The following is a 144,179-nucleotide window of genomic DNA, read 5'->3' as shown; positions in this document are numbered from 1 at the left end:
TTACCCCCTCTACCTGGCGGCATTTTCTAAGGCTTAGTATAAGGAGAAAGAATGCTCCAGAGAAACGAATGAATCAGACAAAAAGAGGGCACAGATAGACTCCCACTCGACATGATGGTTCGTTCAGTTGAGGTTCAGCTCTGTGGAGCTGAAGGTCCGTGGGATGACCTTTCAAATACAGACCCAGTCTCTTGCCTATTCTGAGTCCTTTATTGTCCACCATCAATAATATCTGACGGCACTGGAATGGGACAGCTCCCTCAGAGAAGAATCTAGTAGGGAAAGGGTGATGTCTATACATAATGAGTGCGATCTATACAACATTATAGAAAACTCCAAGACCATTCACAACAGAAACCATCTGGCCAAGATGCCTCATTGAATAGAGTGGAAAAATATCTAATGGACACCCTAGTTGAATTTTGTTAAATGCTCCATTGATTTAACAACATACTAAGCAAATTTGAAAAGAAAATAAGAGTGGAAAGAAGAAAAAGTTGCATGGCAGTTCAGTAAATAAAAAGGCTATAAGAAACACCTGATCATCTTCAAGACTCTGTATCATAGTTTGAAAAGAAAAAAACCTACAATAGGGGGGTGGGGGAGGGAGGGATAGGGAGTTTGGGATTAGCAGATGCAAACTATCACATATAGAATGGATAAACAGCAAGGTCCCACTGTATAGCACAGGGAGCTACATTCAATGTCCTGGGATAAAGCATAATGGAAAAGAATATAAAAAAGAATATGTATATGTTTAAAACTGAGTCACTTTGCTGTACAGCAGAAATTAACACAACATTGTAAGTCAACTATACTTCACTACAAAATAAATTAAAAAATAAAATAACAGAAAAAAACCCTACAATAATTTTTCCTGGGTTTGGGGTGAAGAAAACAAAAACATCAAGTACAAAACCTAGCTCTAACAACAGGGCATGTTATCTCACGAGAGGAACAATACATATTGCTGACCCTCTCACTGATTTTCCCATCTAATCTTCTTATTTATTCTTTTGAAAACTTCTCTAGCTGAGCATCCCTCCCAGCAGTGGCATCTGCCCTGGTGTGACTCCATTAACTAACCATTCTCCTAAGTTCTCCAACCTAACTTCTCACCAACACTCAGAGGGCCCTTAGAGGCCCAGGTGTCTCCTTTTCCAGCAATCAGCTTCTCTCCCCTCAACCTCAGTTTATCAGCAATTCTTCTCAGCTGGTGGATTCTTCAGGGCTTCCTTCCCTCCCGAGGAAGTTAATCTGGACCAGTGGTTATCGCAGTGTGGTCCCTGAATCAGTAGTATCAGCATCAATGTTAGATGTTGTTAGAAATGCAACCTCTTGAGTACCGCCTCAAACATAGAGAATCAGTTACTCTGCAAGTGTTGCCAGCAATCTGTAGTTTAACAAACCCACCAGGTGATTCTGGTGCATTCAAGTTTGAGAACACTGGCTTAGAAACTGGTAGCATCTACCACCAGAGAATTGATCAGCCCATGTTGATTATAACCCATGTTATAAGTGTATAGGGCTAGAGGCTGCCTCCTCCCAGGTTATCTGCACCACGTCTCCAGTGAGCAGTATCTCTGCCCTGTAATATGTATATGTAATACGACAGGATAAAATTCTAAATGCAAAGAATTCTTCGTATTAATTCATGCCAGAATTCTTTGCATTAATGCAAAGCCTGCAATGACTGGGCTTCTGATTTCAGTTCCTGAGCTGGGTGCATTTCTGATTTCAGTTCCTGAGCTGGGTGCATTTCTGATTTCAGTTCAGAGCTGGGTGCATTTCTGCCCATAGACTATAGGAGAAACCTGCTATTCTCATTAATTGGTTATGCTTATCACCAATGAGCCTTTACCAATTATTTATAAATTTATCTACATTCTAAGAAAATTAATTTATCTCTAAGGTTTAGATCCTTCTCCTTTCTGACTGTGTAGGAAAAACAAAATGTTTTAATAGTGGTAAGAATAGTATGATCATTGAAATCTCAGGCAATATCCAGGACCATCTCTTTGCTTCTCAATTCATGTAAAAACTCACTCTTCCTTCTCATCAAACAGTTCTATATTGGAAAGAAAGAAAATTGGAGACGGAATTCCTCACCTCTTAACTCACCGACTGCATACCAGTTCGTTTTATGTCTGGATTCCATTTTTTTCTATTCTAAATTTTTATTATTTTTTAATTGAAGTATAGTTGATCGAATTCCATTGTTGTAAGGCAATGCAGATACGTACTGGGAGGTCCAAAGACTTTATAATCTGTGACTAACATACTGGGCTTTTGGACTAGCATTGGTCTTTTATGTATGGGAAGAGGCTCTTAGGAGAGAATTTTAGAAAAGAGGCCAAATGTAATTTCTTCAGATCAAGCCAAGAGGCACGTTGCTTCTCTGCCACCTCACTATTCGAAGTGCGGGCCTGGATTAGCAGCGGTGGCAACACCTGGCGTCCAGTAAGAACTGTAGCATCTCAATCTCCACGGCAGTTATTTTTTTTATTTATATTTTTTTTTGCAGTACGCGGGCCTCTCACTGTTGTGGCCTCTCCCGTTGCGGAGCACAGGCTCCGGACGCGCAGGCCCAGCGGTCATGGCTCACGGGCCCAGCTGCTCCGCGGCATGTGGGATCTTCCCGGACCGGGGCACGAACCCGCGTCCCCTGCATCGGCAGGCGGACTCTCAACCACTGCGCCACCAGGGAAGCCCTCCACGGCAGTTATTGAATCAGGATCTGCATGCGAACAAGGGCTCCAGGTGACTTGAATGCACAGTGACGTTTGAGAAGCCCCGCTCTACTCTGCTGGAAGACAGAGGCTTTGCAGCAGGAGTGCTCTCTGGAGGGCCGTGGTAAGCAGCCTTCTGAATGGTCCCCGGCGATCCCCACCTCCTGGTATTTATGCTCTGCGTAATCCCCTCCCCTTGAGTGTGAACTGGATGTAGTAACTTGCTTCTAAAAATAGCATATGGGAGAGGGACAGATTGGGAATTTGGGATTAACGTACACGCACTACTGTATGTAAACTAGATAACCAACAAGGACCTACTGTATAGCACAGGGAACTCTACTCAATATCTTGTAATAACATATAATGGAAAAGAATGTAAAAAAAGAATATATATATATATATATATATATGTATAACTGAATCACTTTGCTGTAACCTGAAACTAATACGTTGTAAATAAAAATAGAATATGGCACAGTGATGGATGCCACTTCTGAGATTGTTATACAAGACTGAGACGTATCTTCCTCACCCTCCCTCTTTCCAGCTCTTCTTACCTGCTCACCCTTATAAAGCAAACAGCAGTGTTAGGAGCTGCCCTGTGGAGAGACTCATGTGGTAACTTCTTGGCCGAAGAACAACAGGCAACAAGGAACGGCATCCTGCCAGCAGTGCGTGAGGTCAGAACGGATCTTTCCCGGAGTTGAGCTAACTTCAGCCACACCCAGCACCTTGATTGCAGCCCGTGGAGATCCCGAAGCACAGAACCCCGCTAAGCCGCGTGCAGATTTCTGACCCGAGGAAATGCGAGATAATAAAAGTTGATGTCTTAAGCCAGTAAGTTTTAGGGTAATTAGTTACTCAGCAGTTGATGACTATGACGAATAAAAGGGGCAATCAGCAGCGAAGTCACAGGGACCTAACAGACCGGTAGATAAATAAGCACCGCCTACTAGAGCCAACACCTGGGAAGGAGATTTTCTTTGAGTGAGTAGTGAAACTGAAAACAGTGGGATTGGTTGAAAGTCTACATAAGTGAAGCAGTAGCTCCCGCCTAGGTCCCACCCAACAGTGAAGCTTTATACTATAGTCAATGCAGGTCCCTAGAGCTGCCCAACACACACACACACACACACACACACACAGTGTCCAGTCAGCTTTCTAATGCTTCACTCAAATATAAACAGATAGCAGTGGATCACTAGACTTTTGAGGGAAGATTCTACCATATGGAAAGAAAATAGGAACTAAAGAAACAATACAAGGAGCAAGAAAAGTATTCTTTATTTTTGGAGAAGTGAGAGAAGACAGAGCATCCATGAAACCAGGATGTTACAAAAAAAGGAACACAAAACAAGTAAGAATTCTTGGAAAGTAAAGACAATATACAAAATAAAAATGTATTGGAAAAATTAGAAGGCAAAGAAACCATTAAGCAGAACAGAAAGACAAAAGATGGACATTACAAGCAATTTTTGGGGGTTTTTTTTGGCCGTGCCACGTGGCATGCAGGACTTTAGTTCCCTGACCAGGGATCGAACCCGTGCCCCTGCAGTGGAAGCGTGGAATCTAACCACTGGACCACCAGGGAATTCCCACAAGCAATTTTTGAAAAAATTTAAAAGATCAATCCAAGAGATGTAGTAGGAGTTCTGGAAAGAAAATGATCAAAGAAATAATTCAAGAGAATTTTTCCTGAAAGGGTTTCCAGATTAGAATATTCACAGATTATCCGGCACAAGTAATGAAAAAAACAATTATCGTCAAGGTATGTCATGGTGAAATTTTGAAACATCAGGGACCAAGAGAGGATCATAAAAACATCCAGAAACAAAGATCAGATCACAGGCAGTACATAGAAATCAGACTATCAACAGACACCTGATGAATGCCTTCAAAGTTTTGAAATAAAAATAATTTACCCTAAATCTCAAAACTCAGCTGAACCATCAGTCAAGTGCAAGGATAGGATAAAGATATTTTAAGACGGGAAAATTTTCCAAAAATTCCCCTTCTATACACCTTCTCTTAGAAGGTTACTTAGGTGATGTAATGTAGATTAGGAGGATGGAGGGAAGAGAAGTGTATGTGTTGTGGGGTGGGCAGGGGAGGGCGGCAATAGACCCACACATGTCAAGGTACAGGAGGAAGGGATGCTTGTGATAGAGAAATGTTGTTTATTTAAATTCTCATCTTCCATAATAGAAAGTCAATAGGTAATGCCTAAAACTTATGAGTAAAAGAAATAGCATTTTAAGGATACCATTTAGAAATACTAAGGAGATACTGAAAGAGTTAAAACTGAAGGACTGAAGGATGGGGAAGGGTAGGTAGGGCAGGGTACCCCTGTTATTCATCATAAGCCTTGTAGTACCATTTGATTTCTTAAAATATGTGAATTCATTGGTTTGATGATAATAAAAATTGCTTTAAAAACAAAAACTGTCCGTTAGCAGATGTAAGCTATTATATATGGAATGGATAAACAAGGTCCTACTGTATATCACAGAGAACTATATTCAGTATCCTGTGATAAACCATAATGGAAAAGGATATTTTAAAAATATACATATATATGTATAACTGAATCACTTTGCTGTACAGCAGAAATTAACACAACATTGTAAATCGACTATACTTAAAACAAACAAAAAACTGTCCAATTCCCCTTAAACACCATAATCTTCCAAGATAATAAGTAAAGAATACAGACAGCTGAATTACAGAAGGGCTGTTATTAGGTGTTTGAGTTGCTTTCTCACTGTTCCCATTTCTGGTCAGGGTATTACTGGTGAAAATCAGTCTCCTTCGAAATTAAAAGAATAAAGAATACTTTGAAACTATAATTCCATTTCTGGCACTCAATCCAAGCAAAATAATCCTAATAATAGAAAAATCTTTATGTGAAATGATATATAGCACTGTTTATATATTACTATAAAACTGGCAAATCCTTAACTGCCCAAACATAAGAAAACATGAGTAAATTCTCCTCAGCCTTTAAAAAGAATGTTTATGAAGATGAGGTAGTAACGTGAAAATGTCGATAATCTACTGTTAAGTGACAAAATCAGTGTGAAAAATTGCATATAAAGTAGTATTACAGCTATTTTTAAAATATCTGTGCATAAAGAAATGTTGGGAGAATATATCAAAAGGTTTACAATGGTTTTGTTTCAACGGTGATTTTATGAATAATTTTTTTCTTTATACTTTGTACATTTTCAAAAACATTTCAAAATTTTATGTTAGTATTATAACAAAAATACTTGAAAATATGAATTAAAATTAATTTTTATATTTTAAAAACTTTGGAGCTTACCATTTTGATTCTGTCAACTTAGCCTTAAAAAAACACATGGGATTTTTTTAAATTTTTTATTGGAGTATAGTTGATTTACAATGTTGTGTTAGTTTCAGGTGTACCACAAAGTGAATCAGTTATACATATACATCTATCCACTCTTTTTTAGATTCTTTTCCCATATAGGTCATTACAGAGTATTGAGTAGAGTTTCACTGTACTATACAGTAGGTCCTTATTAGTTATCTATTTTATATACAGTAATAAAACCCATGGGATTCAAAAAAAATTTTTACTGGAGTATAGTTGATTCACAGTGCTGTGTTAGTTTCAGGTGTACAGCAAGGTGAATCAGTTATATATATACATATATACATTCTTTTTTTTTTTTTTAGATTCTTTTCCCATATAGGCCATAATAGAGTATTGAGTAGAGTTCCCTGTGCTCTACAACAGGTTCCTATTAGTTATCTACTTTTTTTTTTTTTTTTTGTGGTACGTGGGCCTCTCACTGCTGTGGTCTCTCCCGTTGCGGAGCACAAGGCTCCAGACGCACAGGCTCAGCGGCCATGGCTCACGGGCCCAGCCGCTCTGCGGCATGTGGGATCTTCCCAAACCGGGGCACGAACCCGTGTCCCCTGCATCGGCAGGCGGACTCTCAACCACTGCACCACCAGGGAAGCCCCTAGTTATCTATTTTATATATAGTAATGTGTATATGTCAGTCCCAAACTCCCAATTCATCCCTCCCTCCCCGCCCCTTCTCCTTTGGTAACTGTAAGTTTGTCTTCCACGTCTGTGAGTCTATCTCTGTTCTGTAAATAAGTTCATCCATATCATTTAGTTTAGATTCCACATATGAGTGACATCACATGATATTCATCTTTCTCTGTCTGACTCATTTCACCCAACACAATCCCATGGGATTTTTTAATGGCAGTCATTTCAAACCCATAGATAGTTGATTCTTTGACGAGCTTATGAATACAAACATTTTAGTCAAAATCATCCCAACATTGATAAATTTTCAGCAAGAAACTATTAACTAGAGAAATCCATTAGGCCAACTTGACTTGAATAATTTATTGCTGAACTAATCAGTAATTGATCAATTTTGTGTATGGAAAAGTTAAGCTGTTTCAAATAGCTCCCATTTTCACTTTGGTTTGCTGGAACTATTTTCATAAAAATCAGACTTCTCTCTCAAAATCTTATACAAAAGAGTTGATTCATTGATCATCTTTTTTTGACAATCAGAGCTTCAACTATTAAGATTCCTGTCAATGACTTATTTTGTCTAAGTCCTTCTGCCTTATCGAATTTTGCAGATTTTCATTTTGCCAAGATTTAATTCTATTATTTTTGAGTCAACCACAGATCTTACCATATTTAGTTTTAGCTGTTGTCAGTTTTATTTTTACCATAATAGTCATCATGAATTTTATTTTTTATGCCTGTTGTTTTCTATTTTTAAAAACTCTAGGGAATTCCTTGGCAGTCCAGTGGTCAGGACTCTGAGCCGCCGCTGCAGGGAGCACAGGTTCAATCCCTGGCCAGGGAACTAAGATCCCACATGCCACGCAGCATGGCCAAAATATTAAAAACAGAAACAAAAACAGGTACTTCCCTGGTGGCGCAGTGGATAAGACTCCGTGCTCCCAAAGCAGGGGGCCTGGGTTTGATCCCTGGTCAGGGAACTAGATCCCACGGGCCTGTGAGCCGCAACTAAGGAGCCTACCTGCTGTAACTAAGACCCAGTGCAACCAAATAAATATTAAAAAAACAGAAGACTGTCCTTCCGATCTCCCTGACTTCCTGCTTCACTGGCCTCCTTTCTTACCTCCAGCCTCCCAAGCTCATTCCCAACTCAGGGCCTTTACGTTTGCTGTTCCTTCTGTCTGGAATACTTTTCCCTGAGGTCATCACATGGAGACTCCTTCTATCCTCCACATCTTATCTATGTCCTCTCCTCCTGGGGACCTCCCCAATTCCTATTTAATTCCACCCTTGCTCCACAATTCTTGTCACTATCTGAAATTATTTCGTTTATTTACTTGTTTATTGTCTTCACTACTAAAATATGGGATACACCGGAGCAGGAACCTTATCCGTCTTGTTCACTGGTGTATTTCATTCTCCTGACACATGGTTATTCCTCAATAAATATTTGTGGAAGGGACAAACAAATGAACGATGTGTAGAAAGAGCTGTTATGGAAGAATGAAACAAATTATGTCACGGAAGAGTCAGAAATGCCATCGCTAAACAGGCGTCTTGTGATTGAAGGATGAGTAGAAATTCAGATGGTGGGGGACAGGCAGTTGAGAAGGGGGCCAAGCAGAAGAACGGAGATGAAAGAAAGGTACAAGACAATAAAGTCTGTGAAAGGTGTCTAAACGAGAAAGAAGGAAGAGCTTTACTGAGCATCGAGAGAGCAATGTGGTTGATACTTAAATGGTTTCATTACTGCCTGACAGTCAAAGGCACTGTGACAAGCAGAATAACACCTCCAAAGATGTGCACATTCTGTGACATGATTCCCAGAACCTGAGAGCATCTTACGGTACATGACAGGGGGATTAAGGTTGCAGATGGCATTCAGGTTGTTAATCAGCTGACCTTAAAGAGATCAGCCTGGATTATCCAGGTGGGCCCAGTGTAATCACAAGGGTTTTTGTTTGTTTGTTTTTTATTCTTTTCAAATTCTTTTTCCATTTAGGTTATTACAGAATGTTGAGCAGAGTACCCTGTGTGATACGGTAGGTCCTTGCTGCTTACCTATTTTAAATATAGCAGTGTGTACATGTCAATCCCAAGCTGCCAGTCTATCCCTCCCTCCCCAACCCTTCCTCCCTGCTAACCACAAGTCCATTCTCTAAGTCTCTGAGTCTGTTTCTGTTTTGTAGATAAGTTCATTTGTATTTCTTTTTAGATTCCACATGTAAGCGATATCACATGATATTTGTCTTTCTCTGGCTTACTTCACTTAGTATATAATATCCAGGCCCATCCATGTTGTTGCAAATGGCATTATTTCATTCTTTTTAATGGCTGAGTAATATTCCAATGCATATATGTATCCCATCTTCTTTATCCATTCATCTATCAGTGGACATTTAGGTTGCTTCCATGTCTTGGCTATTGTAAATAGTGCTGCAATGAACACTGGGGTGCATGTATGCTTTCGAACCAAAATTTTCTCCAGATATATGCCCAGTAGTGGGATTGCTGGGTCATATGGTAGTTCTATTTTTCTTTTTTTAAGGAACCTCCATATTGTTCTCCATAGTGATTGTATCAAATTACATTCCCACCAACAGTGCAAGAGGGTTCCCTTTTCTCCACACCCTCTCCAGCATTTATTGTTTGTAGATTTTTTGATGATGGCTGTTCTGACTGGTGTGAGATGATATCTCATTGTGGTTTTGATTTGCATTTCTCTAATAATTAACAATGTTGAGCATCTTTTCATGTGCCTCTTGGCCATCTGTATGTCTTCTTTGGAGAAATGTCTATTTAGTTCTTCTGCACAAGGGTCCTTTAAATGAGGAATTGGGGGGCAGAAAGTCAGTGTCATCATGGCGCAGGCTGAGAAAGACCAGACCGGCCACTGCTGGCTTTAAAGATGGAAGGAAGCCACAAACGAGGAATGGGGGCAGCTTCTGGAAGCGGGAAAAGACAAAAAAACATCTTCCCCTAGAGCCTCCAGAAAGAAACGCAGCCCTGCCAATACCTGGATTTTGGCCTCGCAAGACCCACTTTGGACTTCTGACCTCCAGAACCGCAAGATCATAAATCTGTGTTGTGTTATGACCCTAAACGTGTGGTACCTTGTTACAGAAGCAATAGAGAACAAATACAGACACCAAAACGTCACTGCGGTCAGATGAGGAAAAGGAAAGCAACGTTCACAGCTCGTTTGAGTTTATGTTCTGGTGAATGGAGACACTTTGGTAGGCATCAGAGAGGCTGAATTCCACTCTCAGACGCTGACTTTACCCAATTCATCTTTGCTTGCATAACCTGCATCTTTGCTTGCATAACCTGCAACCTGAAGGACAAGAAATCTTGAAAATCACTTTCAAGGTACAAAAGAAAAATTGAGCAGATTAGATTGGAGTGGGTCCTTCTGGGCAGTCAGCACTGTTTTACCTTCATGTTCTCCCAGGATTTAGAAATCATTTATTCTTAAATGCATCCCTTAAGCAATCTTTTATCAATTTTTAGAAAGCCTATTAGATAATAAGTCTTCTGATATTCTGAATTTTTTTTTTTTTTTACAGGAGAGTAAGAACGGATGCTTTCGCTGAAAGAAGAGGAATAAAATCTCTGAAGAATGTCCTCTCAGGAAGGTGGTCAAGCTGTGAGTAATCACCATTTTGGTAAGCACTAATTCTTGCAGAGTTGGCCCTTATAGGTCAACTGGATCCCTTTCTTTTGCTTTGTAAATTGAGCTGAAACTGCTGGCTGCCTTCCCAGAAGTACCACCCCTGCAGGCACTGTATAATGAGGCAATCCACAGGGCTGATCTCAGCATAAATAAAAGTTCAAGCTGAGACTGAAATTTGTAGCAGTATGAAAGCAAAATAGCCGGAGGAATTGCAACAGAATGACATCATTCTAATAACTGAGTAATCATTGAATCATTCAAAGAACCGATATTGCAAGTGTCATTATGACAGCATGGGCCGTAGCTGCCTAAGACACAGGCTTCCTTCTCACTTTATACCCGTGACAAAACATAAGGATACAATTACGTTTGGTGTTTGGTTTGTTGCAGTGGTTTGTTTGGAGGTGAGGAAAGGTAAGATGTTTCCTCTTTCTTTGTGAAAAAAATTTCTGCACAGAAATGATGGAAGGAAGGGAAGAACAAAGGATACACATGTTATTGAGTCCAAGCTCATACTGCCCGCTGCAAAACAGGCCAATAAATTGAGGATGAGTTGTTGGGGGCAAGGAATAGTGACTTTATTTGAAAGGCCAGCAGACCGAGAGGGTGGTGGACTAGTGTCCCAAAGAACCATCTTGCCCGAGTTAGAATTCAGGCTTCTTTTATACTAAAAAAGGAGGGAGTAAAGTCAAACATTTCCTGGTTCCAGTCCACTTCCAGAGGGGGTGTGTTAATTTCTCCCTTCCTGCCATCATTCACAGGTGGGCCTGGTCAGGATGTTTCCTGTGAGCTAAACAGAGGTATTTTAGCTTAATGCTCTTTATCTGGGGAGCAGGGTTCCCAGAGATGGGCCATTATGTAGAATTTAAGCTTAAAGGCAACATCCCTTTAGTGATTAACTTGTAGCAAAAGCAATAGAATACAAAGGTTAATGTAAAAGAAATGGATCCAATATGGAGTCAGATTTGTTCTCCCCTATTATACACACACAAATACAAAGCCTTCCCCATTTCTTTTGGGCTAATATAAAGTCCAGGTCATTACTTTGCCTTTTTTTTTTTTTTTTTTTTTTTTGGCCATGCTGTGCAACATGCGGGATCTTAGTTCCCCAACCAGGTATTGAGCCCGCGCCTTGTGCATTGGAAGTGCTGAGTCTTACCCACTGGAACACCAGGAAGTCCATATTTTGCCATTTCTTGAGCTAACTTTAGAAACATCTCTTAACCCCCATTCATTAAACTATCGATGTCACTGAAAGAAAAAAGAAAAAGAAATCTCTCTTAAGCATTGTTAACATTTATTATAGGTAAATTTTGGAGCATTGCTTAACAGAAAACAAAAGTATTATGTGGTGTGAAACTGAAAATATTCTATTTTAGAATTTCTAGTATTTGTGGTTCTATATTCATTACTGTGGCATTCTACTAGATTTTCCTTCTTCAAATTAATGACTTGTCCTAGAAGGAGAGGTAAAAAAACAGGATAAAACATCTTCAATGAGATGTTAAGAGTTGAACAGTAAGTTTCTACAGCTTTATGTACATTTAAAAAAATTCATAAGCATGCACATTTAAAAAAATTTACTAGCTTGCAAAAATGTTTATTCGTGAATGTTCTCTGCTACACAACTGCTCTAATAGCTTATGGGTAAGTTTCCTGTAAACCTAACCAAAACAGGTCAGAAGAAAAGACCATCGCTGGAAAGGACGGATGACACACTTTAGTGTAAGGCAGTATTTCTCAATGTATTTTTTCATTATCACTCACCTAAGGGAAAAAAAATTAAACATCATTTAAATTCTTCGTAAAAGGAGAAATAAGTACCAAAGGATAAGATTTTGTCAGGTGGGGTTGAGTTTCAAAGCGCCACAAAGTATCGTAATGCCTGTTTTTCTTTTTTTTGCCCTTCAAGAACCAATTTTCACTCCCTTGGGGGCAATACTACCTTAGCCCTTTGAGAATGCATGGGATAAATAAAGCAAGGCAAAAAAAAAAAAAAAAAAAGGCAAGGGGAGGGGAGGAAGAGTGGGGGTTGAATGTAGGCCCTTACCCCCCAGCCCCATATGTTCTATGTATAAGCTGATGTATGTGATGGGCAGGGTTTTCGCAGAGTGGTGCTATTAACATTTGGGGCTGGGTAATTCTTTGTTGCGGGCAGTGCGGGGCGGTGGGCGGGCGGGGGGGAGTTGTCCTGTGCATTATAGGATGTTTAGCAGCATCTCTGGCTTTTACCCTCTTGAGATGCCAGTAGCAAACCCCCAACTCCCAGGTGTGACAAAAATATCTGTAGTCATTGCCAAATGTCCCCCGGGTTGGGGGGGAAATTGCCCCCATTGAGAACCACTAGCACAGAGCGATTTAGAAAGTGGCTACAGTGAGGAGAAGCGTGTGGAGGTGTGGGGTGGGAGACAGAATAGTGACACACACGGACAGCAGAGCAATACTGTGTGGGCATCCTACCGCTACTATAACCAATGACCACAAACTTGGCGCTTAACAAAAGACACACTTACTATCTTACAGTTCTGTAGGTCCAAAGTCTAACAGGCTCTCCATGAATTAAAAGCAAGGTGTCAATCCATATATACACTATTGATACTATGTATAAAATAGAGAACCTACTGTATAGCACAGGGAACTCTACTCAATGCAATGTGGTGACCTACGTGGGAAGGAAATCTAAAAGAGAGGGGATGTATGTATATGGATAGCTGATTCATTTTGTTGTACAGTAGAAACTAATACAACATTGTGAAGCAACTATACTCCAATAAAAGTTTTAAAAATAAAATAAAATCGAGGTGTCAGCAGGGCTGCATTCCTTTCCAGGGCCTCTGGGGGAATCTGTTTTCTGGCCTCTCCCAGCTTCTAGAGGCTGCCCACTGTCCTTGGCGTGTGCTCCCCATCCATCTTCAGAACCAACGATGTCAGGCCAAGTCCTTCTCACCTTGCCATCTCTCTGACACTCATTCTTGTCCGCCCCCTCTTGTATTGAAAGGACCCTTGTGATCACACTGGGCCCACCCAGGTAATCTCCCCATCACAAGGGCAGCCCGATTAGCAACATTATTCCATCTGCAACCTTAATCCCCCTTTGTTTTGTAACTTAACATACTCACAGGGTATTAGGGTGGGACATTTTTGGGAGGGGGCATGATTCTGCCCTCCACCAATAAATGTGGAATGATCCTATGTACAGTGATGTTACTAACTCCCAACGTAGAAGAAACACCCCTTTTTGGAGGAAGGAGTAAAAGTGAGACACACGCTAGTTCCTGCTCTTCCCAACAAGAGGCCCCTGTAAGCCTCTCTGCCCCTTTCTTTATAAAACAACAGAAGTTAGTTTTCGGCGGGTGATAATAGGTAGTTCTCATGTGGATTGTTTCATTAAGGTGGTACACTTCAGCTCATGAAATCTCAGGTTAAGACAGGGACCTCCAGACAGAGGAGTGGATAAAGAAGATGTGGTATATATATACAATGGACTATTACTCAGCCATAAAACAGAACAAAATAATGCTATTTGCAGTGACCTGGATGGACCTAGAGATTATCATACTAATAAGCCAGAAAGAGAAAGACAAATACCTAGGGCTTCCCTGGTGGCGCAGTGGTTAAGAGTCCGCCTGCCAATGCAGCGGACAGGGGTTCGATCCCTGACCTGGGAAGATCCCACATGCTGTGGAGCAACAACCAAACCCACGCACCACAACTACTGAGCCTGTGCTCTAGAGCCTGCAAGCCACGACTGCTGAGCCTGTGTGCCACAGCTACTGAAGCCTGCGCACCTAGAGTCTGTGCTCTGCAACGAGAGGCCACCGCAATGAGAAGCCTGCGCACTGCAAAGAAGAGCAGCTCCCACTCGCCGCAACTAGAGAAAGCCCACGTGCAGCAACGAAGACGCAACAGAGCCAATGAATAAATAAATAAATAAATTTATATATAAGAAAAAGACAAATACCATGTGATATCACCTATATGCGGAATCTTAAAAAAAATGATACAAATGAACTTATTTACAAAACAGAAATAGAGTTACAGATGTAGAAAACAAACCTATGGTTACCAAAGGGAAAGGAGGGGAGGGATAAATTGGGAGATTGGGATTGACACATACACACTACTATATATAAAATAGATAACTAATAAGGACCTACTGTACAGTACAGGGAACTCTATCCAATACTCTATAATGACCTGTATGGGAAAAGAATCCAAAAAAAAGTGGATACATGTATATGTATAACTGAGTCAAGAGGGAACACAGCAGAAACAAGAAGAACTACAATTCTGTGGCCTGTAGAAGGAAAATCACATTCACAGAAAGATAGACAAAATGAAAAGGCAGAGGATTTTGTAACAGATGAAGGAACAAGATAAAACCCCAGAAAAACAAATAAATGAAGTGGCAATAGGCAATCTTCCAGAAAAAGAATTCAGAATAATGATGGTGAAGATGATCCTGGACCTCGGAAAAAGAATGGAGGCAAAGATCGAGAAGATGCAAGAAATGTTTAATGAAGACCTAGAAGAATTAAAGAACAAACACCTAGAAGAATTAAAGAACAAACAAACAGAGATGAATAATACAATAACTGAAATGAAAAATACACTAGAAGGAATCAATAGCAGAATAACTGAGGCAGAAGAACGGATAAGTGACCTGGAAGACAGATGGTGGAATTCATTGCCACAGAACAGAATAAAGAAAAAAGAATGAAAAGAAATGAAGACAGCTTAAGAGCCCTCTGAGACAACATTAAATGCAACAACATTCACATTATAGGGGTCCCAGAAGGAGAAGAGAGAGAGAAAGGACCTGAGAAAATCTTTGAAGAGATTATAGTCAAAAACTTCCCTAACATGGGAAAGGAAATAGCCACCCAAGTGCAGGAAGTGCAGAGAGTCCCAGGCAGGATAAACCCAAGGAGAAACACACTGAGACACATAGTAATCAAATTGACAAAAATTAAACACAGAGAAAAATTATTGAAAGTAGCAAGGGAAAAATGACAAATAACATACAAGGGAACTCCCATAAGGTTAACAGCTGATTTCTCAGCAGAAATTCGACAAGCCAGAAGGGAGTGGCACAATATATTTAAAGAGATGAAAGTAAAGAACTTACAACCAAGATTACTCTACCTGGCAAGGATCTCATTCAGATTCGACGAGGAAATCAAAAGCTTCATAGACAAGCAAAAACTAAGAGAATTCAGCACCACCAAACCAGCTCTACAACAAATGGTAAAGGAACTTCTCTAAGTGGGAAACAAAAGAGAAGAAAAGCACCTACAAAAACAAACTCATAACAATTAAGAAAATGGTAATAGGAACATACATATCAATAATTACCTTAAACGTGAATGGATTAAATGCTCTAACCAAAAGACACAGGCTCACTGAATGGATACAAAAACAAGACCCATATATATGCTGTCTAAAAGAGACCCACTTCAGACCTAGGGACACATACAGACTGAAAGTGAGAGGATGGAAAAAGATATTCCATGCAAATGGAAATCAAAAGAAAGCTGGAGTAGCAATACTCACATCAGACAAAATAGACTTTAAAATAAAGAATGTTACAAGAGACAAGGAAAGACACCACATAATGATCAAGGGATCAATCCAAGAAGAAGATATAACAATTATAAATATCTATGCACCCAACATAGCAGCACCTCAATATATCAGGAAACTGCTAACAGCTATAAAAGAAGAAATCGACAGGAACACAATAATAGTGGGCGACCTTAACACCTCACTTACACCAATAGACAGATCATCCAGACAGAAAATTAATAAGGGAAGACAAGCTTTAAATAACACAATAGACCAGGTAGATTTAATTGATATTTATAGGACATTCCATCAAAAACAGCAGATTACACTTTCTTCTCAAGTGCACACGGAACTTTCTCCTGGATAGATCACATTTTGGGTCACAAATCAAGCCTCAGTAAATTTTAGAAAATTGAAATCATATCAAGCATCTTTTCTGACCACAGCGCTATGAGATTAGATATCAATTACAGGGGGAATAAAAAGTAAAAAACACAAACACATGGAGCCTAAACAATACGTTACTAAATAACCAAGAGATCACTGAAGAAATCAAAGAGGAAATGAAAAAATATCTAGAGACAAATTACAATGAAAACATGACGATCCAAAACCTATTGGATGCAGCAAAAGCACTTCTAAGAAGGAAGTTTATAGCTATACAAGATTACCTCAAGAAACAAGAAAAATCTCAAGTAAACAATCTAACCTTACACCTAAAGGAACTAGAGAAAGAAGTACAAACAAAACCCGAAGTTAGTAGAAGGAAAGAAATCATAAAGATCAGAGCAGAAATAAATGAAATAGAAACAAAGAAAACAATAGCAAAGATCGATAAAACTAAAAGTTGATTCTTTGAGAAATAAACAACATTGATAAACCTTTAGCCAGACTCATCAAGAAAAAGAGGGAGACGACTCAAATCAATAAAATTAGAAATGAAAAAGGAGAAGTTACAATGGACACTTTAGAAATACAAAGCATCATAAGAGACTATTACAAGCAACTCTGTGCCAATAAAATGGACACACTGGAAGAAATGGACAAATTCGTAGAAAGGCATAACCTTCCAAGACTGAACCAGGAAGAAATGGAAAATATGAACAGACCAATCACAAGTAATGAAATTGAAACTGTGATTAAAAATCTTCCAACAAACAAAAGTCCAGGACCAGATGGCTTCACAGATGAATTCTATCAAACATTTAGAAGAGAGCTAACACCCATCCTTCTCAAACTCTTCCAAAAAATTGCAGAGGAAGGAACACTCCCAAACTCATTCTATGAGGCTGTCGTCACCCTGATACCAAAACCAGACAAAGATACTACAAAAAAAGAAAATTATAGGCCAATATAACTGATGAACATAGATGCAAAAATCCTCAACAAAATACTAGCAAACAGAATCCAACAACACATTAAAAGGATCATACACCGTGATCAAGTGGGATTTATCCCAGGGATGCAAGGATTCTTCAATATATGCAAATCAATCAATGTGATACACCATATTAACAAATTGAAGAATAAAAACCATATGCTCATCTCAACAGATGCAGAAAAAGCCTTTGACAAAATTCAACACCCGTTTATAATAAAAACTCTCCAGAAAGGGGGCATAGAGGGAACCTACCTCAACATAATAAAGGCCATATACAACAAACCCACAGCAAACATCATTCTCAATGGTGAAAAACTGAAAGCATTTCTTCTAAGATCAGGAAAAAGACAAGGATGTCCACTCTCGCCACTATTATTCAACCTAGCCATGGCAATCAGAGAAGGAAAAGAAATAAAAGTAATACAAATTGGAAAAGAAGAAGTAAATCTGTCAGTGTTTGCAGATGACGTGATACTATGCATAGAGAATCCTCAAGATGCCACCAGAAAACTACTAGAGCTAATCAATGAATTTGGTAAAGTTGCAGGATACAAAATTAATGCACAGAAATCTATTGCATTCCTATACACTAACAACGAAAGATCAGAAAGAGAAATTAAGGAAACAATCCAATTCACCATTGCAACAAAAAGAATAAAATACCTAGAAATAAACCTACCTAAGGAGGTAAAAGACCTGTACTCAGAAAACTATAAGACACTGATGAAAGAAATCAAAGATGACACAAACAGATGGAGAGATATACCATGTTCTTGGATTGGAAGAATCAATATTGTGAAAATGACTATACTACCCAAACCAATCTACAGATTCAATGCAATCACTATCAAATTACCAGTGGCATTTTTTACAGAACTAGAACAAAAAATAATCTTAAAATTTGTATGGAGACACAAAAGTCCCCAAACAGCCAAAGCAATCTTGAGGGGAAAAAACGGAGCTGGAGGAATCAGACTCCCTGACTTCTGACTATTCTACAAAGCTATAGTCATCAAGACAATATGGTACCAGCACAAAAACAGAACTCTAGATCAGTGGAACAGGACAGAAAGCCCAAAGATAAACCCATGCACCTGTGGTCAACTAATCTATGACAAAGGAGGCAAGAATATACAATGGAGAAAAGACACACTTATCTTCAATAAGTGGTGCTGGGAAAACCGGACAGCTACATGTAAAAGAATGAAAATAGAACACTCCCTAACACCATACACAAAAATAAACTCAAAATGGATTAAAGACCTAAATGTAAGACTGGACACTATAAAACTCTTAGAGGAAAACATAGGAAGAACACTCTTTGACATAAATCACAGCAAGATCTTTTTTGATCCACCTCCTAGAGTAATGGAAATAAAAACAAAGATAAACAAATGGGACCTAATGAAACTTAAAAGCTTTTGCAAAGCAAAGGAAACTATAAAGATGAAAAGACAACCCTCAGAATGGGAAAAAATATTTGCAAATAAATCAACAGGCAAAGGATTAATCTCCAAAATATATAAACAGCTCATGCAGCTCAATATTAAAAAACAAACAACTCAATCAGAAAGTGGGCAGAAGACCTAAATAGACATTTCTCCAAAGAAGACATACAGATGGCCAAGAGGCACATGAAAAGCTGCTCAACATCACTAATTATTAGAGAAATGCAAATCAAAACTACAATGAGGTATCACCTCACACCAGTCAGAATGGCCATCATCAAAAAGGCTACAAACAATAAATGCTGGAGAGGGTGTGGAGAAAAAGGAACCTTCTTGCACTGTTGGTGGGAATGTTAATTGATAACAGCCACTATGGAGAACAGTATGGAGGTTCCTTAAAAAACTAAATATAGAATTACCATATGATACAGCAATCCCACTACTGGGCATATACCCTGAGAAAACCATAATTCAAAAAGACACATGCACCCCAATGTTCATTGCAGCACTATTTACAATAGCCAGGACATGGAAGCAACGTAAATGCCCATCAACAGATGAATGGATAAAGAAGATATGGTACATATACACAATGGAATATTCCTCAGCCATAGAAAGGAACGAAATTGGGTCATTTGTAGAGGCGTGGATGGATCTAGAGACTGTCATACAGAGTGAAGTAAGTCAGAAAGAGAAAGACAAATATCGTATATTAACGCATATATGTGGAACCTAGAAAAGTGGTACAGATGAACCGGTTTGCAGGGCAGAAATAGAGACACAGATGTAGAGAACAAACGTATGGACACCAAGGGGGGAAAGTGGCGGGGCGGGGATGGTGGTGGTGGGATGAATTGGGAGATTGGGATTGACATGTATACACTAATACGTATAAAATAGATAACTAATAAGAACCTACTGTATAAAAAATAAATTTTAAAAAAAAGCAATAATTGAGTCACTGATGTACACCTGAAACTAACACAACATTGTAAAAAACTATACTCCAAAAAAAATTTTAAAAAGACAGGGACATCTTCCAGGTATCATTTATCTACAGTATAGTATGGAAATTGTTGGAATTTCATTCTTTGATTTCTTTATTTATTGAGCCCAATTTGATAGGCATTCTCACAATAGCTATTACTGGAAGGCTGCCTGCTGTGACTAACTCAAAACACCCCTCAGAAAGTCTGCCAGACCTATAATCACTTCTGACATTTCCATTTAGTTGTGAGGTTTGGGGTCCATAAACACCTCACATTACAAAGAGAATTGAGAGCTCTAAGCCAAGCTGATTTCTAACCATCTGTAGTCAATTGGCTTTGGGGTGATATAACTTACAGAGGTTCTGAGCTATCTCTCCCCTCAAAATTAACTTCTCCATTCACAAAAACTTCAAAAACCAGTGGCAGGCCCCGCTGACTAATAATAAACATCACAGTGTCAGGCGAAGACTAGATAGAAAACACCCTGTCTCTGCGCATTTCCCAGTAGGAGGAAAAATGAGACAGTCTTTGGGGCCAGGAACGAATAGCCACTGTGTTACTTTTCTTTTTTTTTAATTAAATTAAAATTTTTTTATTGAAGTATAGTTGATTTACAATGTTGTGTTAGTTTCAGGCGTACAGTACAGCAAAGGGATTCAGTTATACATATACATATATCAACTCCTGTTTAGATTCTTTTCCCATTTAGGCTGTTACAGAGTATTGAGTTCCCCGTGCTGTACAGTAGGTCCTTATTAGTTACCTATTTTATATATAGCAGTGTATATATGTTAATCCCAATCTCCCAGTTTATCCCTCCCCCCTTCCCCCGCTGGTAAACGTAAGATTGTTTTCTACATCTGTGACTCTGTTTCTGTTTTGTAGATAAGTTGAAAAATCTGTTTTATTATATGAGCCTAGAACTTAACTTCATTCCACATATAAACACAAACTGCTTTTTGCACAGTTTGAATATATACTGTGTTTTCTAGGAATGTAACTACCTTGTGAAGGAAGGGAAGCTTGCTGTTGGTTTTGTTTAGAACTTTACCAAGAGTTTTTAAACCATTCAGAAATCAGATCATGGAAGGCAACACTGTTTATGGTATTTGAGAGGCTGATAGAATAAACACGTGCATCAGGTTGTATTCACAGGAATTCTGCATAAAGGTATAAACATCTTCTTACTAGTTTGTAATACTTTATGATCTAGTTGTATGCAGAAATTTACATATTGCAATACAGATTGTTTTATTATAGATTACTTTTATTTTTCCTTCCTATTACAGTTTGGGCATTATGTTGATTTTTCTGAAATTATATTTGTAGACTAGCTGTGATATATAAATTTCATATCATGGTAGTCAAGAGAGCATTATAAATCCCTATTATAAAAAGAGGGTGTTGGGTCCTTTTGACACAAAAACAGGGTTGAAAACGGCTAGTGTAGGAGTCTTGTGGTCCTTTTTTTCTCTAAAATTTTTGTTTTGTTTCTTATTTTTTACTCTGAGACTTAAAGTCACTGGAGAGTTTTGAGCCAAAGAGTGCCTGATGCAGTTAGTTTCAGAAACGTCGTCACTCTTGCTGCTCTGTGGAGAACAGATGCGGGGGCACACCAACCCTAGTTTAGAGGGTTTAACAGCACCCTCCTCCCGTACTGCTTGGAACGAGATGCTTCATCTTTGTCCCCGTAGCCCAGCGAGAATGTCGGAGTGTCACTAAGCCACTCTGCGCCTCAGCTACCCCTTCCAGAAGCAGCTCTGAATGCTACCCACTCTCTGGATTCCCTGTGTCGTCCTGGATCTGAGCTCTGTGATACTCCATTGCTTGTTAGCTCATATATATATACATATATATATAAAGTGTGTACATATGTGTGTACATATATATTTACTCTATTTTATGTACTTATATTTATTTTTTATACTTATGTGTGTATGGAGAGAGAGAGAGAGAATATTATATAGATGTAAAATGTATTTTACCTTTCTAGCTGTCCTTGGAGAGAGAGTCATCCAGATTACCTATTCCACCAATTATTGATTCCACCATTATAAAGTGGAAATTCTGTAATTTTTTTAATTAAAAAAAAGAAACTGGAAGAAAAGAAACCAAAATAACATGTCTCTCTCTGAATAGTGGAATTCAGATAATATTTTCTGTATTTTTCAAATTTTCTGTAATTAAAACAAAAAATTCTTGCTTGATAGCATTATGTTTAAGAAGTCTGAGAGTCCCACACATTGTAAGCATATTTAAAAATAGAAGGCTGGGCTTCCCTGGTGGCGCAGTGGTTAAGAGTCCGTCTGCAAATGCAGGGGACATGGGTTCGTGCCCCGGTCCGGGAAGATCCCACATGCCGCGGAGCGGCTGGGCCCGTGAGCCATGGCCGCTGAGCCTGCACGTCCGGAGCCTGTGCTCCGCAACGGGAGAGGCCACAACAGTGAGAGGCCCACTTACCGCAAAAAAAAAAAAAAAAAATAATAATAATAATAGAAGGCTTCCCTGGTGGCACAGTGGTTAAGAATCCACCTGCCAATGCAGGGAACACGGGTTCGAGCCCTGGTCCGGGAAGATCCCACATGCCGCGGAGCAACTAAGCCCAAGCGCCACAACTACTGAGCCTGTGCTCTAGAGCCCACGAGGCACAACTACTGAGCCCACGTGCCTAGAGCCCGTGCTCTGCAACAAGAGAAGCCACCACAATGAGAAGCCCGCGAACTGCAACGAAGAGCAGCCCCCGCTCACCCCAACTAGAGAAAGCCCACACGCAGCCACGAAGACCCAACGCAGCCAAAAATTAAAAAAACAATTTAAAAAGTAAAGTTGATATTATAAAAAAAGTCATCAAAATTTTTTTTTAAAAAGTGATTTAGGATAAGCCTGTTAGGAATGTTCTCATTCATTTTAAGATATGTGAGAGCTTTGTGAATATCCTTGGCCTGGAAATTACAATATTTAGTTGACTATTAGAAAATCATTGTATGGATAACAACAAGGTCCTACTGTATAGCACAGGGAACTATATTCAATATCCTGTGATAAACCATAATGGAAGAGAATATGAAACAGAATATATATGTCTACGTATAACTGAATCACTTTGCTGTGCACCTGAAACTAACACAACATTGTAAATCAACTCTACTTCAATTAAAAAAATAAATAAATAAAATAGAAAATCATTGTCGATAGGAAAGGCTACATGTAATTAAAAAATTATGCCCCCACTAGAGGTACCAATGTATTTTGAAACACCACACTGCAACATTTACCTAAAACTGGTTATATTTTAAGAACAGTTCCCAAACATCCAAGGCTAGTTAATGTATGCAAAACTGTTAGCTGATTTGATTATACTTGAAACATCGGCCAAAGAAATTGTTGATGATGACAGTGGTCTTGTGAAGAAACAAAAACAAAACCAGCTAGAGAGAGGATAATGAAATCTCTGTGCTTTTGTGAGACAGACGTTGTGGGTACTCAGATCCCGCTGGATCCTGTTACAGCTTCTAGTTGCACTCCTCAGCTTCTGGGCGCCTGTGACTCTCACAGGAGGCCGCCCTGGAGCTACAGGGGCCACTTGGCCTACCGGTTTACTCTCCCCCTGGGCAGCCCCAGCCCATGGCCAGTGCAGGAAAAGTGTGAAAGCCCAGCTTCCTTGCCATGAGCTGAGACAAACTCCGAGGCAGAACTTCCACTCCAGTGTTCCCGGTGGGATCAGGCAGAAACCACCCCCTGTAAGACTGAAATCACCCTGGGACTTGGCTTCTCTTTCCCTGTCGACCTCCCCTGAGAGCACTTCTGTGATAAACCACTGGCACAGGAATCCCTGATTTGGAATCCGTTTCTATCTCAAATTTCAACTTCTTTAGGGAAAAATATTAGTATAAAAATTTTTTTCTGATCCTATCAAGGATGCAGCAGGATTTATTTTTACATACAAGTCAGTTATGACATACATTGGAGTTAAAGACACTTTACATATTTAGCCACTTAATGTTAGTTCACTGAGGAACTATGAGGGACTGGAGGGTTAGTGGGAACTAACAGTATTCAGGTAAGTACATTTTACATCCGTGATATATAAACTGGCAATCTAGATCTGTGGTCTGCAGAAAAAGGGCTATTCCTGGAAGATCGAATTATCGATTAAGTAAAGTGGTGGCTTGGAGAAATGCAGGATGCTGAAGGTCACTGGCTCTGAAGAGGAATTTCACTCAAGCCGTCATGACCGAATAGACCCTTTTGTTCCTCTACAGAAGTATTTATGTCTACAGAGTCTGATCTAGACATCCAGGCTCTTGGAGTACTCCTCTCCCCAGGTGGAACTGGAAAAATACTGACAAACCCTGGGTGTACTGTTTGACCTACTTTACAGATGACAGAATTCACACTTAAAGGCTTGAAGCCACTTTCCCCGAGACAGTTTGTTCAGGAAATGGGAGTGCAGGGGTCTAAACTCAAGCAACCTCTCTCCAGCACCCTCGCCCTTGACTGCTGCCCCAAATGCACAACATTGTCTCTTGTGTTTATTGTGAGAGGGACAGGCCCAAGACAGACTAAGGAGCTTGCCTAAGGCATCAGAGTGGGTCCCCAAACGTATTTCTTATCTTGTAAAACTAGACTATCTGGTCAGCTGTCTGCCTAGTTCTTTCCTTCCTGTTACCCTCTAGATTCAATAAAATCCTCTTTAAATGATTTCTCCTGGTCCCAGCCACACTGCAGAGTATTGAGGGGAGGCCGTGGTGGTGACCACTAAGAGCCCTACCTAGAAAGTCAAAGGAGTCTTGACCAATCCAGGTACCCAACCCCACTTAAAGCCTGTTCCAAATCTACCAGACCTTGAGATGAACTTCTATTCTACTGAAGAAGGCAGTGGCTTTTCTGACACCTGGTGACATTCATGAAGAGTCACGTGACGAGGACCACCATTGTGAAACAGCGAGAAATCTGTTGCTCAAAGCATTTTCAGAACTTCAGACGTGTTTTAGAAATCACATAAAAATAATCAATGATACTGTGGCATAATTAGACATATTAATTTCTACTGTTACATTGTTCCATCAGGAAAGCTTTTCAGTTGGCAGCTAACAGCTTTCATGGTGGTTTCTATCTTTGGGGTTGGCCCCTCTTGGTCTTGTCCTCAGCTTTGTTCTTGATCTGACTCTGGGGGCCTCCAGTTCTCCACTGACTGACTATAAGAAGAGAGAAGAAAAAGAACAGAATGGGGCATAGAGGGGCAAAATCTATGAGCAGTCATTATACCAAGAATGAACAAATTAGAGAACTACTAAATTGGGAGGAGGGGCTGAGCATTTAAACATTTTTCATTCTAATCACAATATTATACTAGATGTGTTGACAGCAATGGATTCTAACAGGTCCTCCCCACAGAATCCAACTGGGAGCCAATGGGCTGAATTCTTTAATGTGGATGATCATTTTTTGAATTTTCCTGTCTATCTGATAAGTGAAATTTCCTCGCTTAGTTAATAATCGACCTCTGGAACCTAAATAGTATGTTCACGGTCTCATAGAAAGAAGTTTAGTGATTAGATGACTGATAATTACATTACCCATCAATTACTGTTTCCAAATCAACTAAGACTGCCAGATAATGAACCTCTCTCTAAATGACAATGAGAATTGCAAATAAATGAGTTCAGAGGTTGATAGCATACTAATTAAATTAAATGATTAATCAGTTTCAGAGGGATGGTGAGTTGCCCTTTACCAGGATTTGAGAGCGAGCTGTGAGGTGTGTTTTCTGACTGCTTCATTAAATTTGAGTGCTTTGATGATGAGTTTTAAAGGTACAGGCTTTACTACCTGATACTACCTTTTCAGCAGACTTTTTTTTTTAAGGAAATTGATCAGTGTTTCCTACTAACAGGCTGTATTGTAAGTTTATTTTTCCTATATAAAAATTGTTGAAAACTATATGTATAGGGACTTCTCTGGTGGTGCAGTGGTTAAGAATCCACCTGCCAATGCAGGGGACACGGGTTCAAGCCCTGGTCCAGGAAGATCCCACATGCCGCAGAGCAGCTAAGCCCGTGCGCCACAACTACTGAGCCTGCGCTCTAGAGCCCGCGAGCCACAACTACTGACCCCACACGCCACAACTACTGGAGCCCGCAGGCCTAGAGCCCATGCTCCGCAACAAGAGAAGCCACCGCAGTGAGAAGCCCGTGCACCGCAATGAAGAGAAGCCACCGCAGTGAGAAGCCCGCGCACCGCAATGAAGAGTAGCCCCCGCTCGCCGCAACTAGAGAAAGCCAGCACGCAGCAATGGAGACCCAACGCAGCCAAAAATAAATAAATAAATTTATTTATTTTTAAAAACTATATGTATAATGATGATATTCACTGCAGCATGAATAACAAGAGCTAAAATCTATGAACGCTGTAAATGTCCAGCCAACATTCCCAAGGCTGAACTGGAGGCTGGTGGTGGGCTATGGGGAAAGGGTTCCTGGGTAAAAACTTCCACTTCGGTGAGTCTCTGTGGGATCATCAAGATGTAGCTGGAGGCTGCATGTCACCTCACTCCTGGTGTCAGGCAGCTTGACGCTTCCAGGACAAAAACAAAGAATTGTTTTTTCTCCCAATGATGCGTATTTATAAAACTTGAGTATCCGGCAGTGGAAGCCAGTGGGAAACTAGGTCTTTTTAGACCAAAACCTTTATTGTTAGAAAAGGTGTTGTAGCGGTTCCTTCTTTTTTTTATAGTTAGTACTGTTGGGATACAACTCTTGTTAAAAACTTCTAAAAACCCAATACCAACTGGGCAAAGGAAGTGATCATTACACCCTTTAAAAATCTGTAGCAACAAATACTATTCTAATATGAAATCTAAGCTTCAAATACATTGTGTGTGGGAAAACCAGACTTCAGATGCCTCATCTTTATCTACTGAGAAACACCACAAAAAAGGAGAAAAGAATGTCAAGGTTTACAGTAGCACTGTATAATAGAACTTGCTGTGATCGCCAAAATGTTTTCTGTGCTGTCCAATATGGTAGTCAAAGTAGCCACTGAGCACTTGAAATGCGGCTAGTGTGACCGAAGAACTGACTTCTAAATTATATTTAATTTAGATCTAAATTTAGTCACAGGTGATTAACGGCTACCGTATGGGATAGTGCAATTCTAATGTATTTTTCAGTGAATATGTCTGTGGTTTATAGGAAAGAAGCTGTCACATAACAAAGAGGCAGGTAAATTGGTTGCAGAGTTGTGTGCAGATAATCGTATTTTGCCAAATGAATCAACTGAACCAGAGGGCTGTCTGTAGAGAATTTAAAAACAACAAAAGCTGATTAAAAGTCTGTTTTTATTATCATCATATGCTGACAGTTCTAAGCAATATCAGTGATAAAGTACCCCTCTCTGCCAGTGTGGAATGTAGTAGTTCCTGCTCCCCTCTTGGTATACAAACTGTTCTCCACAACACCTCAAGTGTGTACAAGGACAAAAGGAAATCAAATGGATTAGCCATTGGGCTGTTCACAAATATTTGGTTCTCCCTCTTACTGGTGAGATTTCACTTCCCCACACTTTGAACTCAGGTGTAGCCTTGGGACTTGTTTTCAGACAACTTTCTGAGAAAAAGCTCTAAAAGCCAGGGCATGCTGTATGGGCACCTGGCAATGTTCCAGGCAGTGGCTATTCCAGTAGCCTTGTTTCTGGAATGAGGACCATGACCAACCATCAATGAACATGTAATTTGTTCAAGAAATAAACCTTTATTATTTTAAGCCACCGAGATTTAGGGGTTGTGTGTTACTGTAGCCTAATCTAGTCTACCTGACTGATGCAGTATACCTACTAATTTCCCTTAGGAATTTCAGAATTTAGAGATGGAATGAGATCTTAGAATTGAAAGGATAAAATGAAGAGTTGAACTTTCAAGAACTTATTCTACATAAAGTCACCTTTAAGAAGCTTAAGAGAGGGTTTCCCTGGTGGCGCAGTGGTTGGGAGTCCACCTGCCGATGCAGGGCACACAGGTTCGTGCCCCGGTCCGGGAAGATCCCACGTGCCGCGGAGCGGCTGGGCCCGTGAGCCATGGCCGCTGGGCCTGCGCGTCCGGAGCCTGTGCTCCGCAACGGGAGAGGCCACAGCAGTGAGAGGCCCGCGTACCGCAAAAAAAAAAAAAAAAAAAAAAAAGAAGCTTAAGAGCAGGGAAATGATGAAGCATGGCAGCAATAAGGTAGCAGCCACCCTCCAATTCATTTCATATGGCATGGTACTTAAAGGTGCATGGATTTTTGTTTTTATGGGTTTTTTTAAATCATTTTAAAAATTTATTTTTATTTATTTTTTGGCTGCATTGGGTCTTTGTTGCGGTGCATGGGCTTCTCACTGCAGTGGCTTCTCTTGCTGTGGAGCACAGGCGCTAGGTGTGCAGGCTCCAGGTGTGCAGGCTCCAGTAGTTGTGGCACATGGGCTCAGTAGTTGTGGCTCGCTGGGCTCTAGAGCGCAGGCTCAGTAGTCATGGCACACGAGCTTAGTTGCTCCGCGGCATGTGGGATCTCCCTGGACCAGGGCTCGAACCTGTGTCCCCTGTATTGGCAAGCAGATTCTTAACCACTCGCTACCAGGGAAGCGCAGATGTATGGATTTTGACAGAAAAATGGACAAAAGATTACAATGGAAGGTTACCGTAAGGCAAACATAAGACTCTTAAATATAAAAAGCATGCTCAAGTTATTGAATTGGTTAGGGTCAAACTAGGCCATGCTACCATAACAACAAATGCACCTAACTCAGTAGCTTAACAAAGTGTTCTCAGTTGTGCAGGCTGCTAGGGGTTGAGCAGCTTTTTCTTCCATCTTCTAGCTACGAATCATTAACCTCCATTGGCATACCAACTCTTAATTGCCTTGAAGGAGGTAATGTCACTTCTGCTCCCATTCTGTTAGCAAGAATGTCATTAAGACCCCTACCTAAATGTACGAGGCACCTGGTAAACATAGTTCAGCTGTACGCCTGGGGGGAGAGGGAAGAAGATACAGGGTGTGTGTGTGCGCGTGTGTGTGCGCGCGCGTGTGTGTGCGCGTGTGTGTGTGCGCGCGTGTGTGCGCGCGTGTGTGTGTGTGTGTGGCGTTGCCTCTGCCACACTCAGAGGGAAGAAGATACAGGGTGTGTGTGTGTGTGTGTGTGTGGCTTTGCCTCTGCCACACTCAGAAGTGCAAAAATAAAACTAGAGAACAATATTATTCTATCAGGCTGCAGAGCAGAATCTGTCAATACACGATTTTTAACTCTGCCATTCTACTTCTAGGAATTTTTCCTACAGATGAACTAAGATCTATGTAAAAAACGTTTTGTAAAAGCAAGAGATTGGAAAAAATCTTAAATAATCATCAGCAGGGTCCACATTAAACAAACTTATGGTACATCCATATGATGGAATACCATGCAGTCATAAAAAAGAATGCGGAAGCTCTTCATGAACTGAGATAGAATAAGCTCTGAGATACATAACCACATGAAAAAAATCAATGTGTATAATATCCTACCATTTGGGTAAAAACGAAAAAAATACGTATGTATTATGTTTGTACATTTATGAAAATCTCTCCTGATGGTCAGGAAGAAACAAACTGATCACATTGCTTGCCTCCAGAAGGGGAACTGGGGGGATGGCAGTGGGCAGGGAGACTTCTATTGTAGTCCCTATTTTATCTTTCGGATTTTTAGCCATGCCTATGTATTACCTAATCAAAATTTTATTTAAAAAAATATATCTGGCTGCACTGGGTCTTAGCTGTGGCATGCATGTGGGATCTAGTTCCCTGACCAGGAACTGAACCCGGGCCCCCTGCATTAGGAGCATGGAGTCTTAACCACCGGACCAGCAGGAAAGCCCCACTAAATTTTAAAATGTTTATATGGAGGATATGAATTCAGACTGCTACTGTGTGACCGTGAGCAAATTGCTTCATCTTTATGTCTGTTCATCGACAAAAGGGGGGTTAGAATCAGTGCCTCCATCTTGTGGGGTTGTAAGAAACCAATTGCTCTACTTCTGAAGAAAATTCTCATAGAATCAATTGGGGTGTGTTTGAACCACCTGCTGATCTAGAAATATTAAAAAGGTACAGCTTGTGAGGCAGTCAGGGAACGCCTAGGGAGTTTTCCCATGATAAAGGCATTAGAGAGTGCTTGGTGCGTCTGAGAAACTGCAAGGAAGGTGGATGAGACGGAATGAGGACAGCACTAGGTACACGAGATCTCAGGGTGGGAGTGGGAAGACCATGGAAGAAGCCATTTGCGGTTTAGTTTCCTGTGATCCCCTAGCTGCTGTGTGTAGACTACCTGTAGGGCAGCAAGCCCTTCTGGGAGATTCGTATATGCTGACCTTCAGTGTGAATCCTCCCTCCCCTCCCTAAGTCGGCATCCTGCAATAGTTGGGAAAAAACTTCTAAATGAGTTTTTCTAATTCATGCAAGGACCAAAGAACCAAGAGAGAAAAACTCAAGACTAAACATTTTATTTTCCCTGAAATTCTTGACTGTTGCTGCCGTGTTTTGTATCTTTTTGCAGGGTACTGTTTGCTTTAAAGCACATTATTAGTATTAGATCACAAAAGATAACAGGAGGTCCATTTGTTTTAGTTTAATAAGACGTTTATTCTATCATTATATATAGTTGAACCACCTCTACACACAAAGTAATATGGTTTAAGATTTTCTGAGTGGGAAGGAATTTGGGTCTCAGAAGGTTTTGCGAGCCTGCTACATGTTTTCTGGAAATCATTTAAGTGGGCCTTATAAGACCCTTGAAGAAAATACAAGGAAAATTGGTTTGCAAGAAAACCAGCAATTAGATTTCCAAATTAAACTACCTATTAAGATAGCAAACCAAGAACTGGAAAGAACTGGGGCAACTCCTCTTCCATATTTCCTACGCACTCAACTCCACCCTGGGAAACAGAAGCTCAGTCTAGGGGAAGTCATGATGCAAGCAGAATGTGGTGGTACGCCCGACCACAACCGGTGGGTGGCGTGGCACGTTTGTGGAATGTGAGGCTCTTGGGGGTACCTTGAGCAGGGATGAGAAAATAACTGTAGACCACACATAAAATCGGAAACCAACTGAACTTGTATTGACACCAACTACACGACTCTTCTTAGTAGCCTTATGGGAATGGATAAAGTGGCTTGACCCAAGATAACACTGATTAGACTTAGCAATGTTACTTTTAAATAAAACCAACCCAATTTTCCCCAAGGTGGCTTAGATTTCATAATGGGTCACAAATACTAAAAATAAAACATTTAAAAATTTGATCCAAGCCCCTTCTATCCTCCCACACTTGAAAGGGACCTTATGAACACCAATTTCCCAATCCTAGCATCACTAGCTTACAAACCTTAGGGTTAAAAACTCCCTTCTCATTTACCTAATGGTCAATTTCCATCAGTTTCAATATACACTAGTGTAAATACCATGACTATTTTGCATGAAGTTAAGTGTTCTACAGATCAGAGCCACGGGATTGAACCAGGAGCTCCCACCTTTTATGTGAACTTCAGTGGTACCATGGAGGCCAAGGCAATTTAATTTAGGCTAACCAGGATTTGTTTCAATTTGTAAGAGAAACATCCTGCAACAGGTTTATTAAATTCTCTTAAAAAATGGTGGCAACCCTTTACTTTCTGCCTTTTGGCAGCAGCAGTTACATATATGGAATAGCAGATTAAGTCTAAAAATGTGGGCCCTAGTCAACTTTACTTCTCGGCATAATGACCATGATAAACGATCATGACATCCTTCACATTCCCAAGGAAAACCCAATTTAAAGTTTGTCCTTGCCAAACTCCATAAAACAGCCACTTTAGAGTAAACCAGCAGAGCATTGCCTCACCCCAATAAAGCTGTAGGTTTCATCACATGCACCAACAAATCTACACGGCTAGTTTCTGCGCTCCTCTTTTACAGAATTTTACACCTGTTGTTACCAGACAGCACTTTACACACGGACATATCAACTGCCTAATAAAGCAAAAACAAAGGCATTTCCCTTATTAGAAACAAGACACACCATCACTTAAAATCTTCAAACATTATTGCACTTTAACTTTCAGAATTTGACAATGCATTCAGTGAAGCAATCTGCAGACAACTAGTTTTAACAGACAGATTAAAAAACACTTTTAAGCAGATGTGGATGTCCTAAACTGTTTATTAGGTAAGAATTTTACAAACATTACTTATATTAGCGGTAGCGGTGGAGCTGGAGAGTATTGCGCCTTCTCCAGGCTGCGCGGCGAGAGCCACCGATCGTGTGGTGGAACTTGTGGCCCTTGCCGAGGCCGCGGCTCTTCCTGCCTGCAGACGTCAGCCCCCGCATCTCCCTGTGCTTGTGGACTGGTTTGGTGATCCACTGGGTGTCAGGGTTTCTTCTGATAGCTTTATGGAAGGGATCAATGAGGATAACCTCAAAAAATTTGTACGTAGAATCTTCACCCACCCAGTAAGAATTCAGGACCCTCAGGGCCCCACAGTGGCGTCCAGCTCTCTCCTAGAACAGGAAACAAAGGTCCAAGGTCAGCATCCCACACATCCTAGTGGCCAATAAGGCGGCAAGAATTCTCCCCAGAGGCAGGGACCATTATGATAAGGTAGATGTACATACTACGCAACACACATAAATATCCTTAGACTGATTTGCTCCCCAGAGGCTGGGACCCTAAGTACGATAAGGTAGAGACTTACTATAAAACAAAGCACACAGACATGCTTAGATCTGAAACCCTTCTCTCTTACTTCCTCCTTCCCAAGTAAAACACGAGTGCTAGTATCTGGCTAACCAAATCTAGTACTCTGGAACCATGCATTTTTCTAGCACAATAGAAGGGTCAGCAAACTCTTACAGAAAACTGTGAAGGCCACGAGTCTCTTTCGAATGGTCTTCTTTGCCTTTTCTTTGAAACACAAAACCTTTTTAGCAACAGGCCCTTGTTGCCAACCTCTACAACAGAGCACAGCTGAACTGACTAGCCAAGAAAGACAGCTTCCTACCGAGCACAGGAGATCAGTGGTGCGAACACACACAGCTTCTCTAACGCCGGGGGAGGCGCGCTCTTCAAGACAACGTTCGCTGCCCTTTAAAAGCGCAGGCTCCACGGATGCACGCTGATCATAAAGCACTTTCCTCTACGTCAGCAAAGGCAGGTTCCCAACAAAAAAACTGACAAAGTCCGCTACCAACTCCTCGCTGGGATTAGTCAAACACACACAAAAAATCACCCAACCCCATTTTAAACGCAACAGGGCTCGCCTGGGTCCAAACGAACCACGAGGAAAGGTGCCCAAATCCTCCTCCGGGAGGCGGCCAACGCAAGCGCGACTCGAAACCCACTTACCTCGGCAACAGACTGAAGGCTCCGGGCAAACTTGAGCTGGTTGACGCCATGGTGGACGGGCTTGCCGTAGGTGGCGCCCTTCGGGACCGGGCGTTTGCGGCCACCGCGGCGCACGCGAACGCGATATATCACGTAACCTGTTTAGAGAAAAGGGCCACAGAAGGGCGCGCGGGACTCAGTGCCTTGTCTCTAACGCGCCGACACCGACCGTTATCTCAGGCCAGCAGCCGGGTTCTGCCGAGGCCCTGGGCGAGGGGGACGGCTCCCCGAAGACCGCTTCCCGGCTTTTCCCGGGGGACACCATCTCCTCCCGGCTTGCGCGCAGGGCCCGCTCACCTTGCTTGGCCTTGTAGCCCAGCCTGCGCGCCTTGTCGGGCCGGGTGGGGCGCGGGGCCCGGTGCAGCGCCGAGAGCTGGCGGTACTGCCAGCAGCGCACCCTGAGCAGGAAGCGCATCACGTCCGACTGCTTCTTCCTCCACAGCTCCTGGATGTACTTGTAAGCGCCCATCTCGGCTCACCTTTGACGTAAGCCAGGTATTAGAAACACAACACCCTTTTCACGTGTAACGACAAGCCCTCGTCCGCCCGCCCGAGTCCCTACCGACCACAAGGAAAGCCCCGATGAAGAAGAAACGGCTCTGCACGAACGCGGGGCGCAGCCGGCCCAGCTCGGCGCCCCGCACGCTGCTGCCGGACGAAGGAACCGAGCAGGCCCTGGGCGCCCGGGAGCGGGGGACCGAGGCGGGCGGCGCCCCAGGCCCGGCCTGCAGAGGCCTTGCCGGGACCCCCGAGGGGAAGGTGCCGCCGCCACCGCCAAGGGTTACTCCTCGAAGAAAAGCTCTCCCTCCCCCCAGCCCCCCAGCTTCGCTTTCGGACGCCCCAGGCCCGACCGCCCATCCCTCAGCCCCCACGCCTCCCTCTCCTCCACGCTCTGGCCCCAGCTCGGATTCGCGCCGCCATCACAGCATTCCCCCCAGCCCACTCGGGGGGCCGCCTCTCCACGCCCGCGTTGCCCCGCATCCCGACCGAACCCGCGCCGCACAGGAGACAGGAGGAGCTCCGAGGTCGCAGGGTCCCCGAGCCTGGATGGCGGAGATGAAGAGAGATCCGCGGCGGATACAATAGCCAATATCCCACCACAACCTACCTGATGGCTGCCGCCAAACGGAAAGGAACGACCCTTTCTCCCACAATCCCTTCCGCGCTCCTCCCCCTCCTCTGCGAGCCTCCTTCCGGTGGAAAGCGGCGTCCGCGCAGAGCCGCATGGGCCATGTAGTTCCAGCAGAGAGCCCGCTGGGCGGGGTTAGGCCGGCGCAACCTGCCCCCGGGTCCCGTGCCCCGCTCCCCGGGATTCGAGCCTGAGAGGCAGAGGCGAGCCGGCGGCGACCGTCCGCGGCAAGGCCTGGGCTGGAGAGCGTCCCGACATCCCGCCGCCGCGAGGAGGCAAGTTGGGGGCGGGGCTCCCGGGGCCGCAGCCCGCGGTGCTGCTGTGCAGCCCGCGCGCCGCTCCCCTCTGGGCCTGCGGGTCTGTCGGGGGCGTCCGGCGGGGCCGCTTTGCGCTGCGGGCGCCTCACCTGGGGTGGGGGCCGCTGTGGGCTCCCCGCTTTCCCCGGACGCGCGCAGAAACTGGGGGCTCCGGCGGCGCTGCCCCAGCCGGCAGGTGGGGCACTCGAGGTACGGGGGCTTGGCGGTGGGAGCCGCGTCTGTCCCCCCCGGAGCAATTGGGGCTGCAGGCCCCGCTCCGAGGAATTTTGCACCAAAAGGATGGGGGGGATGGGAGGGGGTGTTGCAGGCGGGTCCTCGCCTTCCCAGGTCCGTGCCTTTCCTGCTTGCAGATCTGGTTCCACATTTGCTACGTAAGAACCACGGTCTTTTTAGGAAGGCGAAATATTTATATGCCCAAATCTGGTCGTCAGGTACGAGTGTTTTGGGGAAAAAAGCCGAGAAAATGCAGGCGTTTTTTGTTGCGTTCTTTATTGACAGTTTATTTACTAGCTTTTTTGCATCTCCAGAATATTTTCATTTTAGAAAAGTCATGTGGTTTAATTCTCTTACGAATTCTAAGTTTAAATGTGGCGAAGGTTTAAGAGACTCTTATCTTGTAAATTAGCGGGTTTGGTTATTTTTTTTTACCCCATTTCCTAATATCCTTTGTTGTTGTTTTTTTAATTGCAGCTTTACCGTTGTAAAAGCCCTCACAGGTGCATTGATTCATTCAACAGATATTTCTGAAGGGCCTCCTATGTGCCCAGCTGCTGGGATGGTAGCAGTGGTCGTCGCAGCAATTCTAGCTTCTTGGAAAAGGACAATAGACATAACATGTATATTATGCTCTGTGATAAGCGTTAAGGACAAATATTAAGGGGAGGGGACGGGTAGGGCGTGTTGGGGCAGGGGTGGAAATTTTGGGTGGAATATTCAGGTAAGTGTTGAGAAGTGGCATTTGAGAAAAGACCTTGGAGGTGTGGGGACTGATTTCAGTCAGGGAGAAGAGCTCCAGGGCTGGAGCGTGCCTGTGTTAATACAGGACCAGCAAGGAGGCAGAGGGGAAACTGGCCCGTGACATCAAAGAGACGAATGTTCTTACGGACTTGGGGTTTTCAAACTTTCTGAGATTGGAAACCATGGGACAATGTTGAGCAGAAGGGTGACTTCATGTGACCTACATTTTAAAAGGATCACTTGGGGAATTCCCTGGTGGTCCAGTGGTTAGGACTCAGCTTTCTCTGCCTTGGCCTGGGTTCGATCCCTGGTTGGGGAACTAAGATCCCGCAAGCCTGCGCAGCGTGGCCAAAGGAAAAAAAGAAAAAGGATTATTTGAGGCTAAAAGGAAGAAGGGAAAAAGTGTGGACGGTTAGGAGGTTGTATTTATTTTCCTGTTGCTGTTATAACAAATTACAGCAAATTTACTGGCTTAAAAGAGTACAAAGGGACTTCCCTGGCAGTCCAGTGGTTAGGACTCTGCACCTCAAATGCAGGGGGCACGGGTTCGATCTCTGGTTGGGGAACTAGGATCCCACATGCCATGTGGCACGGCCAAAAAATAAAAAAATAAAGAGTACACGTTTATCGTCTTACAGGTCTGTAGGTCAGAAATCTCACTAGGCTAATATCGAGTTGTCAGTCGAGCTGTGTTCCTTTTAGGGGTGCTAGGGGAGACTCCATTTCCTTAGCTTTTCCAGCTTCTGGAGGCCACCTGCATCCCTTGGTTTCTGGCCTCTTCATCTTCAAAGCCAGCATCATAGCATCTTCAAATCTCTCTCTCTCTCACTTCTGCCACTCTTGTCTCCGCCTTATAAAGACACTTGTGATTACATTGAGTCCACTCAGATAATCCAGGATAATCTCCCCATTTCAAGGTTTTTCATTTAGTCACAACCACAAAGTCTTTTTTTTTTTACCATGTAAAGTAGAATACTCATGGATTTGGGGGATTATGATGTGGACATCTTTGAGAGATCAGATGAGAGACTATAGTGCCTTGGACTACTTCATGAGTGATGGAGGTGCTAAGTGGTCCAGCCTTGGATGTGTTTGAAAGGTAGAGGGTTTATTGATGGATCAGATGTGGGTTATGGGGAAAATTAGTCAAGAAGGATTGACTGCAAAGGTGGAATAATCATTTGGAAAGAAGATTCTGGCAATGTGATTAATCACTGCTATTTCTTAATTAGGTTTTGCAGTTTCGTTTGTTGATTTGCAGTTTGCAGTTTCTCAATTAGCAATTTTGCAAGATTTGGATTGGTATTTTCAATTGAGTTTGAGATTCCTGAGGGCAGGGATCATTTCTGATTTTGCCTCCTAGTTTGTCCCTGATGCCTGGCATTAGGATAATCTCTCAGTAAATATTTAGTGATTGAGTAAAAGAATGGTTACTGGAATCTGTTTATAGTATTTCATTTTGGGCAGTATTGTTTGCAAAACTCTTTTAATATGTGTTTATGTATGTAAAGTGTATTCATCTATGGCTAAGTGAAAGTATTGCACACAATCCATGATGTTTACATAAACAAATACGGAGTGTAGAGGTTTTCTTCCTGTAATGCTTGCAGAATAAGATCTATGACATCTCTTTATGACGTTAACAGTGTTGTGGTGATAATATTTTTCAGTTTGCATTAAAAAATTGTGTTTTACTTTAAAACTAGAATGATTTCCTTAGACGAACAGAGGAAGAACAGAAGTACTGACAATTCTGGGTAGCTCTTTCTGATGGCTTTTCAAAGAGAATACTGACCAAGCTCAGTGTTTTCAGCAGAATGGATCAGATCAATTTTTATTCTCTAGACACATTATTGATTAGCCTGGAAAGCAAAGCAATATGTATTTAGACTGCATTGGATTTTGCCTGTTAAGCACACACTCTTAGTCATTTACATCAGACTGTCAGGGATTAATAGGTCACAGATTGAATTGTATTGTCCAGCAGTTTCTTAGGGTAGGGACTATACAGGTAGCTGTAGCTACCGCTTTTTGTATTAACCTCGTGTTGATGCAGTTTCCGGGTAAGTAGTTTCCGCTCTCATAGCGTTACAGTATTAGAAGTGACCTTAAAGGTCATCCATCTACTCTGGGGCCTTTCAAACTCTGGAAACCTGGGTTTAGTAGGAGGCGTGGCCACCCCCAGGATCTATTCATGTGATTCCCTGCCCTTTCAGGGTGCCGCAGATGACCTCCCTTTATATTTGGAAGGGAATGGTGCCTATTTATTGTGTTTGGGAATTATGAAATATTATAATGCTTATAGAACTAACCTTTTAGTAGGTTTTATTTTGTACATATTGAATATATATGTGTGAGAACAACTTTCTTATATGTAACGTGAGTCCCTGCCATCATGATCATATATGGAAAATAAAGTGTTTTTGTATGTGTATTTAATGTTATTCATGCAAAATCTTACATTAGATATTAATTTTTTTTACAGAACACATACTTTGAAAAAATTAATTTTATGGGGCTTCCCTGGTGGTGCAGTGGTTGAGAGTCCGCCTGCCGATGCAGGGGACACGGGTTCGTGCCCCGGTCTGGGAGGATCCCACATGCCGTGAAACGGCTGGGCCCGTGAGCCATGGCCGCTGAGCCTGCGCATCCGGAGCCTGTGCTCCGCAATGGGAGAGGCCACAGCAGTGAGAGGCCCGCTATACAATGTAGCCTTGTAGCTTATTTATTTTATACACAGTAGTTTATACCTCAAGAATTCTTTTTCTTAAAGATTTTTTGATGTGGACCATATTGAATTTGTCACAATATTGCTTCTGTTTTTATGTTTTGGTGTTTTGGTTGAGAGGCATGTGGGATCTTAGCTCCCTGATCAGGGATTGAACCCTCATCCCCTGCATTATAAGGTGAAGTCTTACCCACTGGACTTCCAGGGAAGTCCCAAGAATTCATATTTTTTAATTGATGGTAAAGCAGGTCACTAATCTTCAGTTTTTACTCTAGTTGCGGCGAGAGCAGGGGCTACTCTTCATTGCAGTGCGTGGGCTTCTCATTACTGTGGCTTCTCGTTGCGGAGCATGAGCTCTAGGCACACGGGCTTCGGTAGTTGTGGTGCGTGGGCTCAGTAGTTGTGGTGCACAGGCTTAGTTGCCCTGCGGCATGTGGCAGCTTCCCGGACCAGGACTCAAACCTGTGTCCCCTGCATTGGCAGGCGGATTCTTAACCACTGCACCACCAGGGAAGTCCTAATCTTCAGGTTTATGTAGTAGTATTGTTTCCCACTTGAAGACAACTAGGAAGCTAGAATGCTTCAGGTGTGCTTTGATTAATCACACTTACCCTCTCATCTTTGTTTCCTTTTTGATGGTATAAAATATTTACCAAAATCTGTTTTATTTCTTTCCTTCTCTCACCATCCTAAAAAACCTTAAAATCGTTACCTAGTGTTTGAGTTACCTCTTTTCAGTTGCTTTTACTGTTTGCCCTTGAAGTCTTCTCTGAAATACTGAAACAAATCCCCCAATTTATCTTATACAAACACAGATACAAAATAGTGCATATTTTTAACAGACTTTATCTGCTGATCCTAATATTATTTCAGAGGAAGGGAAATAACAATAGAAAATAACAATAGAAAAATCAGAATTTAGATTCCAACGGCAACCTTTTCTGACAACAGAATTGTTCTGCGTGCCACCATCACTTTCTTATCCTCTTCTCTCGTAGTTAGGTGGCAACTTCCTTTAAATTTTAATATTATTAAAAGCCCTTTGGGCCTTTCTCACCTTCTGAGATGACCCACATCCTGTCTGTGTAGTGTGTTTGTCCGAAGGCCGCTCTCGCCTTCTGAGATGGCCCACATTGTCTGTGGAGCATGTTTCTCTCTAAATAAATCCACTTTGGGACTTCCCTGGTGGCGCAGTGGTTAAGAATCCACCTGCCAGTGCAGGGGACACGGGTTTGAGCCCTGGTCCAGGAAGATCCCACATGCCGCGGAGCAACTAAGCCCGTATGCCACAACTACTGAGCCTGCACTCTAGAGCCTGCGCACCACAACTACTGAGCCCCCATGCCGCAACTACGGAAGCTCGCACAGATAGAGCCTGTGCTCCGCAACAAGAGAAGCCGCCGCAATGAGAAGCCCACGCACCACAATGAAGGGCAGCCCCACTGGCTGCAACTGGAGAAAGCCCATGCACAGCAACAAAGACCCAACACAGCCAAAAAAAAAAAAAATTTTTTTCATGTCAGGAGATAAGTGTCATGGCTGATCTGGGTCATAAGAAATTATGGACTTTGACAACTGATCTACGACAAAGGAGTCAAGGATATACAATGGAGAAAAGACAGCCTCTTCAGTAAGTTGGTGCTGGGAAAACTGGACAGCTACATGGAAAAGAATGAAATTAGAACCCTCCCTAACACCATACACAAAAATAAACTCAAAATGGATTAAAGACCTAAAGGTAAGATCAAAAAACATAAAACTCCCTGAAGAAAACATAGGCAGAACACTCTTTGACATAAATCTTAGAAATACTTTTTTGAATCTGTTTCCTAAGGCAAAGGAAACAAAAGCAAAAATAAACAAATGGCATCTAATTAAACTTAAAAGCTTTTGCACAGCAGAGAAAACCATCAACAAAATGAAGACAACCTACTGAATGGGAGAAAATATTCGCACACGGTATGACTGCTAAGGGCTTAATATCCAAAATACAACTCATACAATTCAATATAAAAAAGACCCCAATTTAAAAATGGGCCGCGGACCTAAATAGACACTTTTTCAAAGAAGACACACTGATGGCCAACAGGCACATGAAAAGATGCTCAACGTCGTTCGTCATTAGAGAAATGCAAATCAAAACCACAATGAGATATCACCTCACACCTGTTAGAGTGGCTATCATCCAAAAGTCTACAAATAACAAACGTAGGCAAGGATGTGGAGGAAAGGGGACCCCCTTGCACTGTTGGTGGCAATGTAAACTGGTGCAGCCACTGTGGAAAACAATATGGAGGTTCTTCAGAAACCTAAACATAGAGCTACCATATGATTGAGCATTTCCACTCCTGGGTATATATCCGAAGAAAACAAACATGCAAATTTGAAAAGATACCTACATCCCAATGTTTGTTGCAGCACTATTTACAGCAGCCAAGATCTGGAAGCAACCTAAGTGTCCATCAACAGAGGAATGGTTAAAGAAGATATCAATATATACAATGGAATACTACTCAGCCATAAAAAAGAATGAAATTTTGCTATTTGCAACAACGTAGATGGACCTGGAGGGTATTACGCATATTGAAATAAGTCAGAGAAAAGACAAATATTGTATGTTATCATTTATATGTGGAATTAAAAAAAATACAACAAACTAGTGGATATAACAAAAAAGAAACAGAGATAGAACAAACTAGTGGTTACCAGTGGGGGGAGAGAGGGGAGGGGCAAGTAGGGGTAGGGGATTATACTCCTATGTATAAAATAAATAAGCTACAAGGATATATTGTACAGCACAGAGAAGATAGCCAATATTTTATAATAACTATACATGGAGTATAATCTATAAAATTTTTGACTCTGTTGTACACCTGAAACTAACATAACACTGGAAATCAGCTATACCTCGATCAAAAAAATTTACAGACTTTGGGAAAACAGAGTAGAGAAGACTTACAGGAAGTTCATTTGTTAATGTTTTAGGTGTTGATAAAAAAAAATAGTGATATGTGACACACGTGCGCACACACATACAGAAAGACGCCCACCGTCCCTTTTATTTGAATGCTCATTTGGACTTTCTTGTTGTTTTCTGACTTGAAGGCGTTGTGGCGTGCTTTTTCGTCAGAGCTATTGCATGTTCACACTTCTAGGTAAGAGAACTGGAGGAAAGGAGGCAAAAGACAATGTGGAACTTTAACTTCTCTTCCCAAGTTTTTCTGTTGTATTTAATGAGCCCCCTTTCCCTTTCTGTCTTGTCTGCTGGTACCTTGCCTTCTGGAAAATAAAAACTTTGAGGAAAATTCAAGAAAGTGTTACCCAGTCTTGCTCTTCCATGCGTATGTGAGGAAGCGAGGAGAAATGAGTTTTCCTTTCTTTCAGTTTAAAGTGCCTGAGCAATTTTTCTAGCATGAAGAACTGTGACGCAAAAAGAAGTACGACTAAGACAGCCCCAAATCCAGTTTCTCACTCTTGAGAAAAGACTGACGTTTGCATTGATGGTGTTAATACTTCTTTAAAAAATGATGTCTACTCTCTGTCCAAATTTTTATCTTCATGCCTCCTTAAATTTTTACGTAAATGCTTATTTTTCCAGGTAAACATTGACGAGCAGGCAGTCTTTCAAGGATTGTTTCATCTAGGATTCGGTTCGGATTCCTATAGGCTTAATTAGTATTGGACTAGTCTTTGTATAAGATGTGTTTATGCTGTTTGAAAACAAACATATATCTATACGTGTATTCTTATGTTTCTCTAGGTCACCTCTGCAGAGATATATAGGAAACTAGTAACACTGATTAAGGGAGGACGGGAACCAGGAATGGGGTTTGGAACGATGTACCGTATTCTACATTTCTTTTTATACTTGCAGTTTCCCCCTGTGTATGTATTACTAATTAAATTTAAACACAGAAAGAAAGAAAAAGGAAAGGTTGATTTTTTTTCTTTTTTTTTAACAGTACACAGTTTTAAAGATCTTCTCTTTTCTTCACAGTGATATCCTAAGGGAAGATGGGAAAGGGCTGTAAGGTTGTGGTTTGTGGCTTGTTATCTGTCGGGAAAACGGCAATTTTGGAGCAGCTTCTTTATGGGAATCATACTATTGGTAAGATTATTTTTCCCTAGTTTCCCTGCAGGTTCTGGGAACTGGTCAGGGTCCTTTGTTGGTCATGCTAACTTAAAGATGGGCGGTGGTGCACAAAAGTGAGGTGTCATCGAGAGGGACCAAAAGTGTCATAGAAATCGACAGAGATGAGGCGGGGAAAGTAGGGGCAAGGAAAAAAACATCTTTATGTTGTTGAAATTCCAGAGTGCTTGCGCTTAACTCTGTTAGAACAAGAGTCATAACAGGTAAGAAAAATGTTGTCTCTATGTGGTTTCCAGTGTGTTTACATGATGAAGAGTGGTCTTGGAATCACAGACTCACTGACTTCAGAATACATTGAATGATCTCTCATTCTCATTTCAAACATGACTTTCCAGTACTGCTGTATAGGTTTTAAGAATGGAAGAGACAGCTGTTTGCTGCAATATGACCTAATTTTGTGAATCGGATTATCTCATTCATTTATTCATTCATTGAGTTAAATAATTGTTCAGTACTTGCTCTCTGATACAGGCTGTGAGGATTTAGAGGTGGAGAAGCATCTCTGGCTTTAAGGTCACAGTTCGGTAAGGAAGGACAGACATAACACGTTAGAATGAAACAAGGCTTATCTTAGAGATATACGTAGAATCATAGATCTTTGAAGTATTTATCGCTGGCAGGTGGCTTCAAGCACATTTCTGTCTTTTATTAACCATTTTGATGAACTCTGATCCTCTTCCACCTTCCCAGAATAATATTTAACAACTTCGGTTAAATCCATATTTGGTTTTTATTAATAACGATGCCTGTGCCAGAAGGTCTGAAAACCTATCACAGTGCTGCACTATTGGTTCTGAATTTTTCACCTTCAGATTCTAATTTATGCCAGTGAAAAAGTAAATTATGCCCAAAGGGGGAAAAAAAGAATCCCTTTCCCCTCTTCAAACCCCAACAGATTTTGTTTCTGTAGGCTGTGTCTTAGGATATTTTTATTGTATTAGAGATTAAACCTGAGGAAATTAAAAAAAAACTTATCATGTAAAATAATAACAATAAACTTATTATATGCTAAGGTAACACATTTTAATGAAAAATAGTTATATTTTCAAAAAAATTCAGTGAGAAGATGAGTGTTGATTTACGTTTTTTTTGTTGTTTTTTTTTTGCGGTACGCGGGCCTCTCACTGTTGTGGCCTCTCCCGTTGCGGAGCACAGGCTCCGGATGCGCAGGCTCAGCGGCCATGGCTCACGGGCCCAGCCCCTCCGCGGCATGTAGGATCTTCCCGGACCGGGGCACGAACCCGTGTCCCCTGCATCGGCAGGCGGACTCTCAATCACTGCGCCACCAGGGAAGCCCTGATTTACGTTTTTGAAAATTGAATGTCCAGCCTGATAGAAGGCAGCTGGGTTATCGTATCTGCTTGCCTTTGCATTCAATCTGCTGTTATATGTTTTTTTAGTTGAAATATGTGAAGAAAATATGGCCTCACACAAATATGTGGTTGAAAAAGGTAGGAATATTTTAATAGCTTTGCAGATAATTGTGGACTTTCTTCTTTGGTATTTCACTAAAACTCAATCAGTGATGGTTATTCAAAGGTTATTGCAGTGTGGAGTCTGAAGCCACATCAGTGAACTTCTCCTGTTCTATTACATTAAAATCTCATTGATTTATCTTGCACTTCAAATGGGTTTTTTACCCATGCATGGTTTCTTAACATTTATGAATTGGTCATTTGGAAAATACTGGTTAACTGAGGTAAGCAGATCTTCCAAATACCATTTATTAATATCATCACCAGTCTCATCAGTATTGGGAAGCTATCGAGTTTCTGCTGATGGATACAATTCTCATTTTTGCTTGAAAGCTCAAATATTATCATTAACAACAGATACTATCAGTTATTTTCCTTGAAATGATAGGCTCTCGTTATTCATCTTTGAGAAAATGTCTGTCAGATACCCTGAATAACCATGGTTTTTTTCTGTTATTCCTTCTTTAAAAAAAAAAAAGAAGTGGGACTTCTCTGGTGGTGCGTTGGTTAAGAATCCTCATGCCAATACAGGGGACACTCGTTCGATCCCTGGTCTGGGAGGATCCCACATGCCGCGGAGCAACTAAGCTCATGTGCCGTGACAACTGAACCTGCGCTCTAGAGCCCGCGAGCCACAACTACTGAGCCCACGCACTTCAACTACTGAAGCCCACGCCTAGAGCCCGTGCTCCGCAACAAGAGAAGCCACTGCGATGAGAAGCCCGCACACCGCAACTAGAGAAAGCCTGTGCGCAGCAGGGAAGACCCAACACAGCCAAAAAAAAAAAAAAAAAAGCTATTTCAGCTTGAAACTCAAACGCAAGAGCTTTTCCTCCAGTCAGTTACCATTATTCATTAAGCAGAAATACTTCATGTACACTTCTCATTAATCACATAGAATATTAAAGAGATGTAAAGATACATACTCATAGATTAGGATTTAATAAATTTGGTAATTTTTCCTGCTTCATCAAGGACATTCTTAAGTGAAACTGGCTTTTTCTTTTGAAACTGCAAGTATGAGGTGTTGAGGAATTCAACCTCTAATACAGTTGGTGCCACTGCCTTGATTTGTACTAAGGCCTCAGCAGTTTTTTTTTTAGAGAATTTTTTTTCAATTAATTAATTAATTTTATTTTTGGCTGCGTTGGGTCTTCGTTGCTTCGTGCAGGCTTTCTCTAGTTGCAGCGAGCAGGGGCTACTCTTCTTCCCACGGGCTTCTCATTGCAGTGGCTTCTCTTGTTGCGGAGCACGGGCTTCAGTAGTTGTGGCACGTGGGCTCGGTAGTTGTGGCACGTGAGCTCTAGAGCACAGGCTTAGTAGTTGTGGCACACGGGCTTAGTCGCTCCACGGCATGTGGGATCTTCCCAGACGAGGGCTCGAACCCGTGTCCCCTGCATTGGCAGACGGATTCTTAACCACTGTGCCACCAGGGAAGTCCTGGCACCAGCAGTTTTACCCATCATTACTTTTATATCATCAGCGCAAATGTCAACACAGTGAAAAAGACAAATGTCTTATATTATTATGAAAATAGTTTTGCCCATATGGGTTCCCTGAAAGGAGACCTCAAGGGATCTCTGTAGACCACACTTTGACAACTGCTGGCACATGTAAATATCCTCAGCTGAGCAGTATTATGTACTATGATTGTTTCTTTTCTTTCTTTTTCTTCTTATGGAGGCTAATATTTGCTCTATCACTTGTTTGGTTTTGTTCATACCTTTTGCTGATTCTTCCACATGTCCAGATGGTTCTCAGTTCTCCATGAGGTCAATCATATCAGTAATCCACCCCGCCCTTTCTTGGGGGGATATTTTTCCAGGAGCTAGCGTTCTCTTATCTGGGCCTATTGTACAACATAGAACTTCCTTTTACTTTTTCTTTCTTCCTGGGTTTGATTTCCTGTTTCCTAGATCTCCTGTCACCTTCTGTTTACGCCCTTCTTTTGGTGGAGCACATCTTGCAGTGCTCTTTTGGGGGTTGAAAAGGTTGCCCAATGGGATGAGGCATCGGGTGATGACAGCCCTCAGAATGCCCTCTATGCCTGGTGCACAGTAGTAATCCTGGGGCTTCTGAATAAAGGTATTTACTGTTGTCCCTATGCTTCCCTTTACTCTCATGTGAGGTTTTGTTTTCTGAATCTGGTGTCTTCCTCTTTCTATGATTACATGCTAATTTTGATGGCGGGCCTCCCTCAAAGAGTTTCCTGAGAAAATGTGCATGATACGTATTCTGAGGCTTCACGTGTTTGAGAATGTCTTTACTTTCATTCACAGTTGAGTTATAATTTTGATGGGTATAGGATTCTAGATGGAGAATAAGTTCCTTCCAAAATTTTGAAAGCATTGGTCCATTATCATCTTTTCTCCTTCTTTTATTATAAAATGCATCATACATATAGAAAAGTGCATAAAACACGCATGTGGTTTAATGAATAATTACAAAACATTTGCATAACCTCCGCACAGGTCAAAAGGTAGAAGACCGCAGGTACTCTTGTCAGCTCCCCGTGTTCCTCTCTTCAATCAAAACTCAGCCCTTCCCTTGACTTTTGGTTAATCCCTTCTTTTCTTTATTGTTTTGCCACCTGTGTATGTATCACTGGATGACATCGTTTATTTTTGTCTCTTACTGACTTGATATCAACGGAATCATACCGTATAAATTTTTCAGTGTTTGTTTTTTTTTCACTCAACATTATAGTTGTAAGACTCGTCCATATTGTTTTAAGTAGGTGTGATGTAATTTTCACGATAGGTATATTGTCTCAGTATACCTCCATTTATTTACCTCTTGTATCTTTTTTTTTTTCCCCGCCCCGTGTGGCATGTGGCATGTGGGATCTTGGTTCCCTGACCAGGGATCAAACCCGTGTCACCTGCATTGGGAGCGTGGCGTCTTATCCACTGGACCGCCATGGAAGTCCCTATTTACCTCTTGTATCTTGATGAACATTTGGGTTGTTTCCAGTTTGGGGCTATTAGAAATAGTGCTGCTGTGAAGAGTCTTATACACGTATCCCAGCTATGATTTGGACAAGGTCTGGGGGGATATACCTAGGAATGAAATCGCAGGCTCATAGACCATGTGTATCTTCAGTTTACCAGATTCTAATATCTTCTTCCAGTGCTTCTGAGAGGCCAGAAGCCATCGTGATTCTTGTTGCTTCGGATGTGGACGCTTTCGTAGGCTCTCTCCCCAGTGCTCTGAAATTCGCAGTGGTGTATCATAGGATCAGTCTGTGTTCATCCACGGTGCTGGGCACCTGGTGGGCCCTTTCAATATGGAGATGTGTGTTCTTCAGCTCTGAATTATTTCTCTTCTGTGTTCTCTCTTTCTGGAGCTCTCTTTTTGGATGCTGGATCTTCTGGACTCGTCCTCTGATTTTTAAAATTTCTCTTCTGTTTGAAATTTCTCAGCATTTTGTTCCACTCTATGGGAATTTTCCCCATCTTTATTTTTCAGCCCTTCTACTGAGTTGTCATTTCTTAGTATCCTGTTATTTCATGGATGCACTATCTTATCTCTTTGAGTATAATATTTGGTAGTTTTTTTGTCTGTTTTCTTTTCTTTGCACAGTCTTTTTCTTTTCAGGTGCTCTTTCCTGAATTTTGGTCTCTTTCTCAGGTATCTGGTAATCCTTGGTTGTCTGCTTGTAATTAAGAATGGAGAACTGAAAAGCTAATTTAAAGCTCTAAGCATGTGGATAGGGTTCATGACCTTGCTTCATTATAAGGTGACCTGGGTGGGGCATTTGTTGGTTTACCTCAGAGGTTAGCATATTTAGGATTTCTCCATTTTCACTGGCCAGATTCCCCAGATCCCTCCGCCTAGAGGATAAAGAGTTGGCCGCCGAAGTTTTGGGAGCAGAGGGGGCACGTCACTGAGTTGCCCCTTGTTTTCACTGCGGACTCATACCCTCTGTCCCACATCGCAGCAGCCTGTTTTACCCTTTCTAGAAGTGCAGCCTTAGTCTCCTGCTAGGACAGAGGTGGCGTGGAGTGGCAGAGGAGATGCAGAGTCGTAGCTTCACTTGATCTATAGGGTGAGAAAATCTCAAAAGGTCTAAGCTTAATGGGAGAAGGAAGGGAACCGGACTGGCTTTTGGTGGACAGAACATCCACCATGACAAAAGTCTTGGTAGTTTTTGCTTTTAAATTTTTTGTAATCGAAGCCCAATAAGTTTATGTCTCCATAGACTACCTCTTGCACTAGTCATTAACATTCAAAGTGTTCATCTTCTCACCTTAATCCCCTCATCCACAAATGGTTGTTGCATACTTGCTGTGTACACAGAAGTGTTGTTTCTCTTGAGGAAGTTCTAGGTGAGTTGAAGAGACAAAACCCACAGAAATGGAGCAAAGTCAAATGGATTTTACAGGGCTCATCATTCAGGCGAGCAGGGGAATGAAATTGGGGCTCCAGTTATGAGCTCACGCATTCATTCATTCATTCAGACATTTACTAAGGACTTTCTATGTATGTAAGTCAATTCGTTAGTCCTCAGAGCTCCGAAGAGAGATTAGGCACAGTCCTGGCTCTTGAGGAGTTTCCACTGCAGCTCTGGAGGGGACAGATACGAAACGAGTTTAGGGTGAAGTGGTATTACCTGTACAAGGCACAGTAAGAGCAGGATGGAGGGAAGTGGATAATCTGAAGAAAATCTACAGAGCTGACGTTTCAGCAGAGCCTGGAAAGGATGAGGTGTTGACCAGGTGTTTCCTGAGCTGTTGCAGTCATTCAGGTGAAGGGAGCAAGCCAGGGGGAGTGGAAGCAGGCAGTGGATCGAGCAGATGTCTCAGGTGTAGAGTGGCTGATTTAGGACCACATTCACCCTAAATGTGGTCCTAAATTCTCTTTCCTTGTTCAAAGAGAACGCTGAAGACTGACCAGGTGGATGGTGATCAAGGGACAAAAGCAAGGAGGAGGGACAGGTGGGGCAGGAAAGATAACAAGTCCTGTTAGTTTGAAGGACTTGGAGGACATTCACACAAAAGTGCACAGTAGGTACTTGGGAATTAAGGCCTGGTGTCTAGACCCAGACTGGACATGTACATTTCTGAGTCCTTGAAACAGACCCTGGAAACAGTGGAAATTGTACAGAGAAAAATCAAACTTACCCAGGTCCTGTCCTTGGCGCTGAGGAAAAAGAAAATGGGGGGCTTCCCTGGTGGCGCAATGGTTGAGAGTCCACCTGCCGGGTTCGTGCCCCGGTCTGGGAAGATCCCACATGCCGCGGCGCGGCTGGGCCCGTGAGCCATGGCTGCTGAGCCTGCGCATCCGGAGCCTGTGCTCCCCAACGGGAGAGGCCACAACAGTGAGAGGCCCGCGTACCGCAAAAAAAATGGGGCCACTTAGTTGTTGAAGGTACTTTAAAAATCAGCCCTTAATTCTCCAATTGAGATAGTAAGTTCATTGACTCTTGTAAGTTACTTCTGAAAAATAAGTAATAGTAAATTTCACTGCCAAATTTTTATTTTTTTATGTCTATATGGAAGAAATAATCTTAAAAAGCACTTTGTTCATTTACTGTAACAATTACCTTTCATTTTAAAGAAGCTAGTAAATGGAAAGATGATTCTTATGTGTAGTAAATAAGGAACCTAGAAGGCCACCTTCTAAAGGACGAGAAAGTACTCAACAATTGGTATTGAGTTATCCAGAAAGAGTAAAAGCTTTTTTTTTAATTGAGGCATAATTGACATAACATTGTATTAGCTTCAGGTGAATAACATAATAATTCGATATTTGTATATGTAAAAGTAATTCCTTTTTAACCCCAGGAATGGAGGACTGTGAAACAATGGAAGATGTGTATATGGCTTCAGTGGAAACGGATCGGGGAGTCAAGGAACAGTTACATCTTTACGACACCAGAGGCCTACAGGAAGGCGTGGAGCTGCCAAAGCATTATTTTTCATTTGCTGATGGCTTTGTTCTTGTGTACAGTGTGAATAACCTTGAATCCTTTCAAAGAGTGGAGCTTCTGAAGAAAGAAATTGATAAGTTCAAAGACAAAAAAGAGGTACGTGGGTATGTTAAAAAATGCCAGCTATGAATTATAACGTTGAAATGGTAGCATGGGCTTTTGGGCAATTAAAATATTTTAAAAGCATTAAATTGTATTCACAGTATCTGTAATCTTCATGATTTTTTCCCTAGCCCAGGAAATACAGGACTGAGTTCAACCAGGACCAGCATTTGACTTTCTGCCTTTGCTTCTTCCCATGTACAACTTGAATTTTAATGACTCCATATTGCAAATACTACATAGTTCATTTCACGTTATTTGGGATCATTGTTTCCTAGGGCTTTTTATTGTCTTCTTGGAGAAATAGGATTGTCCTTAGCCTTAAAAAAAAAAAAAAAAAGAAAAGAAAAGAAGTGTAAAAAACTAATAAATAATTAGTGGCTTCTATCCACTTACCATTTGAAAATAAGATTCTTACTATGGTCTGTAAAGTTTTAGATGATCTGGCCCATGGCTGTCCTTTCACCCTTAGCATTCTGTTCCTCTGTCACTGTACTCCAGTGGTCAACTTTCTGCTTTTCCAGCATGATAATTTTGTCCCCCTGTGAAGTCCTTCTCAGTGGCTCGTTCCCCTGCCTGGAACTCTCTCATCGCAGGTCTTTCTCTGGGTCTTGGCATGGCTGACTCCTCAGGGTTTAGGGAACCGTGTCATGAACCCAATTAACAGCACTGGCTAGGTGTTCTTAACCTAATTTTTACTTAACCTAATTTTTATGTATTTTTTATGTCATACTTTTAATTTTGAGGTAATTGTAGATTCACATGCAATTTTAAGAAGTAATAGAGATCCCTAACTCAGTTTCCCCCAATGCTAATAACACTGTGCAAAACTATAGTAAAATAACACAACCGAGGTACTGACGTTTATACAGTGAGGGACCCTTTCCAGCACTGCAGGGACCCCTCATGGGACCTTTTACGGCCTCACGCATTCCCCTCCCATCCCCTCTCCCTCCTTAACCGTTATCTGTTCTCCATTTCTGTAACCTTGTCATTTCAAGAGTGTTAACGTAAATGGAATCGCAGTTTGTAACCTTTTGGTATCGGCCTTTTTCACTCAGCGTAATTCTCTGGAGAGTCAGCCAGGTAATTGTGTGTATGAGTCGTTCATTCCTTTTTCTTGCTGGGTGGTTTTCCATGGTGTGTATGTACCGCAGTTTATTTAACCACTCACCTGTTCAAGGACCTCTGGGTTGTTGATATTTTAATTATTTTTATTATTTTGAATACTAACTTACTTTGTGAATAGATAACAACATTCACAAGGTTCAGTCTTCAAAAGATATAAAAAGGTAAGTAATGAAGGCTCCTCTCTACCTGTTTCCCATCTTTCTCACTGAGACAGATAAGTGCTGTTATTATTTGGGGGAGAATCCCCCAGATTTCCCTCCCTGCCCCCCTAAAGTTAGAAGTATAGTTCAGTGAACTCATGTACTTGATACTTGAATCTTAGCTCTGCTTCTCAACTTTTCTGCCTTAGTTTCTTTATCTATAAAATAAGGAAAATAATAGTACCTTTCTCATATGGTTATTATGGGGATTTAAGAAGTACATTCATTCAGCAAATGCTTATTTTTAAATTTTTTTATTGAAGTAGAGTTGATTTACAATGTTGTGTCAATTACTGCCATACAGCAAAATGATTCAGTTATACATGTATATACTTTTCAAAATTCTTTTCCATTTTGGTTTATCACAGGATATTGAATATAGTTCCCTGTGCTCTACAGTAGGACCTTGTTGTTTATCCATCCTGTATATAATAGTTCACATCTGCTAACCCCAAACTCCCACTCCATCCCTCCCCCACCCCCTCCCCCTTGGCAACCACCAGTCTGTTCTCTATGTGAGTCTGTTTCTGTTTCATAGATAAATTCACTTGTGTCATACTTTAGATTCCACATATAAGTGATATGATATTTGTCTTACTCTGTCTGACTTAACTTCACTTAGTACGATAATCTCTAGCTGCATGCATGTTGCTGCAGATGGCATTATTTTGTTTCTTTTTACGGCTGAGTAATATTCCATTGTGTATATGTACCATGTCTACTTTATCCATTCATCTGTTGATGGGCATTTAGGTCGTTTCCAGGTTTTGGCTACTGTGCATAGTGCTGCAGTGAACATTGGGGTGCATGTATTTTTTCGAATTAGAGTTTTCTCCGGATATATACCCAGGAGTGAGATTGCGGGATCATACTGTAGTTCTATTTTTAGTTTTTTAAGGAACCTCCATACTGTTCTCCATAGTGGCTGTATCAATTTCCATTCCCACCAAGAGTGTAGGAGGGTTCCCTGTTCTCCAGCACTTATTGTTTGTAAATTTTTTTGATGATGGCCATTCTGACCAGTGTGAGGCGCTACCTCATTGTAGTTTTGATAGCAGATGCTTACTGGGCTATGGGCCTGGCACTGTTCTAGGTGAGGCGGAGGGAATACAGTAGAGAATAGAACAGAGTCCCTGTTGCCATAAAGCTTCTGTCTGGGGGGTGGGGGAGAGAGGGACAACGAACAAGTATGTATTGTGAGGAGTGATGCAGTGTAGGAAGAAAAGTCAAGCAGAGTGGGGAGTGAGGGCACTGCTTTCTGTAGGTGATATGGGAAGGCCTGGTGAGGTGACTTGCAGCAGAGATTTGAAGGGTGTGAGGGAAGGGCGCAAGCCGATGTCTAGAGGAGGCTGCTCCAGGCGGAGGCCCCAGCTGAGCAGGGGCGGGGGCGGGAGCATGTTGCGCCAGGAGCAGCATTGAGGCCAGAGCGGGCGGGGCTGGGAGGAGGCAGAGCTGAGGGCGCCTCGGGATGGGAGGCAAAGGGATGGCAGGGTCTAGCTTGGGTGGCACGCACTTGTTTTCATGTCTGTTTTAAAAAATTGAAAGGGTAATGGTTGCACATGGTTCAAAAATGAAAATGATCTATAGAGAGGACTCTAGTGAACTTGTTCCCACCCCTGGGTTCAACCGTCTATCTCCTGTACCTCAAGCATGCTGTTTTAATGTTTTACCCCTTTCCTAGTCTGGGGGCGTCCTTCCAGAGTTTCTCTGTGTAAATACAAGCAAACAGAAATGTATATAATTTCTTCTTATTTTTCTCTTTGTTGTACCAAAGGTAGCATATTGTTGTACACCTTGTATTTTTCATGTAATATATCTTGGAGTCCTTTCCATAGCAGTTCTCAGATTCCTTTTTTTTTTTTTTTTAAACTAATGCCTAGTATTCACTGTGTGGCTGTAGATGTATCACACTTATTTAACCAGGCTCAGATTGATGGAGACTTAGGGTTTCTCTGGTCATTTGCTATCATGAACTATGCTGCAGTGACGAATCTTAGACGTTTGTTATTTTGTACATTTTAACGTAGAGTTGAAAGATCAACCAGCAGAAGTTAGGTTCTTGAGTTAAAGGTAAATATAGTGACAAGTTACTGTCCATAGGAATGGTATGAAAATGCCTGTTTCTTCAGTCCTGACAACAATGTGTGGTTAAATTTTTGGATTTTGTGACTCTTCTGGGTGAAATGGTATTTTCATAGTTTCATTTGTCCTTAATGTGAACGAAGTTGAACCTCTTTTGACTTATTTTTATTTTTATTATTATTTTAATATTTATTTGGTTGCACCAAGTCTTAGTTGCTGCAGGCGGGCTCCTTAGTTGCGGCATGCATGTGGGATCTAGTTCCCTGACCAGGGATTGAACCCAGGCCCCCTGCATTGGAGTATAATTGCTTTACAATGGTGTTAGTTTCTGCTTTATAACAAAGTGAATCAGCTATACATATACATATATACCCATATCCCCTCCCTCTTGCGTCTCCCTCCCACCCTCCCTATCCCACCCCTCTAGGTGGTCACAAAGCACCGAGCTGATCTCCCTGTGCTGTGTGGCTGCTTCCCATTAGCTATCTATTTTACATTTGGTAGTGTATGTATGTCCATGCCACTCTCTCAGAAAGTCTCATCTTTTGTTTTGTTTTAAAATGATCACTCTGGGACTTCCCTGGTGGTCCAGTGGTTAAGACTCCACACTTCCACTATAGGGGGCGTATGTTTGATCCCTGATTGGGGAACTAAGATCCCGCATGCTGTGCGGCCAAAAAAAAAAAAAAAATCACTCTGTTGACTTTCACCTTGAGGGACAAGGTGAGAAGCAGAGTTTAGTTCAGATGCTCTCGCTCTAGAGCACTTTGACATTTACCGGCTGGAGAAGTGAGAAGGCAGCAAAGGAGTCTACAAAGTGGCCTTTGAAGTACGAGGAACACCAAGAGATAAGGGTGACCCAGAAGGCAAGTAAAGTCGGCACTTTAAAAGGTAGGAAGTGACCAAGCTATGTCAGATACTAAAGGCAGATCAAAAGAGCCGAGAGGTGGCCAGCTTTAGTAACTTGGGACATCTCAACGACGACAGTTTTAGTGAAACGGTGAGACAGAGTCTGATGGACTGGATGTGAGAGAGTTGAGCACAGCAAACATAGCTCTTTGAAAGAGTTTTGAGTCAAAGGGTAAATATATTGTCCCCTAAAAGGGGAACAGAGAGAAGCTGGAGAAGGATGTATCAGAGGGTTTTGTTTTTCAGATGAGAGAGATGGTTGTACGCAGTGGGATGATTCAGCGGAGAGACGCAGGTGAGAGGATAGCCGATGGAGTGACACCTTTTCCAGGTTGAAGAGGGTGGGGACATGGGCTTAGAGGACCGTGGGGCTGGTAGACGTGGCGGTGGAAGCATCTGACAGTTCCCTTCTAGTTGCTCCTGTCTTCTTGCTGACGTAGTGTGGACATCAGCTGAGGGTGAGACGGGGAAGGCAGAGGGAACGGTGGAGGTTGGAGGAGGACCAAGGTAGGAGATGCTGTCCTTCCAGGGGAAGTGGCGGGAACGTGATGTGTTTGCTGGAGAACAGCAGCGCGCTGGAGGTCGGTGGTTACGAGCCGGGACCGGCCAGCGGGGTTGTGTTTTCTCCCACCACATTCGGTAAATGATGTCGGCAAAAGGTACAGTTAAGAGTTCAACTTAACCGAGGTGGCGCGTACGGCGTGATGACGATGGCGAGGGAGCGAACGAGGAGAAGCTCGGCGGGGGGAGCGCCGAGGGCAGCAGCGGGGTTGCAGGACTGAGACAGAGGTGGTAGCGCTGGGGCTCGTGGGTCCCTGCGGTGCTTGCGGGGTTGCTGCAGAGGGGTGCGGGGGATGAACCAGGAAGGCAGCGGGCGGAGCGGGATTCCCGCACTCGAGGTCAGAGAGGAGAGTGGTTGTCCTGGTTCGTGGGAGAGAGTGGCTGAGGTCAGGAGGGCGGTTAGGATCTCTGAAGTCAAGGAGCTGAGGGATGAGGTTACCGGGTCACCCCCAGGGCTGCTGAAATCACCACCAGTATGACGGGAGTAGCGTGTGGGGTGACCACGGGCCAGAGCTGGGATGGGCAGCAACAGCCGGGCCGGGGAGCAGGGGGCAGGGGGCGCGGGGCGCAAGGCAGAAGCAGCAGCCCTCGGCCTGAGGGCTTCTAGGGAGGGACCGCGTTGGAGGTGGCCCCGAGCCTAGGACACCTCCCCCGCTGTGCCCTGCAGGCGGCCGGGCGACCACGCACAGCCAGGCCAGAGGGGAAGGGAACCTTCGCCGCAGAGACGGGATGGGTGGTGGGGGGCAACGGGAGGGCTGGCTCCTGCTGAGAGACGGAGGAGAGCCCTGCCTGCCGCTCCGTGCCGCTCCGTGCCGCTCCGTCCTCCCATCGGAGCGCGCGCATGTCTCGAAGGCGGGAGCCCGGCCGTGGCGCAGAGGAGCCCCCCTCCACCTCCCCGGCCTCCTGCTTTAGGTGCCTTTCCAGGCACTCTCTCAGCGTCTGGAGGTCACCACTCGTCTCCCCTCCCGCGGACTGTGACCGCCCTTCTGGTCGCCTGAAACAGTGCCTTAGGGTAGCGAGCGCTCCACTTCGAGAGAAGGATCGATTGCCTTGCATTTAGGGTAAAATGTACCTATTGGGTGGTACGTTCAACACATATTTAGTGCTTTTGTCAGGTGCTCTGCTATGTTTAGGAGTGACGTGAACAGAACAATTCCCGTTCTCAAGGAACTCAGCCCCCAGGGCTGCAGACCTCTCACGGCTCCAGAAGTTCCGTGGTTGTATCTTCAAGTACGTATCGCAGGTTTCCCAGACAGCAGGTAGAGCTAAACTGAAATGTAGACACACCTCAGTCAAACCGTTACCTGTACCCTCGATAGTGATTTCCCCAAGTCTGTCTTCCAGCCGTACCTGGAGTTGAGTAACTTCAACTGTTGCGTAGTCAGCAGCCTGTAGAGCATCTGCGTTTTTAAGGAGATACACCGAGCGAGGAGGGGTGAGGTAATGCCCTTTACCCTTCAGCCTCACGCCTGAGCATCAGTTTGGACGAAGCACTTTGTTAAATGGGACAGTTTTCTTCCTCCGTTTTGTCTAGGAACTGATGCTGGCAAAGTGTGATCTTTTTTACCCGTTTCTTTCAGGTGGCCATTGTCGTGTTAGGAAACAAAACTGACCTTTCTGAGCAGAGACAAGTGGACGCCGAAGTGGCACAGCGGTGGGCCAGGAGCGAGAAGGTGCATCTGTGGGAGGTGACGGTCACAGACCGCAAGACCCTGATCGAGCCCTTCACCCTGCTAGCCCGCAAACTCTCCCAGCCCCAGAGCAAACCGAGCTTCCCTCTGCCTGGGAGGAGAAGCAAAGGCAACTCCAGCTCTGAGAACTAAACCCTAGGGTGCACAACTGTCCCTTGAATGGTGACTGCCTCGAGGTGTCTGTGAACTTATGTAAAACAGGCCATTTCTGTCTACCTTTGGTCCTTAGGAAGACCCTGGGGAAGTAATTTAATGCACTTCCAGTTATGATTCAGTTACTGTTCCCTGACATGAAATAATAATATATTTGCGTTCTCCTTGTTTCAGACTTGTCCCTAAAATTAGCACCTTTGTTATCTGTATTATGTTGCATTTGCCAAAAGAATAAAATAAAATTTGGGTGGTATGCATGTGTACCTGTGAGTAGCTCCCCTCACCTTTATCCCGTCTCAGAAGCTGTCATTCTGTGTAACTTTATGCAGACTTACCCGCTCAAATGTTAATTTTGTTTTTGAAAAGTTCACTCATCATCTAAGGTCTAGGATTATGAAAGGACATTTTGTGTGTGTCCAAATTGGATCACAACAGCAAACAATCTGGGTACTAAGTTAAGCTAAATTTTATCTGGTAGGGATCTTGCTAAACCTGTGATTTAGCTTTGTTCAAATTATGCTTAGCATGAATTGAGTAGGTGGTGTAAATACGTTCCAGCTGGTGCTTCCTTCTGTAGGAAACTGCTGAACACTTACGGACAGTGACGCTTCCATTTCCCACAAGGCATACCATACCTTCTGGAGTCGTCTTCAAGTTAGTTAGGTATCTGAATTTGTGCTATGGTTCTCTGAAGATTTTGGCAAGATCTGAGTAGCGGGGCTGACTATGTTGAGCAAGTTGACAATACTGTTAACTAACTGTAAAGTCGGAAGCAAGCTACTTAGTGGTTTTGACCGTGAAAACAGTGCACTATTAGTTTTCAATATAAAGTATGAGATAAGCTGTCCAGCAAAGAAATGTTAAAACGTCTAGTAAATAGCAGTATCTTGAATACTTTTAAGGCGCGGTTCAGTGAATTCAAACTCACTCACTTGGTGGGACTTCCCTGGGGGCGCAGTGGTTAAGAATCCTCCTGCCAATGCAGGGGACACGGGTTCAAGCCCTGGGCCGGGAAGATCCCACATGCTGCGGAGCAACTAGGCCCGTGCGCCACAGCTACTGAGCCTGCGCTCTAGAGCCCGTAGGCCACAACTACTGAAGCCCATGAGCCACAACTACTGAAGGCCGCGCGCCTAGAGCCCGTGCTCCGCAACAAGAGAAGCCACCGCAGTGAGAAGCCCGCGCACCGCAACGAAGAGTAGCCCCCGCTCGGCACAGCTAGAGAAAGCCCACGCACAGCAATGAAGACCCAGTGCAGCCACCCTCCCACAAAAAAAAAAAAAACTCAATTGGCTCAGTTCAGTGAGTGCAAGCCAAGAACTACCGTATATAAAGATAGAAAACTTACTTACGTGGCGGCCGCACTAGCCGATTTAGAATTATTTAACATTTCTCATCATGTTTCTTTGGGTAAAACAATTGTCACTCAGATATGGTCAGGTCATTTCCTGCCTTTTCTCCCGGTGTTGGGCTTCTAGCTTTTTTTGTTGCTTTTTCTTTCTTTTTTTTTTTTTTTTTACATAGATGGATAAATACTTTTACAGTTTTTTTAAAAATAATATAATAGATCCTGCAGTTTGCTCGTCTGCTGAATGCAGCCTAGATCCGTTAGTACACAGAGTGACCGCGTTCTTTTTAAATGCGTCATGAGAGTGCAGGTACCTCCGCCCTGGGCCCTGGACGAGCTTCTCTGGAGCAGGTGTGTGCACCTAGGTCCCGCCAGGCTCCCTCCACTGTGGCAGGGGTGTTTCTCCATGAGAGCCCACTTTTCACGCACGTACTTACCACCACAGCGCTTCCAAGTTGGAAAATGCTTTGACGAAGATACAGCAGAACTCTGCCTTTGGAAGATCATGAGTTAGATTATCTAACCTTCCCTAAGGCACCTATCTTGCAAGGCTGTTGGATAAATCCAGAGTAACGTACCAATCCTAACACACGTGCTGGGTAGACAACACCAGCGCGCACAGTCTGCATTACCTCTAGGCTGTTTGAGTAGCAAAGATCTGTCAAGAAGAAAGAAACTACAAAAAAGGCAAAAGGAAGTAAATGAATACAGCAGCGTTAGGCGGTGGTTTTAATATTGTTTATTAGCACAGTAACAAATGCAGACTTAGGCAGTCCACAACATAGAACCAATCCACTGAGCAACTCCTATTCCACGCCTTACAGTTAACAGCTTAAGGTATTTTACTACAGGTTTTCACAAGTCCTGATTCAACCTCTGTCTTTTCACAAGAAAGTAGACTGGCATATAAAATAAAGTACATAACTACTCATATTTCCTATATGGTGTCTTACAGCCATGTGTCCATTGTATATATGAGATGACAGTCTCTAAAAGCTGTTAAGTATCACTGTTCCCCTCCAAGAAGGGAAAACAAATTCCAATTTTTTAAAACAAAAGACTGTAGTCTTGGAAAGACTTTACATAAATGGCCAGGTGTGTAACCTGTACAAATTAAGCTGTTTCAGATTTACAGACTACAAGCAACTGAACCCAAACGTCTATTCTTCTCTGTACTGCATTTCAGCTCATACTGCAGAACTAATGACGGTTTTAAAAGTTGCTATTACCAATTCTGTCTACTGTAGCAAGATACCTTAAGTTACAACAAAATCTTAGGAAATAAGACTGAATAATATCTGTTATAGAAATACCCTACTCTTCACCAACGCCCACCCTCCCCCACCCCTTCAAAATCATAAGCAGCTCTCTCTGTGACAGACAAAGAATGTAGAGAATTGTGACAACCCAATTTATGTAGCGTATCTCTTGGTCCACTGTCTGGCCATTCTGTCATGTTCTGCTCTGTTGGTCATATACTGAGTGGCAATACTTCCCACCAAGGGGTCGGCTGGAAGAAAAGAATGTACGTTACTTCGAAGAAGGGAAAGGAACATTGTTAAGTTTCAGCAAATAAGCTAGTGACAGCTTGCAAGGAAATGGACAGAGTAGCTGTGATCAAACCACTCCACCATCTGGGATACTTTTCCTCCTGGCCTTTAAAAAACAGCATGGATGCAGGGGGATCCTGATCCAGACAGAGTGGTCTAGCCCCGTCTCCTTAGTTCATTCCGTCTCTCCCCCGACCACCACCCCCACGGGAAGGGTGTTGCTCCTGCGCGTCGGGGCACGGGACGCGCAAGGCCCTAGGCTGCAGTGAACAACACCCAGCTGTGCCCACAGGACCACCTGCTCGATGGCACCACCTGTGACACTGAGCGCTGTGAAGGCCTCAGGGCTACTGCAGGCGAACGCTATTTACCTCTCTACTCTGTTGACCCGCAAAGACCCAAAGCTGCCAGGTCAGAACCTGTACTTCCGATTGAGTACAGTGTTCCTCTGAAACCTAAATAAAATCTTTAGTAATTAAATTTATATTTCTTTATCTAGAAAAAAAGTCTTTAATAAGAGGAAATTAAGGCCCAGACGAAACCACAGTCTGGTAATCACTAAGTGTGCAGCAGAGAAACAACGCCACGTCAGTAAGCAGTTGTGGGCAGGTGCTGAGCAGACCCGCAGGCAGAGGGTGGGTGACAACATTCCCAAGTGTGCGTGCCGTTTCTGCATGGGAAACACGCAAAAAGGGAAAAAAAGTAAAGGGCAGAGAATGAAGATGCAAAAACCTAAGGCAATCTTTTTAAGTCTTCAGTTTATAACACCTTGTTGCTAGAACACGTCAAGTAATGGTGAAGTCCGCTGCATTTTTCACCTAGTAGACTGAACTCTTGATAAGAACTTGCTTTGAAAAGCAATGAGTTTTTGTCCCTTGAAAGCCCATTCAAAAATAAAATCTGAACTTTATCTTTAGAAAATCTTAGTTTACGTGGAAAATAACCATTTTCCAGGTGAGGAGGAATAAAACAAGGTAAAGAATTATTAACCTTACCAGGATTACAGTCTGTAAGAAGTGAGCAGATAGAAAGAAGGACTTTAGAAATGGTTAGTGCTGGACTCCAGTTATCTTTCAATATGTCCAAGCAAATAACTCCTTGACTGTTAATATTACAGTGATAGATTCTTGTCCGAAATGTAACCTAAAAAACAAGACAGTGTTAAATGAAATCTGAACAGCAAACAAACTTTTTACTAAATTGCCTCTTCAATTAAATGGTCCTAATTAAAACTTTTAAAGAAAGAGACATTTGGTCTTTTTTTAAAAAGTGAACTGTTTTTAAAACAGTTTAACTAAGGCTGCTGATAAGAGATAGGGTAAGAGACTATTTCATGAAATTGAGATTAGAAAGTGTTCACTGATACAATCTCAGGGATTTTCAATTTCATTTAAAAAGTAATATCCATCAACAAAAAGCAAGGTAACCTCAGTTTTTTTTTTTAAATTGAAGTATAGTTGATTTACAATGCTGTGCTAATCTCTGCACAGCAAAGTGACTCAGTTATACATGTTGTTTTTTTTTTGCGGTACGCGGGCCTCTCACTGTTGTGGCCTCTCCGGTTGCGGAGCACAGGCTCCGGACGCGCAGGCTCAGCGGCCGTGGCTCACGGGCCCAGCTGCTCCCCGGCATGTGGGATCTTCCCGGACCGGGGCATGAACCCGTGCCCTCTGCATCGGCGGGCAGACTCTCAACCACTGGTGCCACCAGGGAAGCCCCACGTTCTTTTTTTAATAGTCTTTTCCATTATGGTTTATCCCAGGAGATCGGATATAGTTCCCTGTATAGTTCTTGAATTCATCTTTAGCAGTTTTAATGTATTAAGTATTTTCCAAACGTTTCCAAGTTTGAACAGCTAATTGTTTGCTGACCTCTTGTGTTAGCTGGTAGTACTACATGGCCTCAAAGCAAGCTTTAGAATCTAATTCAAACAAACACAGTGGGTACATAAAGACAAAGTGCTTAGCAAACAATGATCACACACCTAAAAGGCTGAAAAATATATTGGAAGATGAGGTTTGTTTCTGCTTTTTCTGACCTTTATATATCAGATCTTGCAAGATCATCGTGCCTACCTAAATCAGAGAATTCACTTAAACAGAATCTCCACAGGTAAGGAGCTACAAGTGGGTAAGGACCACAGCAGCAGACGAATCAACAGCCCCACGAACTTGGGTTACTTTGTCTGGTCTCCTGCTTTTTACTTGTGAAATACACTGACTCATTCAAAAGTGAAAAAACCCTATCACTTTACCACTTTTTTTTTTTTTTTAAGTGACAGACTTGCGGTCACCTCTTGGGCTGCAATTGTACCTTTTTCCTTAGCAGTCCACCCCATCCCCAAGAGGTTTTCCTTCCGACTGGGCGAATGAGAATCAGTGTTGAGTGTTACAGGAGACAGTGACTGAGCTACCCCTGCCCATCCTAGACGAGAAAGCGCAAGCTTGGGGCAGGATCTGAACAAGACCAGAAGATGACAAGGAGCGGAATCCAAGGCTTGTCTGGTAGGAGATTCTCTAACTGCTTTAGTGCGTGGATATTCTGACACCATTTTTATCTGTTCAGAAACTTTTTCTGTTGAGTGGGAAATAGAGGATTATTTATAGGTTGCTGACTGTGTTACTATGAATATTAGCAGGATTTTAAGCCCCACCAAAACAAAGCACGTACTCTTAGAAATGGTCTTTGCCAAAAGAGGCAAAGTCAACCCAAAGAAGTGTTTTGTGTATGTTCAAGTGTACTTAGAGATTTGTCAAGATATAACAGAAATCTATTTCTTTGCGATTAACAACTCAATTTTAAAAGCCTGAATAACCTTTCACGGGAGTATGTAAATTTTAGCATAAATCAGGGGGAGTTTCTTACCTTTGGAGGCTTGAAGGGATATTCTGGTGTGAAAGTGATATCAAGGAAGAATACACCACCCTCATACACGGACCCTGGAGGCCCTAGGATGGTTGATCTCCATTCATAGATGTTATCGCCTTTGGGACCAGCGCTGTGAAATAATACACCAGAAGGTGAGTAGATGGCGGGGCATCCCCACGTTTACAGTGTGTCCCCAAAGGGGGAAAGGTCGCCTCTCCTTCCTTTTTTTTGGTGTGTGGATTCTCTCCACAAAACACAGGTATTTTTCAGACGGGCCTCTGATGCAGGCCTCCAACAAGCCCTAGGTCAAGTATATGGTAAAAAAGGACGCTGAAACCAGTCTATGCCCGCTTAACTGTGAAGAAGCAATAAACCCCTCACTTCTCAAACCCTCTCCTTGATACATCATAAGAAAATGTAAACGTAAACGATACTTTACAAAAAGAGAAACGCCTCTCAGCACACCAGAACTCATTAAATTAGTGACAAAGTTTTGCTCACGGCTACATCATCTTTGAGGACCATTTTAAGCACCAAAGCTTCCTTTCTGACCCTCTGCCTGGGGCTCTTCCTCCTTGTCCTTGTTTCTCCATAATCTTACCCTAAAAGGAGTCCAATAGATTGCAGTTCTCTTTACAGCAGAAACCCTGCTGGGTGGGGCAGGAGGGGGACAAAGGATCCAGTTACCAGTCATTCAGTTTTCACTTCTGCACACATTAGATTCCACAATCAGGTTCTCTCTCTACACGTTGTGAGATCAGCGCTTTTCACGCGTAGCCACAGCACTGTGTCGGCTCACAGAGTGCTCTGTAGTCAAGCGTATTAATAAACAAAAATAGAAGCAAGACCTCCGAGGGCTAGCTAACACATCTGTCCACACAAGTGAGCGTAAAGCCCCGCTACCGAGAGAGAAGACGCAAGTCTGGGCGACGGTCTCGGTGCCGATGCAGACAGACCTGCCCACAGCGCAGGGTAACGGGTAACGGCGTGGATGGCTTCGCTGACACGGCTTCACTTGAGACGCTCAAGCCTAACTATTAACAGCCGCTTCGAGGACAGCAGTGTGTTTTGGCCAAACAACAAAAGGTCTTCGCTTGGAGAGGCTTGTAGATCCCAGTGGATACACAGCATAATTTCTACAGAGCAGGCAAGGCTCTTTTCAACTAACGTATGGTGTGAACTGGATCCACTCCCCACACACTCACGGACGGCCCATGGCCGACAGAGATGCTAGATGCCAAGGTTCCCTAACGCACAAGACAAGAACTGCTTGCCTTCAACATGCCCGCTGCTAACTGGTTAGAGATGGGGTTCAAGTCCTTCTAAGAGAAAGAGGAGATGAACAGGAAGGGAGAGGGGGGAAAAAAAAGATAAAGAGAAAACCTACCTGTGGCCCTATACTTTCCTCAAACCCACCAGAGATTTTTTTCTTTCAACCTGAAATTTGGAGTGGGAGAAACAACAGCAACATAGGTTAGGGGAATGAGCTTGTAAAAGAGAACCCGAAGAAAACAGGTTCGGGGGGAAAACATGCTGTGGCAAAAAAGGAGGGAGAAGATACAGACAAAGGATAGGGGCCAATGGGGAGGGTTAGGGCCCAAACTGGTCAAGAGGTAGAAATCGTTCAGACACTCACTGAGCACTTGCTGGCTGTGTGACCTCGAGCAAGTTACTCAGCTTAGAGCACCCACCTCACAGGAATGTTCTGAGAACTAAAATACTGATAATATGGCGGGGGGGGGGCATGACTATCTCTGCAGAACAACAGGCCCACAGTAATCTCCCATTAAATGGCAGCTGTCACCTCCGTTTCCAGTTATCTGATTATTCCCACTGGCTCAAATACTATGGTCCCTGAATATATCCTTGTGATTGATGGGTATTCCCAACAACTATTAAAAACCTGTTTTACACTGGACAGATATGGGAAGAGAGCTCGTTTAATTAACACTGTCTCTAATATTAAGTCACACGTATATGCAGACACCAATCTTCGAGTTTAAAAAAAAAAGACGACTCCCCGACTTCCGATTCTGCATGACATCTGACCACAGTTCTCAGAAGGTGCAAGGTAGGGAGCGCTCTTAACCCACCCTCTCCCTCTAAAAACATGCAGTAACCCCTCCAAGTGAAAGGATGCAACTCTGATTGCTGCTGCTTCACAGCCTGAGATGAGAACTGGTCCTTGGCCATCTGAAGTTTGCTGACCTGCTTATATGTCTGCATCCAGCATATGTACTTGAACAGAAAGTCCACAAGCCATGGCTGATGCAGCTATGATACCTGATTACCAGACTGGAGTTAACTGAAAAGTGGACTGAGCAGATGAAGATGACACTGACACAGAGGCTGCGGATAAAAAGACAAACTATTCTCTCTTATCCAACTAGATAAGAACTCACGGCATCTAAGACTTAAAGGCAAGAGGCTATCGTTTAGTGTGTACCCTTCTTCTTACAGACAGGAACCAAGGCCAAGAGCAGAAGCTAGGCCACCCAGAACACTAGCGCATCAGCAGCCATGCTGTTTTCCCCGTCAGCCTGGTGACGCTGAGAGACCCAGAAAAAAGTAACAGTAAAGTCAGTCCAACCCTGGCGGGGACATGTTCGCAGAGGCCCAATTCCGCCGGCCCCTTAGTACAGAAAAAACGATAAAAGAAGAACAAAGGTCTAACAACATGCCACTACAAGCAGATTTTATGACTGTACAGAAATTTCATCATCAAAATAATCTATGGAACTTTAAAAATTACAGATTCCTGACCTTTAAGCCCAGGCCTCCTGAGCTTAAACCCGAGAATCTACATGTTTAAAAAGCTCCTCTGGGGACCTCTGAGCAGGTGGTCTGCATTTGGGACCCCCTTGTACAGGTGACTGGGAGTAGGACGACAGGCTGAGAACGCGAGCTTTAACATTTCACGCTTGTCACCTGTGATACAGCTAGAAATCCAAATCAGGATCGCTACTTGTCTGTAATCAGCTTTCAGTTCGGCTGTGAACCTTCTGGAAAGTTGAGAAAAAAGTATGGAGAAAGAGAGTTCAAGAATCAAGCACACAACATAAGCTTCAAAAAAGTGGAGAATGAAGGTGGGTTATAGTAAGAAAAGTCATGAGTGAAGTAATACCCAATGTAGTTGAAATGCTAAAGCTCTGCAAGAGATTTCACAGCACAGATCCCTAACCTGTGGGTCCTCAACCAGGAGGCTTGGAAGTTACCGTGAGGGGTCTGAGAACCCACTGAAAAGACCAAGCAACGCTGCCTGAATAAAAGCTTCAGCTATTCAGAGGCTGTTATTGGATGAATCCACGTAGCTTTTTGTCTTATGCATTTTCTTAATCACAGAATAAAACAAAAATTATGATATGGGGCCTGCAAAACTTTTGCTTTTTTTTTCTTCCTTCCAATTCTCACTGGAAAAGTTGGGCTCTACTTGTCCAGAAGGTGAGTAGACAGACCCACGGGAGGGGGCGAGGGGCACGGGAGGGGGCGAGGGCACAAGTCCCTGGCTCTCAGAAGGCCACTGTCAGGGAGAAGCTACGTGAGGCTGTTCCGGGGGGAGTGTGTCCAAGCACCCCACCCCTTCCTCCATAAAGTGACCGGCTGGACCCCTCAGGTCAGCACATGCCTCCCCCTGCCTTCCAACCCCCTCCCTGTAACAGAAGATACTTCTGGTTTCACAACAAGAAACGTAACTCCAATTTTAAATACCAGTTGAAGTATTCTAATCAGTCTAAGTGATCAGAAGGGATGGAAACTTCTGAATTGGGAGATGTGGGGACTGAATTTAAGGCATTAAGGGAAAGATGGGAACAACAACAAAAAATACACATCCCTGCTTGGAGACAGTGAAACCCAACTGTGACTGGAATCTCTGCAGGCAGCTGAGACTGAGAAGGGAAAACGAGCCCATGCCTTTGCCTTCCAGATTCTGTTAAACAGGGACATAACGTTTATCTGCAACACAAACATTTTTCAAAAGAATTCCCTGGCGGTCCAGAGGTTAGGACTCCGCGCTTTCACTGCCGAGGGTCGGGGTTCAATCCCTGGTCGCGGAACAGCCAAGGGAAAAAAAAAAAAAAGTGTAACACACAGAACTCTTATACAAGGCAAAAAGAAAGAACTGTGCCCTTAATTCTGTTTTTTCCCTTCTGGTCAAAATAAATACAGCCGCAGTAAACATTTTAAGAAAAATGATAGTAACTTCTACTTTTGACACAGTATTTTCTTATTTCTGTAGTGGTTTCTGATGCCCTACGGACCCATCAACAGTGGGAGCGGGGGTCGTATGAAGCCCGCCGGCTGGCAGGCACTCACCGTGGTCCAGGCCTCCCACCTTCGAGGGCCTCCCGGCAGTGAGCGCTGGGAAGGGCCGCTAAACGCTGCAGCTCTCCTGTCTCCCAGATACTCTCTGGGGAGCTACAGGAAGCACAGAGCTGCTGACGGGTGTAACTAACGCTTAGCACATATGGTCCGAAATAGAATCTGAACAGTATAAAAAGTAATTAACAAGTCATTTAAGGTACCATCCAAAGAAATTAATAAAACCAACTCTTAAAAACTGTCATTAGAGCAGTCTAACTACTGGCATCTAAATGTGCCCTCTGGACCGACTTCTCCAAGAAAACTGCACAAGCCAACGTTTAAGCTTCGTTGTGTTTTGTCTTAAAATCATGCTTTTCTCCATCCTCCCCCATTCCCATCCTCAGTATTAGTTTATTAAAGACTTAGCTTCCATTTCAACCGTTAGAAACCAAAGTTGCACTTCAGTTTTCAAAAGGTTATCACCGATTTCTTATAAAGAATGTCCTGAAAGCAAGGCAAAAATTATAATCGATTTTAAGAAATGGTATTTCTACCTGATCAATTTTTTAATTGTTATTGGGAGAGATGACCCTTGCTTACAAACATAGAAAACCCTAACTCAGATGTTCTTTTAGGCATAATCCTGAAAGACGACTTAGTTATCTAGTCTCACACCCCAGAAAAAAGTGAGGGATGAGAGGTCCGGAGACAGAAAGATAAGAAACACGCCGCACGCGAGCGTGTGGACTGCAGCAGCAGGCCGGGAGCGTGTGCCGGCGCGCCCCGAGAAAGGGGAGGGGCTCAGGACCAGCTGGTTAGCAGCTCGGTTCTTCCCACCTAAATATCCCAAGGAATCCCTGCTATTATCCCGCAGTACAATGAGTAACGTTTCATGAAAATAAAGAACTGGCACTTGGAGTACCCAACGATAGTCCCCAGGAAACGGGATGCGGCAGAGACTGTGGACTGGCTAGTCCATGTGTCTTTCCTCCTCTTCTCTGTAGGAGCGACATGATAAAGCAAAACTAGTTGCTTATGTAAAGTGCATCACGCACGTCACAAAATCCCCCAATTGCCCCATTTCAACAGCAGCCTTAGAGCAGTGGTTCCCCACGGCGGGGGGGTGATGCTGCCTCCGAGGCAGTTTTGGATGTCCCAACAGGACGGGGCGCGGGGGGCGCTACTGGCACCTTGTGGGTACATGCTAGGTGCTGCTCAACATACTACGATGCCCTGGAGAGCCCCCGCAATAGAGAATTCTCTTGGCCAAAAGGTCAACAGCGCCAAGGCTGAGAGTCCTGCCTTAGAGAAAATGCGCCCAAAATCAGACAGGAAAGAGAAGAGCTTCAGCTCGAACCCCTACTGCCAGACTCCAGCGCCCACCCTCTGGTCTCTGTCCCACTGCTCAGTGCCCGGTACAGAAAAAACATTCAACATATACGGCTGTCATTATTATAAGTTAGGTTTGCGGGACTTCCCTGGTGGTTAGGATTCGGTGCTTTCATTGCCGTGGCCCAGGTTCCATCCCTGGTCGGGGGAACTGAGATCCCCAAAGGCAAAGGCAGGCGCAGCTCGGCCAAAACAAAACAAAACCAAAAACGTTAGATTTGCACGTGTTCTAGTGTTCTACAGACCCTTGCTACTCAAAATGTGGTCCCTGAATAAAGCAACACCAGCATCCCCTGGGTGTTTGTTAGAAATGCAGACTCCACCCCAGACCTAAGGCATCAGAATTTGCATTTTAACAAAGACTCCAAATGATGCCTAACCGCATTAAAGCTTGAGAAGCCAGCTATGGAGAAACGAAGTGGCAATGGACAGCAGCTCTCCTTTCCAATCTTCTAGACTCAGATGACCATTTATCTGTATGATCTAGCTCTCTCCTTGTCTGTCTGTAATTCTCTGCAGTAAGAAACAAGTATTAACCCTGGTTATGCCTTGCTCTGTTAAGACTGTAAAATCAATACCGTACACACAGAACTCAGAAAATGCTTATAGGAAGAGATCCACAATCACATCTACGCTCCCTACCACAAAGCATACTACTCAAAATCCATTCTTAATTTACTCTCCTTTTCCTGAGAAATTCAAGAAGAATACGATAAAATAGCATGAATCTATTTTATCAGTTTACCAGAGGGAATCCTCATCTCCCACAACCACCTCTCAACAGACAGATGCTCTAGGGAATGAAAGCCGCCTTCTCCGTGAGATCTGCTTAACACACCCAGAGGAATTTTATAAAAACAAAACCAAAAACTGTGTTGTCCTGGGCATATCTTCGTAAAACAGTAACCACGTAACCTAGAAGCGAGTGGCAGAAGGAACGTGAAAGATCAGCAGATCTCACTCAAGCGATCAGCAGGCTAGTGACGCGGCCTGGGCAGCGCTGTGAAGAACTGGGGCACTCCCCTGTGCATCCTTCCTGGTAGCTCTGAGAGGCCTCCTCACACGAGCACAAGGCAGGGCTGCGTCGCACACACCGTTCTGGCTACTGTCCCTCATAAAGAACTTCTAGGCCAAGGGCCAACCTAAAGTACTCCCCAGAAAAGCTGGTGCCCACGTGGGTAAGAACTCACATCAGTGGTATCCTGTGTGTCTAGGCAGTTACTCTGGAAGAGAGTGGGTCCAAATAGGGGGTACATTTTCCTACGTATGGGAGGGAAACGAACTCAAGCTCAGGATCGAAAACAACACGATCCACGTCCCCCAGGAAGCCTTCCCACAAGGCCCCCCGAAGTCCTGTTCTCACGAGAACAGATTTGTCTGTGGGTGATTTACAGACCGCCACAGCTATGTGGGTGCACGACCTCTCTTATGTCAGATGGTAAGTCTCTAGAGATTAGTCATTTCCCACACAGACAACAGGTCTGTAGGCCTGATAGTGATTAACAGTGTTTAATTAGCTGGTCAAAATACGTACCACTGTCTAGGGTGATATGACAACGTTTCCAAATTAGGTGAAATATCAAAACACCACGAAAGCTCAATCCTGCCCAGCTAGCCGTTCAATTATAGTTTTATCTTACACAACTGCTTTAGAAAAAAGCCACAGGGCCTCCTGTAAATTCACATTCCAATATTGAAAAAAAATCAGATGCACATAAAGACACAATTTTTAAAAGAAAATTAGTTAAAACTAGTTTCAAGATAATTTGAAAGACACCCCCTTAGGGATAGTGAAAGAATTGCAGACCTAAAAAACCATGGCCCTCAGGGGTTCCTTACTCCCAACGAGGGACGGCTGAGTAATGAGAGTTTTTAGTTAACTGAGCCAAGAATCGTGCTTTAACTTCTGAACTACTGGGTATAGAGTGCGGGGTAGGTAGCGAGCAAGTGAAATGATAAACTAGTCCCAAGTCAAGGGACTAGAACATCAGACTGGGGAGGCGGGGAGAACGACACAGGAAAGAGTGCAGAGAACTGAAAGATCAGCACGCCCCGTGCCTCACAAGCCACGTTCCTACACCACGTTAAACAGGTGCTATTCAGGATTCAAGTGCATCAGCCTAGAGCTCTTTTCTGCAGGAGCCACACAAGCCTGACTTAGAACAATTCTAATTTGGTGTTTTTCCCCAGAGAGGTAAGAGAAATGGTCAGAGCAGGTCAAGTTCTAAGGCTCTTACTCCTCTATCGCCACTAAAAGAAGCCTTAGAGTCACGTGGCTGAGTCCTGAGTTTTCAGGTCCAGTGCTTACATCAGCATATACTGATGTAAAACTGCTGAGTACCGCTGACCCCTGAACAACACGAGCTTTAACTGTGAGGGTCCACTTATGTGTGTATTTTTTTCAATCAATATATTAAAAAATCTGGGGGGATTTGCGACAATTTGAAAAAACTCACAGCCGAACTGCATAGCCTAGAAATATCGAAAAAATTAAGGACAAATTAGGTATGTCACGAAGGCATAAAATAAATGTATATACACATACAACATACAAAATATGTGTTGATCGACGTCGATGTTATTGGTAAGGCTTCCCAGTCACCAGCAGGCTATTAGTAGTTGAGTTCTGGGGGGAGTCGAACGTTATACTTGGGACCCCCCAACCACTGCGTTGTTCAAGGGGCAACTTGAACAAGGGGCAACTTATTAGTCTGGCTCTTACACTCATCAGTCCACAGGGTCTACTAAGCACAACCAGCTCACCTGTCGGGATGGTGACTGTATTGTGGGTAAATGACAGGCAGTTGGGGGGAAAGAGAGCCTCTCATTTAGACTTCTGGGGGGATAAGGCACACTTGTTAACACCTGTACCCTCCACACCTTAGCGCTGATGCTCAAAAGCAATAGTGCCACAAGGAAGAGCTATTTAAAGGACACCAAAATTCTCAACAAAGAACTTACCAGGTTCCACTCAATTCCAAGAAAAGATTCTGGAACACATCTTTGGCTACAGAGCTCTCTCATAAAGGTTTCCTATCCACTCACACTCATCACCTTCTGTGCAGGCTCCACTCTGCAGCTGCTGGCCACCTCCGACTGCAGGTGGGCAAGCAGGGGACGGCCTCACAGTGGGAAACGTGGGCAGTGGCATTAAGTGGAAGTGCTCACACAACGAGGCTCACCATCCGCCAGAGACAGACCTGCCTGAACTACCCTGCTGCAGGGGATTTTGGGGGGTCGCTTATTACGTGGTGTGAATTATGTAATTATTTTATTGTCTGATACAGCTTTTATTTAATAATAATTTTAAATTTTTACTGTCCTTTAAAGTGTTCCACTTTGGAGGTGACATGGTTAATCAACGTATGAGGGGATCTCAGACCACATTCCTGCACTGGCCCATCAGCTTGGAGCAGACTCCCCCGCGGTCTCCTACTTCTAGCAATCTTGCCGCTGGGTCTCCATCCTCAACCTGCACCCTTTTTCCGGGACTTTGAGTACAACACCCCAAGCAGGTGTTCCCCATCCTAGGTCCAGGCCCTACCTCTTCCCTCAGCACAGAACCCAGGTGGGTTTGGAGGGTAAAACGCCTTCAGCTCAAGCTGGCGTTGACATCATCAGGCAAAATGACTAGATCGGCAGTTTCCCCGAGACCCCTTCAACAGGCCCACAGGGCACGACTACTTTCCTAATTCTAACACGATTGGCCTTTTTTCCCTCTCTATCTCTCCCATTTGCACCGTGAAGTTTTCCTGAGACTACACGAGGGGTGATATGGGGACAGTCTGAATGCAGAAGCAGATAGGGTAATCCAGCTGTTTTCTCAAGTCAGACATTAAAGCAATTTGCAAATATATAAAACACTGTCACTCTTCTAGGTTTTTTTAGATTTGGAAAATAGAGTTGTATGTGAACCTGTCTTTTATGATTTTTAAATGAACTATTAATATTTTTAATGTTTCAGCTATAATTTTGAATGCAGTAAAAATCCATAATTATTAACCACATAAACAAGAGCTTTGTTGCTGTTCGTAATAATTTTTTAAGAACGTAACGGGGTCCTGAAACTTTTTAAAAAGTTTGAGAACTGTTGGGTAGATTATTTTAAAATAATATTAGCACAACTGGCTAACCACTAAAATAAGTGTTTGACTCTTACTCCCATCAGATATTTTAAAAACAAAACAAAACAGAAAACACCCGAAGAGCTTTCAACAGGAACTAGAAAGCAATGTGAGCGAGGAGTCTGCTATTGGGGCTGGGGACCTCTCAACCTGCCGCCCTGCACAGAGGCCGCCAGCGTCTCACGCACGGCCTCCTGCCTCGCCGTTCCGGCTCCGGTCCGCTCCCAGCTGCCCGTCTGCGACTTGGTGCCTAAAAGCTGCTCGGTCGGGGCCAGCAGGCAGGAGTGCAGCTAAGTAACAACCTGTGGACTTGTACAACACAATCCCCCCATCCTCTGACACCGCTCCCAGCGGCGGAGTCCAATTCCCCTCCCTCTGAATAGGGCCGGTCAGAGTGACAGCTAAGTGGCACAGCGAGACTCCCCAGGCTGGGTCCTTTCTTTCGGTGGTGAGACCCCCCTCCGCCGCAGCTGTCTGGCACTCTCTCTGTGCACCTAGGAAAACCTGAACTACCGGGCACCTGAACACTGGGGACGCTGTGGACAAAGCGCAGCAAGCGCGGGAGGCCTGGGCAGGCTCGGCGTCCCACACCTCAGGCCCGAGCCTCCGCAGCCCGGCCGACAGCCGTCAGGAAGCCTGCAGACGCCTGCGAGCTGCAGCTACACATGCTGGTAGCTGTTTCACAGGGTTTAGTTTGCGATGTTCTCGTAAGGCAGGAATAAACTACCGAACACTTCTCAAGAGCAGCCTCAGCCATCGGCGGAGTGCTGGCAAGTAGGCGTTCGTCCTTCCGTCTCACTCCCCACCTCTACCTTTGTTCCTTACACTACAAAAACGACTTGTGCTCGAATTCTCATCTCAAGAGTCTCCTTCGGCGGGAACCAAGGCTGAGACACCAATGAAGTTACACACACACACAGGGAAAGATGAACATATGTGACTACACAAAAACCGAAGACCTTTAAGAGAAAGATGTCATCAACAGTTTATCAAAGGCTGGGGTACGTGATCGAGGGTTAATATCCTGACTTTGGGAAAACGTTGAACATACTAACAGCAATGGATGAAAGTACACAGGCATTTCTCAAAAGAAACCCATATGGCCAATAAACAAACTGTCAATCTTGCTTAGACTCAAAGAAATGCAAATTAAACATGAGACACATTTTACCTCTAAGGACTGGCAAAAATTTAAAACACTGAAAACCTTCTGTGTTAACTGTATGAGGAAACAGGCGCTCACTTCCACTGTTTGTGGGACAGTAAATTAGCAGCTCTTTTAGACTGTGATTAGGAATAAGATATTCAAATATAAATCCAGTACACCCTTTGACACAGAGATTCTGCTTCTCAGAACTTAACCTAAGGAAATAACTGGACACGTGCACATGGCTATAGTATTAGGATATTTATAAGAACCTTATGTATGATAAAAAAAAATTTGGAACGAGCTGAATTATCACTAGAAGATAGGTTAAATAAATCGTGGTAAAGCATATAATGGTACACTCTACAGCTCTTAAATGAGATGAAGTATGCATCCTGAACAGGGTTTAAAGAAATCCATAATGTACATAACTGAAAAAGCAGGTTCCATAACAGTATGTAAAGCAATCTCATTTTTTATAAGACATACCACACAACCAAACTGTTAACAGTGATTCCACCTGCAGGATGAGAGACGGGGGGTTTATTTTCTCCTTTAAACAGATCTAAATTACTGGGATTTTTAAAAACGATCATCTTTAACTTTCATGATTACAGTGTTACTGTTCTACAAAGGGTAGAAGAAGAAATGGAATCTAACCCACCTAGTAACAGAGAAGGCAAGTTAACTGTGGTTACCCTGGGGTAAACAGGGCTTCTGAGGAGAAAGCGAGACCTTTAAGGGTTTAGGGGATGGGGGTCCTCCATCTGGGCTACTGAGGCCCAGTTTTCAAAGTCTGCGGTTTAGAACAGAGTCGTGGAGAGGAGACTTCAGACGAATTCACTCCTGCTCTTCAGAGCCCAAGGACATTTTCCACAGGGACCCACTGACTTACTGCACCTTCGGGTGAATATGTAAAATAGCCTTTCACAGGCAATGACTGTGAGCGCTCCTGCTCCAACTTACAGCCGTATGACGAGGCTTCCCCTGACCTTCAGCTCGGAGACCGACGGGCGCCGCCAGCCTGTCCTCCTCCCTCCTCCCTTCAACTCAGGGGCTCCCTCCTAGCCTCTCCTCTGCACCGCGCCCCCAACCAGGAGCTGAGAGACTAGTTCAGCGAGAGATTACAAACCCCCCAGCAGTGTAAACCAAAGCAGCTCACATACACACCAACAGCAGGAAGCAAACACTTTTCAGATCAAGGCAGGGGGATCTGATAGACCACTCGGCATACACATTATCACATACCAACTGTTAGCTAAGATGATCTGTTCAATTTACCTAAATATCTATCTAAGTACTCAGTTTACCTGAAGAGTCAAAACATGAAAGACTCTGAAGTGGGTGGATTTAACTGTATGCAAAGTACTCCTCAATAAAGTAGACAGAAATTTATCCAAGTATAATAAGCAAAATAATGTTTGAATTCAATTCTCCAGAATTTATTAGGTATCGGTTTGTTCTAACCTAATATATGCACATTTAAAATTCCACTCCAAGAACCAACATAAATCAAAAGCAGAAAAACACCCAACATTTGCAGAGAAACATTATCATTTCCACAATTCTTTCATAAACTTTGACGTTTTCAATCTTTACCCAAACCTTCTGCATCAGGAAAGGTAGCATTATCCCCATTTTAAAGATGGGGAAACAGATGCAGGAGGTTAAGCGATGTATGTGCCTGTACAAAGTCCTAAAGCTAGAAAGTCACAGCTCTGGCCAATGCAATCCAGGCTTTCCTACATTGACATTCTTTCCACTACACCCATGCAGCTTCTGATAAAATTATCTGTCTTCAGACTCACCACCAATTTCATTTAATCACATTTACTAGTCTGCCTCTCCTACCTTATTATTTTATTTCTCTTTCTCATTTGGATGGAGGCTGGAATTAAACAGGAACAAGAAAATCCTGTGATCTGCTAAGAGGTGTTATTAAAATTTCTTAAAGCAAAAATTGATTCACTTCATTTGTAGAAATGAATTAACTGGAAATACATACACACCACACAGTACCTACTTAGTGTGGAGAGAGGGGATTTTGCTGATGACGTGACAACTCCAAAAATGATGAGAATCCCCCGCTTAATGAAAACCAAAGATGGTTTTGGGAAACAAGAATCAGTTCAATTGAATTACAGTCCAAATGTTATGCTCCTAAATTGCAAAGAGCAAAAAGAAATAAATGCAATTCTTCAGGCGAAGACAAAAGCTAAAAAGCAGGTATAGAACATGACACCTACTTCCGCAGCTGAGAAGTTCGTTTGGTCCCAGACACAGCGCCGGAGCTCCGATCCACTCCACTCCAGCTCACATGGCACCAAGGAGGGCCGGCCATCACCGAACTGACTTGCAGTGAGAGGCAGGTCAACCCCCGCCTGAGGATACACCACCACCCACCACCCCTGCTCAGTGCTCTGTGAAGCCGGGGCCCCTGCAGCCTCCTTGTTCCCTCCGTCTCCATTGCAACTCAGAACCACCAGGAAATCACAGGGTCAGGATGTGAGCACAGCTATGTACTGCATTTGGAGAGTTACTGGCTTCTTGCTCGGCCCCAGCTGGCCAGGACAGAAGGGGAAGAAGGCTGTTTATATTTGCAAAGGGCTGAGAGACTGAATGAGCGAGGCTGTGCCCTGTATCTCAAAAATACAAGGCTGGACTTGGAGGGGAGGGTCTGGTTTCTTTCCCGCTGCGAAACGTCACAGCCAAATCTCTGTGCTGCTAGCTACGCACACCTTCTGGTTGAGCAGTAGAGATAAAAGCTTTCATCGAGTCAGGTACTGCAGCAGCTGCTAAAGACGCCCAGGTGTAGCGTTCACATGTGACATTTCACGGCTGCCCAAGTCTCACACATCCAGTACTGGGACTGGTAAGCAGATGCACAGGACCTTCACCAGGGGCCACTGGCCAGCCAACACTCTGGCCCGTAAATGAACACACGTAGCGCACATATGCGCTTCCTCATGTTAGGATCAGTTGCCTCCTAAAATGATTCTAATCATTTAATACCAAAGGGCATTCTCCCCAAACAGAAAAGGGTCCTACCAAAAATGTCAGCTAGTGATTTCCAATTTTATATGAGATATACTCTCAGAGAACTAATTGCTGAAGGATATGCCTATCTATTCAGGATAAGTTTTACAGAAAAGGCCAAAAGGCAAGACAAATTCTGATTAAGAGAAGAGGCGGCAATTGCTCCAAGCCCAAGGTGAGGAGTTTCGCTCAGGGGCACATAACGCGTGCTAAGAGCCCACATACATGACTGGAAAATAAGATTAAAGAATAAACAAATATGAAATATGAAGTGGGGAATTTTTTTGGTCTTTTTGTTTTTTCTGTACGCGGGCCTCTCACTGCTGTGGCCTCTCCCGTTGTGGAGCACAGGCTCCGGACGCGCAGGCTCAGCGGCCACGGCTCACGGGCCTAGCCGCTCCGCGGCACGTGGGATCTTCCCGGACCGGGGCACGAACCCGTGTGTCCTGCATCGGCAGGCGGACTCTCAACCACTGTGCCACCAGGGAAGCCCCTGAAGTGGGAAATTTTTAATTTCTCATTTTCCCCTTCGTTTATGGAAGAGAAAAAAAAAAAAAAACCCGAACCTAATGTAAGTGCCGGACCAGAGGAGGGAAAAGGCTGTCTCAGAACATGTGCATCAAGATGGCAGACTGCACACATGTACCAACACTTATTCCTTCTTCAAGTGCCACCCACAGAACCGGAAAGGGACTTCCTAAAAAGGCAAAAACCTACAAAGATGGGGCCAACAAAAGTCTGGAAGCAAGAAGGCAAATAAACAGACAAGTGGTCAAAGATTTGGCATCCAAGACTGAATCCTACAGCGGCTGTCGGGAGGCTAAGATCAAGCCAAGCCCACTGTCTCACGTAAAGTCCCCAGAAGACTAGGCGCTGTGGCGCCTGTGCAAGTGCAGGGCGGGGCAGGGACAGGCTGTACAGTGAGGACGGGTAAAAGTGCACACAAGCAGCAGCTGCGTCCCAAGACCGGCTGTGAGGCCACTCCCGAGCCGGGCAGCACCGTCCCTCCCCGCAGAGTAAGGCCACGCTGGTGGGCACCACCGCCCGGGTCAGGCCGTGTCTCCATCCGGCTCCCCTAAGACTGAGGCTCCCCCGCTGGCCTGGAAGGAGCGGTGGCTTTGGTGCCACGGCGGCAGGAGCTGACCTCTCTCCCGGCCACGTGAGCTGGAAGAGGACCCCGGGCACCCTCGACCGCAGCCTCTAGAGACCCTGAACCCAGGAGCGCGGTGCCCCAACTCCACACCCACACTCACCACAGTACTGAATGTGTGCGCTGTTCTGAGCTGCTCAAGTCGCAGTCATTGCTACACAGAGACAAATCCCGCCGGACTGCAGTTTACTTTCTGGAGAGGCCAAAACTGAGGGTCTCTGAAGCAGGGTACCTACCCTGGCCGAGGGCAGAGGGAGATGCTGAGCTGAAGGGAGCTTCCGCACCCGCCACGGGCCAGACGGCGGGACCCCAGCCCTCCTCCTGGGCGCCAGGGCAGCAGGGAGGACCTCGGACAGGAACAGAACCGAGGGGCGCGGCTCCTCTCACATGGCAAACAAAGATCAAGACAGACTGCAAGGTGGCCAGTCAGAGACGAGAGAAATGACAAAAGAAATTTCAAAATAAACTTATCGTTCATATCCAGAAAGACAGAAGATACTGCATCAATGAAAGAAGAACATGGCTAAAACGAAACAATGTTCGGAAAAGACAAAGGGGTGGGATTAATGGGTGAGGTGGTCAAACAGCACAAACTTCCAATAACAGAATAAATAAGTCACGAGGACCACAGTCAACAATACTGTACGTTCGAGAGCTGCTAAGAAAGTGGATCCTAAAAGTTCTCGTCACAAGAAAAAGTCTGTCACTGTGTGTGGTGATGGCTGTTAACTGAACTCTTCGTAGTCAACATTATGCAATATACACATATACCACATCATCACGCTGTACACCTTAAACTAACACAGTGCTTTATGTCAATTATAGCTCAATGAAACAGGGCGGGGGGAGAAGAAGAGGAGCTTTTGGAAATTAAAAATAAGCAAACAAAAGATTTCAAAACTGTAATGAAGGGTAAAGTTGAAATCTTTCAAGAAAGTAGAAAAAAGACAGGTAAAAATTAGGAGAGAAAACATATAAAAATTAAAGGATCATAAGAGGGTCCAAGATTTGAATAGATTTAACAGTGATCCAAAAGGAGTAAACAGAGAGGAGCATGAAAGGTAATTTCAGAAAACTTCCTAGGACATACGTTTTCAGATCGAAAGGGCACAGTACACTGGGGGAAAACAGACACATCAAGTACTCAGCGAGGAAAAAAGATAAGGTACAATGAATCAATCCGCTTGACTTTGGATTTCAACAGCAACACTGGGAGTGAGTGAAGAAGAAAGAGAAAGGAAACAAGATTCAATGGAGAGTAGAGAGTAGAGAGAATCCCCCAAAAGACCATGTGAAGAGCCCGGCGCGACAGCTGTGCGTAGACTTAGTGGCGTCTGTCTAGACTGGAGCAGGTCAGGAGGCTCCAGGAGAGACTTCTTCCAAAATTATGAAATTCATAAACTACCCAATGCATTTGCCTGTCTTTTCAGGAGATGTAGAAGATCATGAAAGCATGTGAAGTGGTAAGTATGGAAAGCTCTGGGGTGGAGAGGGAAAGAGAAGACAAGAGAGAGAAAAACTAACTCCAGAGGAGGGAAAAGGTTATGCAGGTGAAAAAAGTAATCGCAGTTTGCTACCGTGGTCCATAGTACCACGTACAGCTGTGAATAATGTTCACGTAATATACACAGGGATATTTTGATATACAGCGTTTATCAAAATATAAACAAAAGATATAAACAGAAAGAGTATGGGGGGTAGCTGGGGAGGAAATAACTAAATCATCACCATTCATTGTTGTGAATGAGTTACTGCCAAAAATTGAAACAGCGAGTCAACTTGGACATACTACCTAAAAATGGGGAGGTGAACAGCAAAATAACCAGCTCGAAGAGGCGCAAGTGGTTGCCTCTGGAAAGCCAAACATGGGGAAAGCTGCTGGGAACAGTCGTTCCTTTGAAACATACCTTAAAGAAATATTAAACTATGTTGTTAAAAACCAAGAAAAGATGGAAAGGAAAACCAAAAACTTTAAAACCATGTGGCACAGCTCCGTTTTACCGATTCAAGGCCCTCCAAGTACAACAGTGTGTGTGTGAGCTATTTCGCAAAAGGATCATCCACTTAACTACAAGAAATTAAGCATAAAATACTGGCTTAACATCACGGATTCACTACATACAGTTTAACGCACCCTGTACCACATAGAGTAAAACGCAAACTAAAATGGTAACAAAAATATGAAACAGGAACAGAGATAAGTTCCTTCTAGGGAGACCTGGGAAGGTCCCATAGTGTAGTGGTATCTAAGTTATGCTTAGAGAGCCCAATTAGGCTTTTTTTCCAGGGGAGGGGTAACCGAAATGGAGAACTTTGGGTACAGACGTGTGTGTGATGTGCGTCTCCTGCAGGAATGCAGTTGAAAATGGAGCTGGGGAGACTACATGAGAAGAACCAGTCACAGAGGACCTTAAATACCTACCAAGCAATTTAGATTTTTCTTTTTTGCAGTACACAGGCCTCTCACTGTTGTGGCCTCTCCTGTTGCACAACACAGGCTCCGGACGCGCAGGCCCAGCGGCCATGGATCACAGGCCCAGCCACTCCGCGGCATGTGGGATCTTCCCGGACCGGGGCACGAACCCATGTCCCCTGCATCGGCAGGCGGACTCTCAACCACTGCGCCACCAGGGAAGCCCCAGCAATTTAGATTTTAATAGCTTTGCATTGCCTACAGGAGTGTAGTGAAAAAAGTCACTGTTTTAAGAAGTAGAAAACCCCAAACACTGAAAACATCCACCTATTCAGAAATCGGAAGCTACACATTCAACCTTCAATGAACAAAGCAGAGCGCCTAACTAAGAGGCTATGGGAACCTAAGAACCTGGATTAGAGCAGCGACAGTGAGAACAGAATTGTCTCTGGGGAAATCGGAAGTACTTCACGGTAACAATCCTGAAGGGTTATCAATAAAGCACAGATCCTCTGATCAACACGCGCGCACACACGCACACACACAAATGCAGAATCCAAACGGTCTCTCCCCAGCATTCCCAGCCTCTTCTCCGCAGTATTGCTGACTACAAATCCCAAGTACCTTTCCCAGCACTACCATGTACTTAGTTAACTAACTACATGGTAGTGCTGGTAGTTAGGTAGTAACTACCACTTGGTTAAGTCATTTTATTTGCTAAAAAACAAAATGTTGAGTTTATGTATATAACTTTGTACATTTAATACCTTAACATTTCAGAAAACTACACACCCTGATTTTAGCTCCGAAAATTATTAGCTATATGCTTGCTTGATTTGTTTGCAATAGTTAAACAATACAGTGAACATGCTACTTTGGGCACTGTCTATGTTTATTTCAAGAAGTTAAAAAATATCAGGTTTAGCATTCCTTTAAAATCACTATTTAAATGCGTTTGTGGTTTTATTTAAATGGGTTTGTGCCTTACAGCAAATAAAGCAGATACTGGAAGGAAACACATTTAAGCAAAATGAATACTTTTAATCAGTTTATCTGACAGCTCGATAGGGTTGTGCTCCGATTAAGAACCAGGGCTCACAAGTTTAAAGACTCACAAACAGGCACGGTCCACACGGCATCAGCATGAGATAAAAGAACACCCACATCAACTCGGGACGTTTAGCCAGCTTTGTCAGTGGGCGCTGAGGGGACAGTGCACCCGCACAGGCACGGCTGCAAAGACGAAACAAGACCAGGGCCGTCGGCTGGTCACCGGCCCCGGGGCGCAGTCCCGATGCCCCGGAAACCCGACCTGGGGGAGGAACGTGCGTGCACTCAGGCAGGGTGACGGCACCCGGGAGCTGCGGGGACAGCTGCCGGAGCCACCCTCCTCTTCAGGAGACCCGGGCACGTGTGCTCTGAGCACACAGATGTGACACAGAGGACGCGGCTCTGGGGGAGAGGCGGCTCTGGGGGAGAGGCGGCTCCTCAGCAGGAAGCGGAGGAAGATTTCAGCGGCTCTGGCAGTCAGGGCCTCCGGGCCGTGGGGCGGTGAGGGCAGAACGTAAACAATCCCAACCGTCTTACGTACAGCCCGTTTAAACACCTGTTTAGACACGAACAGCTGTTCAATATTACGCGGGATACAAATCCTTACAAGAGTCACGAGAGTGTGAGAGCTGGTGCCTACTCCCGTGGAAGTTACAGTGCCAGGTGAGCCGTCAGAGGAGATGGGCGAAAGCAAAGTGGGCCCCGCACACAGTTCACGCGGCGACCCTCCCTCCCCCTCCCCACGCACACACGCCAGACTCGCGATGTGCAGAGTGGAGAAAGGGGACAAGTCCTGAGAACAAGTTTCCCAAAATGAGCAGCCTCCCTGATACAGGTCAGGGCTCCTTACACGCAAGTCCCAGACTAAGTTTTCGCCAAAGGGTAACGAAGAGAGGGAAAGGGATCAAGTATCATGTTTTTCATAAATTTTAATTTATTCACTAAAAGGGCTGTCCTTCGTTCTGATGTCAAGTTCTCCCTCTTTTGTGACTTTGTGTTCAACGTCCTTGCAAGGCGAGCTAAAATCCGCAGCCCTGCATCAGCCCTCTGTGTCCTGAAGCTCCAAGTTCACTACTGCAGTGACAGCTCCTGCAGCAGTTTCTGCGGAGGAGAGGCCTGGCCCCAGGCCTGCGGCTCCACTGGCCAGCGCCTCTCATTTGAGACCCAGGCAAGGCCTGTCTCCCCGCACGGTCACTGGCACCTCCATCACCCAGACCTGGTCCTCAAAGGGACCCACACCAGAAGCAGGTTCCGTGCACGAGGGGCTTCCAAACCACCAGCCAGCTGACAGGGAGGCAGAGCCTCTGTGGCCAGACTCCGTCCTAAACAGTCAGAGTAACTTGGTCTTGGCTGGTGCACATCTCCAGTCTGATGGGCAACCAAAAGGTATGGGTTTGGGGAAAAACATCTTTTTTTTTTTTTTTGCGGTACGCAGGCCTCTCACCGCTGTGGCCTCTCCCGTTGCGGAGCACAGGCTCCGGACGCGCAGGCTCAGCGGCCATGGCTCACGGGCCCAGCCGCTCCGCAGCACGTGGGATCTTCCCGGACCTGGGCACGAACTCATGTCCCCTGCATCGGCAGGCGGACTCTCAACCACTGCGCCACCAGGGAAGCCCGGGGAAAAACATCTTACAGTGTTGAATGCGTTACTTATAAGGACTTCTCACTTATCTTGGTGTCTCTTGCTCCCTCAGACTTCAATTCTTCCACGTGAAAATTTCTTTTCTTTTTTTGGCCGCACCCCATGGCTAGTGGGATTTTAGTTCCCTGACCAGGGATTGAACTCAGGCCCTGGGCAGTGAGAGCGTGGAGTTCTAACCACTGGACCGCTGGGGAAGTCCTCGAACGTGAGAATTTCTATCTTCACTCCTCTTTCTTCTTTTCCCCTTTCATTTCAGAGTGTGTGCTTCTTTCAAAGGCAAATGTGTGGTCTATCAAATCTCTCCTTCATACTGTATCAATGAATCTAACACCTGGTTACAAAAAGTTCAAACTTTCCAATGCAAAAAGAAAACACAGGGTCTAGAGCGGCTTTAATGGGCATCAATGGAAGGAGAAAGGAGAAGGCAAGTCAGAACCTGATACAAATTTAGTGAGAAATCTTAGCGTGCTGTCTTATTAGCAAGTTCGTGGGCCTTGGTAACACACTAGAAATACCTACTAAAAAGCAACGATGTTCAAAAACTGTACTCCAAATGGAGAGAAGGCTTTATGTTTTAAATGCTTCACTTCCCTGAATCTGTTTTAAGGAAGGGTTACGCTGCTTTCAAGAAGCTTGAAAAATACACTTAATAGCATGATATAACTAAACACACAGGAAACGTGAAAATCAGAATCGTGTGCAAATCCCAGTTCAAGCCTCATCTGGAGAGTGTGGCTCATGGGAGCGTACACACCACGGCACTGCTGGACCCTGAGAAGTAAAGGAAGGACTACATAAAGGGGCTCTGAGCCCTAAAGCACTATTAAACGCACACGATTATTTTAAAAACAGTAAGTGATAAAACTTTCATAGAAATAGTGACTGCTTACTTGCGTATCAGTAACAGCTGTCACAAAAATCTAAAGCTACATTTGGCTTTCCAATAATCAAGTTAATCTTCTCACTTCAAATTTCAAAATTATAGTAAAATTCCACGTAATTAATGAAGTCATTATACTGAAATCAAATAATACAAAAATTATATTACATGGATTATTAAGATATGTACTAATTCAATAAAATTTTAAATAAAAAACATAAACTAGTAAGAATGTGGAAGTGACTGCTATAGAAGGCTGCATATTCACACCCCTCAGTTGCCCAAATACGGGAAAGGCGATGTTTTAGACATATACCTTTCTAAGCCCGAAGACTGCTCTAAGCATGCTTTGATTTCACCACCACACAGTGAACTCTCTATTCTTACATTAGCTACATATCCCAAAATAACTGCTCTGTGATTCTGTAAGTTGAAAAATAGTCCTCATTGTAATTTCAAGCTATAGTCTCACAAAATAATTACTCTAAAGTAATAAAAATTACACTCAAAAGTCCTAACCTGTTCAGGGAAGAATCTGCCTTCATAAATGCCAAGCCTCTATTATGCATCCAGTTCTCCCATAAAATACCATCAAGAAGTTGGTCAAATGAATAATTAATCCATATACTCATTAAAAGCAGAAACTTAAAGATGTACTTCTCAGTTAATTCTCATTTAACCTTAGGACTTAAATTCAGTCTTCTGCAAAAGCAGTATCACGATCCTAGGTATTTAACAGGCTCTCCTAGCTTTTGTAAAAACCACCAGGCGCTGCTTCGGCCCACAGCACACACAGAGAAGTTACTGTTCCTCTACCATCTCTCTGTCAATAAAATGAATCCTCACTTACTTGAAATCCCTACACATGAGACACTTATTTGAGAAGATTTATCAGGACTTTTTCAGTTACAAGTGCAGGTACCTGACTTCAATGAGCCTGAGCCGAAAGAAGAATGCGTTGGTCCCCATAATTGAAAAGGTCAGGCAAGGGCGGACCCACGTGGACCACCAGGGTCATTAGGAGCGTCTCACCGTGACTCTGGGTGACTTCCTTTTGAGACAGGCTCTCCACACATGATGCCTTGGAACAGACAGATAACAGAAGCTTAAGATTCACATCCAACTGACAGCGACCTCAGGAAAAGGGACGACCTTTGAAAACAGCCCTCCCCAGTACTTCTGCCACAGCTCCAACCAGTTCAGACTGGGTCCAACACCCCGCTCTGAGGCCATCACTGCAGCTCTGGAGGTCTGGGCTTGAGTCACACACCAACCACTACTAGGGGAAGGGGAGACTCTTGACGGAACAGGAAAGGTTGTTATAAAATGAGAGGTACTGGTACCCCAAGGGGATGTTACGTGTACAAATGACATACGGCCATCAGAGGCAGTCATGGATAGTATTCCTCAACGAACACCACCAGGGTTTTTTGAGGCGCACCGGCAGACTATCAAATGCAAAAGTTATACCAAGCAGGCCTACAGGTTTACATGTAGTTAGCTGTTCTCACCAATTTACTCATTACTAAAAAAACAAGTCATCAGTGATGGGTACTTCCCTTCCCCTGCCAACTCTCCTATATGCATTTTATCTTAAAGACTGATTCATGAACAGAAATGAAAAGACCAAAATTTAAGAGTTACAACTACAAAACTTCTAGAGGAAAGCATATGAGGAATCTTTATAATCCTGGGGTAGGTAAAGAATTCCTAGAATACAAAAAACATGAGCCGCATAAGAAAAAACTAACAAACTGGACTTCATCAAAATTTTAAAATTTGGCTCTTAAAAAGACACTATTGACTTATACGTGAAGAACTATAAAACACTCGTAAAGGAAACTGAAGATGATTCCAAGAAATGGAAAGATACCCCATGCTCCTGGATTGGAAGAATTAATATAGTTTAAATGGCCAGATATTATTAATGTGATCCCTATCAAATTACCCATGACACTTTTCACAGAACTAGAACAAATAATCCTAAAATTTATATGTAACCATCAAAGATCCCAAATTACCAAAGCAGTCCTGAGGAAAAAGAACAAAGCTGGAGGCATAACCCTCCCAGACTTCAGACAATACTACAAAGCCAAAGTAATCAAAACAGCATGGTATTAGCACAAAAACAGACATATGGATCAATGGAACAGAATAGACAGCCCAAAAATAACCCCAAATACCTATGGTCAATTAATCTTTAACAAAGGAGGCACGAATATACAATGGAGAAAAAGTCTCTTCAATAAGTGGTGCTCGGAAAAATAGACAGCTATATGTAAAAGAATGAAATCAGAACATTCTCTAACACTATATACAAAAATAAACTCAAAATGGACTAAAGATCTAAACGTAAGACCGGATACTATGAAACTCCTAGAGGAAGACATAGGCAGAACATTATGCAATATTTTTTTGGATCCATCTCCTAGAATAATGGAAATAAAAGCAAAAATAAACACATGGGACCTAGTTAAACTTAAAAGCTTTTGCACAGCAACGAAGACCATAAACAAAATGAAAAGGCAACCTAGGGAATAAGAGAAAACATTTGCAAATGATGCAACCGCCAAGGGGTTAATTTCTAAAATATACAAACAGCTCATAGAGTTCAATATCAAAAAATCAAACAACCCAATCAAAAAATGGGCAAAAGACCTAAATCGACATTTCTCCAAAGACATACAAATGGCCAAAAAGCACATGGGAAGATGCTCAACATCATTAGCTATCAGGAAAATGCAGATCAATTATCTGTAGAATTACTGAATCACTATGCTGTACACCTCATTTTAATATTGTAAATCAGCTATACTTCAATTAAAAAAACTCAAATCAAAGCCACACTGAATGTATACCACTTCACACCCACTAGGTTGGCTATAATGAAACACAGATAACAAGCATTGCCTAGATGAGAATGTCAAATAGTGCAGCCACTTTGGAAAATAATTTTGCAATTCCTCAAAATGTTAAGCAGAGTTACCATTTGACCCACCAACTCCACTCCTAGATATATACCCAAGAGAAATCAAGCATGAACACACAAAAACTTGCACATGAATGTTCACAGTAACATTATTCATAATAACCACGGGTAGAAATAACCTAAACATCCATGAAATGACGAATGGATAAAATGTGATATAACCTACGGGGGAAGAGTATTCACCCATAAAAAGGAATAAAGAACTGCTACCTGCTAAAACATTGGTGAACTCTGACAGCCTTGTGCTAAGGGAAGGGCCAGTCACAAGTGACCACACGGCATTGAAGGCACCCCACTGCTTACCAGCACCTCCCACTCTGGCTCCCGTTAGGGCCTTCTTGCTAACGCTACTCTCTCTTCCTTTCTTATGTGTCCTCCGCTTTGGCCTTCTGTGTAAATCCTTCCCTCATCTCACTACTTTCATCTAAAGATTTTCCCTGACTATACTCTGATGTCTCCCATGTCTGATCTGCCAGGCCAGTGTCTGATTATATCACATATTTGGGCATTTAACTAGTAGTCTTATTGTTTTTCATCAAGTTATACTGTGATTTATCTTCCTCCCAGCTCCTCAAGTATAAGGACATACTTGGGCAAAGGAACATGATGGGACCTAACATTCACTAAATACCTGCTTAATATTTAATATTAAAGGCGGCGGAGTCAAGATGGCAGACTAGGATGATGCAGAATTCGTGTCTCCGCACAACCAGGGCACCTACCAGGCACCGGTGGGGGGCCGCTGACACCTAAGGGGACGGGAGGAACCCCCAGCGACTGGGTAGGACGTGGGGCATGGGGGCAGTGAATGGGGAGGAGGAATGGAGGTGGGACGGAACCAGCGCCCGAGGGGAGGCTGGGGGAGGGGAAAGGATCCCCAACGGGGAACCGTTGGGAGGGCAGAGGATCAAAAGGGAGCGCACCCAGATTTCCCCTGCCTGCTTGGGCCCCTGGGAACCTGCTGAGATCCCAGGCCTGATCCTCTGCCCAACGAGGCCCCCTCCAGCCGCGCGGGTCCTGAGGGAGCAGGAGGGAGGGAAGGGGGAGCAAAAGTAAAGGCAGGACCTCCGGGACCTGCACCGCTGAGGGGCGGCTGGGGGAGGGGAGGAGTTCCTACACCCAGCGGGACCCACCCAGGGTTAGGGGTCCAGCGGCAACGGGAGAAACCCTCGGGAGAGTGGAGGAAAGGAGGGGAGGGTGGCCAGCGCTTTCCCTGCCCATCTGGGCACCAGGGAGCATGTCAGGCTCCCAGGCCTAATCCTCTGCCCCTGGAGCCTCTCTCCCGCCATGCAGAGCCCAAGCCCTGCCCCTACACCACCCCCCGGGCCCCACCTCTGCACTCGGAGACCCCCTCCCTCCAACTGCGCTGGGCCTAAGCCCACACACACACACCCTCACCCAGGCCTTACCTCCAAAGTCCGGAACTCCACACTCAGGACCCCTCTGGACATGCTGCCTCTCCCCTGCCTCACAGGTCCTAAGCCTAGGCCCCGCCCCACGCTTGAACATCGCCCCACCTAGGCCCCACCCCACCCTAAACCCCACCTCTGCCTAAGATCCACCCCCTGCCTAAGCTCTGCCCCCCACAGCCAAAGCCTTTTCCTTATTTTATTTTTCTATTTTTTTTCCTCTTCTAGGCTGTCGTTATGTTTTACCTTGTTGTTGATTCATTTATATTTTTATTTTTTCTAATAAATCTTTTACTTTTCTAATTTTATTCTTTATACTTTGCTATTGTTCTGCTCCTTTTCGCTTGTTTCCTTTTTTTCTTTCCTTTCCTTTTTCTGTTGTGGTTTTGTTTTATCTTGTTGCAGATGTTTCAATTATTTTTTATTTTTCCTAATATATTTCTTACCTTTCTAATTTTATTTTATTTTTTATTCTTTGTTATTGTACTGCTCCTTTTTTTCTTTTTCTTCTGCCACGTCATGCGGCTTGTGGGATCTTGGTTCCCAGGCCAGGAGTCAGGCCTGAGCTCCGGTGGTGGGAGCGCTGAGTCCAAACCACTGGAATGAGAACCTCAGACTCCAGGGAATAATTATCAGAGTGAGGCCTACTGGAGGTCCTCATCTCAGCACCAAGACCCAGCTCTACCCAACTGCCTGCCAACTCCAGTGTGGGACGCCTCACGCCAAACAACCAGTAAGACAAGAATACAGCCCCACCCATCAAAAAAAAAAAAAAAAAAAAAAAAAGAAACGACAAAAAAAGGTTACAGACGAAGGATCAAGGTAAAAACCTACAGGACCAAATAAATGAAGATGAAATTGGCAAACTATCTGAAAAAGAATTCAGAGTAATGATAATAAGGATGATGCAAAATCTTGGAAACAGAATGAAGAAAACATGAGAAATGTTTACCAAGGACCTAGAAGAACTAAAGAGCAAACAAACAATGATGAACAACACAATAAATGAAATTAAAAATTCTCTACAAGGAATCAACAGAATAACTGAGGCAGAAGAATGGATAAGTGACCTGGAAGATAAAATGATGGAAATAACTGCAGCAGAGCAGAATAAAGAAAAAAGAATTCAAGACGATTTCAGAGACCTCTGGGACAACATTAAACACACCAACATTTGAATTACAGGGGTCCCAGAAGACGACGAGAAAGAGAAATGGTATGAGTAAATATCTAAAGAGATTATAGTTGAAAACTTCCCTAACATGGGAAAGGAAGTAGTCAATCAAGTCCAGGAAGCACAGAGAGTCCCATACAGGATAAATCCAAGGAGAAATACATCAAGACACCTATTAATCAAACTAACAAAAATTAAATTCAAGGAAAAAATATTAAAAGCAGCAAAAGGAAAAGCAAAAATAACATACAAGGGAATCCCCATAAGGTTATCAGCTGACTTCTCAGCAGAAACTCTACAGGCCAGAAGGGAGTGGCAGGATATATTCAAAGTGATGAAAGGGAAACGCCTACAACCAAGATTACTCTACCCAACAAGGATCTCATTCAGATTCGACAGAGAAATCAAGAAACAAGAAAAATCTCAAATAAAAAGTCTAACCTTACACTAAAGCAACTAGAAAATTTACAGACAAGCAAAAGCTACAAGAATTCAGCACCACCAAACCAGCTTTACAACAAACGTTAAAGGAACTTGTCTAAGCGGGAAACATAAGAGAAGAAAAAGACCCACAGGACTTCCTTGGTAGCACAGTGGTTAAGAATCCACCTGCCAATGCAGGGGACATGGGTTCAAGCCCTGGTCCGGGAAGATCCCACATGCCATGGAGCAACTAAGCCCACGCACCACAACTACTAAGCCTGTGCTCCAGAGCCCACGAGCCACAACTACTGTGCTCACGTGCCTAGAGCCCGTGCTATGCAACAAGAGAAGCCACCGCAATGAGAAGCCCCTGCTTGCCGCAACTAGAGAAAGCCCGTGCACAGCAAAGAAGACTCAACGCAGCCATTAATAAATTTATATATAAAAAAGAAGACCCAACCCAGCCATAAATAAATAAATTTATATAAAAAAAGAAGACCCACAAAAACAAACCCAAATCAATTAAGCAAATGGTAATAGGAGGTAATAGGAATATACATAGTGATAATCACCTTGAATATAAATGGTTAAATGCTCCAAACAAAAGACACAGACTGGCTGAATGGATACGAAAACAAGACCTTTACGTATGCTGTCTGTAAGAAGCCCACTTCAGACCTAGGGACACATACTAAAATGAGACTAAAAATGAGAGGATGGAAAAAGATATTCCATGCAAACGGAAATCACAAGAAAGCTGGAGTAGCAAATACTCGTATCAGATAAAATAGACTTTAAAATAAAGACTGTTACAAGAGATAAGAAAGGACACTACGTAATGATCAAGGGATCAACCGAAGAAGAAAACATAACAATTATGAACATTTATGCACCCAACATAGGAGCACCTCAATATATAAGACAAATGCTAACAGCCATAAAAGGGGAAATGGACAGTAACACAGTAACAGTGAGGGACTTTAACACCCCATTTACACCAATAGGTCACCCAGACAGAAAATAAATAAGGAAACACAAGCTTTAAGTGACACAATAGACCAGGGAGACTTAATTACTATTTTTAGGACATTCCATCCAAAAGCAAAAGAATACATTTTCTTCTCAAGTGCATACAGAACATTCTCCAGGATAGATCACATCTTGGGTCACAAATCAAGCCTTGGAAAATTTAAGAAAACTGAAATCATATCAAGCATCTTTTCTGACCACAACACTATGAGATCAGAAATCAATTACAGGAAGAAAACTGTAGAAAACACAAACACACTGAGGCTAAACAGTGCACTGCTAAATAACCAAGAGATCACTGAAGAAATCAAAGAAGAAATTTTAAAAATACCTAGAAACAAAAAAGACAATGAAAACACGATGATCCAAAACCTATGGGACGCAGCAAAAGCCATTCTAAGAGGGAAGTTTATAGCAATTCAAGCTCACCTCAAGAAACAAGAAAAATCTCAAATAAAAAGTCTAACCTTACACTAAAGCAACTAGAAAAAGAAGAACAAAGAAAACCCAAAGCTAGTAGAGGAAAGAACTCATAAAGATCAGAGCAGAAATAAATGAAACACAAACGAAGAAAACAATAGCAAAGATCAATAAAACTAAAAGCTGGTTCTTTGAGAAGATAAACAAAATTGATAAACCTTTAGCCAGACTCATCAAGAAAAAAAAAGGGAGAGGACTCAAATCAATAAAATTAGAAATGAAAAAGGAGAGATTATAACTGACATCACAGAAACACAAAGGATCATAAGAGACCACTACAAACAACTATATGCCAGTAAAATGGACAACTTGGAAGAAATGCACAAATTCTTGGAAAGATAAATCTTTCCAAGACTGAACCAGGAAGAATTGGAAAATATAAAAACAGACCAATCACAGGTAATGAAATTGAAACTGTAATTTAAAATCTTCAAACAAACAAAAGTCCAGGACCAGATGGCTTCACAGGCGAATTCTATTAAACATTTAGAGAAGAGTTGACACCTATCCTTCTCAAACTATTCCAAAAAACTGCAGAGGGAGGAACACTCCCAAACTCAATTTATGTGGCCACCATCACCCTGATACCAAAACCAGACAAAGATATCACAAGAAAAGAAAATTGCAGACCAGGATCACTGATAAAAACAGATGCAAAAATCCTCAACAAAATACCAGCAAACAGAATCCAACAACACATTAAAAAGATCATACACCATGATCAAGTGGGATTTATCCCAGGGATGCAAGGATTCTTCAGTATACGCAAAGCAGTCAATGTGATACACCATATTAACAAATTAAAGAATAAAAACTATATGATCATCTCAACAGATGCAGAAAAAGCTTTTGACAAAATTCAACACCATTTGTGATAAAAACTCTCCAGATGGGCTTCCCTGGTGGCGCAGTGGTTGAGAGTCCGACTGCTGATGCAGAGGACACGGGTTCGTGCCCCGGTCTGGGAAGATCCCACATGCCGCGGAGCGGCTGGGCCCGTGAGCCATGGCCGCTGAGCCTGCGCGTCCGGAGCCTGTGTTCCGCAACGGGAGAGGCCACAACAGTGAGAGGCCCGCATACAACAACAACAACAAAAAAAAAACTCTCCAGAAAGTGGGCACAGAGGAAACCTACCTCAACATAATAAAGGCCATACACGACAAACCCACACAGAAAACATTATTCCCAATGGTGAAACTGAAAGTATTTCCTCTAAGGTCAGGAACAAGACAAGGAGGTTCACTCTCACCACTCTTATTCAACATAGTTTTGAAAGTCGTAGCCATGGCAACCAGAAAGAAATAAAAGGAATACAAATTGGAAAAGAGGAAGTAAAACTGTCACTGTTTGCAGATGACACAATACTATACATAGAAAATCCTAAAGATGCCACCAGAAAACTACCAGAGCGAATCAATGAATTTGGTAAAGTTGTAGGATACAAAATTAATGCACGGTAATCTCTTGCATTCCTATACACTTACAACAAACGATCAGAAAGAGTAATTAAGGAAACAATCCCATTTACCATCGCAACAAAAAGAATAAAGCGCCTAGGAATAAACCTACCTAAGGAGGCAAAAGACCTGTACTCAGAAAACTATAAGATACTGATGAAAGGAATCAAAGATGACACAAACAGATGGAGAGATATACCATGTTCTTGGACTGGAAGAATTAACAGTGTGAAAATGACTATACTACCCAAAGCAATCTACAGGTTTAATGCAATCCCTATCAAATTACCAGTGGCATTTTTGACAGAATTAGAACAAAAAATTATACAATTTGTATAGAAACACAAAAGACCTCGAATAGCCAAAGCAACCCTGAAAGAAAAATGGAGCTGGAGGAATCAGGCTCCCTGACTTCTGACTATACTACAAAGCTACAGTAATTAAGACAGTATGGTACTGGCACAAAAACAGAAATTTAGATCAGTGGTACAGGACAGAAAGCCCAGAGATAAACCCACACACCTATGGTCAACTAATCTATGACAAACAAAGCAAGAACATACAATGGAGACAATATAGCCTCTTCAATAAATGGTGCTGGGAAAACTGGACACCTACATGTAAAAGAATAAAATTAGAACACTCCCTAACACCATAGAGAAAAATAAACTCAAAATGGATTAAAGACCTAAATGTTAAGACCACACACTATAGAACTCTTAAAGGAAAACATAGGAAAAACATTTTTTGACAAAAATCACAGCAAGATCTTTTATGACCCATAACCCAGAGTAATGAAAATAAAAATAAAAGTAAGCAAATGAACCTAATTAAACTTAAAAGCTTTTGCACAGCAGAGGAAACCATAACCAATACGAAAAGACAACCCAAAGAATGGGAGAAAATATCTGCAAACGAAGCAACTGACAAAGGATTAATCGCCAAAATATACAAGCAGCTCACGCAGCTCAATATCAAAAAAAAAACACAATCAAAAAATGGGTGGAAGACCTAAACAGACATTTCAGCAAAGAAGACATATAGATGGCTAAGAGGCACATGAAAAGATGCTCAACATCACCAATCATTAGAGAAATGCAAATAAAAAAAAAATGTCATGAAGAACCTAGGGGGGTAAGACAGGAATAAAGACACAGACTTACTAGAGAATGGACCTGAGGACATGGGGACGTGGAAGGGTAAGCTGGGACGAAGTGAGAGAGTGGCATGGACATATATACACTACCAAATGTAAAACCGATAGCTAGTGGGAAGCAGCCGCATAGCACAGGGAGATCTGCTCGGTGCTTTGTGACCGCCTGGAGGGGTGGGATAGGGAGGTTGGGAGGGAGGGAGACGCAAGAGGGAAGAGATATGGGTATGTATATGTATAACTGATTCACTTTGTTATAAAGCAGAAACTAAGACACCATTGTAAAGCAATTATACTCCAATAAAGATGTAAAAAAAAAAAACTACAATGAGGTATCACCTCACAACAGTCAGAATGGTCACCATCAAAAAATCTAGAAACAATAAATGCTGGAGAGGGTGCAGAGAAAAGGGAACCTCTTGCACTGTTAGTGGGAATGTATATTGATACAGCCACTGTGGAGAACAGTATGGAGGTTCCTCAAAAAAACTAAAAATAGAACTACATATGACCCAGAAATCTCACTACTGGGCATATACCCTGAGAAAACCATAATTCAAATGGACACATGTACCCCAATGTTCATTGCAGCACTATTTACAATAGCCAGGACATGGAAGCAACCTACGTGTCCATCGACAGATGAATGGATAAAGAAGATGTGGCACATATATACAATGGAATATTACTCGCCATAAAAAGAAACAAAGTTGAGTTATTTGTAGTGAGGTGGATGGACCTGGAGTCTGTCATACAGAGTGAAGTAAGTCAGAAAGAGAAAAACAAATATCGTATATTAACGCATATATGTGGAATCTAGAAAACTGGTACAGATGAACCTATCTGCAGGGCAGGAAGAGAAAGGCAGGTGGAGAACAGAGGTGTGGACACAGTGGGGCAAGGGGATGGTGGGATGAACTGGGAGGTTAGGATCGACATAAATACACTACCATGTGGAAAACAGATAGCTCGTGGGAACCTGCTGTATAGCACAGGGAGCTCAGCTCGGTGCTCTGCGATGGCCTAGTTGGGTGGGATGCGCGGGGAGGGAGGTCCAAGAGGGAGGGTGTGTGTGTATGCGTATGGCTGATTCACTTCACTGTGCGGCAGAAACTAACAGCATCGTAAAGCAATTATACTCAAAACAAAAACAAAATATAATACTTCCCCCTCAGAGGTCCTGGAAGTTCTTGTTATAATGAAATAAGACATTTCCCCCAACAATAACAATTATATCAGGTAATTTACAGCACCAGTTTTCAAACTTCAGTTGCCTATGGACCACTGTGGAGCAGGGTTGACAAACTATGACACACACACACACACACTCGGGGCAAATCGGGCCTACTGCCTGTTTTTGTTCCATCTGCAAGCTAAGAATGGAGAATTTTACAATTTTTAAATAATTGAAAAAAATTTTTAAAGAACATTTTGTGACACTAATATTTTATCAGTGCCTATAAACAAATTTTTATTGGAACACCACCATGATCTTTCATTTATGTATTATTTTCTATGGCTGCTTTTATACTATGGTTAGAGTTGAATAGTTTTAATAGAGACCACACGGCCTGCAAAGCCTAAAATATTTACCATTTGGACCTTTACTTTGCAAGTTTGCCATCCCCTGCTCTAGAGGCTTTCAGGAAAAGGCAGATCCTCTCCACTCCACTTACTGAAACAACAGGGGAGGGAGAGATGGAGAAAAGAGGCCTTTTCATCTTAAACAGCCACCGTGGGTAATTCTGTTGTAGACCTTGTATTATTCAGAAAACACTGCTCTGCACACTATTCCTCTACAGATGCCCAGGTGAAGGGGGACGTATCACGTGGAGACTTCTAATTTCATAGTTGAGCAAGACGGGAGAGCTTAGTGCAGAGGCTTCCTGCCCCTTGCCAACAGTACATACACGCACAGCCAACCCGGCCCCTCCCCAAAAGAACACGCCATGCACGTGCCAGGCACTTATAGGGTCTGAGGGAGAGAGAAGTCCACTAAGCGGGACGTTTTAATTTCATGTGATAAATTAATTTCATTTCACCTTATGGTCTGTGCTTAAAAGGTCCTTCCTAGCCCGTGGGTCCCATTTTCTTCTTTAACTCTATAGTTTACATCCCCAAGGTAGGCATTTAATCCATCTAGTCCATCTTGCTCTCTCCCCATATATGGTATTAGGTAGGAATCCAGTTTTATTTGCCTCCATAGGGTGAGTTAGTTTCCCCTGCACCATCTATTAAGCAATCCATCCTTTCCCCCACTGGTTTTCGAGTGTCACTGTAATCACATATGAAAATCCTACATGTACATGTGTCTATCTCTAAGCACTCTATAAACCTACCACAGTGCTCTACCTAACCACAAGGCCAGGGCTGAAACAGTGTAGTACTGGGGCACGTCTTCACATCTGGTAAAGCAACAATTCCTGCCCTCCACCCAACTGCTGCTTTTTTTTTTTTCTAAGATTGACCTAGTTGTCTGGATATGTTCTCCATATATAAGTTTAGAGTAAGTTTATAGAGTTGCCTCAAAAAAAAAAAAAATTCCAACTGGAATTTAAATTGGGATTGAATTAAATTTATAAGGGGGAGAAATAACATCTCTATATTATAAAGTTAACAGTGGTCAGAGAGAAGACATTTACAAAATGTGGAACAAAGCTTTAATATCTGAGGCATCAGACAGCACTTCAATAGAAAAGTGGACAAATGGTGACTAGGCAATATACAGACTAGGATACCTAAGAACGTGACGAGTATCGGACAAGAGGCTAACAGGTGGCATAATCCAAGAAATACATATCCAACTACAAGATACCACCTTACACTTGCAGACTGGCAGAAATTAGAAAATCAGAGCCCTCCAAGGAGATACGGGGCTGCAAGAACTGCCGTGCCCTGCTACTGCTGGGCATGGAGATGGGGACAGCCATTCTGCAGAGCTACCTGGCACAACTTAAATTAAATTTAAGCCAACTCTATGATCCCCTGCAGCCTGGCTGAACTCTTACGGAGGCCCATGAAAGGATGCATACTGAACGCTTGCTGTGGCCCTGCCGGTGGGGACGGAGCTGCCCAGGCAAGCTGGGCTTGTGGGGACAGAATGGATACACCCTACAGAGTGCCACGCAGCGGACCAAAGCAATGACTCAGACCTGTGCACAGCAACAGCGAGAGCGCCTAAAGCATTGTCCTTACATAAATGACATCGTCATTTACGTAAGTTAAAAACACAAACTCACTGAATACACTGGCAAGAGCACTTACCCATGGTATATTGAAACACATCAGAATGGGTGCTCTGGGGGTTAACACGGGTGGAAAATGAGGATAAAATGGAATAAAACAAGCAAGAAGAGACGAGGAGAAAAAGGAACCTAGCTTATACGAACCCTCGACTCTGGGGTGGGAGAGCGCTAGCACCCACCAAGCTAGCTGCTGTAGCCTGCACCTTGCAGATGCCACCCAACCACAGCACCGCAGGCACACACCACAGCTCTACCGCTGGGTATTTCTACCTACTCCAGTTTCACGTCTAACAGACCTTTATTAAAGGAGCCCTAAGTGTAAGAAATTATAAATGGTAAAAAGAAATATCAAAAAGACATCTTGAACTGGTACTGGTATAACCAGAATGCAGGATAAAGACGGCAATATCTGTTAACATGGGTAAACAATATGATACCGGTTAAGAGATAAAGGAACAACAGAATGGTATTTGGGTGAAAGAAGAATTAGATAATTTTAGACATGTTTTGCTTTTAAGTTCCAATGTTTGCTTGAAAGCACCGACCCCAGAGGACAGTCAAGGATGGCTGGACATGCATTTGAGAGTCATCCGGATTGCCCGTTGTTCTACCTGCCAGAGAGTTATTAAAGATGACAGTGGTGTGGAAGACGTACAGGATGCTAATGATACGGATGCTCGGGGAGGTTTTCAAACAAAACAAACCACTAGGAGGCAGAGCAGGAAATGACTGTGGAACGTGAGAGTGAAGGCAGGGAGTAAATTATTGCAGCTCTCATTTACTCACAGTTGACCATGTGTAATAAAGACTAAATACATAACTCTGTGTTCACATGCCATTATATTCTACTTTAACAGCAGTAGGCGCCAAAGATTTAAGACAGATTTCTGCAAGCAAACAAAGAACTGAGAAAATCTAGAGTGTTACTATGTGAATGGTGCTCCAGAGTTGTGCGATGCAGTGGCCCTGACTCACTCTTATTGACAGCAAATACTGTGCACAGTTCAGAATGTCAGTCAATAAATATTTAACATCTACTATGTGCTAGACAATATGTTAGGCATTGCACAGCCTGTGGTTAACAAGACTGGCATGAACCTCACAATTATACAGACTAAGTCAAGGTGTTATGGACACCCCTCTGCCCCTCTACCCACCCCCAACGAAACCTACTCTGGGGAGACAGAAAGTCAATTGTAATCTTAGAAATCTGAAGGAAGCTGTCCTCAAACTGTGCTCTTGCCAGAAAAACAGCTTTATACCATACTTTATATTGCTATAATACATACTTTTAAATATATATTTACATATAATATATATACTATGGTGTATTACAATAATAATTAGTATTGTATACGATAGTGTATAGTATTATATTTATATATTTACACATATTTATATATATAGAATATATACTATGTTATAACAGCACGGTATACTTTATGGTAGTTTTACCATAACTATAGTAATGATAAGGTTCTTTACGTAAGTAAAATAAGCCACTGCTTTCCTCAGAGGTCGTAAATCAAGTAAAGAAAAATAAAGCTTTTGAGCAGCTATTCCAGGAAAGTCTAAGTTGTAAGCATCTATTCCATTTAGTCCTCTGCAATAAGGAATTTTCCCTTCCTCAAAAAGTATAAAATCTTATGTATGACTTTAACAATCAAATTTTAATAATCTAAAAATATACTTAAACTTTTGCGACATCATGCCATAAAAACTGCTATTCACCCAAAATCAAAAAAATCCCCAATGAGCCACGAAATAGTTCAAATCTACCTTCTTGCCTGATCCCAACATAAAGCCTATTAAATCTGAGATTTACCACCCATTACAGTCAAACTAAAAGTTATATAACCATATTTACTTTTATCTGGTTACAATAAACGTTCTAGGGTAAATTAACTGTCTGGTCCAGTGTAACAGTTGCTAGAATAATCACAGTACTAAACCGTGTGCCTCAAGTCTTCTTTGCCCCCCAACAGCAGTTCCCCCAGAATGCCCTCAGCCCTCTCCCACCGGAACCGCAAACCACCACCACCACCCAAACACACCTCCACAAAACAAGAAGATCTAGGACAATGATATAAAACTGGGACTCGAAGCTGCATGTGGCTCTTTCACTCACCAACCAACAGGATTTCAAATTTGTGCCAGAACAGTACAGTACAACACTGTGACTACAAACGTAGCTCCACAATCCCACCACTGAATGGCACTGGTTTAGAAAAGGCAATGTTTAAAAATGAAAGAAGTGCAAGAGATGAATATATGGCCTTTACATTTTCTCCCTATCAGATTCAGAATATTTCATCTGCAAATCCAACAGAAATTTGTGGAAAACAGAAGTGTAATCTGTAACAATGTAGCCATTTAAGTCCTATTATAATCAACACATAATATTTTTCTGATGTGGCCTGACCTATAATCATGTTAGAATTAGTATGTACTCAAAGCACACTTAACCCTAAGTCAATAAGAGTAGAGGAGTATAAATAAACCAACAGTCTGAAACAACTAAAAACTCTAATTGCAAAGTGCAGTTGATATGGCTAGAAATAGTACCAGTCTCCAAATGTCAAGACAAATTTTAAATAAAATCTCTTATTCATTTATAGCAGATAAACCTTGAAACACAAGCCATTTAAGATGAACTTAATTTCCACCTCCCCCAATCATTATGACGAGAATCCAGTAACTTTATATCTTTCCAATCTTCAAACAGTTCACCCACATTTCTGAAAGTATTACTATAATAAATGTATAAAAACTGGAATAACATAAATGTACTGCTTTCTAATGACTAACTTTTATTTACAAAAAAATGTCCTGGCCTTGTTAAGTCACTTCAGCTTCTGGCCAAGATGGGTAACAAGGGACCAAATTTACCCTACCGCTTTAAACAACTCGGAAAGAGAAAAAAAAAAACAGAATACATGAAACAACAATAGTTTCTAAACACTGGATGTCAGGCATCTCAGGGCAGCTGATTCCTGAGAAAGAAACACACACACACACACACACACACACACACACACACACACACACACACACACACACACACACACACACACACACACACACACACACACACACGGAGAGCTACAATTGTCCCTGTGATACAGAGACAGAACCCAGGTGGCCAGAGCACACAACTGCTGGAAAAGAAGAGGTGCCCAGGAAGAGAGCTCCAGAGGTCCGAATGAGTACTTATCGGCACACGCAATTGCAGGGAAAGAACACCCACAAGGGAAAGAGGGGACAGCCCCGGGGCTCCCTCAGGGCTAATAGTCTGCATTCCCACTTGCTAGAGAAGACGGGGCACTGGGTAAAATACTCAGAATGGTACTGCCTCAGCAAAGGGGAAAAGTAAGCTTCACAGCGGTTCTGATCACTCTAAACAAAACTTAAAAAGCAAGTCTCAAAAGGATCAGACTAATTCCAAGTAACTTAGCATCTCAATCATGAAGCTCAAGAATATATTATTTAAGAACACAAAAATACCCAGCACCCAAAAAGGTAAAATTCACAACGTCTGGTATTCAATAAAAAATTACCAGATATGGAAAAGTTTGAAAATGCGAGGAGAAAAACTAATCAACAGAAACAAACCCAGAAATGACATAGATAATAAAATTAATTGACAAAGACAATAAACATTGTTATGACTATTCTCTAAGTTCTAAATGACTGACAAATACCTGAGTGTTAGGTAATATATAATTATAAATTATAATATTATTATAAATATACATATTATAAATATATAATTATAATTTAGGAAATTATAAAAAGACCCAAGTCAAACTTCCAGACATAAAAATACAGTATCTGAGACGAAAATTACACTGGATGGGATTAACAGCATGTTAAACACTGCAAAAGAAAAGATGAATACACTTGAAAACACATCAATAGAAATTATTCAAAATGAAACAGACAAAAATAAAAAAATTAAAGACTTTGAAGAGAGCATCAGTGAGCTGCAGAACAACTTCAAATAGCCTAATATACAAAGAGGAAAAGGGCAGAAAAAATATTTGAAAGAAATTAAGGGCCAAAAAAATTTCCAAATCTGATGAAAACTATGAACACATAGATACAAAAAGCTCAACAACCCGTAAGCACAAGAAACATGAAGACAACTACACAAGGCAGATCATAATTAAACTGCATAAAACCAGTAATAAAGAGTAAATCCTAAAAGCAGTCACAGGGAAAAAAGACAATACATGGGGGGGAAAAAGACAATACATGGAAGAACAAGGATAAGTCTTTCCTATAAGACTTCTCGTAGGAAACAACGCAAGCCAGAAGACAGATGAGCAAGATCCTTAATACGTGAAGAAAAAAACTGTTACCACAGAATTCTATACTCAGCAAAAATGTTTCAAAAACAAAGGCAAAATATTTTCTTTTCCAGATATTCAAAAACTGAAAGAATTCATCAGCAATCTCTCAGGTGGAGGGAAATGATAATAGGTGTGTATCTGGCATTACACAAGGGAATAAAGAACACCAGGAATAGTAACATATTTGGAAAATATAAATTTTTATTTCTTATATCGCTTTAAAAGATAATTAAGTATTTAAAGCAAAAATAGTAACAAAGTATTATGGGGTTTATAATCTGTAGAAATAAAATTTATGATACGAACAGCACATCTGCTAGGAGGAATAAATGATGAAGGATCCTGTACTATAAGGAAGGGGCATAACATCACTTGAAGGCAGACTATAGTATGCTCAAGACATATTTTATAAACTCTAAAGCATCCACTAAAAAAAAAAAGAGTTACAGCCAGTAACCCAACAAAGCATATGTGATCATTAAAAGATAAACTCAACCCAAAAGAAAGCATGAAGAAAACAAACAGGGAATAAAGAACAGATGGGATAAACTGAAAACCAATAGTAAGACAGTAGATTTCAACCCAATCACATCAACAATAACATTAAGTGTAAATGGTCTGAACATTCCGATTTAAATACAAAGAGTGTCAAATTGGAAAAGAAGTCCCTACATGCTGCTTAAAAGAAATATTTAAATATTAAAAACTCATGTACCAGTTATCACTTATTAGACACGTACTAATCAATATGAAAAACTTCTCCTGCAGGGACTTAAAAGTATCAACGTGTAGTATAAAGCAACACAGATTAATGGGCGGGTGGAAAGAAAGGGAAATTTATAAGAGAATGATAAAGATTTATAATATTCAATTCTCCATATTACCAGAGTCCGTCTTCTACTGAAAGTACATACTACTACATACTATCTAATCCTCTTTATGTCAAAAGTTCCTCCAAAAAAAAAAAGCTATTTTAAACCATTCTCACTCAAATCAGATGTAGGCTACTACTATTAAAAAACAAAACAAAAGCCAAAACCAAAACCAACCAACCAAGTACTATGTCCAATGCTTTAGAAAATCCAACAAGACACGATTTTTAACACACTAGAAATCCTCTGAGTTTCAAGTTGGGATAAACCAACAGCTAAAAATAAAATACATGGCAAGTTGGACTTGGGTGAAGCAGGCAATAGTCCCCAAAATATAGTCCCTCCTCTCTTCAGAAGAAAGCAAATGTATCACTAAACACTTCACAGTTAACACATTACTATCTTTTTGTGACACCAATATCCTGGATGCTTAGAATTTTGAGAGCTTATCTAGTATGGTAGTAAGTTTAGAACACACTCTGGCTCAGCCCCCTAAATCTACACAGAGCACGTGGTTAGACCTCCTGTTTTTAAATCCCGGCTCCCAAAATTTCTAGCTGTGTGATCACGGGCAAGTTACCTAACTTTATGCTTTCAACCTCCTCTTCTGTAAAACGGAGGACAACCGGAAGAGTGTAACTTTTTAAAGAGAATGCTTTTATTAGTTATCTATTTAAGGACCTACTGTATAGCACAGGGAACTCTACTCAATACTCTGTAATGACCTATATGGGGAAAGAATCTAAAAAAGAGTGGATAGATGTATATGTATAACTGATTCACTTTGCTGTACACCTGAAACTAATGCAACATTATAAATCAACTATACTCCAATAAAAATTTTTAAAAACACAGATAATAGCTATTGCGTATTGAGTGCTCACCATGAGCACAGTACTGCTCCAAGTGTTTTGCATACTATTATGTATTTAAATACTAAAAACCTATGACGTATTGGGTTGGCCAAAAAGTGCCTTCAGTTTTTAAGGAAAAAATAAAAGACACATTTTTCATTTTCACCAAGAACTTCATTGAACAGTGTATTCACCCTTCTGTTCCACTACCTTCTGCCATTTTTCAGGCAACTTCATAATTCCATCTTCCCAAAACATTTTATCTTTTCGAGCAAAGAACTGTTCCAGGTGCCTTTTATAGTCTTCCAGGGAATTGAAATTTTTTCCATTAAGAGAATTTTCTAAAGACCGATATAAAGGGAAATCCGAAGGTGCCATATCTGGTGAATACAGCGGATGAATCAGAACTTCCCAGCCAAGCTGTAACAGTTTTTGCCTGGTCATCAAAGAAACATGCGGTCTTGCATTATCCTGATGGAAGATAATGCGTTTTCTGTTGACTAATTCTGGATGCTTTTCGTTGAGTGCTGCTTTCAGTTGGTCTAACTGGGAGCAGTACTTGTTGGAATTAATCGTTTGGTTTTCTGCAAGGAGCTCATAATAGAGGACTCTCTTCCAATCCCACCATATACTCAACATCACCTTCTTTGGATGAAGACCAGCCTTTGGTGTAGTTGGTGGTGGTTCATTTCGCTTGCCCCACAATCCCTTCCATTCCACATTATTGTACAGTATCCATCGCCCGTCACAATTTGCTCTAAAAACGGAACGTTTTCATTACGTTTAAGTAGAGAATCGCATGCAAAAATACAGTCAAGAAGGTTTTTTTCCCTTAACTTACGTGGAACCCAAACATCAAGGCGATTTAGCATAACCAAGCTGGTGCAAATGATTTTCAGTGCTTGACTTGGATATTTTGAGTATGTCGGCTCTCTCCCACGTGGTATGACATTGATTCTTCTCAATTAATGTCTCGATTTGATCGCTAGGAACTTCAACTGGTCTACCTGACCATGGAGCATCGTCCAGCAAGAAATCTCCAGCAAGAAACTTCGCAAACCACTTTTGACACGTTTGATCAGTCACAGCACCTTCTCTATATACTGCACAAATCTTTTTTTGTGTTTCAGTTGCGTTTTTACCTTTCTTGAAATAATAAAGCATAATATGCCGAAAATGTTGCTTTTCTTCCATCTTCTATATTAAAATGGCTACACAAAAATTCACCAATTGTGGTCTTTTTTTAAATGCACGCTGATATGACAGCTGTCACGTGCAATCTAACAAAACTATTTCGAATAAAGTTAAAGACAACTAAGTGCTACTAGAGCCATCTTACGGAAAAAACTGAACGAACCTTTTGATGAACCCAGTAATAATTTTTTTTTTTTTTTTTTTTTTTTTGGCGGTACTCGGGCCTCTCACTGTTGTGGCCACTCCCATTGCGGAGCACAGGCTCCGGATGCGCAGGCTCAGCGGCCATGGCTCACGGGCCCAGCACTCCGCGGCATGTGGGATCTTCCCGGACCGGGGCACGAACCTGTGTCCCCTGCATCGGCAGGAGGACTCTCAACCACTGCACCACCAGGGAAGCCCCCAGTAATCAGCATTTTTATCTCCAATTTACAGATAAGGAAACTGAGGTGCAGAGATTTATGTTTCTCCCAAATTTACATATCTAATAAGGGGGGAGCTACGATTTTAATTCAGTCTGATTTCAGAACCTGTCATCTTAATCCATATGCTAAACGAGTAACTCCTTTATAAACGTTTTTTCAAAGCTGCCTGTCTTTCACTCTAGACTGTGAACTATTTAGCGACAAGAGCTCTGTCCCCTTCATTGTGAGTAATCCCAGCAGCCAGCACAAAGAGAGTATAAAGCAGGTCCACGGAAGGTGCTGGATGCACTCCGGGTGTGCGTGGTCCTGCTTCACACATCGCTTACTTGTGCTCCGGCAGGAATCAGAAGGCTGGTGCTCTCTCCCAACCACACCAGTCCTCAGCTCTGCTGCTGTAGGAAGGTCACATCACCTCCCTAGACCTGAGTGTTCCCATCTGTAAAATGAAGAACTGCACTAGGTCTAAGTTTCCTTTCAGCTCTAAAAGCCAATATTGCTCTTCAGAAAAAAGAACTAAAGAGTTGCCTCTGACCAGGAGAATCGAAGCACCTTGTAGTTTTCAGAGCAACATTTAGAGCCCTTTTATTTCTTGTTTAAAATCCCTTGCTCCCCCAGAATAAGAGCTCCTACTGGGCCTGGGCCTAGCCTGTCTTGTTTACATGTGCTCCCCCAACAATGTACCTGACTTGTGGAAGATACCTGATGTTTAATGAGTGAATGCACTGCAGGTGAAAACTTGTGAGCAGTAAGTGAAACGAGGAAATATTTTTATGTAGCACTCTAAATCAGCCGTTTCCTAAATCCTATGAATGGGTGGCTAATTTTATTAGCTGGATGTTCATTTTAGATATATCTATTGACTTTAGTTACAAAAACTGTGCTTTAAAGACTCGTTCACAAGACTTAAAAATGCTTTAGTTCTTGCTGTTTCAATATTTTTCACCTACATCTAAGCAGCTTTTGTTCCAGAAGACCCATGGAGCATAAAAAGTCGTCATAACATCAACAGTAAACACTCAAAACTTTTTTCTGAAATACATATACCTTGTCTATGCTACAACTAGATCATAAAAGCAGCAGCTGAAAAGTCATCAGACACAGCTTAAAACTCAGAGGAACAGGTACTGAACCCCGCCCCCAGCCCCCCAACCTTTTTCCTAATGCCTTTAAGTATAAAGCTATTACAATGTTGAAATAAACCATTTACTTTGAGGTTTATTTCCGTAGATTATGCACAGGCCCACACTCAAATTTAACGCAGTCTCAATTAACCAGGGTTCTTGAAACAATTATTTATGAATTGATAAAGCTATACATCTTTACGCCCTGAGGTTTTCCTTGTAAAAGCCTGAAAAATGAAATAAGTTTCTAAAATTGAATGACTACCTTTTTACTTTGTTTTAATAACTTATGATTACATTATAAAAACAGAAATTAGGGCCAGAAGTATACTCTATGCAAAATACATACTACATGCCTTCTTACCCTGGCTTGTGCATTTTGTCTTAATGCAGACGTCTGGGCCTCCCCCTGGAGATGGATGATGCTTCGCTGGGGTGGGCTCTGGCCTCTGAATATTTTTTAAAATGCTACATGTAACTGAGACAGCAACGAAGTTGAGAACCACTGCACTAAACTACAACACTTAATGCTAGACTGCTTTAAGCAATTACTTCCGGCAAGTAATTAACTCAGTGTCTTTTTCTAAACTTAAGTACTATCAACTGGAGTAGTGACTCCTCACACTGATTTGTATGCATTCCAGGGAATACCACAAGCCTTAAAACAAAATTCAGTGCAAATTTAATTTTAAAAAGAAATTCCTTAATTTAAAAGAGGAGAAAGGGAATACCCACTAAAACTGACTTTCTGAAACATGTCCTCCTCGTCCATTACAAAGTCAGAAAAGCAAGAGGTTCGAGCCCTGGCCTGTCTTTCTGCTTACGTATTAGGTAAAGGCACAATGACTCAACCGAAAAGCTGTGAGCGTTGCATGCAGTCAGCACCCAGAGAGTGTCCTACTTGAAGAACTGTCCCCGAAGGGCACTCTCCCATCATAAAAACAGTTTAAGTTAAAACATGTAAAACATAAAAGTGTAAGAAAAAAAATTATCCAATTTCTCATCTCAAAGGGAACAGAAGACTAGAGGAAGGGACGTCAGCAGTGACCTCAGAAGAGCTGCGGGGTGGAGAACTGCTCCAGGTTCCTGAAGGGGAGAGGAAGGACCTTAAGTGCGAAAGTAAAACAACTTGACAGGTTTTAGAAAAACCACCCTAAATGGTGACAAAGATTTGCCCTCTGAAGGAGAATTTGATAGGGGTTATTATCTCCAATTTATGCATGAGAAAATAAAGTTGTGAGGGGTTAAGTGATCTGCCCCAGGTTACAGTGCTACCAAGAAGCAGAGTTAAGACCTGAATGAACATTTTGTGAGACTCAAAACCAAGCTCTTATTACAGCAAAGGTAACTGCACAGCTCTGTAACAATGAAGCAGTGTGGGCCTTGCCCAAAGATCTTTCAAAAAACGTCCGCACACGGACCAGGAGTCAAGCTGTTAAGTCATAAATACCAAAAGTTGACATTTCCTGATATAAAACTTTTGATATCTTGAATCAGCCTCTTTCTTCACAGTCACGCCTGTAATTTTCTTTACATCGGCAACAAAATTTGCTGTTAACTGCAGAAGCTCACCCTCCCTCCAGTTTTGCTAACACTGCCACTGCTTTCCAGCATCCTTTTCTACCCCATGACTTTTAATACTTTAACAACAGCTCCAGGACGGCTTTCAGACCACATGGCATGCGGTTTTCTGAATCACTACCAATAATCTCAAAATGGGGAAAAGAAATGATTGTCAAAAAGAATAAACCATCATAAATTAAATTAATTTACGTATTACATGTAAATTAATTAACTAATGTAGCTGCTTCCAAAGGTGTCTAGGAAACAAATCCTCCTTGCTGGGATAGTCTATTACATTCTTACTTTTTAGTGTCTGACTATCAAATGGTTCATTTTCAAGGGAGGCACACCCACTACTCTTTTTTTAGGTTAGAAACAGGCAGCACAAAACTTCTATTTAAGAAATACAAAATGAAAACCAAATATCTCCACTGTATACTAAGGCAGTGCTGAGAGGTGAACATGCGGAGACTGAGCAAAAAGCAGAGGAAGAGGAAAGAAACGGGAGCTGTGGTGCTACGGAGTTAAAAGACTGGGCATATACCCTGAGAAAACCATAATTCAAAAAGAGTCATGTACCACAATGTTCACTGCAGCTCTATTTACAATAGCCAGGACATGGGAGCAACCTAAGTGTCCATCGACAGATGAATGGATAAAGAAGATGTGGCACATGTATACAATGGAATATTACTCAGCCATAAAAAGAAACGAAACTGAGTTATTTGTAGTGAGGTGGATGGACCTAGAGTCTGTCATATAAGTGAAGTAAGTCAGAAAGAGAAAGACAAATACCGTATGCTAACACATATATATGGAATTTAAGAAAAAAAATGTCATGAAGAACCTAGGGGTAAGACAGGAATAAAGACACAGAGCTACTAGAGAACGGACTTGAGGATATGGGGAGGGGGAAGGGTGAGCTGTGACACAGCGAGAGAGAGGCATGGACATATATACACTACCAAATGTAAGGTAGATAGCTAGTGGGAAGCAGCCGCATAGCACAGGGAGATCAGCTCAGTGCTCTGTGAACACCTAGAGGGGTGAGATAAGGAGGGTGGGAGGGAGGGAGGGAGACGCAAGAGAGAAGAGATGTGGGAACATATGTATATGTATAACTGAGTCACTTTGTTATAAAGCAGAAACTAACACACCATTGTAAAGCAATTATACCCCAATAAAGACATAAAAAAAAAAAAAAAAAGACACCTTAACACTTCACAGCCGGGAAAAACAGCCCCTTCCCCCGTTTGGAAAGTCTTCCAAACAGACTATCTGCATCTATGCCACGCCGTGGGCAACCACCAGAAAGCCAAATGCTGTCTTTAGAAGTGTTCCTTTTTCAGGACAACCATTCACTTCTTCCTTCCTTCATTCAGTAAACACTTGGGCAGCTACCATTTCCCAAGTGCTCCGCGGCTAGGGGGCTGGCACGGAGCGTTCAGTACTGAGGAACCTCCACGGCCAGTTATGAAGAGCCAAGGGAACAGGGTTCTTCCATCTTGTTAAATTAACCATCAGCGCTGGTGTCCTCTGCACCAGTCACCAAACTAGCTGCTTGGCCCAGAAGTCAATCAAACTGCACTAACCGGCCCCCCATCCAGAAGTTTCAGAATTGGCCAAAAAAAAAAAAGTCAGCTTCTCTGAGTGCCTGTGGTCCTGTTCCTCCAGGCAGGTGACAAAGAACAAGGCGCACGTGCAGAGAGCAGCAGAGGTGAGAAGCCGAAAGAATCCCTGCTTCTGCTGTTTGTGACCCAGAACAGCTCAGGCCTTGAGTTATCTGATAGAGTCACACACTTGCATGTCCTTACAATAATCTCCTCTTTTTATTTAAACCAGTTGAAACTGGACTTTGTTACCTGCAACATAAAGAGTCTTAACCAATGACAAAAGTGGAATCAGACGGGACTCCCTGACTCCCCCCCACCAGAGTAGAGGGGCTGAGAACATGGCCCCTGAGCCAGACTGCCTGGGCACCTCTCCTGGCCCCTCCACACACTAGCTACACAGAGCCTGGGCCCTGACTTCAACATCTGTAAAATGGGCCCAACAGTACCCACCACTAGGAATGCTCTAAATTTTTTAAATGAGTTTCCACACTCAAAGCAAACAAAGCTTGCGCCATAGTAACTGCTGACAGGAGTTACTGCTTTTGTTGTTCCATTAGCACAACTCCACGGAGGAGCTAATGCTCCAACTGAGACCCCTCACCTGGCTCCACACGTTCCCTACAGCATGGGGGCGGGTGGCAGGGCCACTCTCACGCAGGGGCTGGGGCAGGTTCCGCGACTGCTGAGTGGGGAAGAGCAGTACAGGAGACAGAAAAGCAGTACTGGGTGACCCACAGCCCCAGGCACCACCCAGCCAGACCCCACCACGGCCCTCCCTTCTGTTCCGCTCATCTTCTAAACCTAAAGGCTTCTGCATGCTTTCAGATTCAGCAGATGATTTCAGCTTGCCAAAACAATCACCCCGACCGGTATAAACTTTACGATTCTTCATTATTTGTGATTTTTACTTTCGCATGTAATGGGGATCGGGCAATCAGGCTACCAACATCTGTGAAACTTAAATCTATTTATAATAGGTAACAACTGAGATACTAAACCCATCCGTGGTCCTGTCAAGGGGATATTAGAAGACTCGATGTAAAGAGTTTGGAATAAATTTGAACACCATCCCGAAGGGCTCACTGAACTAGGACTAAGCATGGCCCAAGCGCAGCCCAGAGATCAAGCACCTGCCTTTAAGAAATAGAGGGTTCTGGGCTTCCCTGGTGGCGCAGTGGTTGAGAGTCCGCCTGCCGATGCAGGGGACACGGGTTCGTGCCCCGGTCCGGGAAGATCCCACATGCCGCGGAGCGGCTGGGCCTGCGCGTCTGGAGCCTGTGCTCTGCAACGGGAGAGGCCACAGCAGTGAGAGGCCTGCGTACTGCAAAAAACAAACAAAACAAAAAAACGGGCAGAAGACCCGAACAGATATCTTTCCAAAGACAAACTTATGGCCAACAGGTACATGAAAAGATGCTCAACATCACTAATCATCCGAGAAATGCAAATCAAAACCACAATGAGATATCACCTCACACCTGTCAGAATGGCCATCACCAGAAAGTCCACAAATAACAAATGCTGGAGAGGGTGTGGAGGAAAGGGAACCCTCCTGCACTGTTGGTGGGAATGTAAATGGGTGCAGCCACTATGGAGAACAGTCTGGAGGTTCCTTAAAAAACTAAAAATAGAACTACCCTGTGATCCAGCATTTCCACTCCTGGGTATTCATCCAAAGAAAACAAAAACACCAATTCAAAAATATACATGCACCCCAGTGTTCACTGAAGCAGTATTTACAATAGCCAAGATATAGAAGCAACCAAAGTGTCCATCAACAGATGAAAAAATAAAGAAGATATGGTATATATATATATATATATATATATATACACACATACATATATATACACACACACATGGAATATGACTCAGCCATAAAAAAGAATGAAATTCTGCCATTTGCAACAACGTGGATGGACCAGAGGGTATTACGCTAAATGAAGTAAGTCAGACAGGGAAAGACAAATATTCTACGTTACCACTTATATGTGGAATCTAAAAACTACAACAAACTAATTAACAAAACAGGAACAGACTCACAGACACAGAGAACAAACTAGTGGTTACCAGAGGGGAGGGGGGATGGGGGAGAGCAAGTTAGGGTGTGGGGTTAAGAGATACAAACTACTATGTATAAAACAGATAAGCAACAGGATATATTGGACAGCACAGGGAACATAACATTATTTTGTAATAACTTTAAATGAAGTATAATTTATAAAAATATTGAATTATTATGTTGTATACCTGAAACTAATACAATATCGTGAATCAACTATACTTCAATTTTTTTTTTTTTTTGCAGTATGCGGGCCTCTCACTGTTGTGGCCTCTCCCTCTGCGGAGCACAGGCTCTGGACGCACAGGCTCAGCTGCCACAGCTCACGGGCCCAGCCGCTCCGTGGCATGCGGGATCTTCCCGGACCGGGGCACGAACCCGTGTCCCCTGCACCGGCAGGCGAACTCTCAACCACTGCGCCACCAGGGAAGCCCTATACTTCAATTTTTAAAAAAAGAAAGAAATCAAGGGTTCCACCTTGTGCACTGTTGGTGGCAATGAAAACATTTGGTGAGGATGGTGGTTCCTCCAAAAACTAAAAACAGAACTATCATATGATCTGGGAATTCCACTTCTGGGTATTATCCAAAGAAAATGAAAACACTAATTTGAAAAGATATCTACACCTCCACATCCACTGCAGCATTATTCACAACAGCCAAGATACAGAGACAACCCAAGTGCCCACTGACAGATGAATTAATAAAGATGTGGGATGTGTGTGTGTACACACACACACACACACACACACACACACACACAAATAGTGGAATATTACTCTGCCATAAGAAAGAATGAAATCTTCCATTTGCAATCATGGGAATGGACCCTGAGGGCAGTATGCTGAGTGAAATAAGTCAGACAGAGAAAGACAAATACCATATGATTTCACTTTTATGTGGAATCAAAAACCCCAAAACCAAGCTCATAGCTGCAAAGAACAGATCGGTGATTGGGGGATAGGGGGAGATGGGTGAAGGTGGTCAGAAAGCACAAACTTTCAATGATAAATAAGTCACAGGGATGCAATACACAGCATGGCGACTACAGTTAACACTACTGCATGCTGCAAGCTGCTAATAGAGTATATCTCAAAAGTTCTCATTACAAGAAAAAAATCCCGTAAGTATGTACAGTGACAAATGTTAACTGGGCTTATTGTGGTGATCATTTCAAAACATATACAAATATCCAATCATCACACTGTATGCCTGAAGCTAATACAACGTTTTGTTTTTTGTGGGTTTTTTTGGCCGTGTGGCATGCAGGATCTTAGTTCCCCGACCAGGGATCGAACCTGTGCCCCCTGCACTGGGAGCTTGGAGTCCTAACCACTGGATCACCAGGGAAGTCCCATGAAACTAATATAATGTTGTATGTCAGTTATACCTCAGAAAGACATACGGGAGGGGGAGGAGAGAGAGAAAGAAAGGAAGGAAGGAATGAAGGAGGGAGGGAGGGAGGAAGGGAGAGAGGGAGGAAGAAAGGCAAAGGGGAAAAAACAAAGAGTTCTGAAGGGCCAGGAAGTAGTTTAAAAAAAAAAAATCATACATACATGATTTTTTCCAAAGATATTTTCTTGGCAAAAATGTTTTTTAAATTATTCTAGAGCCAAAATTCCAGGTGTGCAGCCATCGAGGTAGTAAAAAGGAGAGGGGAGACGGGAAGCGTGTAGCATGTCCACAATCTTACAGCGCTGGGGCTTCTCTAGGAATTCTGAAATAATGGCAAACTCTGGGGCTCCTCTTCCCAGGAACCCAGGTCCAGCAGGGCCAATCAATCCACGGTTTCTCCTTTGCTTTTTTCTGCTTCTCTTTCAGATGTATCTTATTTGTACAAAATAGCAAATGTGGGGATGTAAATGTAGCCTGTGGGGAAAAACAAGCGAGACCCCATTTCTGACCTCGAGAGAAATAGGTCACCTCTCTTTAGACCCCTTTCCCTTCTCGGTTCAGAGCCTCCCAAGGACCACCTTTCCCTTCGACTCCCTCGGTCTGTAAACCCTCCAGTTCATACTGCCTTCCCCTGGTTCACCCTGAGAGGAGAAGAGAAGAGGGAGCAGCTGCCTCTCAGGCCACCCCCCTCCCTCTCCAAGGCCCCTCAGAACCGCTGCAGGGCTTTTACCTCCCAGCCCCCAGCTAACTGCTCCTCTCCCTTCCCCTCCACTCAGTACTGAAAGCAAGGCCGGTATAGGCAGGCTAGTCCCTCTCCCGCAGGTGTGCTGCAACAGGGACTCAACTGGCAATCACTGCGGATCACCGGACAGAAGGTTTAGATGAAAGGGAACTATGGTTAGAAAAAAATCAAACAGTTATATCTTAGGTCACTAACGAACCTTAATATATACAGTGTCTTGTTCACTACCTGTTTCATGTCATTTTATGTTGAGAGCATCTATCGGCACACAATCTAATTTAGTGCTATACACACAGAGAGAGACACATAAATAAATGCTCAGCTTATCGTTTTAGTCAAATAAAACTTTTCAGAGGCCCGCGCACCGCGATGAAGAGTGGCCCCCCGGCTTGCCACAACTGGAGAAAGCCCTCGCACATCTTTAAAAAACTTTTCAAATCTTTTTTTCTGATGGTGACCGTTACTCTAATATTTTACTGCAAAAGTAACTTTACATCTATCTGTAATGCAGCAACTTCAATGCCTTTACCAGCAGGTGCGTCACCTAACACTGGTATCCAAAGCATGATCCCATCTTCTCATTTTGATCTAAATTTTAAATCACTAGGTATAGTGCGTATTTTCTTTAATTTTCTTAAAAATTACACCTATATTTAAAATCTTAAGGACAAACATTACATTTACACGAAGTAGCAGAAATAACTTTGTTTTGTTTCTACCAATGAAAGATTAAAACTGACTGGTTTCATCACTTCAACTTGACTATAATTTCTTAGTGACTGATGTTAACATCTGAAGAAACATTTATACAACTACTGCTAGTCAAATAATTTGTTTCAGTAATCATTCAAACTTTTTAGGCATCTCCTGGTGTTAGGCTCAAGAAATAAAACAGTTGCATTTTAAAGAAAACACAAATAATGGTAAGTGAGTGTGATAAATGCTGTAAAGAGGTAAGTATAAAGTGCCAATGGGGGACAGATGAGAGAGCTGTGTGGGGTGAAGCCCCTTCGTCTGTGCTTTGAAAAATAATAAGGATAGAAATTGGGAGAGAGAACGCTCCAGGGAGTAGGCTGAATGTAGTTAAGTTACGGGCGGGGTGAGGGTGCAAAAGTAACAAGATGAGGATCAAGTGGACTGGAATCAGGCTGTAAAGGATTTCTACATCACATAAAGAACTGGGGTACTTAACTCTAAGGGCAGTTGGAGTCCTTCGATTTTTAAAAGAGGAATGCCATGATGATGAAACCTACATTGGAGAACACACAGAGGGGTAAGTGGCCAGCCTGATGCAACAATGTCAGTGGCTAAGTTGTGAAATAAGCTGTGTTTTAATCTAAACACAGTTCTGTGGAGTAAAAACTGAACAGGCGATATCGTGACGTAAGGTTCAATTCAGGGCTACTGTATGAGCAGGACGGTTAGGCATGCAGGCTTTGAAAGGCTGGGGCCTAAACACAGCTCCCCCAGTTAAGTGACCTTGGGCAAGCTGGGTAACCACCTTAAGCCTCTCCTTCCTCATCCGTAGAAGGGGAGTAACAATAATAATGACATAAGTGTTAGCTGCTATAATCGCTATTTAAGTTTTATTCTATTTTTGAAGTCTGCACAGCATAGAATATTCTATGTATTACATATTCTATGTATTACATCTAGATGTAATAGGTATGATAGATCTATTACATCCAGATGAAACAGAACTGCTATATAAAGAAATGTCAATGAATCTGTTCATAAGGCCGAAAAAACCCAAACAAACAGAAAAAACAAAAACCAAGGATATTTACAAAGAGTAAGCTCTCTTTATGAGTTGGAAATTTTGTCTGAATACAGGCCAAGCACGGTGGTAGATCACTCCTCTACTTAAAACTTTCAATGGCCTTCTACCGGAATCAGTAAGATCGGACCCCTGCCTACCTCATCTTCTACTACTCTTCACCCTCACTCATAACGTCCAGTCTTCTATTTGTTGTCTTTGGGCCTAAAAATGCCATTCTCATGGCTGGGTCCTTGTCATCATTCAGGGCCATCTCCCCCAAGTGGCATCACCAAGGCTCCCACCTGCCCTGTCATTCACTAATGCCATTTCTCTGTTTTAATTTCTTAGTATTGTTACCTGAAATTACTTTTTGGTACATTTTTCCTTCCAGTTTCTTTGACGTATAATTGGCGTACAGCACTGTGTGAGTTTAAGGTGTACAGTGTAACACCTGTTATAACACACTGTGTAAGCTTAAGGTGTACAGTGTAACGGTCTGGCTTACACACATCATGAAATACTGTCACACAAGTGGAGTGAACATCCACCATCTCATACAGACATAAAATCAAGGAAACAGAAAAAAGTTTTTTTCTTGTGATGAGAACTGTTCTGTACATTTTTAAAACTGTCCCTCCCTCCATATGAATGTAACCTCCACGAGAGCTCTTCCACTGCTCTGTCTTGTGTACCTGGCACGACAGGAAATGCCCACTACATGTTAGGATGAGCGACTGAATATGGTTGAGGAGCAGCTGATCACAGCTGTGTCTTAAGTCAGAGGGCCATGCATGGAACACGCCAGGGCAGACACAGACCAAGGCGCCGGCAGTGTTGTCAATGAGCTGTATTGCTCAGCCTGGGTCACAGGGAGACAGGCAGGCGGGGAACACAGGTGGGGCAGGCAGGAGACGCCTTGCCCACCCAAGCTGAGTCACTGATAACCAAGCCAGGCCTCATGTACTTGCAAAACTAGTAATAAGACTGAACTGGAACAAACAAAAATCTGTTATTATTACAGACAATTCTCATGATGCAAATCATGTGCTTTCAGTATGTTACATTATTTTAAAAACTCATTCAAGAAACACAATTACTAATCTACTGGGCCTGGTAAATACCTGTTGGGGAATGAATCATACTTTCAAAGTTTAGGCCAACAGTAATTCACATATATAGTCTGGATACACACAATCGTATCTCTTCCTCAAAAAGTCAAGTGTCACAAACTATGTGTTTTCTGGCTCGAGTGAGTATGTTCAGAATAGACCGAGAAAACTTCACCCAACTGGCTAACTGTTTTGTTCTGAAGGGACCGGGAGAGGAGGCAGCACAGCGGGCTATGAGGGGCCAGAGATGCCAGAGTGAACCGACAAAGACTGCAACCAGAAAGGGAATCGCAAATTAAGCCTGCGGCAATGTCATTAGTATCGGAGACTTGAGTTAGCCCTTTCAACAAGACAGCATTTCTTCTCCTGCACTTCCAGGTCAAATGGCAAGGAGTAAATGTTACCATCAGCAAACCTTACACTTCTCTAGGGGCTTGTGGGATCTCAGAGAAGCTTCAGAACTGGAGGGCCTCACTACCAGGCTGGGAAGTTTAATAAACCTTTGGAAAGCAATGAGAGTTGGACTGTAACAAACCTCTAAATGTAGAAAGGTTTCAAGAATGGCCCTGGAAAAAGACAAACACACCACCAGTCATCTGTGGATGAAAATTCACTCATCTCATAGTAAACAAGACACAGAAACAGAGAGAGGGAGCATCCAATCCTCCAAGCTACAAAATTTCCATCATAACAATTAATTTGGGCTCCAAGACCTTAATAGCTTTTTAGGGTTTTTTTCATAGTCATGTGTTTTAACTTGCAGGTACTACAGGTACAGAATTTCCTCCCAATATACCTAAATGCAAATAGTTACAGTAAAATACAGTAGAAGAAATCCTTACATCTACACGGAATCCAGCAGTGTGGCCAGACAGAGTGAAAACCAATTTCAATTTTTGGTTCTAACAAGAATTGCGTCCTTAACATGTGGTTTATTTTAGGACTGGTCCATATCACTCGGCAATGTCTACTATGTAATAAATACATTTTGGATGTGGAAACATCTCCGTATTCTGAGCTACAAAGAAGCAGCACTTTCTGGGGGGGCTGCCAATCTGAAGAATAAAGCTATGCATTGAGGACTTTCCTAAAGTGATTCAGAAAAAGGACCAAGGCCAAAGCAGTATCATATACTATTAAGTAACAGAAGGCATTGCTATCTTTACTCCCAGTCTCTGCTCACACATTACTATAAATACTTAACACACATTTACTGAACTATTTACTTAGGTTAGAGGAAAGTTATCTTTCATGTTTATATAAAAAATCCTCCTGGGTGCTTGTTGTAAAACAAGTGTTTTCTTTCAGAGTCTCTGATGTACACCAATTTCAACGATCTCCTTTTCTTTAGGATAAATGTGTTCTAGCAAAGTCTGCTAAGAAATAAAATTTTACAAAGCCAATTCCAATAAATTTCCTGAAAAAACTGAGATGTATTCCCATAAAGGAGGAAGGTTATGAGTGGTGGTAGGAGAAATTTAAGTTATTTGGGGAGCAAAGCGCCATGTGGCCAAAACACCTGCAGCTCCACAAGGGACCATTTGCTTTTCTCTGGCAGTACCTAACGCTCTTGTGATTCCAACGAATACTCTGAACTAGCAGGATGTCTCCCAATCCTGAAAATTTCTAAATTCTACGGTCAACACTCCCAGACCTCTGCTCTCACTTCTCCAGGCAGCCTGAGTCACCGACTCACCCAAAGGACACCATCTACTGGCTACCCGCATCTCACCAGGTGGACCCAGCAACAGGACTGAAGTCTGAAGCTTCACGTCATACAAATAAAAACGGGTCCCTCTGCGTCGTCGATTTTAACTCATAAATTTGTCAAAGTTATTTGAACAGGAGAGATCATGAAAAACTTCTCCTCCAAATACTTATCTGCTATAAGGGCATACGAGAAAATAACCTCTAATTGTCTTAAGATGTGAAAGGTATCATTCATAACCCGAAGGACCCACCTTTTAACACAGCTAATGTCAATGAAGTGTAACGTATTTGTGACGCTAAAAGGTAGTGCTTCGACTGACAACTTCTGTGATGTGACTACCAAGACAGCAAGCAGGTCACTCAGGGTGCTTGTGCAGCGCTTCCCCCAACCTCACCCCCAAACCTGAACGGGAATCTGGCGTCGGGACTGCTCTACACAGCTGCTATTTAACCGCACTGCGCTGATGGGAAGAACTAAGATAAACATTTGCACTGTGGGACATTCTCTCATATGAAACTATTAACCACATTCAGCAATCACTCTAGGTGTCTTGACGTCCCCTGACTGACTGTGTGTAATTTACAATTACGTGCCTTGAGAACCAATCTCTGAAAAGGGATGTCAATTATCAAGTTACACAGGACCCAGAGTGCCTGGGATAATCTGAAACAAATTAATAAAACGTGATGGGTAGATGACTGGAAAGATGATGCTTACATAATGCTTTAAGAGTTCTAGGTACATTCAACGTACCTGGAATTATCCAATTTTAGCTAATGTACCAAAACATTAACATAACAATCAATCTGAAAAGGATGAAAAAATACTATGATGAGTAACTTATGCAGTGTTAAAAGTAAATATGTAGGGCTTCCCTGGTGGCGCAGTGGTTAAGAATCCGCGTGCCAATGCAGGGGACACAGGTTCGAACCCTGGTCTGGGAAGATCCCACAGGCCACGGAGCAACTAAGCCCCTGTGCCACAACTACTGAGCCTGTGCTCTAGAGCCCGTGAGCCACAACTGCTGAGCCCATGTGCCACAATTACTGAAGCCCATGCGCCTAGAGCCCAGCTCCACAGCAAGAGAAGCCACCGGAATGAGAAGCCCACGCACCACAAGGAAGAGTAGCCCCCGCTCGCCGCAGCTAGAGAAAGTCCACGCACAGCAACAAAGACCCAGCCAAAATGCAGCCAAAAATAAATACATAATTAATTTTTTTAAAAAGTAAACACGTATAACCCCCTCATTCTAGTGCATTCACAAGTGTGAAGAGCACAAAATATTGATGCAAATCAAAGCATGTAAAAACGCTTAAGGATGGCAGCAGCAATGCACTGATTTTCCAATTTATCCACTGCCTAGTATTTTCAAATTAGGTCCAGCAAAAGGGATTCATCAAGATATATGAATCCTGCACTATTTACATATGGTATCCATACCACAATGTTAGCAGTAAAGATCACAAAAGCCTTGAATCCAGTAAAGCAGAACTTTTTCTGGTGGGGGGAGAGAAAAGGAACCCACCCCAATCCTTTGAGAATTCACTGAAAATGACAGACCCCCGCCTCCAAGAGAAATAATATACGTTAAGAAATTCTACACTAGTGTAAAAAATCTGGTAATACTGAATCACTTCCCTGATAAACACAACGAAATCTTCTAGTTGGGAACAGTAACACAAACATCTTTTCCTTCTCAAAAATCAGCCCCTCTGTTGGATCTGTCTTGTGAAGGTCACCAACCAATGTGAAGTCATAAAATCCAACGGGTACTTGCTGGTCTTCACGTTCTTCCACCTCAAGCAGGATTACTTCAGAGCTGATCATCACTCTACCGCAAAACCCTGTCCACTCGCTGCTTTCTGACCCCATGTTCTCCTGATTTTCCTCCTTTCTCTCAGCCTTCTTTGCTGGCTTCTCCTTCAGATTCTACAACCTCTAACTAAAGATGTCCAAGTCTTTATCCTGAGCCCTCTTCTCACTATACCTTTCCTCTCCAGGTGAGCTAGAGATGTTCCCCAAACATTCAAGAGCCTCTATATACTGACGTCCCCCAAGTGTATACCCATCTCAAGTTTTAATGTGTCTGGAGTTCACGATATTCCTCTGAACTCCAATTACTTACAGCTAACATCTACTTGACACCTTCATTTGGATGTGTCACTGGCATCTATCTCAAACCTAACACATCCAAAAAACCTGATTTTCCTTTCCTGCTTCATCCCAACACACACACACACACACACACACACACACGCGCGCGCGCGCGCTTTATTCCAGTAAAACATCACCATCATCTACCTAGTTTCTAAAACTACAGAAACCTGGAGCCATTCTCAGTCCTCTCTCACCTGCCAAATGCAACCCATCAACAGGTCCAGGGGTTCTAAGCCCACCTCCACTGCCACTACCCAAGTCCCAACTACCAGCTGCCTGGAATAAAGCCACACCTTCCTTCCTGGTCACCTTTTATCCAACTCGTGCCTTCCTCCCAGCTATTTCCCACATAGCAAGGAGGGTGGGGAAAGACTTTTAAATCGTTACTTAAATAATGTCACTTCCCTGCTTCCAAACCTTGAATGGCTTCCCACTGTTCCCGCATCATGTGATTCCCGCAGCCCACAGCCTGTGTGTGTGCTTCCCTCTGGGCTGCTCTTCCCAAGGATGTGTTCTGATTTTCACAAGGACATCTCCTTTCTTCTCATCTTTCAGGTCTTTGCCTAAATGTCTTTCTAAGCTTTCTCTAAGTAACCCCCTCCGCGATTTTTCTCTACCACCGCACTGTTAATTTCTCTCCTACGAGTCAATACAACCTGTACTTACTAATCCTCTAACTTGGTTAATGTCTGTACTGCCTACTAAAACTCAAGCTGCACAAGCCAGAGGCCAGGTCTGTGGAGTCACCCACAGAGCCTAGCACACAGAAGACACGCCTTGGAGATACTGCGGGTTCAGATCCAGACCACTGCCATAAAGCAATTATCGTAACACAGAGAGTCACACACACTGTCTGGCTTCCCAGAGCATACATAAGTTACGTTTACACTACAATGTAGTCTAAGTGTGTAACAGCATCGTGTCTAAAAAAGCCACGTAAACACCCTAAACAATACTTAATTGCTAAAAAATGCTGATCATCACTTGACAACGCGAGGTTGTCACAATCTTCAATCTGTAAAAGCCGTGGTATCCGTGAAGCGCAATGAAAGGTCTGCCTGCATTGGAAATGAATCCGATCTCATTCACTCACACTGCTGTCACTCTTCCACAGCACTGCTTCCTGACTACAATTCTGACTCCTTGAGCTGTACCCTCTCTAAAATTTTTCTTTGAGTCATTCCAAGCTGCTCCATCTATTGCTATTTGAAAATGTGTTTCAATGTCTTTTTCTATAGAACTTATTTTGGGTCCATCCCACATCAATTTTCCATCTATCAAGTTAAATAGATACAAACACCCAATTTCCTGGTCTTACACATAACGGTCATCATTTCAACGGTGGTCGACCTTACTGGGACCTCTCATTGACTATTACTATTTAAAACTTAGTACTGACACAGGTCACTATAGACAATGAGAGGTGACACCTGCAACAAATGCAATGCTGATGCTATGTAAGAGCTGGATAACACAGTCTCTCTATTCTGGCCTGGTCACGTTCTGGTTCACTTTCTCATGTTCAGGTTCTTCAGAAAGCAGACAGAGGTCAGTTTTTGACTACTTTGTTAATTCAAGTATTAGGGAACAGTATGCTGCTTCAAGTAGCAAAACCCGGTGATAGCTTTCAGTTATGTCTGACATATGAAAACTGTTGGTTCTGTAGGACTTTCCTGACTGAGTGAGACATCACTCTGGCCTACAAGTCTGTCATCTATGCAGTGTGGCATGGACTCTACAAGCAATTCACTGTCACTCGCATGTATGTTTCAAGAAAGGAACCATTAGCACACAGCAGTTCCTGGATTACAGTTCTCCAGCAAGGAGCTCTGATGAGCTTCTTAGCCTTCAGAGTAGGAAGTTTCCCAGAGGATTAGAAGCGTATTCTGACACCAGTTACTAGGCCCTTTGTTTCACGTTAGAGCATGACTGCATAAGAGAGGCTGGATTAAAAAAAAAAAAAAAGAGGCTGGATAAGAATGGGCCCATTATGAAGCCCTGTCTCACTCCACTGATGATGGGGAATGTGTCAGATGTCTCAGGCGATGCCAGCATCTCCGACATAACCCACTCTGGAACAGCCCTGGGATGTGAAGAACGTCTCCGGAAAGCCCAATTTACTTAGCACTCCTAAACCCATACTCATTTGTTGGCAAACAATAATCCTAAAAAGTCAAAGCATGCGAATCAGAGGTACTGGCATTTTCTGTATACATCTTCCCAATCTAGCCCACAGCACCATCTTTTGTATCACACTGCAGTCCAGAGCTCCTCTGTGATTCCGGGAAGGTGAAAATTGCCAAAAGCGCTTGGGTGCCAACTTGGAAAGACTGCCAGCGACGGACAGCAGTAAAATGCAACAGCAATTTCCCCAGCTCTTGCCATTATTTTCTGAAGAGGGTAATGAGGACGTTCCATTAAATCATCAGACCCAAGTTAGGTTTTTGTGTTTGTATCTTAATTTAACAAATGTGTATTATTGTTTATCCACTCTCTCAGACAATGTCGGGATGCAAAGACATAACCCTTGCTCTCAAGGAACTTGAAGTCTCCCGGGAAAGAACAAACCAAAGAACACTGGGGACAGATGTTGCTTTTCAAGTAGCTGGACTGTTAGTCAAGGACCACGAAGGCTTCCAGTCCTCTAGAAACCGTCCCTCCATCATCAAGTTCAGGCCACCGGCCTTCCAAAATACACGCTCTCCACTTACAGCCTCAATTCTATATTCTACTACCTTCTCTACAATCGTGTTCAAAAAACACTGCATCTCCCTCTCTCGCCTTTTCACTTTTTTCCTCTCACTCTGCAAAGCATAACTTTAACCTTAACCTCCCCTAGGGCTCGCAGCTCTCCTCCTACCTTGCGTCTTTTTTCTCCAGGTCCTCTCTGCTTTCCCATCCCTCGTCTGCGGCATCCTTCAGAGCACAAGTCTCAATTCTCCTCTTCCCTGGGTGACAGGGTATATGTACTTTATCACCCACTTTCAAATCTAATGTAGACCCTCAAGGCCGGTTCCAGCCTCAGCCCCCAGCCAGCCCACCTCAGATTCAACGCATGGAAACCTAAACACACGAGTGTCACGATGCCTGTGCCTCACTTTCAAATGGTTCCGCAAAAGTAAATATATGGAGATGGGACCGAGGCAAAGCAAATAAGGTGAAACGTGCACGGCTGACGTATCAGGGTGAAGGCTGCTGTTCCCTGCAGTATTCTTTCAACTCTTCTGTGGTTTGGAATTTTTCAAATTTAAAAAGTTGGGGGAAAAAACAGGTAGTATCAGAATCAAAGACAGAAATCATGGCTCATGCCTTTTAGGGAGTTTATAATCTATTTAATTTGTCTAGTCTAAAAGTAGGCTAGGTAGATCTGCGAGTTCAATGACAGATTCGTAATAAGCTCAAACGTATAATCGAAACGCAAGTATTTCCCGAGCGCCTACTGCGCAGCAGCAACATGCTAAGCGTTGTGCGTGGCCAACAAAGCACATTATTACACCTTGTCTACGGCTGCTACTGGCGCCACCACCTTCCCCGACACCCAAAGACCCCTGACTCCTTTCAAGTCCTCCACATGTAAATCAGTGGCCAAGTTCTCTGATTCTACTGCTGTCCACCTCTCTCCCCTCTCCACTTTGCTGGCCACCACCAGTCCCCAACCCAGGCCCACCTGGCCTCCCACCTGGACTACTGCAGCAGCAGCTCCGCGCAGCCCTTGCTCTGTCTCTGTCCAGATGCTCAGCTCTAACTGGGTTACACTTCCAGCTCAAAAGGGTGTCAGCTGTTCTCCGGTATCAGTAAAACACGTTGAAGGCCCCCCGGTGACACTGAGGACGCACGTTTTATCCGTTGGTTCCCCCGCTCTTTCCCGTCCTTGGCTGCAGGTTGATTCCCTGCCGCCCAGCAGCACCCTCTTGCCTTTCCTCTGCGATGCCTTTGCTTGCGCTGGACTCCCCCCACAGGTGTCCCTCACTCTTCCCACCCACTTCTCATCTCCCCCCCTGCTCCAGACACACCCCCCGCACCCGGGTCAGAGTAATATGTCACTCCTCTGAACCTTTAAAATATGTTATCTGCATTTACTAATACTTTCCAAGTAACTTTCGCGCTTCCAAGTACGATCCCAAATCTGTACGGGCATTTCTCACCATGCTTACTAGACAATGAACTCCTTGAAGGCAGTGACTTTTCACGCGTGACAGGCACTCATGGTCTGTGGCAGGAACCTAATGTTAGCATCCTGTACATGAATCCCAAAAACCTGAAGTGTTGCCTCCTAAACTCTAAGCAATTTTCCCTCAAAATACCGATAACATTTTAACAGCAGTATAGTCTTATTTTTTTTTTTTACTTTTTTGGAGTGGTAAAGTATATAACATTTGCCATTTTTAACCATTGGAGAGTGTACAATTCAGTGCCATTAATCACACTGACAACATTGTGCAACGATCACCACTATCTGTTTGCAAAATTTTCATCACCCCAAACAGAAACCCTGTCCCCATTAAGAAATAACTACCCATTCTCCCCTCCCCCTCCCCCGGAAACCTCTCATCTTTCTGTCACTATGAATTTGCCTATTCTAGGTATTTCATGTAAGTGGAGTCATACAATATTTGTCCTTTTGTCTAGCTTATTTTCCCCAGTGTAGTATTTTCAAGTTCATTCATGGTATAGCATGTATCAGAACTTCATTCCGTGGGACTTCCCCTGGTGGTCCCATGGTTAAGACTCCGCGCTTCCACTGCAGGAGGTGTGGGTCCAATACCTGGTCAGGGAACCAAGATCCTGCCTGCCATGCTGTGCGGCCAAAAAAAAAAATCATTCTTTTTAATGGCTGAATAATGTTGCATCATGTGTATAGACCACATTTTGTTTATCCACTCATCTGTCGACGGACACTTGGTTGTTTCCACTTTTTGGCTACTATGAGAAGCTAGGAACACTGACTCAATATTTGTTTGAGTCCCTGTTTTCAATCCTTTTGGGACTACACCTAGGAGTAGAATGCCGGGTCATACAGTAATTTTTTTTTTTTGGCCGCGCCTCTCGGCACGCGGGACCTTAGTTCCCCGACCAGGGATGGAACCCAGTCCCCTGTGGTGGAAGCACGGAGTCCGAACCACTGGACCGCCAAGAAAGTCCCCCTACGGTAATTCTTTTTCACTTTATGAGAAACAGCAGCAGTACAGTTTTACAATCCACACACGTGGTCATTCGGTAAAGCACAACAGCCACAAGAGTTCCTACTCACTTAGGAAACAATTCACTTTTAGACAGATTTCCTTCCTCCCTACCCACTCGGGCCCCAGGTGATGATCTAATTTCAGGAACCTGACCCTGCTCTGGGTGCCACTTTGATCTGTTGCCACGCCAGTCTCCCAGTTCTCACTATTTTTCCACACTACCTTTTGCACACACAGGGAAGCACACTGTAGTAGTAACTCTCCAAATGACAATTATGATGATACTGAACATCATTCAGATGCTGGAAGTCACACTGATATCCTTAAGGCATTAGCAGATGAATGAAAGATACATAAAAGGAAGGACATTTTTTAGCAGGTAAGATGATACAGGGTTTTGTACAGGATGACTTCTGCTGAACCCAATTCTTAAACCCAAACAAGTATACAAAACATGCTAAACTTGGACGAGATGTATAAGCCTTTACTGTTGTGAGAAAAGGATCATCTCTTTTCACTCCAAGGTTAGCAGCCTGGGATTTCTAAACTGACATCTCATGATTATTACCACCAATGCCAGGAGATTTTATAAAACCACAAAATACGACAGTGTAAATTCACAGAAACGATCTGTGCTAACTTGGAGCATCTCTGTGCAAGGGGCAGGATCAGAAGAGGTCATGAGGGGGATCCTTCCACTTTTTACTCCACAACTTCTGCATTTCAAAAACACACATTCTTATATCATAATTGTGTAATGGCCTAAAATTGTATTTAAAATACAAGCAATAAAAGGCAATGTTAGGAAAAAAGATGAGCTATTAAAAAGAGCTAAATGGGCAGTTCCAACAATGTCACCATCTAACACAGTCAGAAAACTCTAATCTCATTTGAACTTTACAATGCTATGAGGTAGGCCAGCCAGGTATTCAGCCCTTTTAATAAATGAGGAAAAGATGGTTGAGAAAAAGCTTCTTAGAGAACTACTTGACATTTTTTTTTAATGCTCTTCATGTGAGCCTTTACATCATCTTTAAAAATGGGCGATTTAGCTGTAAAACTTTAAAACCAACTATATCTGATTACATTCTAGTTCTCCCCCCAAAATAAAAAGCATTGACTTAGTTAGGTTTATATATTTAGGAAACAGAAAAATAATGGTCAAAATGTAATAAAGTAATATAAAAGGAAATCTTACTTTTATTATTCTCCACCATGCTTGAAATGTTTAATGACTTCTTGAAGACACTTTGTCCTAAACAGAACCCCCTCCCAATCTTAAATTTTAGGTTTCGAGGCACTAAGTGAGCATTTACTCATAATTCCAATATATCTATTAAGTGAAATCTGAAGTTTAAAGGACTTGGGCAAAATGTGTCATTTATTATGTGCAGACATACTGCCTACAGACATTTATGGCTACAGGTTAGTTACATAGCTATAACTAGTCAATTAAGCAAAGCGTGAGCCCCAGGCTATAAATAATAGCTACAAAACCGACTGTAGTGGCCCAGAGTTCACCAGCTATCTAAAAGGCATAATTTTACAATCCAATGCTGTAGGAAATCATTACAGTAATTAGGACAGCATTTTTTTCCTAAATGATTAAGAGTCAAAATGCAGGGAAAAAAGCCTAACAACCAAAAGCATGGTACATGAGTTGAGAGACTATTACATCTGTACATATAAATATAACCAAACAGTCCAGAGATACCAAGGAATGTGACTTAAATGGCAATATACAGCAACTTTTAAAATTCACTTAAAATACTTCTGACCTCGTCATTGAATATATTCCACATTTTGTTCTAAAAAAATCTACTCGACATAATATAAAACACTGAGGATTTAACTTGATGTGCTCACACATTATAACTTTTTTAGAAATTGCATTTCACACAAGTTTTGAAGTTCAATAACTTCGAATTCAAATATTTTTGCCAAGTGCTAAAATTACTGAACACATCCAGTACACCTTCAGGAGAAGGCACTCTCCCATTGATTCGCAACAACCAATGGTTTACTGAGAGGTTCCTATATGTCCACTGCTGTATTTTAATAAAGTAATGTGTTTAAATTTAAAACCACACACTGAATACTGACTGAAGAAAGGCAGTTCTACAAAAGCTCAGGGTATAAAACACGTTAATTGAAAGCTAATTATTTAACTCATTCAAAATATAATTTACAATTGGTGAAATTACAACTTCATAAGAACCAAGCTTTCATGTAGAATAACATTAAGTACAAAAAAATGCACACATTCAACAGATCACTTAATTCACATTTTAATTGGAAGCTAACTTCAAAAAGTATCTGCAAATTATCCATTTCCATCTGAAACAATGTACATTAAAACAGTAAATAACTCCATCCTATAAGGTACCAATACAAAACATAAAACCAAACTCACCTAAGTTAGCTGAGTATCGGGGTTACTACATAACATTCTGTCAGTAACGCTAGTAAGCCAACCAAAAGTAGAAACTGCAGTTCATATTACTTAAACAGCTCTACTGAAGAACGTCTTCAGAAAATAAAGCAGTTTTTACTTTTAAAAGTCTACATAACACACGCTTCTCTCGCAAAATAAAAATGCCTGGTGTTCTCTCTGAAATCAGAGATATTTTTTCAAAATGTTTTAAGTATGTCGAAGTTTGTCTCCTCCCCCCCCCCCACCCAATATCCATCCAGTTTGGTGCTTCGCCTGACCCACAGGTGATGGTCAGAGGTTTCACCTTGAAGGGGTAATTAGGAGGGTTTTCCAAGGATAAGAAGTTCTACATGTTCAGCAGCACGTATCTCTCACATGGGAACTCAGCTAAAATGGTATGAAATAAAAGTATACTTATCTGATTTTTTTAAAGTGATTAATTCCATGAAAACCTTCAAATTGCTCACAATTTTAAATTTCATTGCACTTATAAGAAAGCCATTTATGCCTTGATACATGTTATAAGTTTTGAAACCATGCTTTAAAAACTTGATAACTTGACCAGCTAAAGCTGTCTGAACTCACAAGAGACACATGGAAGAGACGTCATACCAGACAGGGGCAATAAGTACACAGCACAGATCTACCACGGGGAAAGCCCATGGATTCAACACAACCAACCAAGGGAAGCTCCAGGCCTCCATCAGAACAACGATGCCACTAAAATGAAAAACGAAACCACCCCAGCCCTAAGCCTGACCCATTTCTCCACTGTTCAGGACAACAGTCTGAAAAGATTCTTAACAGCCATAAGAGAAATCCTCCAGAACGATTAACTGGTTACAAACTATAGTTTAAGAGCATTTCAAACTGAAAATGACTTACTTTCCTTACAAAACAGGGACAAAATTTTACTAAAGAACATCCCACATCTGACCAACATTAAGAACATGTTACCAAAATGGCAGTATTAAAGCTTCCATTTACTCCATCAACCATAGTTTAGAAAGTTCAGTGTTCATAAGCAAAATATTTCATTTCCCTTTTCAATATTCCTGAATATTTCCACAGGCTCCCTTTAAATTCTGTGTAAAGCCACTGAATATTTTCTTGTGGGTAACAAATTCTTCCTCTACCTCTACAAGTTTAGGACACTTCTGAAACCTCACATCCCATTCCAATAACAATCCTGAGAACTGAGAATGAGATTAACTGTTATACTTAATTTTTAAACTATGGGAGTAATAGAATGGAACAATTAATCTCTCTCAAATGGCTCTGTTGTAATTTAAGTCCCTCCTCACTTCACTGCTGATTTAGTAAAATCATCAAGTCTTCCACCTTGACTCAACAGTGACCAAATGGCTATTCTAAATAAAATCAAGTCATCACCAAATCCTTCAGAAGCTGGTATCAAATTGTTTTGAAACTGAAACACACATTATGTATACAGTCTAAATAAAGCAATTTCTAGGAAAAATATCCCCATGGAAGAGTTTAAATCTATACAATAATTTAAGGCAAAACCTTTTTATCAAAGCCACAAATTATGTCCTGAATAGGTCTGCCCAAAGTCCAACAAAATTTATAGAAGTTTGAGGATCCAGTGCTTGATTTAACTCTATGCTCTATCAGCTTAGTAGAGAGCATGAATAACAGATTAAGACAGCAAAGCAATTTTCTAAACTAAAATGTACCTAAGCATCTAAAAGGTTTTACATCATCCTTAATGACCTATCAAAGATCCCTGACCAGGCGATCATACATCTTTGAATTCACTTTACACATACGTACAAGGGTCCACTCCAAATAAATCCACCACTTCTCTTCGACATGAGACTGCATGGTCAGATGCTCATCAAAACGTTATATTCATGTTATTCAATTTCAGCTGTTAACTTTATGTCAGCACCCAAACAAGCATTAACCAAAGAACAGAAGCAAAAGTTTATAATGACGAGAAAAAACACCTAAAAGTTTAAACAGAAAAAAAGGAAAAAAATGTAAAAGGAGCTCACCTGCAGTTGGGTGGAGGGTCTAAAGTGATGTCCGCCAGCTCCTTCTGAATCCTGGAGACAGGAAGCGAAGGGGGGAGAGAGAATCAGGGGTGGGCGGCCGCCCCGCAGGGCAGACAACCCCCCCCCCACCCCGCCGCCGCGGACCGAGCTGCCGGGGAACAGGACCTGCACCCCGCGAGGAAAGAACCGGCCCTCCACCGCCCTGGGTTCGAATCCCGCCTCACGCACTACGGCAGGGCTATTTCTCACCAATTTCCACTTAGGAAATCGTTTTGAAGCTCCTCACTCGCAGCTAGTTTCCGGAATTGTATCACAATGTGGGGGGGGGGGCGAGAGAGCACGTCCCCACCACCACCCCGGAGCCCGCGGTCGCCCCCCCACCCAGCACCTCAGGTTCCCTCCCCCCACAGAGCGCCCTCCATCCCGGGCCGCCGGGCACCTCGGGTGCTCCCACCCCACAGAGCGCCCTCCCCCGGCAACCGGGCACGGGCACCTCGGGTGCTCCCCCACCGCAGAGCGCCCCCCCCAGGCCGTCCGGCACCTCGGGTGCTTCCCCCTTCCCCCCCAGAACGCCCCCCCCAGGCCGCCCGCGTCCCCGGGGACGAAGCCAACATGGCCGCTCCCGGCGAGGCCCGCGGGCGCTGGCTGACCAGCCGCCGCCGTCGGGCTGGGGGCGGCGCGAGCCGCACGGCGGACCCCGGTGGGCCGCCCCGCCCCCGCCGGCGACCCCGCCCCCCTGCCCGCGCGCACGCCGGCCGCGGACGAAGCCTCGGGCCAGGTTTGGGACCCCACAGCTCGCCCGCCGCCTGCCTCCCGGACACCCCGGCCCGCGGCCCGCACAGGTGCACCGGCCGCACGCACCGGCCGCCCTCTCGGCTCACCTGCCCGGCCCTGCTCTAGCCCGGACACCCTCTCACTTCTCTTGGGCCTGCACCCCACACCGGCTCAGAACCCGGGACCCCCACCCAGTTTCCCATCTCCGCAACGGCCCGCGACGCTACAAAGAGCCCATCCCCCACCCCTAGGCCGACGCCACCCGGCAGTTCACACCGAGCCACGGCCTTTGTCTTCAGCTTACCTAGGCGCTTCGAGCATCAATTCCTACGACAAAGTTTGAGGACTTTAAGCCTCCTCCACCTTCTAAATGGAGCCTTCTATTTTTATAACCTTTCCTGCTCCTATCATATAAAGCCCTAAAGGGCTACGTTACAACTTAAAAATCTCACCGAGGCTGCACAGTAGTAAAAAACTAACACACACACACACACACACACACACATACATAAAATCGCAATGGATGCTTTTCTCTTCCCAGAGGTTTTCTGAAGGTAGAAAGACAGGCTGGCTAGATGCAATGAGGAATATAGGTTTCAGAAGACACTGTTCTTTCCATTTATAAGTAAAGAGAAATTTAATTCTGATTGGGGTGCTGATTAGGGAAGTTCTTTCAACTTTCCTATTGAAGGACATTTCCTGTCCCCTACAAATTCTGGTGAACTTTAGAAACGGCTTTGCTCACTACTATCTCTGATACCTACTTAGCTGTGTCCTGCTCAATTCTATTGCTATCAATTATCATTTCAGTTCGGAGACCTTGGCATCCCTGCTGTTTGACTCATTATTGCATGTCAGACTAAAAGTTTGGAACCCTGGCTTCCTGATTCTTTACCTGCATCTACTAGAATAACTGTGTATGTTAAGACCTATGTACACGGGCCAAAATAACCTCCCCCTGAGCACAACTTTTATAAAAACACACATTGACTTCACTTCTCCTTGTCAACCCAACCTCTCCCTATAAAACATTCACTGAAAAGGTAGCTGCTTCTTTAATACCTAAAAAGTATAATGCCAGACAGCTTTGTCCACTTCATCTCTACAACCAACACCCGCACCGTTTCTAGAGTACTGGTAAAAGATTCGTAAGAGTAACCCACACATACATTCCAGAGTCATTCTTGTCCACACCACCCTTGATGGGGGCTTTTCCTTTACGCGTGAACTCAAAACCAACATGCCGTTTCCAACATGCAGTTAAGTAACCTTCCGTCTGCCAATTCAGGTTTCTCTTTCATTCTATCTCCTGGTGTTATGTGCCTTTTCCAATTCTATGGACAACACCCACCTTCCAAATCAACCCATTTCCCAGAGCAGCATCTATAGGGTCCCACTACCATGACTTTTCCCCTTATTCTTTCCTGGATACACTGTCCCTCTCCACTTCTTTACCTTTACCATTAACCATAGCTCTGCTTTGCACTAACAGCCACTCTCTCAGCAAGATTCCCAGGGAGCTAAAGCTGATGTTAACTTTATACATAAAAGTACCGTTGGTAGCTTCCCACCTTTCATTTGTTTTACACCTACCATCTCTTTCTCAAGCATTTCCAAATGAGTTTTTAACCTCCTTAGCATATATGGACAAATTGTGTCTAATGAAAAAAATCCCCTCTGTAATTTGCTAGCACAAAGCAGACTATTTTATATTTGATGCCTGTGCCTTTAATCCCCAAATATATTCATGTACACCAGGGATATGCAGCAAAATATGAAAATACTAATGACCTAAAGCACATATTCTACCTTTAGGTCAGGCCAAAAGCTGCCCCAGCTTGGACGGGGAGCCCAGAAGCTGGGGTGCGGGGGGGGGCGGTGACTAAGGAAAGCCCCATCCAAAGTGGGCAGGGTAGAAGCCAAAATTCTGGGGGAGAACCAGCACAAGGCTAATCAAGGAGAGCCAGTCAGGACTCCTGGGAAGCTGAGACGCAATCAAACTAACCCTCTGAAAATGAGAACAATCTTGCCAAGACATCTTGCCACTTAACTCTACACCTCTACGCTGTTTGCAATAAGCTGAAGTCATTCCTTCAACCTCCTATGGTCAGGTCACCAAAGCACTTTACCAACTTTCCAAATTTCAAGTCAGGGAGAATGACAGGACAAACTTTCAAACTCTGAGAGTTTTGGCTCACTACTCGGTGGAGAGATCTAAAGCCTCATGTTCCATTTTATTTTACATTCTTTAAGACAGATATCTCTCTCTAACCTACCATTTGGATTCCTTACTATCTTTCTGGTTTGCCACTTTAAAGTTTAATGACTGTACACCTGACAGCAGAAGGATTTATGAAAAGGTATGAGGGTTCCCAGGAATCTGCTAGACATTACTTTAAGGGTCATGGGATCAGAGGATACTGCTACTGAAAAAAGATTAAGGTAAAAGGTAGCTTCTTCCAGAGACGTAAGAGGAAGAGAGGAAAGAAAAAGAGCCACTGCTTGAATTCATCTTGAAAACAAAAACCAAAAAACAACTGTACAGCCTAAGAGAAAATAGCATGAAAAAAATGTGAGTTCCCCTGAAATTTGGTAAACTGAAGTTCCGAAAGAGAACAACAAAGAATCCCCCAAATAGCCTAAATAACCATTTTACATCGTTTATTGATTCATCCACTTGCCTCAACTCTCTAAAGCAGAAACATCTCTTTAAATTCCATCCGAAAACATCTATCTCCACCTATTACATGTTTTACTCTGCTAATGTGAGTTAGTTATTCCTCATGCAATTTGTGACACAGATCATATGTGCAACAGGTGAGAAGGAAGTAAAATGGTAATAGAATTCGCTGTGATAGAGCTGTCCGGGCAGGTATTAGTAATAAAGTGGGATGCCAGCCTTGGGGAGGGTCACAGATTAGTGATTATAATAGGACAAGTCATCTGAAATCAGACTTGGGGGTCGCTAATAATACTAACAAGGATTCTTACAAACTGCAGCAAGATATGGGAAAGGCAAGCCACAACAGCTGCATGTGGACCATGATTAAAAGAGAAAACAGAAGAAGCAACAGAGAAAAACCATTAGGGCTTCCAAGGCCCTCTTTTTCCTTTTTAAAAACACATAACCCGTGGGGAGCGTTTAAGCTACCCTCCTTGGAGGCAGACCAAATGCAGCAAGAGGCAGTCCGTTCGGGAAATAGGAAGCCTGCTGGCGTTGGGGGGTGGGGTACGGTACCTCTTGGCGCTGGTGGAGAGGAGTTTGGAGTTTTTGCTCATGCTGACTTTACTCTCCTTCTTCTTGGGGGTGTTTGTTTCTTTCTCGGTTTGCTGGTTGGAGGACGATGATGAGGAGGAGCTGGTGCTGGCCCTCGAATCGTCATCCGACATAGCGAACCCCCCACCCCACCCCGCAAACAGCCCCTGCAGGGGGAGGGAAACAAAACAGAAACACAAAAACCATGCAGCCAGTGTACAGAAGGAACTCGGGCGCTGTCAGGAGGGCTTTGGCCCGGGGTGCACCCGGCCGCCCACCGCCCTCCACTCGCTTTCCAAAGTCTTCAGGCCCATCACGGCTTTTGCAAATCGGACGTTGCTTGTTTATCTCTGGCCCCAACTGGGGGACGCGGTGGGAAAACGGTCGGGGGCGTAGCGAGCAGCCCCTCCCTCGCCCCCCGGGGCTCCCCTCGGGGCAGGGAGGGGAGCAGCCGGCCGAGCGGGGGCGCGGGGCGCCCGGCCGGAGCGGGCAGGGAAGGTCCCGGCGACCGGCCGACCGGCCTCGGGCTGTTTTTTCGGCGGCTTTCCGGGGGTCGCGGGGGACCGGGGGGCCGGGAGCGGAGTTTGGCGAGGTCGGGAAGAGAGGAGGGCCGAGAGGAAGCCGAAAGAGGGTGGGGGGACGGAGACGGGGAGCGGGTGCCCGGGTGGGGGAAGGGAGAGGCCAGCGGGGGGGCCGAGGCGGCGAGGCCCGAAGCCCCCGCCGCGCCCCGACGCCCCTCCGCGCCGCCCGCCCCTCGGCCGTCCGGCTCGGGGCTGCGCGGCCGGGGCGGGGGTCCCGAGCACACGCCCGATCGGCACCCCCGGTGGGGGGGGGACTCGGCCTCCTTGGCGGAGGAATAACAATGAGCCCGTCAGCCCCGGAGGGGTTAATCCCCGCGGGCCCCCGCCCCGGGGGAAAACGGGGCTCCCCCGCCTCCCCTCCCCCGCTCCCGGCCCCCTCGGCGGCCAGCGGGGGGCTCCCGGGGCAGCGCTGACAGTTCGAGCCTCGGCGCCCCCCCGCCCCCGACGCGGGCTGCCCCCGCACCCCATGCGGCCCGGGGTTCCCTGCCCATCCCCCGCGGGCGGGCCCGGCCCCTCTCCGACCCTCCGGCCCCGTACCCGGCGGCGAGGAGTGTCCCCAAGGCCCGGCGGCGCGGCCGGGGGGCGGCTGGCGGCGGGGGGGATCCCCGTACCTCTCTTTGTGTCTGGCTGCTCCGTGCCGCCGCGGCGGCTGCTGCTGCGGCTGCGGCTGGGCCTGGCCACTCGTGTCTCTCTCTCGCTGGGAGAGAAGCGGAAGTGCAGCAACAGCAACTATTAAACAGGCAATGGCTTCCCCCAGCCACACACGCTCGCACACACTCCTCCTCCTCCCCGCCCCTCCCCCACCGGCCCGGTCCCACCCACCCGCGCTCCCCGCCCCCTGGACACCTCCGGCGGGTCGCGAGCAGCGCTCGGGGGACCCCGGGAAGCCCAGCGCCCTCACCACCCGGGACGCCGAGCCAGCGGGCGAGGGCTGTGAATTTCCTCTCAAGTGGTCTGGGGACCCCCGGCTCCTGGGCTGGAGCGGGGAAGCCGTTTCGAGACGGGGGGTGCGGGGGGGCGCCGGGAACTGTATGGAATAGGGCAGTCACGAGAGTCAGTTCTTCCCAAAAGGGCTTCTGGAAGGGGCGGGGATGGCAAATTGGTAAAAAAAAAAAAAAAAAAAAAAAAAATGATGGTAACCTGGTGGCCAGGACTTTGGACTAGAGAATGCCCGGGAACTCCTAAAAAAGTGATCAGCTTAAGGGGGAAATTAGAAATCCTGCAACAGGGTTTCCTGTGGGCTGACCCTGGCTTCTCCCTCTGGCAACTTACCTTCCAGGAGCAGAGGTCGGTTTAGGCACGCCTGTGAGAAAATCCCAAGATAGGAGTTTTCTGCTCAGGCACGTGCAATTTTACGATTGTGGATTCTTCCAGTCACTTTTTATAGAAAGAGGTGGTGTTTTATAAAAGGGATACAAAGGATTTCGTGACAGGTAAAACCAACTGACTGTGACAGCCTCACAAATGCGAGAAATCAATGGGAATTAACCCTCTACTACTGAAGGAGACTGGATTTAGAATTTTTGGTGTCGGAAATTGGATTAAAGTTTGGGGGCCTGCTGTACCTTCTGCAGCGGCGATATAAATGCTATTCAAGTAATCATAATATTTCTATAATAGTCCTAATTCTTCTGAATTGTTCCTTATTTAGTATTTTTACGAAGATTGATTTTTTTAAGATTAAGCCATCAAATTACAATTTAGTTTCTCACTTATTAGTCATTTCAGTTGAAGGGAATTGAAGAGATAGGTGCGGTGTCACACATACTAGGTCTGGTGCTTTCAGCAGCTGTCCAGTCAGATTTCCATGGGCCACTCTAAATTGTCTCATTCAAATTACCATCCTTTTCCATGGCAACAGTGTGGCTTCAGTTACCACAGGACAACACAAGCTATAAAGCCGGTGGCATATCCACTTCTTACTACCACCCACCTCAACCCCTTCTAGCACTCAACAGGAAACTCCAACTTTATTAAGACTCAAAGTAATTGTGCAGACTTCTTGTTCAATCCTTACCAGGAAAGCTGTATCTACCAAGAACTGTCATAGAATCAAGGGGTCCAAAAGCTGAGAAAAACCCGTCATCGTTTCAGCCTCCTACCTCGGAGCAGTCCCTCAGTCACTCAAATGCCTAGAAATTTTGAAAAGATGCCAGGCGTGTGTTTGCTTTCAGGAGTCTTGGTAGAGGATATAAAAATAATAACATTTCCTGTTGTATGTTATTTGAAAACAACGCCCCCAAATCTCCTTAAAACCAGGTTGTATACTTTTTGTACTTCTGATAAAAAAAAAAACATAAATTCGAGATAAAACAATGAGCAAACATGAAAAAAAATAATCTGAAGACAGTTATTAAAATTGAGACTTCCTCTTACGAAAATTTTGGGTTCCTGATACTTTAAAATACATGTCCACACTGTGAGTACAACCAGTAAAAACTCATATATGTATCAAGACGAGAGCTGGCAGAGAATACAGGAGAAGAAGAGGTTTGATTTGCTGATGTGACTGGGATGGTGGATGAATTTTTTCTTTAACTTTGGTTGGCATAAATCATATATGTGGATACTAACTATAATAATACTTTTAAAAAAACTGAACGTAGTATTTTGTGTTGCATTGTTGATGCTTGGATGAGACTGGTCCCTGGGGAAATAAATCATGTAATGGGAGGGCCCCTCCTCTATAGGGAAGCGCTTTCCCAAGCTAGTCTGGAGGGACACTAGCTCTCTTTTGTGTACTAGTCTTTCTTATCTCTAACCCTGGTTAGTGCTTTATGGTTCGGGAATGACCCGCCGAGGGGGAATGATAACCTCAAAATGTTTAGAAAAGAATCCGCTGCTCTCGAAAGACTATTCTTTTATATTCAGATTATTTTACACGTACAGTTGTCTCCGTCATAAAAAAATAATAATTCATTTGTAATCTTCTAGCTCTCTACTTATTAGCTGCAAGGCCTAAGGAGATAAATTGACCCCTCTAAGCCTCCCTTTCCTCAGCTTAAGAAGGGCAATACCTGCGCTGTACTCACTGGTCGGTTGTAAGAAGGATCAAATGTGTATCTATAGTAAAAAGTGGTTTATTAACTGTTACTCAGAGTATTAATAATCCCACCCTTATTTTACTTCTCAGGAATTTTGTTAGGACACGGGGTCTTTATGACTTAGAATTGATGACAATATAGGAAACCTTCTAAGAGAAAGATCGGGTTGAGGAATCACAGGATTTTATTTCCAAGAAGGGGCCTAAGATAGCTTTGAGTTCAGACTCCTTATGTTGCAGATGAAGAAATTAAGGCAAAGGAAGCCACCGTGTCTTGTCCAAGGTCAAGCAGTAAGTCAGTGGCGGAATTGTGACTGTGGCCCATGATGACTTTGCCAGTCCTGGCAATGCTGGGGGACGGGGGTGGTGATGGAAAGAGTCTCAATTACACTGAAGAACAATATATTAAATATAAAAGAATTCTGATAATATTTTAAAGAACATATTAACAATCAAGACAGGTGGGAAATTGGAAAAAAATGGAAGCGAGTGAAGGGAATCACTGAATTTATAACATTGACTTGAATCAATTAATGACCCCTATTGAAGTTCCCTACTCCCCATTCTGAGAATAATCCTTATTATTTCTTTATTTCATATTGACGGGCATATTTTAAGTAGGTAATACATTCTCATGCTATATTATCCTAAAGAAACCAAAGGGTATACCACGACAATATCCCTCGGCCCCTGCCCCCAACGCTGGGGAAGTCAAGTGCGGGCTAATGTGCCCATATACAGTGGCTGCTTTGATAGGAAGGCTCAATCTACATTTAAAAGACGCATTCAGCCACAGAGGCCATGTGGTGCAACACTGTGACGTCCCTGGGCTTTGAAAAAGTGGGCTCCAGTTTTTATTACTGCCTATTCTGGATTCTCAGAATGATCCAATCCTCTTCTTCAAGCCATCTTTACAGTATCAAGTACGTTTAAGTAGAAGCCCTTGAAGATGAAGGTATTGACTGATCCCTAGGAGGTGAAATGACACGGTTGATTCAAAAGAAAGAGACCCCGTCTGACTTTCTAGCACACCTATTTCTGGCTTGTTGCTTACACGGAACTTCAAATATTTCATAAGGGTGACCGTGCTCTTTGGCCAGTTGCACATCCAAAGAATTGCCAAGCAAATTTGTTAATAATATATTAACATTTGTTAATATACATATATGTATTTTTAAGTTACCCTATGGCTGGATAGAAAGGATTTCCTTTTTTGTTTGTTTTTTGTCAAAAGAAAAAAACCTATGTTTGGCATGTAAAAAGAATTTCTGTAAAGCTTTTCTGAAAAGGTGGGTTCACTGTGGATTTCAGTCCACTTGTTTTATTTTATGACGCTCCTTTGCTGAAAAAGCCATTCCTTATACAGAAGGATAAGGAAGGTTTGCAAAGAAGGGTCAATTCGTGAAGCCTAATGAGATCTGGGGCTTTTATTTTCAATTCGGGTCGTTCTTCCACAGGCCTTTTTATCAAAAAGCACTGATCCCTTTGAAGGACCCTAAGCATTGTGTGACTGTATTGGTCCTGAACCTTGCTATCACAGGAAGCTAGGACAGAGCTAAATTATTTTTTCTACCACATGGAGGCATTGAACAGCCATGTGATTTTCACAGTTTACCAAGACTTGATAAGTCTAAAGCTTTCTTGGGCAAGGGCAAAAATGTTGGTTTGATGTCGACAAACCGATAGTGCTTAGTATGAAAGCCTTCTTCTCAGTTTATAATTTAGCATCTCCTCTGAGGGGCCTATCCTCTGAACACACTAGCCTTCAACCTCCTATACGTTTTTGATAACGTAAGGACAGACTGTATTCGAATATACTGTTTGGTTCATTAGTCTCCGAAACCTTTTCTTGAACTGAACACTATTTCAGTTTCCTGAAATTTGGAGGAATAAAATAGTATGGAAAGTTACTTTTATTTCACGCTCTTAAATGTCTATTGTGAAACTTTCTAAAAAAGGATCAACTTCCCCACAGTTCCATGGTGTGGCAAATCTACAATCAAGGATCCAGTTTTGAATCCAAAAGTTACCTCAATAATTACAAGGCCCAGAAGCAGCAAAGATACCCATCTTGACTTGCTAAGCCTGCTTGATGCGTTCTGTCTTTGCAGCAGACGGTACCCATGTCTCAGCCCCAAATCAATTAATCAACAAATATGTATTAACGGCCCTGTGTATGCTAAGCACAGTGCCGGTGCATGGCAGACGTAAAGTCTATGGGGTATCCTCTGGCCTCCAGCAAAGGCCAGGGAAGAAGGGATTATAACTGAACCTAGAACAAGTAGGATTTGAAAAGATGGAGAGGTATCACCAGGGACTGAAATGACATTTAAAAAGATATGGAAAACATCAGGAAGAGTCAAAACATTTTACTTTTAAAATATAAATATACACAAATGATCAAATACAAAATATTTTATTATCAGAAATTAAAAGAGAGAAATTGGCCCTTATTCTTCAAAAGTGTCGCTGGCATGAAAGACAAACACAAGTTGAGGTTCCAGATGAAAGGAGACTAAAGAAACATGAGAACTAAATGTAATATATGATCCTGGAACAGATCCTGTACTGGATGGAAAATGGAAAAGACAATTATAAAGGACATAATTGGGTCCACTGAAAAAATTGGAGTATGGAAGTTAGATTTGATAAAGGTATTGTATCAATGTGAAATTTCCTGAGGTTGACAACTATACTGAGGATATTCTTGTTTTTAGGAGATACCCAGTGAAACATCAAGGGGTAAAGAGGCAGGATGTCTGAAAACTATTGTAATAGCTCAGAAAAACAGATGACAATATGTGTGTTAGAAAGAGAGAGAGAGGAAGAAAACAAATGTGCCAAAATGTTGCAAATCGGTGAATCTGGGTAAAGGATATGTGGAAGAATGTTCTCTGTATCAATTATTCTTGTGACTTTCCTGTAAATTTGGAGGGAAAAACTGTGGTTACCTCAGAGGGATGAAATGGGGGAAAATGGAGGTGAGACTGCCAACTCATTACATATCCCTGTACTGTTTCACTTCTTAACAGAAGTGTGCCTTCTTTTACTACGTTTTAAAAATCGAACAACTAGGGACTTCCCTGGTGGTCTAGTGGTTAAGACTTCGCCTTCCAGTGCAGGGGGTGCAGGTTCGATCCCTGGTCAGGGAGTTGAGATCCCACATGGCTGGAGGCCAAAAAACTGAAACATAAAACAGAAGCAGCATTGTAACAAATTCAATAAAGACTTTAAAAATGGTCCACATCAAAAAAAAAAAGCAAAAACATAAATCTTTAAAGAAGAAAAATATATGGAAGCAGAAAAACTCAGGAAGTGATTGGGGAGGCCGTGAGTAGACAAATTTGTTTGAAGGACTTAGAAAAGTGAGCGGTGGCTGGAAGGGTGAAACGTAGTCACCTCGAATTTGCAGAGGTGAGCTGAGAAGCCTGGATTTCATTACAGGATAAAAGTACAAGAAAAAGACATTAGAGGTATTTTAGCCTAAGGGCTGCTTTAAGAAGATTAGTTCGATAGAAAAGCCGGGAAGGAGGGGAAGAAGTCAGGAAACCAGGAAGAAGCCCTCAGAGGAGTCTGGGCCCACGGAAGCAGCTCCTAATTCCTAATTCTCTGTGCTCATTAATCACTGTTTAATGCTGAAGCTCGGGGAGTTTAAATCCCGTGATAGCGGAGAACATGTCTGCTTAGAACTATTCTAGAACAATGCCTGGCACTTGGTAGGCATACAATACACAACCAAAGAAGGCAGGAAATGGGCTTCCCTGGTGGCGCAGTGCTTGAGAGTCCGCCTGCCGATGCAGGGGACACGGGTTCGTGCCCCGGTCCGGGAAGATCCCACATGCCGCGGAGCGGCTGGGACCGTGAGCCATGGCCGCTGAGCCTGCGCGACCGGAGCCTGTGCTGTGCAACGGGAGAGGCCACAACAGTGAGAGGCCCACGTACCGCCAAAAAAAAAAAAAAAAAGAACGCAGGAAATGACCACCATCCATGGTTTTAATAGTGTTGTTCTCCCCTATCCCACCTTCTCCAATGTTCCATCATTCACAGGTGTGTGATTACACCAGCAAGCCCTCGATAAGGGACGTGTGGGGTCTGTGTTGCTGATGCCGGGGAAGCACGAGTGGCCCCAAGATGAGGCCTGAAGCGACTCCTAGTCCCCCAGCATGGAAAGGAATCCCAGCCTCGACATCAGGGTTACAGAATGCCAACCTGGAAGAGCTCTGGAGAGCAACACCCAGTGTGCCCTGTTGTATTAACAGGGGAGGAAGCTGAGGTCCAGAAATGCTAGGTGAGCTTCCTAAGGTCAGGCAACTAGTTAGCAGCAGAACCAAGACCTCTCCCTTGGAGGAATGCAAGTGGACTTTGGGGTCTTGTAGAAGCCAAATCCACATCTCAAACATGGGGCGCCCGCGGGGACCCCAGCAACCAGAGGTAAACTCCAAGGAGGCGAGCGCGCTCTCGTTCTGTCCACCCGGCACTGCTCTCCGTGGACCTGGTCTGCGTCATTGTCTGCCACATCCCCTCAGCCGTGGACATCAGGCCGGGCACAGAATCATTAATCCAGCACATGTGTGCGGACACACACACACACACACACACACACACACACACACACACACATACACGCACCTTGCTTCCTGAATTACACTCACTGAACTGAAGGCCATCCTTAATCTTACAGTGAAGTGGGGACAGACATTTGCCCCACATGACTGTGAGGCTGGAAGCAAAGATTCCTACATGCCCTTCCTCATTTCTGACTTTAAGAAGTCTCTTTACGAACAGACTGGTGGTAGTCAAGGGGGAGGGCGTTGGGGGAGGGATGGAGTGGGAGGTTGGGATTAGCAGATGTATATATAGGATGGATAAACAACAGGGTCCTACTGTATAGCACGGGGAACTATAGTCAATATCCTCTGATAAACCCTCATGGAAAAGAATGCATGTATATGAATAACTGAGTCACTTTGCTGTACAGCAGAGATGAACACAGCACTGTAACTCAGCTTCGCTCAGTTTCCTCCCCTGCCTCACCCTTCCCCACTCCACCACCTCAGGGAGGAGCGCAGGGCTGGGCAGTTAGGGAAGGAGCAGACCTCCTTCCAGATCCACACTCCCTCTGACTAGCAGTGAACTCTGGAAAGTTCTCCAACCTGCCAAACAAACTGGGATAATAAAACCCATTTCATAAGATTCTTTTTTTCATTTTTTAAATTGAAGTATATTTGATTTACAATGTTGTGTTAATTTCTGCTGTACAGCAAAGTGACTCAGTTATACATATATATACATTCTTTTTCATATTCTTTTCCATTATGGCTTATCATAGGCTATTGAATATAGTTCTCTGTGCTATACAGTAGGACCTTGTTGTTTATCCACATAAGATTTTTCGGGGAACTTCCCCGACGGTCCAGTGGTTAAGAGTCTGCCCTTCCAATGCAGGGGGCACGGGTTAGATCCCCGGCTGGGGAACTAAGATCCCACATGCCGCGTGGCATGGCCAAAAGGAAAAAAAAAAAAAAACGATTTTTCAGAAGGTTAAATGAGAAATGTCTGTAAACTGCTTAGTCCAGGGCCTGGCATGGCCTAAGCTATCATCGGTCGAATCTAACACGTTGTCCTGGTCTAATCAGTATTTTTCAGGACTTAATCCAGCGAGCTCAGACTTTCTTTGGCTGTTCCAGAGTTAATAAATTGGAAGTACACGCAGCCAACCTGTATACTATTTTGGGTTGTTTCCTGTCGCTTGGGAAATTGCAAGGGGGGGACCCCTGCCCTATTCCAGCTCCAGCCCAAGGCCACGCCCTGGGAGCTGTGTGGCCACCTGCTGATTGGTGGTCAGGGTGGCACAAGCCTCTAAAAGCCCGAACAAACAGGTAAGTCAGAAAACATTTGGGTTTGACCAGAAACGTTCTTCTTTCCATGAATGAGTCAGAATGGCCCAAGTACCTGATGCTCCCACTTAAATTGTTTGGAGAACTGTCAGGTGAAGGATCATTCCAGAGGATTTGTGTCTGTTACACGGAATTCATTCTCTTTCTCTTTAGATGGCAGGTTAGTCCGGCCTCTTCAAAGTGTTAAATCAAGAGTCCTGAAAGGAAACCGATGGTGTGCAAGCTGGGATTTTCAAAGAAGTTTAAAGCGCAAGGAACTTCTCTAGGAAGCTTGTCAATCACAGTATGGACAAGTATGGACAATGTTGGTGCAAATGTTTAGTCTCCTTACGTGTTTCTTCCCTCCTGTAAGAGTCACACATTGGATTCCCAGAAGTAATAACACCATCATAATCGGCAGTTTTGGTTTGAAAAGGTTATTTTTTTTTGCAACATCTATGAGCTGTTCAGGTTCTGTCCAACCTAGGAGAGAGATTTAGAACTCGGTAATTGGGGTAATATTTGTCCTCTTCTTAGAGTTCTAAATTTTTACTATATTCAGGGGTTGAAAGCTATACCTTTTCTTTGAAAACAGATTTTTTTCATATAATTACATAAAGTAGAGATTTATATTCAGAAACCCTCCAACAGTGGAAAAGCTAGTTACTCACAACTCTGGGTCACTCCTTGGCACTGCTGTGTCCTTGAGTGATAGAGGCGGAAAAATTAGAAGGATCCTTTCGAAGACTGAGATTTACGCTCCGATAATTAGAATTTATTTAGTTCCGGTTTTGCCTTCGCTTAAAATAAATCCTTGGGATGGTGGGTTGGTCTAAGAGGTATGTATCTGAGATGTTATTTTTGGAAACTGCTAGAGAATGAAATGAAAACTTGTGATTTTCCTTGAACTTGGCTTGAGAATAAAATCAAGATTTTATGCACCTGGAGGTGAATACATTTACTTTGCTCAAACTTTCTCACTTGTAAATGAGTGGCTTAGAGCAGAGCCCAGAATCGGGAGTTCAAATTCTATAGATTTTTCTTAGTTCTGTCCCCACTTATGGATCCATCTTTACCAAAA

At 43.2% G+C, this 144,179-nt stretch overlaps 3 protein-coding genes across 5 annotated transcripts; 1 reads left to right on the top strand and 2 right to left on the bottom strand.

Moving 5' to 3' along the window:
• Positions 1–30,906: 30,906 nt before the first annotated feature.
• RPL15 (ribosomal protein L15) lies at positions 30,907–34,421 on the bottom strand. Its single transcript, XM_060011542.1, has 4 exons — positions 34,339–34,421; positions 33,528–33,709; positions 33,192–33,328; positions 30,907–32,347 (listed from the first exon to the last, which is right to left on the bottom strand). Exons 2-4 carry the CDS (start codon positions 33,697–33,699, stop codon positions 32,042–32,044), a joined length of 615 nt encoding a protein of 204 aa, XP_059867525.1. The 5' UTR covers positions 33,700–33,709; positions 34,339–34,421; the 3' UTR covers positions 30,907–32,041.
• Positions 34,422–34,484: 63 nt separating this feature from the next.
• On the top strand, positions 34,485–57,018 carry NKIRAS1 (NFKB inhibitor interacting Ras like 1). Of its 2 annotated transcripts, none has more exons than XM_060011543.1 (4): positions 34,485–34,634; positions 42,359–42,469; positions 49,773–50,014; positions 56,484–57,017. In XM_060011543.1, the coding sequence occupies exons 2-4, from the start codon at positions 42,376–42,378 to the stop codon at positions 56,724–56,726; spliced, it is 579 nt and encodes a 192-aa protein (XP_059867526.1). In that variant the 5' UTR covers positions 34,485–34,634; positions 42,359–42,375; the 3' UTR covers positions 56,727–57,017. The 2 variants fall into 2 exon arrangements, with proteins under 2 accessions (XP_059867526.1, XP_059867527.1); XM_060011544.1 differs by lacking the exon at positions 34,485–34,634 and adding an exon at positions 34,685–34,865 and having other exon boundaries at positions 56,484–57,018.
• A 1,801-nt stretch (positions 57,019–58,819) lies between these two features.
• Positions 58,820–135,215, bottom strand: LOC132425125 (ubiquitin-conjugating enzyme E2 E1). Of its 2 annotated transcripts, XM_060011541.1 has the most exons (7): positions 135,081–135,215; positions 134,791–134,876; positions 133,581–133,765; positions 129,569–129,619; positions 62,511–62,643; positions 60,641–60,788; positions 58,820–59,605 (listed from the first exon to the last, which is right to left on the bottom strand). In XM_060011541.1, exons 3-7 carry the CDS (start codon positions 133,730–133,732, stop codon positions 59,508–59,510), a joined length of 582 nt encoding a protein of 193 aa, XP_059867524.1. In that variant the 5' UTR covers positions 133,733–133,765; positions 134,791–134,876; positions 135,081–135,215; the 3' UTR covers positions 58,820–59,507. The 2 variants fall into 2 exon arrangements, with proteins under 2 accessions (XP_059867524.1, XP_059867523.1); XM_060011540.1 differs by lacking the exon at positions 135,081–135,215 and having other exon boundaries at positions 134,717–134,843.
• Positions 135,216–144,179: the final 8,964 nt, after the last annotated feature.

The sequence above is a fragment of the Delphinus delphis genome, chromosome 4 (genome assembly GCF_949987515.2).
Source record: "Delphinus delphis chromosome 4, mDelDel1.2, whole genome shotgun sequence".
Lineage (NCBI taxonomy): Eukaryota > Metazoa > Chordata > Mammalia > Artiodactyla > Delphinidae > Delphinus > Delphinus delphis.
The sequence above is the reverse complement of the archived record's forward strand: the minus strand, read 5'-3'. Positions and strand labels throughout refer to the sequence as shown.

Coding starts and splice junctions, on each gene's coding strand:
- RPL15 (XM_060011542.1), bottom strand. CDS start 33,699: ATGGGCGCTTACAAGTACATCCAGGAGCTGTGGAGGAAGAAGCAGTCG. Junction 33,329..33,527: donor GGGCTACAAGGCCAAGCAAG/GTGAGCGGGCCC, acceptor TTCTCTAAACAG/GTTACGTGATATATCGCGTT. Junction 32,348..33,191: donor GCCTTCAGTCTGTTGCCGAG/GTAAGTGGGTTT, acceptor TTCCTGTTCTAG/GAGAGAGCTGGACGCCACTG.
- NKIRAS1 (XM_060011544.1), top strand. CDS start 42,376: ATGGGAAAGGGCTGTAAGGTTGTGGTTTGTGGCTTGTTATCTGTCGGG. Junction 42,470..49,772: donor TTATGGGAATCATACTATTG/GTAAGATTATTT, acceptor TTTTAACCCCAG/GAATGGAGGACTGTGAAACA. Junction 50,015..56,483: donor AGTTCAAAGACAAAAAAGAG/GTACGTGGGTAT, acceptor CGTTTCTTTCAG/GTGGCCATTGTCGTGTTAGG.
- LOC132425125 (XM_060011541.1), bottom strand. CDS start 133,732: ATGTCGGATGACGATTCGAGGGCCAGCACCAGCTCCTCCTCATCATCG. Junction 62,644..129,568: donor GACCCTCCACCCAACTGCAG/GTGAGCTCCTTT, acceptor ATTATTTCACAG/CGCTGGTCCCAAAGGCGATA. Junction 59,606..60,640: donor TCTTACAGACTGTAATCCTG/GTAAGGTTAATA, acceptor CTTTTCTTCCAG/CCGACCCCTTGGTGGGAAGT.